The sequence below is a fragment of the Sphaeramia orbicularis genome, chromosome 7 (genome assembly GCF_902148855.1).
Source record: "Sphaeramia orbicularis chromosome 7, fSphaOr1.1, whole genome shotgun sequence".
Lineage (NCBI taxonomy): Eukaryota > Metazoa > Chordata > Actinopteri > Kurtiformes > Apogonidae > Sphaeramia > Sphaeramia orbicularis.
Window position 1 is genome coordinate 23,701,296 of NC_043963.1, and position 113,163 is coordinate 23,814,458.

A 113,163-nucleotide genomic window follows, 5' to 3' on the forward strand; every position below is an offset into this window, starting at 1 on the left:
CATCTGCTCCTTTCATCAGCAGCTTTGGAGTAAAAAATAGACAAGGAGAGGATGGGAAGACATGAGTTATAAGACATGGAGGGGGGCAGTGGTGGCTTTGATGAAGAAGACTGTGTGGATGCAAAATGCAGCAATTATCATACAATTGATTGCGGTTCTGAGGAGATCCACTCATACGTAAAAATGAGTGGTTCATTTTGTTCTATTCTGAAGTGAAGGACCACAGTTACTCTACTGCCAGAACTAATTATATTCTGGCAAAGAAAACAGCAATTTAATTCAAAGTTATTACCTTTTATGGAAAGAAATACATACATCTTTTTGATAGAGCACCCTTATGCTCTCGTTTTCACAGAAGTCGGGAAGAACATCAACCAGGACAAATCCCTGAGTCTAAGACGTTATGTGGAGGACTATCATAAATTAGTCAACTCTTTAAACTTTCCACAAGTCCAGTCAGACCCAGGGGACCACTCACATGCAGAGTCAAAGACCACAAAAAGAAAAGGTATGATGATACACTTAAGTATGGCATGTTATAAAATATACAAATATATAACGTGAATCAACGTATCTTGGACAAACAGTATTGATGTCAAGTACAAAATCTTGGGTTATCCCTCAGGAGATTGTCTGAATGATAAATGACATAATGTTTCTCTGAACCCTAAATCTATTGAGTGTTAGATTACATGCTGGATTAGATTTGGTGGCTATGGGCATGCTTCCAGTTCATTATTTCTTAACATAACACTCACACTTCATGAGAAGTATTTCCCAAGACGGCCAGAAATTCAAAAACGTAATTATCACCTGTCCATTTTTTTTTTGTGTCTCCTGGGTGGTTCATTCAAGTTAAATCTTGACAAAAATACAACCAGAGTCCTTTGAGAGAGTAAAAGTGTCTGTTGTGTTTGTGGATTAGTCAGGGATCTCACATGGCGTGACCTGGATCTGATAGTAGAGCGGGCTCCCGTCCCTCCATACCAAAGGGGGCCTTTGGATGTTGCACTTCCACTTGTCTATGGCATCTTGCTGGGCTTCGGAGGCACCTTTCTTGCAGGTGTCATCTTCTTTCTCCTTACTGTCTGCATTTTTCATAGAAACCAACGGGACTATCCAAGGTTGGACTGGAGGCTGTCAAACAGGAGGTTTTAGATTTACATTGTTTAAAGAACCGCTGAAATAAAGCAAGATCGGTCCCTCTAGTATTTACAATAAAACATGGAGACGTGCATAAATCATAACCCTTTTACGCTCTTTTTTCTCCATTTTCTGATGTGTCTTTGTCTGTAATGATCAGCAAATACAACGTAGTGACTCACTATCGATTCCACCACACCACAACTAATTATGGCGAAATATGACAAGAATAATTCCGTTTCAGATAAAGTAATTATCCATGCTGTGTACTGCTAGACTGGTAAGCATTATTGTGTTGCCAGTGGGTAGATGACTAGTGGTGTGACAGATGCGCTGGAACGCAGCCCTCACACCAAAGGTTGTTCCGGTGTTACTGTGATAGTGATGCCACTTTCCATTTCCCCTCCAAGTGACGGCAACGTGCCCGTCTGGCATCGAAGAACAACTAATTATCCAGCCTGGCGCCTGCTTCCCCCGGAGCCTGCCGATACCTCCACAGGCAATCCAAAAGACTAATAACAATGACAATGCTAGCAGACAATGGAGCACTCTTGGTTGTGATGGCAGCTTCTGCCGGGTGATAGAAGCCAATAGAAAAAGCAGAACTACATTTTTTTTTGAGGGTGTGAAGTAGCAACGATTGTAAGCAAGCTGAGATAACGGATGGTGCAAAGAAGGAGGTCCAGAAACTGGCATCAGAATATAAATGCCCATGTTAAAGAGTCAAATTAACTTTATAGACAAGTGCAAGCTTTAATTAAGAAAAGCTCATAACAAGGCAAATTTTACATTCTCTGCTGAGACAAACTGTTTCATAATAGTCGGACAGAAAATACGCTCATGGCACTGGAGTAGTTTCTGGTTTCTAGTTCCCAGTTTCTTGCACTATCCCTACTTTCTTCATCGTAATTGAACTAATTACTTCATTATACAAATCTGGCCTAATGTGCTTGAGGAAGCAGACAGCTTGGATTAACAGTAGCACTAAGCAGCAATTACACACAATTAGTTCATAAATCAACATTTAAACAAATTATAGTGCAAAGCAGAAATGTATAAACACAGTTCTAAAAGGCCAAAAGGGCATGGATGTGACCTGGGACCGAGAACCTTAAAGGTACACTGCATACACTAGATTCTCCTTCAGTATGGTTTTGAGTAAGGCATTTTTGCAATTATCTTTTTCTGCACATTCATACATTCTTCTTTTACTAGACCCCATTATTCAAACATGTAGAACATTTTGAGTGTTGTAACAGACAAATAATAAATACACTTTGAGTTTTTTTTTTTGGTTTTCAGATTTATTCTCCTTTACCCTAGAACCCTAGACAGAGAGACAGATAGACAGATAGATAGACAGATAGATAGATAGATAGATAGATAGATAGATAGATAGATAGATAGATAGATAGATAGATAGATAGATAGATAGATAGATAGATAGATAGATAGATAGATAGATAGAATCTTAAGTACTTTTGTCTGATTGGGGTCACTGCAGGTGTGTGTCTCTCAGCGTAGGCAACAATATATAATAAAAACTTAATTGCTCTATCCAATTAAGCATTACAACATTATTTTGAAACATAAAAGAGTTGCATTTGTAGAAAAGTGCATTGCAGTATTGGTAACATCACTAAAGGGAGCAGATTAAAACTAGGTTTCATGCTAATAATGACCATTCTTCTTATCAGAGCAAATTAGTAATAAAGGCCTGACTCAAATACCAACCTCATTCATATTAAGTACTTAAGGTAATACTTGTAACATTACTGCAGTTTTTCAAAATATCAAGTTTTTATTGGGATGGTTTATCCCTAAATTAAATGTAAATACTAAAGATATTTGGTCTGTTATTTAAAGTCATTTTGTCATTTAATGTCACTTGGTACTAATTAGTTTTTCTCACTATGAAACATTGTTTCACCTTCATCACTGAGCTCTCCAGGTGGTACAGCAAAACTCTTCATGACAAAACTTCCTCTGTCCTTCAGTTTTCCCCTGCTGGCTGTTAGGATCCTGCAGGTGCTGACTATGACAGGTTCACCTGCTGTGGGCTCACCTGTAATTCTGTAACCAGTGGAGAAGAAAGCCAGAGCAGTGTATGCCTGAATGACTCAGAGAAACAACGTGCCGCATGGGGCTTACATCATGGTTGTGACACTCCATAGTATAGCCATGGTCCCACCAGGTAGCTGCTTTTAGTGAATAAAGAAAACTAGGTAATGGAAACACCCCAGGTCTGCTGAGACGCTGCATAACTTTAGAAATATACAGTACAGTGCACAATTTCATATTCTGTAAGGCGCAGCTTGTGATCATGTGACTGGGGCGAGTCCTTTAAGATGCATTTCATTTAGAGGAGCCTGAGCACAAGAATAGGCCAACATTTATTTCAAACCATTCTCATGCAAAGGGATGAAGCAATCACAGACGTCATGGATGAATAGAGAAAGAATCTGACATGAAATTGACATTTACAGCCTCGGCACAGCCAACGTGTGAGGATACGGTTTCCAGGCATGACCATTGTCATGTAAAATTTTTTTTTTTATTATTCTGGTGGTTTCTCTGGGTTATTTAACAGTTTGAGGAGCAGCAGCTTATCAGACTGGATTCTCTGAGGAGGGCACATCTGTCTCTTATCATTGGCTCACCACGGCTTAAGGAGTCAAGTGTTTTGTCTGGATGAAAATGTAGATGGACGGGATGTGATGCGTGCCAAGGGGACGCTCAGACAGAGGGGCTGTGTCCTTGATGTGCTGAAGCTGAGCGTTCTGCACCACAGCCTCTGGGGTGTGCTTTAGTGTCACTAAAGGCTTTAACTTCCCCCTCCCACCATTTGCATCTTCATTCATCTGCAGGGCCACTGAGGTGCAGCAGTCCCCACTCAACCATCACTCTCCCTTTGCTCAATATGTATGGATCACAAGAAACAAGATCACAACACCAGCTCTTTTAAAGTCATACTTTTTTTAATCGCCTCAGCTACAGCTTTCACAACTTTGTCTTTCATGGTTTCCTTTGGGGAATCTGAGACTTCTTCAAAGTTTTCACTGCTGATCAGACCAGAGCGGTCTGTGGGTTTACAGATAAAGCCACAGTGCCATCCTGAGGTCATTACAGGCCATTGCATCAGATAAGCAACATAATTACAGAAACAGCACTGGAATTGTTTGACAACCTTAAGTGCGAGACATTATAAATGTTTTGTAATAGTAGTAAATAATGAAAAAGTACATGTTGCTTAATCAAAGCTAATGATTTTAAAGTAAAGCTTTTCACTCAAGTTTCAAATGGGTAATTATGACTTATTTCTTCATATTTGCTGAAACGCATTTCTTGGATTTTTATTTTCATATAAACACCTTCAAACATTTATCAAAAGCTATATAGCATTAAATGTAATTTTGACAGCCCTGAAAGCTGCTGTGAACATGTAGCCACGTCCTGTTGGAATATTTGCATTTCCAGTCAATTAAAATGCAACAGACAGATGAGTAAATGGCCATAATGTGGTTCTGTTAGACAGATGTTTTTCAGAGAGTAGTTACAGTAAATTACAAAGAAGTGCTGCTGTCATAGTGATGGGGAATGGCTCATAAGTCAAAGCATGTTGCATGACCAGCGTTGTGTGTGGAATGTCTTAGATACTTCTGTGCCCAACTCATATGTTTGTGAAAGAATATTTTTAAGCCCATATTCAGATTAAAATGAATCCAATTCCATCCAAAAAGAAGCAAGGAGGTGATCAATATCTTGTTTTATTTTATTACTGTACCTTGGTTTAATATCATGAAACACTGTTTGGATTGGAGGCAATAAGCATCTTGTCAATCTTCATGAATTCCATGACTGATTTTAATTTACTTCTTATTTAGCATTAATAAATCACCATCAGACATCAGAGCAAAGTAAGCTGTGATAGATAAATAAACAAAAGTGATATAGAGCTCTGGATAATGGCTGCCTCCCTTGTCTAGTCACTGAGATAAAAGCAAGAGTTTTTCCTCTGGGCTTCATGAAGGTGTGTTTCCTCTCCACCAGAAATAGACAGATATACCCAGGGGATGCTAGACAACAAGAGAGCAAACAAAACTGCCATGAACTTCATTTCTAATGAAAAACCAATGGAATTGCAACCTAGAGCATTTCCCCCTCTTCTTGTTTCCCTTATTTTCAGTTTGTTAGCAGTGTAGTAGAGGTTAATGAGTATTACAGCATATGGAGGCTGTATGGGCCACTTTCATGTCACGTCCAGTGGAAAGCTAATTTGCAAATGTTTGTGTTAATGATTCTGCAGTTCAAGAAAAGGGCAATTTCCCTAATGCTTGTGGAGTTAATGGCCTCAACCTGCTTTGCATGGCATTTACAGTCACTTTGACATGGCTTATCTTTGTATTTAAGATCTAACTCAGGTGTCAGCTCAGACATACCGGTAATACCTCATTTCTTTAAGCATGCCTTTTATGCAGTTGGTTAACATTGCTGTGCATTTGGCTAATTATCTTTATAAACAAAGTGGTTGTATTCTGAACAGTGTTTGCTCAAAGGCCTGGATCCACAGTCATTTCCAGGCATGCAATGAATTCACATGAAGTCCTTTATAAATAAATGAGTGCACAGGAATACACAGGCAACATGCAGTATTGTTTCTGCCTAAAATAATCATTCCAACCGCACATATACAGTTTATCCTCTTAAAGAAACAGTAGCCACCAAATTTGCAAGCTTTTCCTCATTTAAAGCCTGTAAATTCATCATGCAAGATTCTCAAAATTAATGAAGTAATTGTGCACAAGCTATCAAATTATGATTGTGTAATAACACTCACAACGCCCCTGATGACATGCTGCAAAGCATCATGTGGTTTCTTCCCATGCTGGAGTGTTCTAATGAGTTCCCTTAGCGTTGCACCACACTGGGTTGTTTTGCATTGTCTTGTCTAATTTCCCTGCTGATACTGAACGGCTCAGTAAGGAGCTGGTATCTGTACTCATCACACTGCAGTTTTTATCTAATAAGAAGACAGAAGAGCAAACATTACCTGCCGTTCTATTTAATGAGTTGATGGGGAGATAAAACACAGCAGCAATGACACTCACATGCGTATCTGTCCAACATGATAGCTGTGAATCCATCTATGTCTTGATGCCAAATTTAACAGGGAAATCAATAATGTTTATCTTTCCAGTGCATTACTCTTTTCATGTAATTTCTTTGGATTGATTTCGGATATTATTCAAATCAATACCTTCCTTCACCAAACATTTAGGCGACTTTGGAATTTTGTGCAGCTTCAATTTCAAACTCCATCTGTTTGGATAATTCCATAAAGGTCAGTGTCTTTTGAAATAATTAACAGTGTGATTATTTTCAATGTAATAACGGTACCATGAAATGAAACAACTCATTACAGCTACAAGTTACCAGCGAGAAAAACAAAAATGGCAAGCAGGTTGTTCATTATTTTCCATCAGACATGGGGTTGTGGCTTAATTTAACTATAAATAATTAACCATCCTCCAGTCAGAGGCAGACTCACTAATTTTATGCCTTAATTAATCACAGAACGCTTTCCATTGTTGGTGCATTTAATCGCTGCTGAGCTACTGGTGCAAGACAATATGCAGCATTAATTAATACCAGCTATCAGTGGTCAGATTTGCCCTCAGCAAGTCTGTAAACAAACCTTGTCCAAAGACAGTGCAATTTGCTGACATTGCACCGTCAAGATTTATGATTCCCTGGCTGTAAGCTGATTTGTTAATGAAGCAGTATAGATTCCCTAACATTGGTCTATAAAATGCATATGCAAAGCACCAACTGCTGTCGCTTGATCAATGTCAACCAGCCATTATTTAAATCTCCAAATTGGTTTTGGTTGCTCTAGCATCCTCATTCCCTCAGATTACATTCATAAGCCTATTTGAGGAAAAGTCTTTTAATAAAATCTGGCTCCCTGCCTCTTTACAAAAGTACTTAAAGTTTAAATGTTGATTCCAAAAGGTCAGAGCTGAATATTTTCTTAGGGAAGGCTCTTCATAAAAGTAGGCGAGCGGTAAATGACAACGTCCCATGACTCAATGGTGAGATACCCTCTGACACCACGCAATTAGTCTCAATAATATGAAACCACTGAGCGTGTAAACAAATTTAATACATAAATCTCTCCGTCTTAAATTTCTGAAAGGGACCTTGTTAATTAAACCATCATGGTCAGTGGAGGTGCAAGGAGTGTAAAATTAATTTTTATTTGAACTTGCAATTACAGAGACTGAGAAGCTAGTCCATTATAACAGTATCTCATTTCAGAAAGGATTTAGCTAGAAGCATTTCATAATTCATTGTAATCATTATTTGACCTCCAGAAAGGTTGGGCTTCATTCTACCTATGGGATCACTGATAAGGGGTAATTAGGTAGCACAGTATCAAAAAGGGCACATTTAATAGCAAAATAGGGCAAAACCTATATTAAATATAGATAAAGAAAAAGTAACATCATAACCTTAAATGTAATGGGTGAAGGTAGAGAGGTCAAAAAAGTAAGATTTCAGTTGGCGGAAAAGTTATTACACCTAGTATTTAAATGAATACAATTGGAGTTGATCATAAAGAGCAATGAAGTTACACCAATGCAATAACCGAACATATTCATGCCCATGAGCTGAGGGATTTACGTGACCACTAGAGGGAGTAGTGAGTCACCTCTCCCTGATGAAGAAAACTAACACCATGGGGCCTTTAACCAAATTGTCAGAAAGTGACCAGATGGAATGAGAACCTAAGAAATCATTTTAGAGACAAAAAAAACTGACAGTGATAAAGTTAGAAGTACTGTTTGTGTTTTCACCGCTGGACACAGCTCTGAATGAAAACAATGGAGTTTGTGGTTGAAATGAGAGTGTTTCTTCTACATGGGTGAGTTTGATTATGATGCTTATGAGGGTATAAAGTTGCTCATTCATTCATCTTCTAAATTGCTTTTTCCTCGAGAGGGTGCTGGAGCCTATCCCAGCTACCACCGGGCAAATGGAGGGTACACCTTGGACGTGTCGCCACTTCATCACAGGGCTGACATATAGAGACAAACAACCAATTACCCTCACATTCATCTATGGGCAATTTAAATAAATCGATTATTAGATGCATGTCTTTGGATGGTGGGAGGAAGCCAAAATACCCAGAGAGAACATATGCAAACTCAACACAGGAAGGTCCGCCCCTGTTGTTGGAATCAAACCCAGAACCTTCTTGCTGCGAGGCAACAGTGCTAAACACTGCACCAATGTAATGCCCCAGTATGACGTTACTATGTGATGTTATTATCTTTCTTAAGTTGGTCATTGGTTGATCCATGGTTCAGACTTAACTGTGACAGTTCTAATCTTGTTTGGATGATCCCAAACAGATCTTTAGTGCAACACAAACCAACAACACAATCCACAAAGCAAGGGTGGTAAACGAGTTTAGCTTAAAGAGTCAAATTAAACCCAACACCATGGACATGGTCAAGCGGTTATGTAGGGTAAAAACATATCATGCACGCTCTTGAAAACCCTTGGCCTGACTTGTCAGGTGGACTACTGCCACCTAGTGGTGCGATTTATCAGTGCATGCCAAAGTTTTTGGACAGATGGACAGACAACCAACTGATGACAATACCCTGCGGACAGTGTGGCCGAGGGTAAAAAAATTGTTGAGACGATAATGAGTTGGCCTACATTTACCTGGAATATAAGTGTAATACATGGATGAAAAGGGTATTTCTAGAACTTCGAGGCCGTGCAAAGACATTTGTCAATTTCAGCCATTTTCACAGAAATCTTTATGAAAAACATCTTGGTTACGTAGGGTGAAAAAAACTACATTGAAATTTGGCAAATTATTCAGCATATCATAAGTTGCTGATTTCACTTGACATTGCCAAAATTACCATTACTATAGTGTCAGGAATATTGTTGACTGTGACTCCTGTAATTTTGGTGAAAAAAAATTAATCTGTCTAGGATTGGGGGGTATCAATATGAAGGGAAGTCTGGTTACGGAGGGTAAAGTGATTCTGGTTATGTATGGGTAAATTTTCAAGTCCTTGAGGCTGGTATTCAAAATTATCTGTCAAGCACAAATTATTTGATATTATCCCAATATCATGCTTGAAGTGAATAATTATAAGCATAAATAATGCTTAAAACTTGTAATCATTAGGTTGAGATGTAAACCAGTACTCTCTTGGGCAAGTGCGACAATGAGACAAAAATGACAAAAATGTAAAGGACGTCAAATATAGTCTTTCACAACAATGAAAATCAACAGGCTCTCATTTTTTGTAGACATCATTTAGAAACAGTAAAGTTGGTTTTCTGACTCCCAAATAGTTATATATCAGCTACAAATGACAAAATAAGTCTATCTAAAAGTTTGTTTTTTTCACCTGACTGTGCCCCAAACACAACATGTGGATGGCTACCCATCAACAGTGAGTTACAGGTTAAATACATAAGAAGTTGCTTGCTAAACAAAAAAACTATTTTCACCAGTTCTTTTTCTTACCTTAGTGGGACCTCTGGCAGTCTGTGTTTTCCATACTTGTTTTTCATTCAGGCTTGTTCTCAGTTATGGCAACTCAAAGCAACTCTCCAAACATTGTCACTAGTTTGAGTTCAGACTGATCTACTTTGGGATATCTGTCTGCAGGCACAGTTTACCAAAACTCAAACACATTTCAGATTTCCAAAGTTTAAAAAACAAACACAGGAGAAGGCATGTTACCTGTTGACAGCCATCTAACTGAGCCATGGGAAGGTCTTCAAGGTGGACCACTAAACTGGAACTGTCTGTGATACAGAGCAGGAGTGGGAATAAAATTAACAGTTTCTAGCACAGGCGTCATTAGGTGTTCCATAATTAGCTTCTTGGATACAAGGTGCTGCTCTTGATGGATGAGGCCGTGGAAATGTCCAAAAATCCGGGAAACCATCAGCTGTTCACAGCTCTCCAAGGCCATTTTGCAGATCCCAACATAGCTGCTGCAGTATCTGTAGCTATTGCAGTTCATTTTGATAACTGCAAATGTGCTTTTTCAACAGCAGTTATGTATGTTTCTTTTAGGTCGATACCCCGGGTCTTTTCTTTTAAGGGAAAAATGCCAACCAACTCTATAAATGCTGCCAACTGTGGCTTGTGTTGAACATCCAAAGTCGCTCCAAGTTTGAGGCGTTGAAGAGATGCAGTGAACTTTGGCAAAGTAGGCAAAACGGTCTCCTATATCTGTTTTTGAACAAATACAACTCTTTCTGTTCAGAAAGAAATATCCTGTTTTCCTCTTCACATTTTCGCTTAGTTTTTCGTTTGTCCGATGCAGCCATCAGGATCCAGTCAGTTAGCATTAGCTTAGCTGAAGCACACCTGCGCCTCCACATGTGATTACAGTTGTGTTACCTTCACGAACTGTGGGAGATTTCTAGATTGTCACAGAATCGTTACTATTAACTCATTAGGTATTGTAAATCTGTATCATATCCAAACGCATTTTAGTGTGTCTCAGAAATAATTATGAAATTTTAAAAAAGCATGATGATGAGGATGAGGCTTGAGAGCCGCAGGTTCGCCACCCCTGCCGTAAAGAAAACAGGGGATTTGTGTTTTTATTGTGGTGGTTTTCGGTCTGAAAACATAAGTTAATAGCCATAAAGTAAAGTATCATGTGATGCAGCAAGTTAAGATTATAAAAAACAGTGTTTTGTTTTGTTTTGTTTTGTTTTGTTTTGTTTTGTTTTGTTTTGTTTACATACTGTCAAAATAACCGACTATGGGTTTTAGTTAAGAGCAGAAAACTTGATACCATAATACAGATGTGTGTAAAAAGTGAATTTTATACTTTATTCAGTGAGAGATACAGTCTATGAATGTATAATTCATGGGTGGTTTTGACTTAGGTGTGTTCTGGCATGTGACTTCCTCCTAATGTTGAGAGTTTGGAATATCAATACCACATATAACCACTTTAAAAGTGCTCAAATAGTTCTTGTTTCAAATTTATAATGACTAGTTGTTTTTTGGTATAAAGACTGAAAAACATAGAATGAAAGAATTCATGACGTCGAGCATCATTAACAAAACCATAGTTTATTAAAAGTCCCACATAGTTCAAAGTCTTTTTTTTTTTGTTGTTGTTTTACTTAAACTGTATATTGCTAACTATAATAACCCTGATTTGAGAGCTGCTGGTTCTTCAATAATCTAAAAAAAATCATAATAATAATCCCCAAAAGCATGGTACTACAACCACAAAAATCAGAAGTGCTTTATTATGTCCAACCCTGTATTACAGCTCCTGACAAAAAGCATTTCAGCAAATGCCTTTTTACGTACAATACATAGAATGGAATATTGGACAATCACAGTCTAGTCCTTATTTCATCAAATGTTAAAAAACAAATAATACACAACAGGATGTAATGGCATATTTACCTAATTAAAGCCTAAGTAATTCAGGCACGAGCAGTTCTGAAAACAAAGACAAAACGGGGGGGAAGAACTGCAGGTGATGAAATTAAGCGGACACATGCACACATTAAGTGATGAGAGACTTTCCCTGAGCTCCAAATTAAAGCTGATGGCCACAGAAACCTTGTAATCACTTGTGGTGCCAATTTGCTGTGGAGAGGAAGGGAAGCAAAGGAGCAGATGTGTGCCAGAATACCTTAGGATGATTTCTTAATAGCTTCATAAATCCATTCATGCATCACAGGCATACCAACACTATTGTCAGCTTGCTGCGAGGCTAGACACCACAGGCCTTTGAGTACCTGCTACACAAACACAAGTTAGTCGGCCAGCTTAATTCATTTTGTTATGATCACTCTCCAGTTGGCTCAACTGGCTACAATTAGAATTGTTATTTTTGTTAGGGCCTTATAGGAAATGGCTGAAATCATGATCTAATAGAGCTTGCAAGACAAAGCTCTGTGAAACTGCTGATGCTGTGTATCTTTCTCTTCTTTTCTGTTTAGCCCTTCTCGGTGTCTTGCCTCTTTAGGGACTTCGCCACAGTGCTCAGCTGGCTGTACCTCACAGCTGTGGCCATGCACACTCTCAGTTAATTACAGGACCACTTCTGTATGACTGCGTAGTCAGCAGGTTCACTCTACACTTATTGTGCAGGGTGGGCAAACAGCCTCAGTGTGACCTCATTATCTGCTCAGTGTTTACTTGCTGTTGGGGTGTCTTGTGCAGGTTTGTGCTGCCCTCTGTCAGTAGTGTCAAGTGTTGATTACAATGCCAAACCTCTAAGTAACACGTTTTTATGGGTTAATTGATAGTCTGCAAAAATTATACAAGAAAGTAGGCAAGGGTATTGTTTTGTAAATTAGACACAGAGAGGATTGTTGTCTTATTTCATATCATTTTCACCATGTTTTTTCTGCTTCTCCACCAGAATGGCTGGTCCCTAAAACATTTCCTGTGAGAGTAAAACCACTATTAGATATAGAATATTTTCACGGTGAATGACAATAAATAGGCAACACTGTTATTGTGTTTCAGCTTGTGTGAGAAAAGTAGTGTATACCTGCTCCAGATCCTTCTCCTCATTAATATTAAAGGCAAGTTCCTGTCTTGTTTTCTCTCCCTGCAGCCAAAAAGTGAATGCAAATATTTAGTCAAACAAACATGCACACAATGTGACATTATAAACACAGATATGACTTTACTCCAGATGTAAAGGACATATGAAAAAACTAAATCAAACACATGGCATACAGCATGCAGCTTGACCTTGGTGAAACTTTGTTATTGGCATTTACTCTCCTCAATAGCCTGTATGATATTTACTTACCCTTGTTAAACAAGATAAAATGACAAAAGCTATTCTAGAAAGAGGAATTTATTACTCAGGAAATAAAACTTGTTTTCTACCCTTCTAAATCTCTCCATAAATCCCTAACAACAGAGGAAACTTTAAACAGCTGGTGTTTGTAATACTATGAAATGGATTAGTACGATAAGGTTATATTATGCAGCCTACCTTTGACGAAGCTGCTCTTTCCCCAGATGTCTGCTGAGCAAAGAGAATGGCATCATGGACAGAAAGGAAAAGATTACTGCGGGCAATATTGCCATCATCAAAAGCACCTCCATCTTCCAGTTCTTCATACACCTGGGCTGCAGGCAGTTAAGACAACAAATATCACTCAGAGACACTGTGAAATGTGGCACTGAATGAAATAAAAATTCAATGCTTTTTCCCAGACAAGAAGAATGATTTGTGGTTTAAAGGTAATCAATCCCACCAAATTACTGTGGATCACAATATTATCTCGCTGTGAAATGTAAACATAGGCACTGAGGGACACGTCTATATGACTTGCATTCTTACTTTGTTTGTCCTCATGTCCTTAAAGCATATAAGGGATTGTTACACATTACCTTGAACATTGGCCAGGTATAATTTGATGCCTAACATTGAGTAGCTTGAGTTCATCTGTGGAGGGGAAAAAAAAGAAGCTTGTTTAAGAGGCACATACATTTGCATACATCTAACCATAAATAACAGCATTAGAAAGTAGCTCATAACCTTTATCAGTACTTTGATGCCCATAAGGTCTATGAAGCAGACCCCTGCCAAGTCTAGGATGAGAGTGTGGAAGGGAACAGGCTGGGACTCCAGTGTGACATCAGGGGGACTTTGTGGCTCTTGGTCCTGAGTCTGCCCGCCCTGTTCAATGTCACTGCAGTGGAAGTTGACATAGCTGGTGGGAGGTTCAGGTTTACTGGCACTGCCATCGTTCATATCAAAGTCATTTTGTAGTTCAAGCTGAGATATGGTCTAGATTTAGAGGAAATATGTACAGATAGGTATACAGAAAAGGCTGTGGGTTTCATATCAGAGAAGCTGAACTATAAACTTTGAGTAAAACATGCTTCAGTTATGTGTCATATCCCACCTGAGCCCTCATGGTAACCAAAGAACTTAGTTTCCTCCTTCTTGTCTCTTTGTCCTTCTTCTCCTCTTTTGCTTTTTCCCTCTGCTCTTTCTCTAAGAACTTCCTCCTGGCTAGGATAAGTTTGCCAGGGTCAAACCCGGTCTAGAAACAAACACACTAAAATAAACAACACATTTATTCAAACTTGGCTCACCTTGAGTGGCAGCAGTGCAGTTTATTACCTTTTTGATGACCTTCCGGCGAAATATCTCTGCATTTGCAAAATACAGCGGTGAGCAATAGTTTACTATTTTCACGCCAGTTATTGATATGCCCTGTGGAGGGTTTCCAGAATATTGAGATGGAACTCAAGTGTGATGAGAAAAGTAGAGAAAAAAATAAACTTTTCTTACCTTGTTGTACAACTTGGGGTTTTTGTAGATATCTGTATCTACAATCTGCACCATCGAGGAGCCATTACGACTGTAAAAGACATGATAGTGTTTCATATCTCTTTGTCTGCAATATGTTGGTTAATTTTGATCTACATACAGTCAGAATGAAATAAAGTTTACTCACAACTGGGTCTTGAAAATAACCACCAGGATGGAAACGGCCACTCCAATTGCAACTCCATAGGGTAAACTAAGAAAGAATGTGGCCAAAAATGACACCACCCACACAAACTAGAAGAGAAAGAGCAACAGAATAAAAAGTATTTCATCATGCTGCAGTGTTGAATAAAAGGAAATGATTTGACTTACACAGTCCAGCTTGCTCTTCTTCCATAAGTAATAGGGGTCAGAGAGTTGTAGGAGTGTGTTCTTCAAGTTGACTGCAATTAAAGCTCCAAGCACAGACTACGGTAAAAACAAATGTCTAGACATTAGGTTTAATTCTTTTTTCAATCAATCAATATTATTTGTAGAGTCATTTACAACACTTAAAGTGACCAAAGTGCTTTCCAATAAAATCAAAGCATATAAAATCAATAATAAAAAATGTCAACAATAAAACAAATACAAGTAATGTGTCACGGCATTACTGAATGTTAAAAGCCAGCTTGAACAATGATTGATTGATTACCCAGATGGCAATTACCTTAGGGCCGGATCTGCGTTAAAGCCTTTACATCCGTTTATAGATCACATCCGTTTTCTGACTTTGGACCAAATCTGCATCTGATCCATCTTTCACCTCTCTCTAGCAGTTCCGGAGTTGTGCTGGCTTACGGATTCGGCCCAGAACAGTCTCCCATCACACAACCAAGACTGATTTTCAAAGTTGTAATGCTGATCTGGACCAGAATCGTAATATGAATCTGGACCAGAGTCATAATACAAATCTGGGCCAACATGATTCTTGTGTAAATTCTAGATGTGACTGAACGGAGCTGGGCCAGAGCTGGACCGTTTCTGTAGAAGATCCGTTTCGCAGAGCAGTACCTGTTTTGGCCCGATGTGCGTTTGGACACCGGGACGGATCTGCCAAACGGTTTCGGGCTGAGTCGGGGTGCAATTCTGTTCCAGATCGGTTCCAGTATCTCTTAGCCATCTGGGTAATTATTCTTTTTTTGTTGTTTGATCTGTAATATCCAATGCAATACTATCCTACGCCTACATCCACTTACTTTCGGCAGCGGTTTCAGATAGGCTCCCAAGGCGAGCATTGTAACCATCACAACCAGCATCACACACAGACTCGCAAACTATGACAGCACAGGAAAAGAAGAGAACCAGTTAGATTTCCTCCAATTTTTCTTCAGTAGTTTTTCCACCCCTGACAAAAATTGCAGTTCTTATCCCTTAGAGATGTAACACCGCTTTCACCTGTGAGGTTCCCCCTGCACTGTCTACAGCCAGGGTTACAGACAGAGCACAGCAGATCACATGGATCTTAAAGAAGGAGCCGAGGAAATTGCTGCAGCCAAGAGCCAACATTTCCTGGGTGAGAAATTTTACAGAACAATTTGAAAAGGGAGTAAAATATGACTTTCAAGCTGTTGAACGGGGCATTTTTCTACCTGGTTAGGATCCACATCGTAGCCATGCTTGGCTGCCAGTGTTCTACCCATTGCCAGGTTGATGACATACCCTACTATTGCCAGCGAGAAAGCTGTGCTCAACATGTCATCCCACTGACTCACTGTTGGCAGTATTGGAGCTGGAAAACTAGAAAATAGATACAGAGATCAAATATAAACTAAATAGCACAAACAACCTGCAGCTGCTTTGTTGATTCTGAGCATGTTTATACCTTACCCCAGAGGGATATGTCCAACTATGTCCATATGATAGATCTCAGGAAGGTGCAGGGGGCCTGAAATGGCTGTGGCCACAACTACCTACAGGGATAAGGAAATCAGCTGACAAAAAACTGTAACAGAGCCACATCAGATTAAATATGTCAACTTACAATGATGATCTCCATAGGAATGGGAAAGGGTAGTTTGTGTCGGTAGCGTGCACTCAACTCCTTCACCACAATCAGAACCACGCTGCTCACCAGGGCAAATACTAGCGAGGCTATGTTGGTATGAGGAAGGCCTCGTATAATGTCTATAAGAGTCTGCAACAAAAGATCATCAATTTGCGCTAATCCTGTGGTCGAAGTATTTTTGCAGAATGGGCAGGACAAGAGAATTTACTTACATATACAACAGCCAGAGGTCCGCTGTAGGGTGGCACTTTAATGCCAAAGATGTACTTGAGCACAGAGATGAGGATCTGTAAACCTGCAGCAGTCATGAACCCTCTGACAAAGGATTCTGACAAATAGATGGCTACAAATCCAAACTGCATGAAACCAAGGCCAATCTATACAAATATACATGGGGCAGGTTATAGCTTTGTATGTACACTGCAAAAATCAAAATCTTACCAAGTGTATTTTTCTCATTTCTAGTCAAAATATCTCATCACACTTAAAATAAGACATAATCACTTAAAGCAGAGGTGTCAAACTCCTTTTAGTTCAGGGGCCACATTCAGCCTAATATGTTATAAAGTGGGCAGGACCAGTAAAATACTACAAGTAATAGGATACAAACTTATAAATAATGTCAACGCCAAAGTTTTTTTCTCTATTTTTGAGTGAAAAAGTCAAATTCTGTAATGAAAATGTTTACATCTATGAACCATACTTGAACATAACATGAACAAATATGAACAACCTGAAAATTCTTAAGAAAAATCAGTGCAATTTTAACAATATTATGCATTAGTTTATCATTTATACATGTGCATCACAACTTACAGATCACAGTGGATCTACACATACACAAAACATTTAGTAAGAGGCAGAATATTGTTAAAATTCCACATACTTCTCTTAAGACACTTCAAGTTATTCACATTTTTTGCAAAAGGCTAGTCTGTAAATGTAAACATTTTTTGTGTTATTTAACTTTTTTTAACACTACAACAAAGAGAAAAATTTGTAGTTTTCATTATTTCTAGGTTATTATGATAGTATTTTACTGCTCTGACCCACTTGAGATTGAATTGACTTAAAATGATTCTAACATCCTTGATTGTTAATATCTTAGTGTAATTTCTGCATTTCACAAATTCATCTCAGGGGCCAGATTGGACCCTTTGGCGGGCCAAATTTGGTCCCCGGGCCGCATGTTTGACACCTGTGACCTAAAGAGTAACTTTTCAAAGAGATATAAGAACTTATTTTTAGACAATAGATCTTGAAAATCTTATTTCAAGAAATCTTACCAAGATCATTGTCACTTGTTCCATTGGCAGGTTTTTTGTTTTTTTGCTTGAATTAAGTAAAAAAAAAAAAAAAAAGATCTATTCAAGATCTATTGTCTAAAAATAAGTTCTTATATCTCACTGAAATGTTACTCCTTAGGTGATTATGTCCTATTTTAAGTGTGATGACATATTTTAACTAGAAATGAGAAAAATACACTTGGTAAGATTTTGAGGTTTGCAGTGTATTTAAATTACGGCGCTCCAAATACAGTTATACTTTATTTTGTACCATTACCTGTATGATTGCAGTGAGGCAGGCCAGAGTTCCAGATATGCCCAAACGCACCTCATTCATCTTGTCTGTGTCTACTATTGAGGTATTAAGAGTAGCATTGAAATGACTGAAGTCTGATTCCGGAGCTAGCCTTAGACACACAATTCCCACCATAATGCTGAGGACAGCAAAAGTACCTGGAAATACATAGAAATAATGTGCTGCATCTATTCTCTCTGCCACACTGCACACTGAGCAGAGTCAGGCTGAGTGCAGCTGATCTGCTCTGTGCAGCTCTGGCAACTTATCACTGTCATCACACAAAATTGCTGCAGATAAATCAAGCTGATTTACCTGGGACCATCTGGTGAGCAGTGCCCATGAAGAAATAAGGGATGAGGGGGAAGAAAGACGAATAGAGACCATTGACAGGAGGGAGATTCGCCAGCAGGGCAAAAGCCATGCCTGGAGAAACAGAAAACATGTTAATAGTGACATAAATCATAGCTTACAGAAAAATACTGATAAAAACATTCTATCTGACTGGTATATCCCAGAATATGCATGGTGCACCAACTGTCAGTGAGCGGGCATCAAAGAAGGAGGATAGACTGGCTGACCTTGGGGAACCTGAATGGTGCCGGCACTGACCCCGCTGATGACATCACAGAGTAGGTTTTCTTTCACTTTGTACTTGGGGAGCCAGCTCAGTACAGGTAGATGTCTAAATAACAAACCCTTCAGTCTAGGCACAGAGCATCTGATGGAAAGACACAAGAGGAAGGCTTTGAAGAGCACCGATTTTCTGGCTGCTGCTTTGAAAACGTCCAAAACACATGTCCAAAGTTTGTATTGAGGCACAGCTATAGGGCTCTGTACTGTTTGATCACCACACAAAGCTTGTCAGAGTTACACTTAGTCTGATGGGAAGACATGCAGTTGACTCTGCAGTTACACAACAATTCTTTACCTGAAGAGTTTCTTCACTTTCTCTCCAACAGGGAACTGACGACTCTTCTTGTCAAATTCTCTGTCAAAGTCTGGGAGGTTGTATGCAGGTCTGTCAATCACATAACGCGGGCGATCCTGATGCATGGTTATAGCCTTTTAAAGTACAATGAGTGGATGAGAAAAGCATTTAGATTATTTTCCTATAAGCACTAACATCACACTGTGAAAATACTCAATTTAAGCATAATGGTTATGCATTCAAACCCTTACTGGATGATTAAACTGTTATCTCCAAAAATATGTGCAGTATTGTGCAGTGAAATGGTCCCTGTCAGTGTTTTAATATTATAAACAAGGTTTTTGCCTGAAGCTCATTGCAGCATTCATGTGCATGCTTTCACTCTGTGTCAGTGGGGATTGGCTCCAGCTCCCCTGCCACTGAACCAAAATTAGGCAGTTTAAGAAAACAAATGAATGACAAATGAATACAGATGCACATCCAGATGCACAACTACTTCATAAACTGTCAGGTAGTCAACATCAATGTATCATATTCTACAAGATCATCATACATTTGACCGATGTAGTGGAGCAAAAAAAAGGGAAGTATTTTGCTCTAAGATGCAAAGAAGAAATATGCAGAGGCAGTGTCCATTTTCAGTCTCCTAAGAAGCATTCCATGTTGACTAGCTGACAAGAAAATATCACCCCATAGATAATGTTTGACAAAAATAACCGTTTTGTCTATCATGCTAACTATAATGGAATACACTGAAGGGTATTCTTTAATTGACTCCAGTTTTTTTGTCTCTATTAAGAGCGAAGATTTTCACAAGTCTCATCCTACTTTGAGGAAACATCCCATGACAGCTTCTTATGTTCAAGCTCAATTAATGGGTAGTGTTATGACACCCAAGGCAAATTAACCATTGGATGACTACAGGGAAAAGAGGGACAACAGCAGGAGTATTAGTTGACATTTTCCAGAAAAAAACAACAAAAAAAAACAACGCTGTGTATTTCTTTTTGTCACAAATTAAGTACTACAAGTGTGTGAAATAAAGGTCCCCAAATGCCCAAAGAATATGAAGTGGTGACTTCTTTTAATATGTCAGTATATAACACTCACGAAGATGCAAAAACCCCATCACAGCAGCTACACCCACTAATGTTTGAGTCTTGAATCTCTCTCGTGTCCAAGCTGATAACTTGTCCATACAGCATAAACTATCCCATATCACCTTCAGGAGGACTCAGTTGGTCACATCCCATCTTAATCCTGTTACAAAGCCCTCATTCAACAACAGCTTCCATTCTACCCGTCATCACACATGTCCATGAAGCCACTTCTACTCATCGTTCTCCTGCTGTGCTGCACAGTCAACACAGAAACTTCAGACAGCCTTTGAGACTCTGCTTACACACCCAGGAAAAACAACTATATGACAAATGTCTGAAATATTGGACTGGATCTGACATGGATTCTCCTGGAGTAACATAAAGGATCTGTTACCCCCTGGATCAGCCTGACGTGGTGCTTTGCCATTTTGTAATGTGAATTCTGCAAGATGGCCCAAGTTTAGATCAAGACCCTTATGTTTTCACATTCATGTCTCTGTCTGCAGAGGCTGACATGCAAGTTTATATGAATATCTTAACATCGAGTAAATGACACCCACACTTATTTCTAATGTCCTCTGCAATTTCAGTCTATATCCAGTGCAGTATTCTAACAATTCATTTTTAGAGTAGTTTCCCTAAATATCTTTTAAGAGTAAAATGAGATCAAATGAGTTGTGTCATTTAAGAAACTAAAGAGATACACAGGCTGAGTTTAAGTCTACATTGGTTACGAAACCAGTAGACACCATTTTCATCAGTTACAATGAAAAACATGAATATAAAACACCTTTCATTTTCGCTGATCTCATTACTAGTGAAAACACTAAAAGGCAGTGTCAAAGTCATGAAAGTCTGTGAACCAACACCTATCTCCAGGCCAACATTAGTAGATTAGAGCTATCTGGTGTTAACATAAAACTTGAAAACATAGCACTATACCTTACAGTTGATGCACAGCGTCTGAAGGCATTTGGCTCAGATATGCGTACTTCTCACCTGTTCCTGAGTCAGTGGTGTTAATTATTTGTCAAGTTCTGCTAAAGACCCGCTCCACTGTTTGGGTGGAGCTTAATATGCAACAACTGGGCACCAGTAGTCATCACAAAGGGGAATTAAGAGGAATTAAACCCTTGAATTGTAGAATAATGAGTGGTTCAAATGATCACTGAACAGAAAAGCACAATGTGATTTTGTAATTACACAATAAATGCATGTTTAATAGTTTCAGATTCTATGTAGCATCCTCACATTCAACCTCCGATCAAATAAAACACAATTTACATTTTATGATAAAAGTACACATAGGTTACAGCTGAAAATAAACCACAAAAAAGGGTAGCCATACTTGACTGACACAAATAATACGAAATGGAAAACAAGACAAATAGTGTATTTCAACATTAAACATGTGTGGGGTAAAAATGACAAATGTGAGACACGTGATTTTCCACTGTAACATGATCTGTGTGCAAAACAATGGCATAAATATCAAACACTAAAGTGCAATTTTTCCATTAAATCCTTTTCCACCTTCTCTTATGAGGAATGTTGTGTTTCTTTAAATAGCATGTCTCCCCCTTGTGGAAAAAATATGAAACGCACATATTACACAGGGCTGCCTTTTCATCAGGCTTCACAATCAATTGGCTCTAATGGAAAGAAAAGCAGATTATGCAAGTAGAAATAAAGTACACTTCTCCGTCCCCCATTATAAATTACTGCTCTTTAAAAAAAAACAACTTTAATTTAAAGTGGAACTTTCCAAATTGGCTATTTGAAACGGCACTTTCTTCAATTGCTTCACTGACAATGAAAAGAGACACTAAAATTGCAACTACCTTGAGATATGGGTTTTCAATAATTCGCAAATGCATTTATAAAAAAGTTAATTTATGTACAATCAAGCATTTCAACTGTCAAGCTAGCAGAGTAGTTTTAGTTTTGGTTCTTTTGTTGCTTCCTATGCGTTTTCACTTTCACTTACTTTCTTTAAAGTCTGTTAATATTGAGATTTCCTTTTCTATTTAAACTATTTCAAGATTAGGTCACTCTCAAGAAAAATGTCTAAAAACATCTGCATATCTTCATAAATAGAACTTAAATAATTCAACAGAGAGTGACTACAAACAGAAATATGATATGTGGGTCATTAAAAGTAGGAGAAGAGGTTACAATAAAAATAAAGAGCTTGTTAAGCAAGTGCAACTCCACGTGGTAAAAGTCAGATGACTTTTTAATCTAGCCATATCTGCTTTTCCTCTTTGTTACAAAAACTCTTTGACCAGCTCCTGCTGGCAGCCTAAACTCCTCAAAGTCCATTGCAGTCTATAAAGTCAGCACTGACTAGAAATCACTGAGGATGCTGATGTCTGCGAACTCCTGGCGGTATCTGTACGAGTACAAGGACAAAAGGAAGGCCCATTTGAGAGTCAGGAAACTCCACACACAGGACAGGTACAGGCTCCTTGGGTCAGTCGGAGCTGTGGAACAGAAAAGGAGGATGATTAATACTGGCATTATAAGAATATTCCTTATTTGTTTCATCCTGTCCTCTCATAGTCAAACAATATATAAGTCTTTAGTGAAAATTTACTCATCAACTCCTTGTTTTTCAAGAAAATTCAGAGAAATCCAATTTGAGATGATACAGGCTGCCATTTATCATATACTGTCCATTGCAAAATATGAAGTGCTTCTACAAAAATGTCAATATTTGATTCATAAAGCTGAGCTGACTGAATTACTCATAAACAACAGCAGAGGGGGGATTACATTGCTTCTGTGTGATGGCAATAGTTAGAAAGGAGATGAAAGCAGCTACAGCCAGAACCGAGAAGACCAGCCCAACAACGATGAAGAACCTCAGGCCTTTGAGCCAGGTACGCCAGTAGTCCTGCAGGTACATGATGTGTGTGACAAGGGTCCAGAGCGCCAACACTCCTGAGAAAAGACACAAACACGCACTTTGGTGAAATGGAAGAAAAGAGTGGAGACCTCAAAAACAAATTGAGAATTACATCTGTCCAATATACACAAAAGAACACAATGTCATATTTGTGACATTCCTTATAGTACAATGGATGTCATGTGACCAAAGAGAGGGGATAAACACACAAATCTGGTTGGTCATATGCACCAGTGTGGCCTTTAGCAAAGTTCTTAAGAAGCTGACACACACTTGGCTTTAACAAATACTGATTGATGCCATTTAACCAATACACCACTACACAAAGATCTTGTTTCTCAGTGTGACATTTACTGGATGAATAAAGGAATAGTATAATAAAAACCTGAGCCACACAGAGGCTGAAATACTTTGGATTTCTAACAATCACTTGTATAGTTGGTTCACGTATAGGCCTCCATAGACGCTTAAGATTATTATAGGCGACAAGGTGCTAAAAAGACACACAAGTGACAATATATAACACTATTTAGTGGACAGGTGTGTTAACATACCTGACAGGCCTCCCATAGCCGCCGTCCATGGCTGTTTGTACGCAATGTTCCAAACCAAAAACGCCGACAATCCAACCAGAGCACCAAACGTAGCATAGCCTATGCTAATATAGATCCTGCTGATTCCCATTGTTAAACAGGTTAGCTTGAGGATTGCTAATCAAACGTAACAGGTGTAAAGCTAGAGGCGTATTTTAATAAAACAGGCCGGTATTAAGCTACATCTACAGCTTATCGCCACATTCTTATGTAACAACGTTAGATATTAACGCCAGAAAAAACACATTAAATTCCCTTTGACCGACTCCCGCTAGCAAAACTAGCTTTCGAGTTCAAATAAGCAGTCGTTTAAGAGTCGTTTCGGACGCTCAACCATCGATGACACTGTTTAGGAATCCAAGGAAGCAACAGACTACAGTGTAGTGTACAGCAGTGTTTATGTCTACGGTGTTTATCTGGCAGACACTGCAAAGATATTAAATGCTGACCCGGAAATAGCATGTCCCTCTGACGATTATCAAAAAATGTAGGTATTATTAAACATCACGTGTATTTTATTTAAAACACCTACTTATTTTGTGAGGAATTACCTGAAATAGTTAGCTATTAATGTTAGGGGTAAAAAATGTATCTGTTTTTTTGTTTTGTTTTGTTTTGTTTTGTTTTTTTTTAATGCTACAAATTACTTTACAGTCATCTATCTCTTATACTTAAATATCTTTGTACAGACAAAACCCCCAGCTCACAGACTTACCGCCCCTAGTGGACATAACAAAAATAGCAGCAGAAAACATGTTGAGTGAGTTCAGTTTACAACTATTAACTAAAGAAATAAACTCAACTAAATTTATTTTTGGTGAATAATAGCAGGCTTTAAGTAAAATAAGAACCCGAAACCTAATAGAAGTGGTGAAGTATTACCAAGTTTGGGTCACTGATAAAGAAAAATTAAATCAAACACGTTGGTTGCTGTAGTTTCCAAGATATTGTCCTGGGTCACATTCAGAAGCAGAATAATTTATTAATGGCTACACAAGTTGGTCAAATTTGCTTTCGGTACATCATGTTGGAGCTCACACCATCTGTAAACAGAACCCCCACCCCCACCCAAAAAAAAAAAAAAAAAAAAAACCAAACAAATAAAAAAACAACAACATAAGGACAAAACTGGTACATCAAAGCAAAGTGTGCTATTGTTAGAATTAATGAGACAATGGGTTTTTCTCAAAAGGAATGTGTGTGTCAGAGCTACCAGATCTACTTCAAAACACTGTCTGCACATTTCAGTACATTCACATTTCAGGTTCTTTTAGTGGATGATTTTGACATTTCTTGTATAAATGTACAAAGGCCAATATGTGTATTATAAATAAATAAATGAATAGAATATAACACTTTATCATATTCACTGAAAACATCAACTAACTAGAAACTTTTGTCTTTTTGTCAAGTTGGTAAGATTTAGCACAATTAATCTCAGAGGCAGCTAATTTCTTAAAAAAAAGAAAAAGAAAAAAGTAGACCAGGGTGATGTCAAAATATCAAGCACACACATAAATGTATCACTCTGGCCATATGAGAAATATGTTAATACAAGTGTCACCCACAAAAACAAAGAAACTAATACTTCATAAATATTAACAGTGTGCATAATTTCCAAACAAAGGAGCTATTCAGATGAAATCATGACTGTAAATCATTTCCCCCACAGAAAAATTTAAACAGTGATATTATTGTTTATTCTGAGTAGTGGTTCACAGTTTGACCTAAAACGGAAATCTGAAGAGGTGCAACCTGACTTAACTATGCTGCATGTTGCATATGTAAACCACAGGAAAAAATGTAGACACATCTGTGAAGTGAAACTGACATGGTTTACAGCATCGAGGTGTGCTGTTGTCTTCACATACCACTGTGCGACTCAGTGCTGTATGGTCTGTGCCTCGGGGGCAATCTCTACACAACCAATTGGAGAGATACAGGAAACTGTGTCCAGTAACACTCCCCACAACTCACATAAACTTCACTGACTGAGAAATTATCCTCAGACATGTGAAAGGCACAAACGCTGAAAAAGAAATGGAGACAACGACAGAGCAGGGAAGCTACTGGACTGAAAATTCTTCCCCTGGTGAGTTACCCAAAATAAGTTCGAATAATTAAAATGATTGATTTTTGTTGAAATATTTTAGAACTGAAGATGTAAAATATGATTTCTTCTTAATATACAATACAGCATATATATATGTAAGATTGTCTGACTTATTATAATTGTATGGCTGACAAAATTTAATGATTTTCTGTATTTATTGTGGAAATTAATTTTACCAAAGAAATAAACTATCTCAATAACAGTAGATAGTCCTCCAAATATTGCTTTGGATTTATGTGATACACTGTAGTGTTAAAGCTTGTTCCATTTGCTTGATGTAACCACGTGGCTGCACTGAAGTGGTTTAAGTGAAAGAACAATGCTCAGATATTTAAAGCATTGTGAGTTTCAGGATGACCATCGTTGTCTGCTCTATTGTCCTCATTGTGAGTAAGTGTCCCCTGCACTGATTCAGTACCTGTTTGACCGTGGGGTCAGACAAATAAAATATGTGTCCTTCCCTGTCACTTCTAGGTGTCCAAGAGTAAGGAAGGAAAAGGCATGTGTGCGGGCGTGTGTGTGTATGTTCATGTGTGTTCGGGTTTGTGTGTGTGCTTTGTGTGTACCACCAGACAGGCATAACAAAGTTGGCAAAGTAGACATTCCATGGGCGTAGATATGTTGCAGGAAATCCCACTCCCATTCCCAAAGGATCGAAATAGAAACACACACTCAAGTATACAGAAAAAGGGAAAAAGAAAGTTGCACACAAAGACACACAAACAACACACTTAACAATATTACATTTTTATTATGGTAATAATAATTTATATATGCTTGTAATAAGTGCATAAAAACTGCATAATTGCAAACAGACTCTTAAAATTAGATTTTTTCTTATTAAAAAGGAAGCACTTAGTTTAAGAGCTGCTCTTATTCTCACTGAAGGAGAGTGTTATATTCACAGGATTGTGATTAACAGATTTGAGTGTAAATTTAGGTATGAATTGCATTTTTCTGTACATATGCAGACTGCAGGGCATGTATCTCTTCAACAGAGGGCAGCATTTATTTACATGTGACAACAGACTATGGAACCAGGGACCTGGGTCAAAGTGTCAGGAACCTACATTAAACATTGCTGTGAGATGAAACTGTTTGATGATTATATAACCTGTATAATATACTCTGTCTAATGTGAAATGATGTCAAAATCATCTAGATTTTTTTCTCATTTTTTCCTACATTTCTGATATTGTCATTATCTTGTGTAACAAAGTAGGCTAAAATTGCTCTACAACTATTATATTTAGCTCAGATTGTGCTGAAACAGTTGTGTTGTTGTGCACGGAAGACAGTCACAGTCACTTTGTTAGATGCAATCACATAGACTGTAGCAATGTGCTCCTCCTTATCAGATAAATGTTCAGGTTTGTGTTCCCTCAGGACGTCATAAGAAGGAAAACTAGATTCCTTCATCGTGTAAGTTCTTAATTTGGCATTGTTAAGTCCCTGTGAGGCATTCTAAAAGGACAGAGTCACACAAGATAACTAGCGCACATAAAAGTTCAGACGCACACCGCACTTTTAGTCTGGTTTGTCTTGCTTACTTTAGTACTGGCTTTCGGTGCAGCTGTGATCAGAGTATCCTCATGGTTTCACGTCTAAATTTGGTAAGAGTTAAGCTACTATTTTGACTGAGAAATTGTGTTACATGATCCTGCAGTTGCTTAGACTTAAAGGGTGAATCATTGTTTTGCCACAAATACTAATGAAGGACGGCGTTGTAAAGAAAAGCTAAGAAAACAGAGAGCAGGAGATGTTCTTTGTGTATGTCTACTGGGGAAGCCACAGTAAATTGACTCAGGCATTAAAGTACAGGAAGAACAGGCCTTTGCTTGAACAATAGCTGGGATTTAAAACAAGTCTTATGTAACAAGTCCAGTCTGCGAGGCACAGCTGACCATGATCCAGTTAAAGCTGGAGGTGAATGGGAAATTAGAGCATTCAGTTGTACTTGTCTCAGAGTCTGCGTCGGCCTATTGGTCTCTGCTTTGATTTGACTAATTGCAGAGAAGTGAACAAGCATAACAATGCATTCCCATGTTTCTGTCCTGGCTGCTACAGTAACTAATTGTTGTCTTGTTTCTTCATGCTTGACATAGATACTGTTCATGACATTATCCCTATGGAGAGCATGGTCAAATCCATCTGTTATCCACCTAGACGCTGCACACCAGAGAATGGGGAAGTAAGTAATCTGCTTTTTCAGTGTTGAATACTACGGCAGACCTGTACAATGCAGCACCTGAGTTTGATGAATTCACTATAAATGGGGTCATAGCAGCTGGAAACGTGCACAAAGGAAATCCACCTTTTAACAAGCACTGTGCAACACTCGTGCAGACAGACATTAAGTGCTGTTCTCTACTACTTTCTGCCCTTGAAACAGTTTATCTGCACGTCCATGTGCTTACAGACCCGCTTGAGCCAGACAGCTGGACACCCTGATAAGTGTGTATACAGAGTTCTGCAGTTTGGGCTGAGCAATTGTACTGAACAAACTAGACCATTCAGTGCCTGCAAGGAACATTATGCCTCCTTCCACTTACCCTTGACTTAGTCTCATATTATCAGGTGAAAAACTGAACAGGTAATTCATAAACATGGGCCCGGAGCAAAAGCATGTCTTATTTTCATTACTACATATACTTTCATTCAATTCCAGATTAAAACGTAGCCATAAAATAGGGTAGGTTGAAAATAAAAGTGTGAATAGTGGTTCTTTGGATTTTTTATTTATTTATTTATTTATTTATTTTACTTTTGATCCATTTACATTACAGTACATCAGTGGAAAATCTTCATTTTAAGTCTGATTAACCCATAAAGATCCAAACATCCACCATCTACCAAAATCATCTACTAATATAAACTGTTTAATCCCTGTCGATCCACTAAATCATGTAAATAATTGGTATAAAATACAGTTTTTCATCTTTTCATGGTCATCAGATATGACCCACTGGGACATCCAGAGGCCCTGTAGTAACTGTGGAAACACTGTCATCTTCTACAACATTGATTCACCAGTAAAACCCATGGAGTTTGATCAATGATAATGAATGGAGACACTTGGTTTTCTGTTCAGTTAATGATATTTTTGCTGAAAAAGTCACTTTTTCTTCAGTTTTCTCTATTTTTAAAATAATATTCCTAAACTTTGCTCTAAGCTTTTATGAACATCTATTTGATTAGTATATTAAATATAGAAAAATACCTGATTTTAATTGAAAAAAACACAAAATACAGAAGATAATATTACAATAAGTGGTGATAAACCAATTAAGGATGGTTAAATATGGAGAAAAAATGTATTTGGGAACTGCACTGTAAAAAATGACAGTAGAATTAACACCAAAAAGTTGGAAAATTGCAACATAAAAAAACTGTAAGTGACAATACAATGCAAAGTTGTTTATTTGAAAAAAAAAAAAAATTGTGTTAACGATTAAATCAAATATAGCTGTAGTTCTTACAGGAAGAGTATGTGAACAAAACCAGATTTGTATGTAGAAATTCTGTATTTCTATTGTTTTATTGTTGAAATAAAAGTGTATTTGCTTTTTAGTTTAATAAAAAAGTTATTTAAAAAAGTAAACATTTAACAATGTAACATTTTAAACTTGTAAATTAATTGGTTGGTAGAGTTGGTAGAGCGGCTCGTCCAATAACCAAAGGGTTGGTGGTTCGAATCCTGACTTTGACGGTCCATATATCAAAGTTTACATGGAAGACACTGAACTCTAAATCGCTCCCAGTTGGACCTGGTGGATTTGGAAAGTGCTCTGGACACCATGAAGGTGGAGAAAATGGGCTAAATAAATGCAGTCCATTTACCATTTAAATCCAGTGTTAAATCTACATGTTTAAACTGTTAAATCTACATGTTTAAAATGTTAAATCTACATGTTTAAAGTGTTAAATCTACATGTTACTCCACACATATGTTTACAGCTGAATGTGTTTTTTTTTTTTACAGTATTGTTCTGGTAACCACAGCTGCCAGTTTTTTTCTGTAAAAACAACAGAATTTTTTTACAGTGTGCCACAAATGTCACACTGGGTCCTAATGGGTTAAAAACTAAATTTTCTAAGTTTGTTTTTAAAATGTAAAGTTTACATTTGCCAACACACACAAAGTACATCAGTGTGAAGTAAAATAAATCAAACGCCATTAATTAGGCGTTAAAAAAAGGCCAGGGGAGGCTGTCTCTTGTGCGTTTCGTCGCCAAAACGCGCACTTACGCACCTCCGTAACAAAGTGCGCCTGTGCTACGACGGATGGCTGCGCATTTCCCGGCTCGTCCTTAATGAGGCAGACACGATAAGTGAAGCGACCGGTTCGTGTTTTGGATAAAGGATCCGTAGTGCCGTCTGGATTCGGTGCGTAAAATGGGAAAGTCTGGACTGCCGCCGTCGCTGTGCAGGGTAATGACCGGCTGAGGGGGTCTGGTTCATCTACTTGGCTGTAAACGATGTCTGGAGGTGCCGAGTCCGTGTGCAGACCCTCTCATCTTCTGGAAAGTTGATCTCGGTTGTTTTGATCGGATACGACATGCATCTGTTTCGGAGTTACCATTATCAAGTGTTCCCGGACCGCTACTCTGGGGAAACGCCGACCATTAGAGGCATCAGCTGGGTATGAAGCTTGAACAAATATACTCTTCTAGATAACTTAGAATGATAATGCAGTAATGAGAAGTAACAAGGGTAATAGCACCGCAATGCCCTTTGTTATATTGCCTTTATTTAGACATTTTTATTCAATATTTAATCCACAAATTGTCAATATATGGTTTTTAAACTCCTTCATTTCTAAATAAGATAATCACAGACTCAGTTGCTTTTATAAAAATCATCAATCTGTCACTAGAATAATAATAACAGTAATGAGGAGTGACAAGAGTAGTATCACCACAATGCCCTTTGTTATATTGCTTTTATTTAGACAGTTTTAATTAACATATAACCCACAAATTGTCAATATATGGCTTTTAAAATCCTTCATTTCTAAATAAGAAAATAACAGACTGTTACTAGAATAGTAATAATACAGTAATGAGGAGTGACAAGAATAGTATCATCACATTGTCCTTTTGTTGTATTGCCCTTATTTACATATTTCCAATCTGTATATAACCCATAATTTTTAGCATCTTTAATGTCTAAATCAGGAAATCATAGGCTCAATTTTTTTTTTTTTTTGAATAAATATCAATTTTCCAGTGACTTTAAGGCTTTTCACTACCCATGTTAGTTTCCAAAAGCCTGGTATAATAATAATAATTGGTTGTAAAACTGGTCCTTATTATAGTGCATAATGAATGTCTGACACATTGTGACTAAAAACACTAAAAGCCATTCCATTTGTTAAAGTGACAACCTCCTACCAGCATTTAAGAAATGTGCCATTTTATGCTGAAACTCTTTCTGTATTTTTACAAATGGCATGAGCAGTCGGGAAGGTGATAAGGTGATAAAAGCTCTTAATGTGACATCAGGGTAAAACACAGCAGGCATAACACTTCCTCCACCATGGCATATGTTTAATTCCCCAAAACAGACGTTTGCAAGTATTTCAAGAATTGCTTCCACTAGACTTTGGCATATTTTTCTATTGTTTTAGCAGCTCGGGTGTGGAGACACAGGAAGGTAACAAAGCACAAAGTTTTTATTAAACTCTGGTTATAAATAGTGTATTGTTTATTGTTCACCTTCACCACAACAGCCCTGCTCAGTTTACAGAACAGATCGTAGAAGAATGCACAAAGGACAGGATTTTGTTTCCAGGTCACAGGAAGACAGAAGAACACTGGCAAAGGTACATAACTTCTAAATTTACTTGACTTTTAAGCATCAATAGGCCTCAAACAGCTATAAATCTCCACTGGCTGGATCCTGACCCTTCTGAAGTTACCAGCCAAATATTAATGTCACGAAAAAATGAGATCAAAACTGTAATATCTGAAATATTACAGCCTGATTTAGCAGGTTTGACAGTCTGCACTTTAGTATTACCTTATATTACATGCTCCACATATTTTTAAATATCACATAGTAGTTTAACTTGTCACTGAAGCGAGGGAGCTATGTTTATTGAACTTATCTTATATGTAATAAATTGCTTGAGACAGCTTCCATCGAGAAGTGTAGTGTTCAATCATAAAATGAGATAGTCGCGGAAAAAAATATTAGACCATCAAAAGTCATCAAAAACAACGGTTATGCAATCAAGTACTAACTCCTATATGTACCATGTGACTAAAACAGACAGAAAAGAAAACATGGAATGCCTAAAAGCACTGTTTTTGTCAGTACAATGCCATAGATATTGATGTAAGAACTGAAGTGATTTTGGTTATTATCAAGAAAACATGGAAAATGGATAGATATCAGCTCTTAAATTAAACTCTTATGAGCTATTTTTGTTGTTATCATTATATTTGTCCAAACAAATGTACCTTTAGTTGCACCAGGCATTAAAATGAACAGGAAATTGAAGTAAACAATGATAATATTTTTTTTTGTGACTGTAAATGCATTGACTTGACATTATACCCATGATTCTTTACTTGACAGGTTCAAAGGCAGTGAAGTGAACAACATAAACAGTATTTATTTTGATGAAATATAATATACTGCACCACATGTATTGGTCTTTATTCAAATTACAGGAAGTTTCATTTTCACCCAAATGTTTTCAATCCCTGTTGATACTGATTAATTCTTGGTATCCACAATGAGCTCAGTTTTATTGACAGTATGGCTTAAACTAAATCCGTCTTTGAGAACATGCAGTAGATTGACTGTAACGTGGGCTAAACTGCCCTCATTTTTCTGTCATTATTCGGAGATGCCAGGACATCGACCCTCCTGTCCTTCTTTCTCCTGCATACCAGTGTTGAGACAAAGCAGAACAAAATGCCACACATTCATCAAGGTTACCACTGGTATCTGTGTTTCTACAGCCCAAGATGGACACTGGTTTTTCCACATTTTTCTTTACTCAGGGGAGACACATATCATTAAAACTATGCCATACGTATTTATATTTAGTTTTTATGAAACCCCATCAGAAATAAAATCACGACCAGAGGAAACACTGAGCTTCAGCTTCATGCTTCTTCAAGCTTTTCACCTACAAAAAGAGAATTGAACAGGGAGCTAATGAGTTTCATTACATAACAGTTGGTTTCAAAAGATGGGCAGTGTGCCATTCAGGCTATAATCATGTGATGTACTGCAGCAGAGCGCAATGCAGACCATACAAAAACATGCCACAATGTCTGCTTACAGAAGGAGTGGAGACAGTTGAACAGATCTGTATCAGAGACATGAACATTTTTTCTCTGAATCTTGATCGATACAAAACATTGCTGCATGTGTAAACAGGGGCCATTTTTTCTATATTCAAAACACTTCCACAATCTGTTTAATCAGTGCTAAAAGACATAAATGTTTTCAGCAAATGCACATTTACTTGTATTCCTATATCATATTTAAAAGGTATTCTGCCTTAAGCTTGAACAAACAATTGTAAACTATCGAAAGTGTCCATAAGTTCGTATTCACAGCCATTCACATATCTCTGACATTTTAATTACATTTACCAACCTTACCTTGGGAATACAGGTGCTTGACTGGAGTTACTCATGCGCAGGGTCATAAAAACATAAAAACCAAGCAGCTAAGAGGAAGCCCTAACTTAAGCTGAAATACAGACATTTCAGATCGATTACTTCTACTTAACAGTGTGTTTTAGTCTTGGTTGCTCATATCATGATCTGAGTCTGGTGCAATAAAGGCAGTAGACCTACACAATTGGATCTTCTTTTTTTTTTTTTTTTAAAGCCTGTGATTTCTGAAAGCTTTTCAGAAGAAAGACAAGTACTGAGTTAAACCTTGGTAAAGTGAGTGGCAAGGAGGTATGTGCTTTCCTTAGCTGATGTCTACTTTTTCCTCCCACTTCATCACACACACTCAACACCCACCCACCCACACCATTCTGAAGACAATAGCAACACGGTAAAGGTTGAGATAATGTATTAGTGTTGACCTTTGTCCCAACGAAAAGAAAATAATTATTCTTTCTATCTTAATAGTGCAGCTTGGTTATGTGTCTTTATTTTGGAGTAACTGCAGTCAGATATCTTCAACTACCAGTCCACTTAGTTCTGCTACCCCGAAAGCAAGTTATCTGTGTTATTTCAGAGGTTCTAGATATGGAGAAATGGCTCAGCTGTGATAATGTTGTCCTTTCTTTCTTTCTTTCTTTCTTTCTTTCTTTCTTTCTTTCTTTCTTTCTTTCTTTCTTTCTTTCTTTTAGACTCCACTGCCAGAGGCTCTGAATTCAAAGGACACCATGAAGCAGGTGTGTATTCCAAAGATGGTGAGCCTGTCGTACATTCGCTCCCCACAGCCAAAAGTAATTCAGTGTTCTCGGCGGTGATTCTAAAAACCTACTGAACATAAGGAAAGGAACATCTACCAGCTGGGAGTAAGGGTAGTACCCTGTAATATCAGTAGAGTTTACATATTAGTTAAAGTTAGAAAGGTAGATAGTATTTAGAGCATAATATGTGACATAATCTGGCTAATGTTTATAATAATTTACCTGAGGAAACATCCCAAACACAACAAAAAAGAGTGTTCCTTTTATATTCAGTATTTCTGACAGCTATGTAATCATATTTTCCACTAAATATCAGCTCTATTCCTTTGTTTTGTATTAATACATTATTTATGCACATTTTTTGTTCCTCCATTTATATTTGTAATACTGTATGTGACAACTTGGCTTTTTTCCAAACTTGTCACATACACATTATGAAAAATTATACCTCTTTTTGTCCTAAAAACCATTTCCTCAGTGTATATTCTGTATATCTTACTAAGACAGTTGGTCACATGATGTAACACCAAGGGATTTGGGGTATCTAAGATGGCTACTCTGGATATGTTTTCTGTTGAAGTAAATAGAAGATCAATGCTCCTCAAAAGATCACAGCTGGAGTTAATCTTTGCATAGGAGTTACATTGATGTGCAGATTTTTTCTTGTTCTGCTTTAGTTATATAATAATCCAACACCTCGTAGGATGATTTACCAATGGGGATGAGCATGTTTTGATGATTTACTCCATGAAATTTTTACACTTATTACTGGTTGTTAAGTAATGAGTCTGTACATCATCATTGTGCCCCTAGCCATAACATATCATGCATCACCTGAATAATTTCTTGATTAAATCCACAAAAATTGTCACACTCATGTTTGTACTTGTGTTTTTGGCCATGAAAGCCTAGATTACTCTCTCCTGGTAGCTTTGAGCCACAGTGACCTCTCCTATCATCCAGATTTGCAGTGCTTGCATCCTCTTAAACTGCTGAACTTGTTCTTTTGTTGTTATAATATCCTGCATTACTACTCATGCGAGTCTTAAAAAACACATTCCTAACAGGGCATGGAGTCACAAGGAGTCTAAAGGGCACTCCAGAGCCCTGTTAATTGACTTCCCCACCCTCCTACGACCCTGCCTCACCCAGCCCAGGACCCTCACACTACTTTATCTCAGATTTTCAACAGGCTCCTGAAGACAGATTCTTTACAGCCCCGATAACAGGGTTTGGCATGGAAAGTAGATCCAGTTTAGAATCAGGAGTCTCACACTGAGAGAAGAAGTAGCCTGAGAGACAGCAAAAGAGACACTATCTTTTTTTAAACCCACATAGATTTGATGCCTGTGGATTTTTGTTTTGCTAGAGAGAGAAGATGGAGAGGATAGAGTAATCAAGTCTGCGGGAGGCTGGTGTTGCTTTGTTTGGTTGCCTAGCGAGTATTGGCTCCGCATCCCAAAAAGTCACAAATGAGTATCATACATAATGACTGAGCTGAATAAGATGGATTATTTTTAATCACTGCTTTGATTGTGCTTTTTCAATTAAGACACAGTTGTTTTCTTTAAAAGTGGACTAGCTTTTGAATGCAAAACATATTTCTAGCTATATTTTCTGAATATTCCCTACACTATTACACGATCAAAACTCTATAAAATTGAGTATTTGTCATTTTCACATCCTTTTTTTAGTACTCTTGGTCTCTGTGGTGCTTTTATTTTGCAAATGTAGTGCTTTGTGTGCTTGCAAACATATTGGCATTCAGTTGCTGTTCACATGGGAATTTAACCCGACACGTGTGCAGTGTAAGACTAGATATAACTGGATCTCCAGAGAAAGCAGAAAGAATCATGCATTTTCATTTTACAGAGCCGCATTAAGTTGCTCTTCTCACATAGTGTTCATCTCTGGCCGCTCTTTTACAGCATAGCCCACTGGAGTCACTGAGAGAGTACACTGCAAAAATCTAAATCTAACCAAGTGTATTTTTCTCATTTCTAGTCAAAATATCTCATCACACTTAAAATAAGACATAATCACCTAAAGAGTAACTTTTCAGTGAGATATAAGAACTTATTTGTAGACAACAGATCTTGAAAATCTTATTTCAAGAAATCTTACCTTGTGCCATAGGCAGATTTTTTTTTTTTTTTTTTGCTTAATTCAAGCAAAAAAAATCTGCCAGTGGAACAAGTGAAAATTATCTTGGTAAGATTAAGTTCTTATATCTCACTGAAAAGTTACTCTTTAAGTGATTATGTCTTATTTTAAGTGTGATGAGATATTTTGACTAGAAATGAGAAAAACACACTTGGTTAAATTTTGATTTTTGCAGTGTAGGAGAGAACTGTCTCGCCTACAAAGGAAACATCCAGAAGTTGTACTCATCATAATTTCCCCCTGTAAGACAAATGCATTAAACCACATTCTACACACTTCACACATTTAGGATTAGAAGTCATAAGGCTGGACCAGACTGGAGTTAGCAAACATGAGACAGAAAATATGTAATTATAAAAGAAAATGCAACCACATTACGCTGGTCTGTGTTGTGGATCTGAGCAAATTGTACAATCTGTAGCACAGCTGTTCTGCAGGTAGCCCTGCAAAAAAAAAGCAGGTGTAGTAATTTAGGATCCCAGCTAAAGACCATATGGCCATATAATTTTAACAGTTCAAGTGTAAACTGCTTACAAGTTGATTATAGAGTTTTTTCTGGTTTTTAAAGTGTAGTCTATTGCCTGAGAAGGGCCTCAGTAGCAGAATGTACTGTACTCATAAAATGGGTTATGGTTGAATGTCCAAACCTCACAGATAACCTGTACTTTAGTCACCTCCCTTGTCACTGAATAGGAGTTATCTGTGTATTGTACTTTGTCACCGATTGGTGCACCTGTGGGAAAGGTGTTGTTTTACTCTGTAATCCGACTCAGATTGAGGAGTCACCTGCACAACACATGAGTTGTAGATCCAGATAACATTAATAGATAACCTACTTGAAGAAAACAAATGACACACAATCCACCAAGTAGTGTCTGCAGAAGTAAATCACAGCAAAACACAATAAACCATGAAACCAAATCTCTGGTTTTCTGCGCATTTGCATGATTGCCAGGATAAGCAGTGAAAAGGCCGTCAGTGAAAAATGGGTTTTGATATTGCTTTTATAAGAACAGGGTTTAGGTAATGGAAAATTGCCTCACCAAGAAAATACGTTTTGCTGTTGACATGCCTGAGAATGTGACCATGGGAGTCCCAGGGGGAAAACGAGCTCCTGGGAATACTGGTGACCTCTGCACAGCTTAATGGTACACGGCCATGGTAGATGCTATGTGGCACATTTACTTTACTGATGTCAGGTCTGGGAACACACCAATGTGGGAATGATACATTGAAGTTGAGTTACATCATAATTAGCAAGTTTGTATGATCTTGGATGTAACAGGCATGTGTCTCTGCCCCGAGTGCAGGTGAAAGGGCAAAGGTCATGTTGACATTAAAGAGGCAGAGGGACAGTCACACTCACAAGCCACCGCTGTTTGTAGATGCCCAGATGTTTGTAGTGTCCATGATGGTTGGTCCTCATCACTTTAAAGGGTTAGGGCTTGAGTCTAGTACAGTTTTATTTTAATGTGCGCTTTGCTTTTGTATTGCATCAGTAGTGTTTTATTTATAGTTTTTAATTTTCTCTTCTCTTTGCGTGCCTGGTTTTATATAACTGTGTATTTTTATTATTGTTTTATATTTATGTTTTTGTTTGAAGGCACATAGTTGAAACACTGTAAGTGGACATAATGTTGTATGTCTTCTTCTTCTGGTTTTTCATCTGCTTCTTGTTGTTCTTGTTCTAAAAATATGGCTCAAACATTTACTTGGATATTCAAAGATGAATATTTAAAGATTTTGGTGGCCAGAGGTTAAGAATGTGGACAACTAAGGTTTATTTAACTAAAAAGTTAAATTAAAAATAAATAAATAAATAAATAAAAATTTATTTATAAAAATAAAGTTATTAGTTGTGGGGATGTAGGAAAAAAATTGGTTTTGGCAATATATCGCGATATTTCATTTCACGATACTGTATCGATATTAAAAAGTACTGTATCGATATTTTTAGGTATTTATTCAACTGCAGATATGGCGGAGGTTCATTTTTGCTTTTTGGTTTTCTTTTTTGTTTATATTTTATTTAGTATTATTATTATGGTTTTATTAAATAATGGTTACTTGAAGCATCCTAAAAGTACTTTTTACTGTCTGAGAGAGGCAGATTTTAGTTCCTTTGGAAACTAGGAGAATTATAAAAATGTTGTGACATAGCATTAGATCCTGTTCTGATCAAATAAAAATGTGTTTAGTATTTGTCCATATTTCTGGTGTAATTAAATTCTTCCAGGAAATAATCTTAAAAAAAAAGAAAAGAAACAAAAACAAAAAAAAGCTTTTTTTTAACAGTATCATGACATCTCGTGATGTATCATATCATGATCCTAGTATTGTGATGTGTATCATATTACCAGATTTTTGCCAATACACACCCCTAATTAGCTGTCACTAATGTCAACTTATCAGTTGTACAGATTATAATACACAGATAGTAGATGCATTTGACTGAACTTATGGTTCTTTTTGCATCTACAGCAGCTTTTTGATGTGTAGAAGAAATGCATTGATTCACATTTCCTCACAACTCTACTAAACAAATGCAAAAGTCTTTTTATTTTCACTCTTGACTTTTAATGCATCTCAAGACCACTTCCAACGCCAAGAGGAAAATCCAAAGAACAAACCGCCAGCTGTCTGAGTCACTCGTGGAATCACAAGACTGGCTGCAGGAGAAGTGAGAAGGCTTAACAGGGAGGAATGAAATAAAAACACTATTCTACTTTTGTCAATCATTAAGACAGTACGTATTGTTGGGGGGGGTAGTCAAATGTAATTTGCTTTTGAATTGAGGACAAAGCATAAAGAGTGAAAAGGTGAGAAATAAGACAATGCACAAACAAACAAACAAAGAATAGTCTTGTTCCATACAGTGCGGCTTGCTTCTGCATCAGTGGCTGACAGGTTTTACACTCCTGTCTGCACTGTAACCTTTTTTGGTTTAAGACGTGATCTGAGTAGTGTGTGTTTGTGTGATTCTGGAGGCGGGGGGTAGGGGGTGAAAAAAAATCACAAGGTTCAAAGGAAATACACTACATTGAGGGTGGTCGGAAAGAAAGGTTTGCTGTCGCTTTGTGCCGCCCAGAAAGTGAGTTATAGGGGCTGGGAACTCAGTGAGGTGTGGGAGAGCTTAAGATAGTTTTTAACACATTCCCTTCTCCCCACAGCCCACACACACCATGTTACACTTCAACGCCCTCAGAAAACTCCACTAACGCTGGTGACGTACATGCCACCACACATGGCTTTTATGTTAAGAGAGAATGCAAAGAAATAAGCCTGTCTCTCCTCCAGACACATATATTGCAAATAAGTACTTGCTGCATTTACTGTCTCACAGAAAAAGTAGCTTTTTCAGTTAACAACACCATTCTTCTTCTTCTGCTCTTTCTTACTCTGTTTTATCACAAACTAAAAACAACATAAATGAATGATTTTTTTTTTTATGTTTATCAAGTTTCTTTCAGATCGTGTGGTAAAAGCAGCGAGATCAGTGTACAGTGTTGTGATCGAGAGGAACCCGGGTCTGATCCGAGATAGAAAACATCACCTCAAAACATACAGGTACGTAATCTGACAACATTATTCCCTCCATGTTAGAAATATAATATCATACGTATTCTTTTTTTGATCAGTGTATATTTATTAAGTCTTTCGAACATACAAAAAGTAAGACAAACACTGAGACATATAGCAGAGGTATAAGACGCCACAAAAAAAAAAAAAATAATAATAATAATTAAAGGGTTCCACTATGTAACCTCCCAATCACTTTGTACACAGCACACATTATCCAGAGTCAAGGTGCATTGTCAGCTGTTCTACATAAGAAATAAAAGGATGCTATACCACATTAATCTTCCCCATTGATCCATTCAATGTGTATCTAATCTTTTCAACTTCAAGGAAAAACCTGACATCACATATTCATCTGCCAAAGGTGGGGGGGGGTTGTCATTCTTCCAATTTAAAAGAATGAGTCACCGTGCTAAAAGGGAGGAGTAGTTTCTACTATTTGATTGTCGCCTTTGAAGAGGGAGATCTTCTAATGGTACACCAAAAAGTCCGATAAAAGGGCAGGGGTCAATGGTCAGACCTGAAATTGCTGAATGCACTTCAAATATTGAAGACCAGAATGCAGTTAGACTTGAACATGACCAAAAAGTGTGAAAGAGAGTAGCAGGTGCTTGTCTACATCTGTCACAAATAGGATTAACTCCTGGGTAAATTTTGGATAACTTAACTTTAGACATGTGAAGTCGATATCATACGTATTCTGACCTGGATCACATCTTCTACAGACAGTGTTGCTCAGGGAAGGAGCTCGTCGACTGGCTGATGAAACAAAATGAATGTCTCCAGTCGAGAAGCCAAGCAGTTGGTATGTGGCAGGTGTTGGTGGACGAAGGAATCCTTGTACATGGTAAGAAGGAAGAGAATTTTCTAAAGAAATGTATCATTAGGTCTTGGAAAGATTAGAAACATCCAAAAATAGCATGACACATTAGCATGATATTTACTATGCAGGTCTTTCTTAGCGTGTTGTTGAAATATGTGGAATAACTGCACAATTTTTTTTTAGATAATTTGACAAAAGTGTCAGAAAGCACTCAAGAGCTTCGCAAAAGTACTTGAATGGCCTCAAATCTGGTGACTGAGTCTGCCAGGACATATGTTTTACAATGTGCTTTTCCTCAGTCAAGTGTTAACAAACCACTTATACTCTTTTGACTGATCACTATCCCCCTGAAAGAACCCACTTTAATCAGCACAGAAGAGCTTCATCATCCATTTAAGAACACTCAGCATAGATTTGCACTTATTTCCATATTATTTGAGAGAATAGCAGAGTTTCTTCGAAATAGAAAGTGATTCCATTTATTCATTTACTTTTTTTTAACTCATCTGTATGCAGTGTGAGTGGGGTTTTGGTGTTTTAGTCATTTTCTGCAAATACTATTTATGTTTTACTGACTGTCTTTATAATACTTCTTCATGTAGTCAAACAGGAGTTGAACTTCCATGACAAGGATACCCAGTTCTACCGCTTCCAGGACTCGGAGTTTGGTCTAAACCACATTACCAACGACAAGGACTCAGAGGATGAGCTGCAGGAGGCTCTGTCGCTTCTGTCGCAGCTCGGTCCTGATGCTCTGCTCACTATGATCCTGAGGAAAAGGTCAGTACTCGAGAATGAGCCTACGATAACGATGATGACAGATTATTGACCCCTTGGTATTTTTCTATGGTGTTTGATAACAGTAAGTGTTCCTTTGCTCAGCCCCAGTCAAAGAAGTGCAGAAGACCTGGAGGTCATCTATGAAGAGCTGCTCCATGTCAAAGCTGCTGCTCATCTCTCCACCTCTGTCAGTAAATACTCCTCTCTGCTCCTGATATGTTTATGTCTACATGACTTTGATAACAGTAGCTGTTTACCAAAAGAAAACACCAAAAGAAATGTGTAGGTGCCTCAGATCTCTGAACCGCTTTGAGACCAGAGAAAAGCAGTGGAAAACAGCAGTGAATCATGGATTTTACTCTGCTTTTTGATCTGTTGTTGTGTAGGTGCGTAAGGAGTTGGCAGCAGTACTGGTCTTTGAATCACATGCCAAAGCCGGAACAGTCTGTGAGTGTGACAACTTTGCTGATGTTTGACTTTGTGTGGTAGACTGCTGTGTTACACACACCTTTCATTGTACTGATGAACTACAGGGCCCTCACACACTCACATGTGTCTTTCCTAACACCTGCTTCTGCACAGCAAACCTCTCAGACATCCATTATACACTGTTGCCCATCAAGTTGGAATAACATATTTTTGCCTCATCTCTTGAAATCATCATCATCACCTTTATTTGCAGACTTGGGAGTCCATTTAAAAACAAACAAACAAACAAGAAATGATTGTGACAATGTGATTTATTCTTGATAAAGTGTAACTGGAACTCAGTGTGTAATCATCGAACCTGATCAAAGGTGATTACTGATACTGCATAAATACAGTGGTGCTGTGGATAGCACTTGTGCCTCACAGCAAGAAGGTCCTGGGTTCAATTCCAACACCAATCAATGGGGGTGGGACCTTTCTGTGTAGAGTTTGCATGTTCTCCCTGTGTCTGTGTAGGTTCTCTCTGGGTGCCATCCAAAGACATGCACTTATAGGTTAATCGGTATATCTAAATTGCGTATAGGTGTGAAAGTGATTGCTTGTCTCTATATGTTCAGCCCTGCGATGAACTGGCGACATGTCCAGGGTGTACCCCACCTTCACACATAAGTAGCTGGGATAGGCTTCAGTGACCCACATGACCCTAGTGAGGATAAAGCAGTTCATAAATAATGAATGAATAATTTAAATCATTTAAAAACAAAAGTATTCCAACTTTATGGGCATCAGTGTATATACTGCAATAATTATATTCTCTTTCAAATATACATATTCTTCACCTTCTCAGTCGAGGAATATTCAAACATCTGAATGCATGACAGATCCATGACTGATTATAAAGTAAAGGCAATTGCATGTTTTATTATCTGTCTGGAACATGAGTCACATGGGCATAATAAACTAACTGTCTGTATGTGCTCTTTAAACATGATATTATGCAGCTACACTGTTCATCCACATGAGCATGTGTGTAAATGACTATGCTTGGTCCTGACATCCTTTTTGTGATTTAGTGTTCAGTCAGGGGGACAAAGGCACTTCATGGTACATCATCTGGAAAGGCTCTGTAAATGTAATCACACACGGGAAGGTAAATTGCAAAATGAACTTGTCACTTCTCAGACTATTTCCACATGAAATGAGTTCAGCCTTGTTCGAATAATGAAATGCTGTGTGTTATGTGCAAACAGGGCCTGGTAACTACATTACATGAAGGTGAAGATTTTGGGCAGCTAGCTTTGCTGAATGATGCACCCCGAGCCGCCACCATTATATTGAGAGAAGACAACTGTCATTTCCTCCGCGTTGATAAACAGGACTTCATACGCATCCTCAAGGTAATGTATGTGTGATGACCTCATTTCTGAACCTTAGCTTTGTATTTATCAGACCATATTGGTAAGATAAGGAGCTAACCAAAGCCTAAAATACTCCCAAAGCCATATACACTCACAGTCAATGAAAACTTTGAGACCATATCTTTCAACATAATTTTTAGTTTGAAACCCTAAACTGTAATTTTTTCATATGACTCATTTGTTTAGGATATTGGCGTACAGAAACAAAAATCTAAAGTTTCAAGAGTAATTTCAAAACAAAAAACTTAACAAAAGAAAATGGCACCTGCCAAACACAAAGTCACAACAGTAGCGGTCCTGGTCAGAAGTTGTCACGCTCTCTCGCCCTGGATGTGGTCTATCGTCACCAGAGCCTGTGGTGTTGTGGCGTTCAACCAGGTTTGTGATTGTGGGTTGGGAACAGCCCATACATAGGCCTGGCTATATCACTGTAGCTCAAACCGGCCTCCACCATACCTAGTGCCCGGAGACGTTGTTCATGTGATAGACGTGGCATGATGCTGTTCACTGGACTAACAATGGTGGCCTTTTTTGGGCCTTTATATAGGCCTTCCAAACCAATCCTCAAATTGTACAGATACCCACTGAGTATTGCTCAGTGTGTATTTGGCCCACTTTTGCAAAGAGACCAACCCATGTGCAATGAACCGTGACAATATGACAACTCATCATTTTCTCAACTACTATCAATAAATCCACAATGAATAATTACAACCCCCCTACAAGCAGAAATATGCATACATTTCTACCTCAAAGTTTCTATTAACTGTCAGTATATGTAACATATATACTAAAGATGTGTTTGGGCTGTGGTGTTCTTTAGGATGTGGAGGCTAATACAGTGCGACTGGAAGAACATGGGAAAACTGTGTTGGTGCTGGAAAAGAGCGCTGAATCCACAGAGTTAGGATGTGCAGGAAACAACAGCAAGTAAGTGAACTCTCAAAACATACTTTACGTAGGTGTTGACAGGTACGAAATCATGCCAATAACTCAAACACTGTGAGGGGGATCCTTTGTCAGATGTGGTAAAAGTCAAATTAAAGGAGTGTTATCTAACACTCTAACAGAAAAGAAATGGACTTCAACCCTGCCTGGTTTAATGACTTGTTATCAGCGCTGAAGTGTTTTAGCAAACACAAAAGTGAATTAGCATGATGTTGACTTTTGTTTTACATCACTCTTACTTGTTACAGTGCATACATAGCCACACACTGCAGCCATCCTCTCCACGTCACTGAACAATCAGAGCTCAAACAGTGTTCCATTTTTTCCCCAGTGCCTTTAGACAACGATCCCTTAAATAAGAGTTGTGACGTAGCTACAGTTTGTGATGGATGACAAAATATTTTACAGTTTAACAGTCAACATATGATCTGTAACTATGATCCCTGTGATCCATTCAACTATAATAGGATTGTAAACACATGTATTATGTTAACTGCTACTTCCTTTTTGTGCAATCATAATACATGTAATTTCTATTGATTTATTCAAGTTCCCCTCCAGTCTTATATAATATACTGAATAACCTTTTTGAGTAATAATAGTATAATATAAATAGTTACTTTTCCATGTATGAGCAGTTGTGTCTTAATGTTTCTACAATTCATATGTAAAGGTTGCAAACCAAGCTCTAAAACTCTCTCATGTCGTCACAAATCCTGTTCATACGTACACATCTTACACTTTACCAGATCGTACAACATTCTTTATGAATCCACAGTGAAGTCCAAACATAAAAATCCACTAAAGTTCCTGAATGAAAGAAACATGCTGTGAATGACCCAAAAGGAGTTGCATGTATTTACATTTATGCTAAAAAGGAACTCAAGGAAGCAATGCAAAATGATGCATAATCAAATATATTAAAGCCATAAATACAGCCTGACCAAACAAATAGTCCCACGCTCTTAACATTTCATTGGACTATCTTGTGGTTTTATCGCTGAATGCATCCACCATGACATCAGTTTGATAAGCTATGCAATGTTGCAACATTTTTTTGGCAAGTAATGTTGCTGAACCTGGACCTGACCAACTGAGGCGCTAAGCATGATGGGTAACCACTGATCTGCCTCTGTCTTCTCACTCTGATGCACCCATCACTCAGGAACAGGGTCAATCTGGACTTTGAGACCAGAGAAAGACCACATGACCTTTTTCCACTTAAACACAGCCTGGGGCCAGGCTGTATATCTGTACTGTCATATAGACATGAATGATGGCAGATCTTCTATGTTTTCTGTTTCTGGCTGCTCTCTACAGGTACACTGTAATGTCAGGAGCCCCTGAGAAAATCCTTGAACACCTTCTGGAAACAGTAAAGCTGGACTCAAATGGAAATGATGCTATAGGTGGGAGCCTCAGGACATGTGCTACTGCTATTCCTTCAACATGAATACTCTTAGTCAGGTCAGAAGTCAGCACTGTTTTTGTTTGTCTCCCTACAGATCCCTGTGTAACTGACTTTCTGCTTACACACAAACTCTTCATGCCCTCCAGTCAGCTGTGTCCTGCTCTGCAACACCAATATCCTCTGACGGTCAAGCAAGAAACACAACTGATAACACAAATGATAAGGACAATCTGAGTTCCAATACATAACTGATACTTATTATGGTAACTGTGATGAATATAGTATACAAATACTACCACTACTACTATTAGTACTATTAGTACTACTACTACTGTTACTACTATTACTGTTACTACTATTACTACTACTGTTACTATGACTACTAATACTATTACTATAACAACTACTGTGAGTACTTACTACTGTTACTGTTACTACTACTACTACCACCACCACTATTACTACTACTACTACTACTGTTACTCCTGTTACTGTTACTACTACTACTACTACTACAGTTACTGTTACTACTACTACCACCACCACCACCACCACTACTACTACTACAACTACTACTACTACTACTACTACTACTACTACTACTACTACAACTGTTACTACTGTTACTGTTACTACTACTACCACCACCACAACCACCACTACTACTACGACTACTACTACTACTGCTACTGTTACTGTTACTACTACTACCACCACCACCACCACCACTACTACTACTACTACTACAACTACTACTACTACTACTACTGTTACCGCTACTAGTACTACTTCCTATACTCAGCGTTTCATGTTGTGTAGTATTTGCTCTGTCTGTGTTGTTCTCCTTAACCTCATCTGTACCTACTATGCGGAGCTGTCTGAGGGTTCAGAGCAGGAGAAGGCAGCCTACATTCTCAACATAAAGCAGAAGGTAGTGAAGCTGATCGGCCAGTGGGTGGCACTGTACGGCCTTCAGCTGAAGGAGGACCCCATTGCTCTGGACTGTTTGGAGGTGAAGTTGAACCCCTTTTAGGTTAAATACAGCCCAGCTTTTTCCTTTTCAGTGAACAGTTGTCGTTCTGTTGTCCCAATGCAGACATTGTAAGCAGCATAAATAATATTTTTGCCTTTTTCAATGTTTGTATTTTACTGAAACAGGGGCTGAAGAAGGAGGTAGCAGGTGATTTCCGTCTGTCCAATGTCCTGAAAGAACAATTTAGGGAAAGGAGGAAAACAAAAGTGTAAATTATACCTTTTAACTATACACTGAAACATACATACTTTAATGCAATCTAAATTCGTAAGCAAAACATATTGCAACATAGTATCTAATAATGTTTTTTCCTTTTTCTGAATACCTGAAAAGTTTGGAGAATGGGTACCAGTCACTGAACAGGGTAAGCCTGCTTTGCTAGAAACTGTTTTCACAAATTGGGAACATGATGTTCTGTTCTAGTGTAAAAGAAGGAAATGTTAGAAGATTACAGATAGATGACATTTAAATAATTTCAGTGAATGTTGGAATGTCTGTTGACAGTTTTATGTCATTGACTTGCTGAGTAACTGTGCTTTTATCAACAGAACCACCACTTTGACTGGTTTTCAAACTGTGAAGAACCAGTAGGACGGTTACAACCAATCCGAGCGCAGGATAAAGGTGAGTGAAGTGATTATAGATACTGCATGTGCACACATGCACAATGAAACAATAAACTTGTATATTATACATGTATTTGATATCTACAATACAGCAGTACTGATGATTAGCTCACATTTGCTTATGTATGGCATCAGTGAAAGTTTATCATATACTTTTGATATAATTGCTCATCTGTTACCACATAAATGTATTTTTTGTTTTTGTCTTTTAAAAGTGTTGTATGAGATCTACCAGCCAGACAACAAACCTCTCACTGTCATGCTCCCGGTGAACACGTCTGTACAGGATGTGATGTCAGCTGTGGTCAAACCTGGAAATGATCACGTCCTGGTCAAACTAAACTCCACAGGAGGTGGGACCCAGATAACAACTAATCTGACACATGTTATTTTACTTGTGCATTGAAATCTTTAATGCACAGTACTGTGCAAAAGTGTTAGGCCACCTTTTAGCTTCATCATTTTTGCAAGGTTGAAAATACATCATACATATTCAATTCTCATCCTCTTTTCTTCAGATACAACAAGAAAATACAGGAAATATGTGCACAGCCTTAAAAGACACAAAAAACTGAAGTAATTGCATTTTTAAAGGTTAATGGTTGAATGAAACCTGGTATAAAACATCAGAAAATTAATGCAATAAATCTGTTATTATCCGAACAAAAGGGCTAAAGACATGTCAAGTGCAGAGAGAGAGATCATTCTATATACACTTTGGTTTTTAGAAGCTGGTTTTTTCCCCGAAACTTTTGTTTTTACTACTGTACTTTACATATATCCAGATTGGATCTGACTACAGAGACTGAGAAATGCATGTATGTGGTCATTAGAACTTTACTAAACCAACAAACCTAATTTTGGCGTAGGACTTTTGCACAATGCTGTATATAAGTAGATTTATAACATCTTCTGGACAAGTATTTATAGTTACATACTCAGATTTAGAATTCAGATTCTATAGAAGTCGATTTATTTGATTTTCCACCTGTATTTGTCATTTCATTATCCTGAAAATGATTTGTTGATGTGTTTTATGCATTCAGAAAGAGCTCAGCTGAAGCTGGATGCGACTGCAGTCTACACAGCCCTAGGACTCAATGAAAGACTGTTCATTTGTACAAGCAGCCAAGTGGAACAACTGGTGAGGAAGCAATAAGGCAACTTCACCCATAACAAATTCTGATAGTGCTAAATAGTTATCATGGTGCAGAAAGTTTGGTTCTATACCTCCCTTTTTTTATCTTCCAATGCTAGACTCCCCTAAAGGAGCAGCAGGGACCAGAACAAGGAACAACAGAAATCCTGGAACAGATGAGCTCCAAAGACATCGCTAATGAACTCACCAGTTACGACTGGGAATTATTCACTGCCATGCATGAGGTAACATCATAACTAATAGATATAACCAGTAAAATGAGCTTATAGTGTTACAGATACAGTAAACACAGCAAATATGGAATATTTTAAGTTATCAGGTGCAGATCTGAGTCAAGCCAAGGCTGAAACTGATAGTTGGATGTTTCCTTATTTCATCAAAAGAACAGGTATCACTTACCTAGACGTGTCTGAGTCACACTCCTTTGGCAGACTTTGTCATTGTATCATCTTTGAGATCAGATATCTGAAATGTTGAAACAGTTCCTGGATGTTTCACATGTTTCTGACAGTAGTGGAGGAAGTATCCTTCAGTAAATAACACTAGTAGCAGCAGTGTAAAAAATACTCAGTCGACAGTAAAAGTCTTGAAACCCAAGTACAAAATTATTAGTAAATTAGTAAAAGTGGTGAATGACACATTTCACAAGATCTATATTACTGGATGATATTTATTTTTTGTACATCTTTAATGATGCATCTAGTAATAATTACCATATCTACAATTAGTTTAATCTTTGATAAAACATCCTATTTAGCATAGTGTTTGATTACGTCCGCCAAGGAACAGCGGAGGTTATGTTTTCATCAGGATTTGTTTGTTTGTCTGTCAGCAAGATAACTCAAAAAGTTATGGACGGATTTTGATGAAATTTTCAGGAAATGTTGACACTGGTACAAGGAACAAATGATTACATTTTGGTGGTGATGAGGGGGTGCTGATCTGCCTTGGTGGAAGTCTGTGCTATCTGAGTGCTTTTCTAGTTAGTTGATGTAGTAAATGATGTTAACTTGCAAGCAACTTTTAAATAAGTTACTTATCTGTAATATTGTTGATTACAGTATTTGCCTTTTAGATGCAGTGGAATAATGTCAAGAACAGTACAAGTACCTGACATTTTAATGAGAAAAAATCTATTAAGTTACATTCCACTATAGTTTTTGAACAATGTGTCCCTGTGTCTGTCTAGGTGGAGCTTGTCTACTATGTATTTGGTCGTCATAAATTCCCAGGTGCCATCACAGCTAACCTGGAACGGTTTGTGCGTCATTTCAATGAAGTCCAGTACTGGGTGGTGACAGAGATCTGCCTCTGTGAAGACCTGGTGAAACGAGCCATCCTGCTCAAGAAGTTCATCAAGATTGCTGCCGTGTAAGAGTTACAGCATTACTAAGCATTCACTTAAAGAACAGTACTTTGTTCAATTTGGACACTAATTTTTCTCTCTTTTTCTGCCACAGGTTGAAAGAGCAGAAGAATCTCAATTCATTTTTTGCTGTGATGTTTGGTTTAAGCAACAGTGCTGTACAGAGGCTTTATAAGACCTGGGAGGTGAGAAATATGTGACGGAAACAGTGATGCAACTGTGCCACCTTTTACGGATAAACATGACAGTTAGTACAATACTTTTTGTTGTTATGTTGTGTTACAGAGAATACCCAGTAAGACGAAAAGAGTCTATTGTGCTTATGAGAGGCTGATGGTAAGTTAAGCAGTTACTCTCATTTTTGTGAATTTCATGAGTGCTATTTTTTGTCTAATGAGCTTATATCCTTGTAGTGTTGAGTGTTAATGTAAAGGATTTGTCTTCTGCTGTGTTTAGGATCCTTCACGCAACCACAGAGCGTACAGACTGGCTGTGGCCAAACTCGGCCCCCCTTACATCCCCTTCATGCCTCTGCTGCTCAAAGGTACCATTAACACTATCACTTTTAGAGCATAAGATGTGAATGGAAGCAAGGTGATACAAGGATATTAATCACAGTCATTTTAATCTTCCCATTTTTACCCAGACATGACATTTATCCATGAAGGAAACCCAAACTACGTAGACAAATTGGTCAATTTTGAGAAGATGGTGAGAGAATAGTCTTTTCTTAATCTGAGCTCTTCTATTCTCCTTTGTTTGTGATTGACTTGACTTCATTATCTGTCTTTTGTTGCAGCGGATGATTGCCAAGACAGTGAAAATCGTAAGAGGGTGCAGAAGTCAGCCTTACGGTGAGTTGTCAAAATCTGGCAGATTCATAGCACTTGTATCCTACATGATTTAAAGAAAGGTTTAACAGCTGCACTTTGATTTTTTATGTATTTGTATTAATTAATCAAATTCCTCTTTTTTCTCTGTAGTGCCTTCATCTCCACAGAGGGGCCTCGCAGATCGGATGTTTCTGGAAGGGCCCTCAACTCGACTATCTACATGTAACATGCATCTGTCATTATTATCTTTTTATAGTTTTTTAAACATAGATCAATTCATCATTGATATAAATATTACAAGTTACAGTATCTATATGTAGTCTGCATATATACATATATTATAAAACTTATTAAAAAAAAGGGGGCAACACATCAATTCAGTCTGTCAGTTTGTCATGACAGTGTCTTCGTGGCTTGCATCTGATGTTAAAATTGTCCAAGCAATTGCGAAAAGTGATCCAAATGTCTCTGAATTTGTTAAGTTTATTCTTTTTCCCAAGTGCAGAAATCACCCCCCTCAGCCACTATGATAGACTAAACCAGTGGTTTCCAACCTTTTTTGGCTCGTGATCCCATTTTAACATCACAAATTTCTGGCGACCCCAGACATTCAAAACAGGGACATTTTTTTACTAAAATTAATTTGTTTTTAATCATGTAACAGTTTGCTATGCTATGTTGCAAATAAATGTTAATTTTAGATGACATTTAGTCTATACAATGTATCTTATGGACAGAGGCAGAAAAGCCAGGTGTAGATTACTGCACAAAGTGAGAATTTTATTTTCCTTGGTCAGGATATGTACAGTCAGTCCAGCTTGACAATTAATACTGAAAAAAAAAAAAAAAAAAAAAAAACCCTCAATCTATGAATTATGAAAGAACTGCAGTATCTTAAACCAGCCACAATGAACATTTGAAAGATAAACAGTACCACAGTGCGTCAGTTTCAGCTTCACAGTTTGTCATGTCTTTTATGTAATGCGATTGTCTCTCAACTCACCATATATTTTTTAGTAGTAAGTTTTTATTTTTTATCAATTACTAGAAATTTCAGGCAACCCCAAGTGGGGTCCTGACCCCAAGGTTGAAATCACTGGCCTATAGATTTGTTGTTTTTTGCAGGATCTACCAATGTACTGTTTGGCTTCCAAAAGACCAGTTTCATGTACAGCCTTTGTGTTCTTGGAGGTTACAAAGGAAGAACATTAAGGATGCACAGTTATCATAATAGTGATAGAAAAAAATTATTGATAGAATTGATAGAACAAATTCATTACTTTACCCCAAAAACAAATTACCTTTGGACACTCCTACATACAGTGGAACCCCCCTTTCTTCTGGGCTGTTTGGGTTAAATTAGGGTAATTTAGCTGTGGTAATATATTGTTTTGTTAACCTTTTATACTGAAACAGTTTGGATTGACTATTTAACCAAATAACTGAGTCTGAATTTCTTACTTGTCTAGACTCAGAGCACGCCCTCCCTCTGCGGACCCCCACCAACATCCGACACTACATTCAGAACCTCAAGGTGATGGACAACCAGCGGAAGTTAACACAGCTATCGAGAACAATTGAGTGCTGAGACATTATCTGCTCATGTAGAAAGGCCATTGAACAGCAGCACGACTGCATCAGGATGAACAAAACTCATTTTCTCATCTGAGTCAAATGGACATCTGGATGTGTTGGCTGAGTGAACATGGATACTCACTCGGTTTCGGAGAGCTCTGTCAGCATGGAGTAGCTTTCTGCAGCATGCACAGCAATGACTCTAATGTTGAAGAACAGAATTGAATTCACAGGACTTGTGGGACACCTATTATCCAAAAAGCCTTACTGCACATTACTTTTGGAGTGTGCACCACTGTGGAAAATGATCCACTCACAACAGCTGTGGTTATTGAAGCTAGTCAGCCGCACAATGTTACATCTTGTACAGTCAAGCAAAGTATGCCTGTCTTTGTTGTCAAGCTGTTTTTATGTGAGTTTATGAGTTTATATAATGATGTTTGAGGAAAATCCACACTAGTGGTTTTAAACAAAGGGCCCTAAGAACACATGTGCTTTACCACAGCTAATCAGTTTAGGTCAGTCATTTGTGCACTTCTTTTTTTCACATTAAAACTAATATATTGTATCAGATCTTTTTCAGTTACAAAACCACTGACATGCATATAATTTCATACAATATTTTCTAAATAAATTATTTTCTCAGTTATGTGTATTCAGTGACAGCACAAGAATTTGTAAAAAGGGAAATACTTTATTTTAAGTACAAACCATAACAGGTAAAAACTGACTTCCAAGAAAAAACCCTTTTATCCAAACCCCGACAAAACACGTTCTCCCCAATATGGGGTGAGAAAAATTCACAACACTTCAGTTATCCATTGAACTCAAAATACTCTCCTTATCACAAATATGTACAACTTCTTTTTGAAAGTCCAGGAGAGTGAAAATGGGATAAAACAAAAAAAAATAAAATAAAATAAAAAACCAGTGCCTTCTCCTGATGTAACCATGTAGGGAATAGTGAAATTATCCCATTATTATAAATAATGAGCTGACATGAGTTCAGTATAAAATTTTCATCGAGACAATGAAAGGATTTATATTAATTATCAAATACGGATTTCATTGACGCTAAGGCTTGTTCTGCTTCCATGACAAATAGTAAATCACTGTCCAGTATGAGGGGGGACATGGAAAGAAGAGTAATGACGCAAAAAAATGTAGCACATATGGTTAATATTAACTGTGGTGTTTGAACAGGTGCAACTGCACAGCACATAAATTATCAATCTACGGTATGTCAACATACCCAATTTCACCTCCGATATGTTCTGTAGTCTGCGTTTCTGTGTCAGTCTGTGGTACAAAAACATGAGGATGAAAAAAAGTGGACCAGCAATGAAATGGTGATTACATCTCAAGTGGAAAAATCTCAGAGTAGTAATGTCACACCTGCATTTGCTTAGTGAGAAAGCAAGTGAAAGTGAAAAGCCAGAATCCCACACACGAGTTAGTTTTATCACATAAACCACCACATGTAACAAAGTTCTGTTTGATCAGAACACAGACACAAATAAAACATAAAACAAAAAGCACTGTAATATTAAAAGAGTGAATATAAATATTGCACTTCCAAAAAACAATTTGTTCCCAGTGCCTACTTGTCATCCCTTTACAAGAGGTACACAATGACATTCTGCAGAACACTAACACATCTGGACAGTAGACTTTTTTTTTTGGCTTTTTATGACAAATGTCACTGAGGTTTTAGAAAAATGAGAATTACTGTCACACTTGAACAGATCTTCCTGAATACTGACTGCATTTATAATCAACAGGAGTGCAGAATGTGTTAACCTCTATATTCTCATGCTACAGAGGTGATTGGGATGAACAGGACTAAGCACTGGGAAGGTAATTACAATTCATACATAAAACAAACATTCATAAATATACCATTCACACAAATGCATGTATGCATAAAGTCACACATAGATGCATGCAAACGCAGATACACACATTCTGAACGCTAACCCGCAGACAATAAGTATTTACACTTAAGGCACATAAAATTCATGTACATGACAAATTAAAGAAACCAATACAAAGCATTTTAATGTTCAGTCCCTGTAGTCTTTTGGTAGTGGGGTGACTTGAACCACATAGTTATCTTACTAAACATGGGCGGCTTTATGCAAAAGACAATTAAAAAAAAAAAAAAATACAGTATCTCACAGTAACACACACTGTAAGCTGAAAATGGATCCTTCACACTCACAAAGAGTGATGATCCTGCCTGCTCTCTGTCTAAACCTGTCAAGGCTACAACACTGCTGATTGTCATGTCTTTGGTTCAAGACATCATTATGTCATGGCTATCAAATCTGTGGCTCCCCCAAAGCATCATTTCCTTGCACTCGGTCTCTGTGCTTTACCGGTAGGAGCAAAAAAAAAGAAAAAAAAACAGCAAAAATGTTCTCTGGGAGACACCACTGTAATTGTTAACAGAAGCACCACACTGCTTAAAGCCTAATGTGAGGTTTCACAAGTCTGTGGTGGTTCCAGTCCCATCCCAGTTGACTACAAAGTAACGACGATGCCAGCATTGGTAACTCTGAACATGAACAAACAGAATTTAAACAAAGTGATCAGTAGGAGTTAAAGTCATAACTCAAAGGAAGGTCAGTCAGTCTTTGGTGTCTTTGGATTTACATCAGTAGATTTCCTTTGAGTGCAACTCAGCCTAGCACTGTCCACCAACCTGAGGCAGAGAGAGAACATTTGCATGAACAGTCAATATACGCTCTGATCCTAGGACTGCAGGGTGCTGGAGCCAAACCCAGCGTATACAGGGGGAAACACCCAGGACATAAGTGGGTTGAAATGATTATCAAATTCCTGGTCAGATATCTACCTATAGCTAGGTTAATGCTTTTAATTTCACTTATTGATTGGTCTCTGGTATCAGTAAAAGGTGAGTTCAGAAGGAATATACTGAAACCCCTCCAGGAGGTGGTTCACAGCCCCTGCCAAAAGCAACATATGGCCACGTCCCATCTGTGACAGTGGACACATCAAGTTATTAGCACCAAATTGAGGCAGTTAAAGGGGTATTAAAGAACTCTCCATCACAAGAAGCTGAAATAAGGAAACGCAAGAGGCATCTTCTTCCATCCACAGACTGGCCGGACAGTTGCCTTATTTCTTCCGCATTCACTTTGTTCTCGTTGAGACTAATGTTAGCCTTGAGTCAGTCAACCTGTGACTTTGATAAAAGTTATTTTTGGTAACAGTCCAAAAATACCAACAAACAATACATAAATAAAAAAGAAAAGAAAAAACATTCATTTGGCTTGGAGATCTTTGGATTCTTGTCTTCCTCTAGTGCAGCACATTGGAGTTCCAGTGGTCTCTCCATCTTCTCACAACTGCTCTCGGACCCTCTCTAAATGTTTCAGTCTCATTTCTTCATTGCAATCATATGGCCAGGTACTGTGGTTGTGGTAGTTTTGGTTGCCTTTCAGGCCTCAGAAGCAGCCTGTGGTTTGAGTTGTGCTTTCTCCATGGCAGTGCCATAAGGGACGGATCGCTTGAAGAAACCAAACTACAACAAAGGGTGAAAAAAAGAAGAGAAAAGATCAGACATTTGATCGGATATAGATCTGGTGTTAAAGTTTCATTTTTTAACAGCAACACTGACCTTGTATAGGATGTAGATGAGTAGAGCCAGAAGAAGTAAACCGACCAAAACAGCCAATATAATTATCCAAAGTGGAACTGAGTTCTCTATATCTGGTTTATTCCATACCACGGGTGTCAACACCTAAAAAAGGAAATACCGTTTATTTTCATGTCTGAAGTGAATACAGAAAATTACAGTAAGATAGTTCTGTGACAGTAGATCTAATGGACAAATACCTTTTTGTGTCCACTTGGATAATGTTTTGGTAGGATGGCATAGGGCATCTTCTCCACACTGTATCTGGCCAGACATTCCAGCACATACTGCTTGTAAGCTCTCTGAAAGAGGGATCAACAGTCAAAATGCATGCAGTTGACTAGATTTACACTAGATGGCGACAAAGCCCTATAAAAACTCTGTTTCTTCCATAGACAACCACATGTAGAATTCCAATCCTATGAGGGTCTAGAGTCCACTAGATGATGAATTTTCAGTACATTCACACATATGCCTTGTGTTATAGCATACAGGGGGAGGTGATTAGTCTGCATAAAGGTCATGTGTGTAGGAAGGCAGACAGAAGTAACTAGTACACTGGCAAAAAATGTAGTCTGCAAGGCCGATCGCAATCTTTTTTCTTAGTTCGCAACTGTTATCCCATTTGTTGAGGCAAATATGTGAGACTTTGCATAATGGCAGTCAGAAAGAACCAGACTGATGACTTCAACCAACAATCTTTGCCAGCCACATATTTCAGATTATAACTATATTTTCCTTTTTGAACCTTTAATGAATAATGGCTACTTGCTTCTTGCCAAAGTCTGACATGAGAAAACACACAGGAGCCAGTGAGAAAAGACTAATCTACAGCGTACAGCCTCTGCTCTGCCATGCCTTTGTCATCTGGCGGAAACACATGAACATGTTCAATAGTGAGTTTGCAAGACAAGGTTCATCTCATACAAACCTCAATAAAGGTCTCAGCCCAGACGCGGGATCGCACTTTGAGGATAGCGGTCGTCCCTCTCTCCAGCAGCCCCACAGTGCATTGGAGCTTCCAGCACTCCACATTTGAACAAGACTATGGAAGGAGAGAGAGAAAGCAGTTAAACACTATCTTATCTTGCACAAATCTTTCATGCATAGGATTCACACAAAACATTCTAAGGTAAAAACAGAAGAAAAACCAATAAAAGCAAAAGTAGAAACTGGTGGAACAGCCATGTTAATGCTGCAGGTCCAATAAATATAACAAAGAGCCCAATGTTATGATCCCTATTCCACGGCTGCTTCGAATTAGATTGAAGGAATGTCATGAGACTGTAAAAATGCAGCATGCTCCACTCTCCACATTATTGCCCAACCACTAAAACCAGCCCATTTTTCTCAAGACTGTAGAATACACAATGTTAATTAGATCCCCATAATGCTGCTTGGCACATACAACATTTTAAGACATTCACACCGTGTTTTAAAAACTGGTTCTGCAGCCAGACCACCCCCAGACTGAGAGGTTTCAGTGGTTTCCTGCGGGAGCACATCAGTTTACTTATTATGCCAAGTCGGGCAAACATGGAAGAACTACCCGCCTAGTTCCTTTAGGCTTAGTCTTAGACAGACTTAATGAGGGTACTCAGCAGACGGAGAGCGTATCAGCCACTTCCTTCTGGTAGATCTCCTCGATGCCCCAGGACACCAGGGCCACAAAGTTTCGTGGAAATTATATGAACATGCTCTGGTGCCAAAGATGCCTCAGATGCAGGTCCCACATATCCTCCCTGATGGGATTATGTGGTCCAGAGTCTGGAGCTTGGAGGCAGGGAGGCTCTTCCCTTAACTTCGTAAAATAACAGCTGACTAAATTTACAGATAGACGGGGTTTATGAATCACTTTGATTGTTTCTGAAGTGTTGGTCATCTAATTCACAAAGAAAAGGATAATTATCAAAAATGTAACCCCTATTCTATTAGATACTTAATTAAGTGGTTGAAAAATATCATTGTACATTGAGTCAAGTTTGTTAAAATACTGTGTAGAATATACTTGTTAATTGCAGACCTAATACAAGAACATGCAGTCGCGGAAAAAATTATTAGACGATCAAAAGTCATCAAAAACTATGGTTATGCAATCAAGTACTAACTCCTGTGTGTAACATGTGACTAAAACAGACAGAAAAGAAAACATGGAATGCCCAAAAGCACTGTTTTTGTCAGTACAATGCCATAGCTATTGATGTACGAACTGAAGTGATTTTGGGAATTATCAAGAAAACTGTGGAAAATGGTTAGATATCAGCTCTTAAATTAAACTCTTATGAGCTATTTTTGTTATTATCATTATATTTGCCCAAACAAATGTACCTTTAGTTGTACCAGGCATTACAATGAACAAGAAACTGAAGAAAACAAGGGGTGGTCTAATAATTTTTTCCATGACTGTAAATGGCACATCTGCCTCAAAATAGTAAGACTTTTTGTTTTATTTTTGGTCCTAAAAATTTTGGATATAAAGCACATTAGTTGTGTTTGAACTGCTGATTTAGTTAAATAATTTCATATATAAAATGTTAGTGAGAACAAAAAGAATTGTGTAAATTCTATCCAGCATATCTTCTGATATGCTTTTTATTTTGTTGCTAATACAATAAGCCAGTGATTTGTTCTTGTTATTGTACAGCTCACTTCCTCATAGACAAAGCAAGTCATTTTGTCACCCTTTGACCTTGAGCCATTACTAAACATGCTTTTATAACGAAACACCTACGTAAAAAACAAAAGTGCAGACACAGGGTAAAAGAGAGAAAGAGCTCCTTCATTCCAACATGTCACTGGACATGCTTGATAAACGAGCACAGTTAGGAGCGACAGGCGTACAGACAAAGACCTCATTGGTGGAGGCAGGTACCCAGGCAGTCGCTACCTGCAGCTGGGTCAGTCAATAGGACTAGTGTGTGGGGATGCTGGGCCTCACAACACACAGCAATATTAATCTGTGAAGTAAGCAGTGCATCACTGACAAAAAGCCTTCAATGTCCCTCATCTTGGCAGCCTCCCCACCCCTCCACTCTTTCTAAAGGCTCTTTAATGTTAATCACCTCAACGGGACCATGCTGCGCCCTCTGACCTCTCCCTTTTAATGACATCATGACCTAATTACTCATTCCCAGGAGCCTCATATAAAAGCAAAGTCAGAGTGACCAAAATAGATCCAGCTTTTACACTTCATTTGACAATGGGCCAAATTTTGACATTTGGCCCAAAAGGCATTGTTTGAACTTCTAGGATTCTGAGTTGTGACCCAAAGTGTGTAACTGAATAACAACATTTACATTAAACTGTGAAGTCAAGCTCCTCATTCGCTCACTTTAAAGTAACCAATTATTGCCTATTACATTAGCCTTCACCTTTTGGCCCAACAATGTTCATTCATACAAACAACAAGTCCAATCTAAGACTCTTACCAAGTTAGTTAAATGAGAAAGTTGATTCCTGTGGACCTCTCTCTTCTCCACGCGATGGTCATTACCTTTCAAAGCCAGAATGGGTGGTTCTGTAGATGTACGCTGGAGCTAAAGGGAGAAAAAAATACACAAATACACACACAACCCATTAGTTCAACACATACACTGACCTCACTTGGTAGAAGAACACCACCACCCTTTCTGTCAATATAGCGCCTAATGTTAGCACGACCCTGAGGCTTTTTGTCATTAATCAGAAGCATGTGAGCTCTCCTCCACATGAAACCCCGTGGAAATACACAGTACTTAGCAATGCACCAGGGGGGGAAAAACATTAGATCACAGCTAAGACAGATGACCACTTGCATCTCTGCTCAACATCTGTCAAGCTTCAAATGTAAACACAAACAACTTCAGTGAAATGCTCTACCCACAGAATCCCACAGCTACAACTTGGTGTAAGTGGGCGCGACTTTGGATTTTTGAAGATGAGTGGAGCGTATTGCTGGGTGAGGTGGTTCATCAAGCTGTGCTGAACATAGGGAAGAGCTGAAACTTCAAAGAGGTGGTGGGTTTAGTGTCCTGGGTGGGGCAGAGAAGCTGGGAGGAGGAGGTGGGTGTGGGCCAACTAAAGGGACAGTGCCTGTTAATCATACATCTGACTGAGAATCAGTGGGAGATCTTCACTGTCAGATTTTGCCTTATTTGACCCTGAGAGGTGGGCAGTGGTGCATGTGTGACTTACTTTGAGGCTCAGCGAGTTTATTTTATGGTCCGAGGTGCAGTTGATAGGGCCCACTGTGGAGAACTCCACTGGGTAAAGGAGATGGTTACTCTGGACGTTGAGGGGACAGTGCAGGGTAAGTAGAGTGTGGCTGATTCGACTGGGCCCATTGTTCACCAGCTGGAAAAAAATACATTTCATCTTTAATGGGTGAAACTTTAGAAAGCTTGAAGAGCAGAGTGTATATTTTACGTCTGCACAAACTTACTTTGAAGCTTTTAGACTTTATCTAACAATGTTTTTATTCTACAAATAAGGCACCAAAAGTAAGAGCACTTAAATCTCTCTGAAGTAAAAGTCCATCTGCACTGCATAAGAATAAATCACTATGTGTAATGTGGAGCGCTTCTTTTCTGCACTGGAGTCCTGAGAGTTCAGCTTGGTTCATGAACAGTAGGATCTGCTTTCAAACTCTGCACAGAAACTATACACTGAATTACCTCATAGATGTGTTCTACTCCAGGTCCAATGTCCTGCTCCGTCCCATAGTTTTTGGTCACCTGCCAGTTGGCCGGTGGGAAGAAGACCTTATCTGGTCGTGACACACTTGAAAAGAGAAGGGAATAGTGAGAACATATGTAAGGAGGAAACGGCTTAATCAAGTTCTAAAAGTTCAAATGAGGTAATCTCAACATTCAACTCACCCTTGTAAAATTACTTCTGCCTGGACGACCACCTCCAGCTTGTAGGACACAATCTCACTGTGGGAATTATTCTCATTTTTACTGTGAACAAAGAGAGAAAAAGAAAGAAAGTCTGATTAATTGGTCATTTGAGATATGTGGTAAGAGCTGTGAAAGCATTCCTCAATTAGACTCCAGACATATTAAATTATAGGACCGCCACTATTGAAGGAAAAGGTACCTTCGAATCTGCAGATCAAACTGAATTGTCTTATGTGTGTCCTTCACTCTCGGTACTGTGAAGCGAAGACCTTCCATCAACTGCAAAGAGATCAAACAACATAGAATTAATGAATGTTTTAATGTAAAAACTAGAACCCAGAAGGGTAGATCTTATTCTACCTCTTAGTACTAAACAAGCTATAAAAAGAAGCCCAATTAAACCTTCCCTAATATATCAACACTGACGTGTAGAGCATAGAATTTATTTTAAGTGTAGTGAAGTTGTCTGATTGATATCTCTCTATCCTCTTAAGTCTTCTGCTAACACATTCCTAATGTACTTGGGTGCATCTGACAGTGAATTTTCCAACAATCAAGTCTTGTATTTTTATAGCGGTCTCCCAGTTAACAACTATTTGCCAGTCGTTCTCTACAGACCTATTAAAACATGCCAGTTTGTGACTCAATCTTTAAAGAGGGGAACTTTGCCCAGCAGGAAGTTGAGGGCACAGATGGAGTCGTGCTTCCTGTCACAACACTTTTCCTGTCCCAACACTTTTCCTGTGCCCTTTGCATACAGTTTGAAGATGACATATTTTTTTCCCAACAAAGACCAGGAGACCATGATATTTTGCTAATGAGACAATCAATTAACATTAAATATAATTAAAAAAACAGCTATTTTCTTAGCACCACCTTTGAGCTACCCTTGCTGCCAATAAAGGCTCATCTTGACCTATAAAGACCCAAACAGCCACTGGTGACCAAAACCATCTACTGATGTAAACTACTAAATATCTGTTGATCCACTAATCCTATCAATACAGGTAAATAATGGGTGTAAAATACAGTTTGTCATCTTTTCATGGTCATCAGATATGAGCCATTTGGACGTTCAAAGGCTCTGTAGTGAACGTGGAAATATCGTCATCTTCTACAACACTGATTCACCAGTAAAACCCATGGAGTTTGATCAATGACAGTGGATGGAGACACTGGGTTTATGTTCAGATAATGAGAGATTTTGCTGAAAAAGTCACCTTTTCTTCATTTTCTGTTTCTGATAAAATAACCATTAATTTTAAGCTGAGCTTTTATGAACATCTACATGATTAGTAAAGTAAATACAGGAAAATATCAGATTTTTACTGTAAAAAAAAAAAAACAAAATACAGAGGATAATAGTATAACAAATGGTGATAAATCACTTAAGTAAAGTTAAATACAAGAAAAAACTATTTTTGAACTGCCTCAGAAGTAGCACTGGGTCTTTATGGGTTAATACAACATTAGTCAGATGAGTCTTACACTGGTTCCAGATTTCATTGGGTTGCCCAGTTCACAGCTGAGGTATCGGGTCTGGTTCTCTGTATCGTAGCTGCAGGTCAACTGGGTCCGACTCTGACAAGAAGAGGAAAAAAATAAAAACAGTTGTCATGCCTCATTTTTTTTTTTTTAACTTAACTGTTGAAAGTCTTTAAGAGCATAATGAAGGTTATCCCATTGTTGTGTTTCACTCACCTCATTATTTCGGGCGATACCAATATAATCAGCTTCAGGAGGCAACACCACATACAACTCTGCCTCGTACGCCCCTCCCTCACCCTCATTTCTGGCGTTGAAAGTCAAGGTCAGCGAGTTGTCGTCACCCAGGTAGACTTCCTTCCTGTCCCTGATGATCCAACCAAAAACAGAATCGATTATTAATAGGGTTAAAGATCAGAAAAAGTTACACTAGTAAACATTACATGCCCTTCAATACAATATAAGTCACTGTAAATATTGCATTAGAGTGGCTTTATAAAAACAAATACTTTTTCGGGCTGCAAAATAGTCCTATTAAAAAAAACTTTCCCTATGCCATAATAAAGTCATACATGCTGAAAAACACATACTATAAAACACCTCCTTCTTCCCACTAACTCTCTCCTTCCACCTTTCCGTACACATACTCCTCCACATCTACGAACAATGAGAAATTCCATATGGACAGCCCCACAGACGCTTTTAATTAGAGCTCACCCTCATAAAGCAAAGAAGGAGAAGAAAAGGAGAGAAGAGGAGACTCCTGAAGCTAATCCTCAGCTGGTCAGACAGTCAGCCATAGTCCAATACAAACTGGCATCACACTTTTTTAACCTAACAAAGCTTTAAAATTAGAAAACCCCGCAAAACCTTAATGCTTCCCTGAGAGACTCTTGTTTTAACAGCCTATGTGTTTTGGCAGAGGAATAGAAAGAACAAAAGAAAAGGGGACAGATTTTTTTTTTTTTTTTAATCCCCTTAAATCTTGGTCATTTCATTAAACCCTCTAAGTATGATTAGGCGTCCATAAATTACTGCAGCAGACAAAAACATTAAGTTATTATTTTAATTGCAATAATCTCACTTTTTACGACTAGCTTTATCTAGTTGGACAGAGTACAACAGTAAAACATACTCAAAGCAGGTTATTCCATATGAGATGGATCAGCCATACATTGAAAAAAAAAAAAATAGAGGCAGATGTTAGATAAATATAGGAATGTGAAATCAAAATGACAGAGCAGAGAAGGGAGTATTGGGGAGGCTGTTATTTCTGAGTAAAATGCTAACAGATTTCTTGAGTCAAAGTGTGGCAGGGTGCTCCTGACGGCTTCAGAAGCATGCGAGGTTGGGACTCTGGCATACAGCTCCCATATTTTCCAAACAGATCCCTTTCATCTCTCCTGTATTTTCCTCTTAACTGTCTGTCATGGCACCTGTACAACAGAGCTGCTTCCTGTTTTCAGAGGATATCGTACCTCCAGTCTACTGCAACACTGAGGCTATTAACAGTCCATTTCGGGTATGTTAAACCAAACAAAGCTGCTGAGCAACAAAAACAGCTGTATTTATGCATTAGTGCCCAAATCCCATTTGCATAGCAGAGGTGAACAGTTCAGTGTCTGTGACCCCATTTACAGTTTACCGTCTATTATTCGCTGGATTCTGGCATATTTCCTTAAGTCTATGTGGTCTTTTTTCATAAATGTATGAGGAAATGAACAGACTCACCCAACCACTGCCAGCTTCAAGTCAGGAACACAGATGTTGTCCTCTCCACAGTCCAGAAGAATCTGAGCCTAAAAGATGAACATTGGGGATAATAAATGTTTTAAAAGGGGCTGCAGACTGTCACAATCATACAGTGCGTTCAGTCTTAAAACACTTTTTTTTTTAACACGTGAAGTGAATTAGACATACAAGATAAATCACATATCTGTTTAAGTGAGACAACAGAATGAGTGTAGCAAGATGCGACATGTGGTATGACTAATACATTCCTTCCTCCCGACCACCACAGATATACACACCTGGACTGCAGGACCCTTTATTTACAAGACATCACCTCACATCAGACTGTTAAAAACAATGTTATGGCTCAGAGGGACAATGACTGACTCAGTGAGCTCATGACAGGCATAGACACACTCCCCTAAAAGCAGCTGTCCTGTCACACACATGCTTCCAGTTTGCAACGTAAGAGAAGGAAATGATGAACGGGGAGAGTCCGGCCCGTGCCAGAGGAGATACTCCTGCAGAGCTGAACACAAAGCTGCCAGCTCCCAGCTCTTACCAACATCCCACATCAGAGCGCTATGTGGCAAACCACATTTTCACCACACGCTACGCCACCCAGCGAACCACACCAGTATATGATCATATACAGAGGGCGGAGTTACAAGCCTTGTGGAACTTACTGAGATATAGAATAACTGTGTTGACCTGAAAAGCAGAGGGGAGGGTTCAAAGATTACAGTGTAGCGTAAAATGAGAAAAAGAAAAGAAACACTGTTGGATAAGTGGATGACCACTGAACGTGTGGCAGGGCTGCAGTAGGGAAACCCTGCGGATTACTAAATTGCATCCTGCTGCGGCTGTGACAGTGTGATGATGCTCATGACGATGATGATAATAAATAGAAACAGAGGTAGAGATTAAAGACAGCCAAGTGCCCCCCTTGTCATTACACCATCTAGGGGTTCTAATTTAGGACACCATAGTAACCGCTGCGCTGACTTGGCCCCATGTGCTCCCTGATCTCTGTGTCTGTGTTCAGGAGGAATATGTTTGTACACCCATCACTGTACTCTAACAACACCACTGACATCAGCAGGAGACATAATGAGGGCAAGCATCATGCAGTGAAATCAAAATGTTAACTTGGCAAAAGTGAATGGGGTCCATTAATCAAAGTCAGACTTACTTAATCAGATGCTATTATTTTAAGAACAATGAGGGCGCTCATGCATAATTTCTGTTCTAAAAAGATGGCAACAACTGGGATCTTTGCTGGTTTCAAACAAATGCTTGCCATTGGACACGACTTGAGAATTAATAGATCTATCCTCATGCCATAAATCTTCACATAAACATGTGGAATATGTTAAGATGAAACATTATGTGAGACTGCGCTAAGCACATCAACCATCTCTCATTTTCACTTCGGCTTGAGAAGAGTTAGTCCTTGGCAGAGTCAGTGAAATGTTACATGACCTGCCACACATTCTCAAAGCACGTGTGGATATCAATAGGGCGTCACACGTCTGATCAAGGCCAAGGCTGTGGTAAAATACTCACCCTTTACTGTTTCTACGCTGCTACTTTATAGCAAGATTAATGAAAGATCTTGGCAGTTTAACACAACTCCCACTCACGCACACAGATCAGGTTTGCCCCGTTTGGGCGTTTGGCAAAAGTTTTTTTTTTTCAGGTCTAAGGTTGATATTCTAGCTCAAGTTGTCTCAAGGTCTTGATTCAGCAATAGACCACATCTGACGGTGGCCCAACAGCTTTGATATGTAGGATGAACATCAGTAAGAGGGTTCAATCTTGATCCAACATGGAAAGATAGAAATACACAGAGATAGCAAAAGAAATGTGAAAAGGGAGGGGAGATGAAACTATGTTTGACATGCTCCAGTGGCTATTGCTTAACTCACATATGGTACACACTGTGCTACAGCTGAAAAGTTGCCCAGCCCTTCTCAATGGCAAAATAAAACCGGCAAAATGCCAAAAGATTTCAACCAGATGGTCAAATAGCCAGGATTTGCCCCACCCAGAAATATATACCAACCCTGTTCTGCTCTCAAACAAGACACCTACAGCATGTGCCATTTCAGAACCAAGCAGCCACTCCTGCAACAGCGAACCCTTCCCTGTGCCACATTTTCATTCTGAAATTTCAAGCCTGTCTGGATCCGTTCCCAACAGATCCGTTTATAAGTTTAATTACGAAGGGAAACTTGCTCTTTCACCAGGGAAAGGAGAGATTCAGCAAGAAGCTGGACAGTGATAAGCACAAAGATAACTTAATGTGCGGATATTCTTATCATCAGCTCAGAGATTGAGTCTAAACAGTCTCAGACCCACATGTACATTATTAGCGAAAACTGTTCAACCAGAGTCAGAGCCTCCGGGGTTGGTTATCTGCACTGAATCTGTGTGAAGTTGAGTGCATGTCAAAGTACCTTTTGCTCAATGACGTTGGTGGTCTGATAGTTCAAGATGGGTCGCAGGCCATGGGAGTCAGCTGCTGCTTTTGGATCCAAGCTGTAGTTGAAGGCCACATAAATAGGGGAGAGTTTATCCTTGAAGTCCTTCTCGTCCTGCAGTGAAAGAAAAATAATTTTGCAATAAACATGATGCTGCAGCTGTGGTGTAACGATGCTATTTTATGAACAGATTCTCACAGTTAATACAGCATCTTGAAAACTTGCTTTTGTTCACACTTTTCCAGGTACTCAATTTACAAATGATCTCATAGTAACATATTTCTTATTTATTTTGTAAGAAAAGGACGTACTCTTAGGTAGATCTTTTTGTGGTCGCACACGCGCTCGCCATGTCGCACTCTCACACTCTTGTGGAGCGAGGGCTGCTGGGAATCCAAGAACAGAGCCCTCTTCACTGCACCTTTCTTCTTATGGTCACGGCTATCGAGCAGCACCTCCACCTGGAAATCTGGAACACATAACACACAAATGAGTATTCATGGCATGATGAATGTTCTTGAGTTGCATAATGACAGGTACAAAAAAAGACCATAAATTCTCTGAAGTGCAGACAATGAAGCCAATGTAACTTATGAACTTATGAATGTAGAGGAAGGAATAATTAGAGCTAATAACTATGGGTTGATAGGAAAAGGAATTAAGCACAGAAGAGATTTGATTATTAGAAGGTGGATCACAGAAGATATTTGGCACACTACACTGTCTTTGCTTTAAACCAAAAATCCAAAAAGCTACATCACCTGCCAAACCACTTTAACCTACAGACTGTTACGGATTTTAAACATTACCATTGGTGGCTTTTTGACAGTTTCCTTACTTGTAATAAAGAGCAGATGTGGAAAATTGGCTCACCTAGAATGCCTGGAAGGTGCTTCCCATCAGCAGATAAGCAAAAACTCAGGTTGACACTATTTTGGACAGAAGGGACAAGGACATGATGAGGGAAGCATATTCATTTATGGAAGAGATTCAGTATAAATATACAGTACACACAAGGCCCCAAATTCTTTCTCACTTGTTCTCTCACTTTCTCCCATGGCCCAGTTTTCTTGTGTCAGCTCCTTACATGGTTCACATTACAAGGCACAAGGCGTAATGGGAATACAATGAATAATATGAAAAAAATGCCAAATGTTTTGGAGACATGTTGGCATCTGAATACTTTCGCCAGCCAAGTTGATAAATTGGTGTGTGTCCGTTTCCACCCTCGGCCCCCCCACACACTAAGAAATAGCAGAGTTAAGAAGGGTGAAATTGGGCAACGACTCATGTTTCAGTGCTGACCAGTCAAGGGCTGACTATATAAGCTTGTAGCTCTCTCCCATGACATCAGCTGCACAACACACTGCTGCTGTCCAAACGTCTGCAACTTCAAAACCCCCAGTCGTTTTACAAGTAAACCCACACTGGAGGAACAGAGCAAAAACTACAAGAACTTAGAACAAGGGAGAGTCTCTTTCAAAGCTTAAAGCAAAGAGCAGTGAAAAATGGGACGGAAACACAAGGACTTCTTTTGAGGAGTAGTCATAACTTCATGTATATGCTCCTGCGTCTGTGCCTGTTTCTGCATGACTGTGTATGCACGCTCAGAGTCTACGTGTCCTGATGTTTCCCAGCTGTGTTCCACCGCCAAACAATATCTCATTCAAAGCAACTGCAGAAACCCTTCCAGCCCCTCCCCTCCCCTCCCCTCCCCTCCCGCCCTCCTCCCCATTATCCGCTCTCCACTCCTTTCACCCCCAACCAGAAACTCCTCATCACCAGGCAACGTAGCATAATCAAGACACATGTGTATACAAGAGTTTCCTCTACGGATCAGGCTCTGGAGTTGGGGGGGGGGGGCAGACACATGAGCGGAGTGTCAGCCATGTTGAGCAGCGAGCAACTGTCGTCTGTTTCCTCTCCCGTTTTCTGGAACTGAACACTGTGCACGTTTGGAGGAGGCCAAGAACGTCTAACAATGCTGCTATTCAGCATTATATCAATGCCCCTTTACAAAACCTGTGTGTTATGGCAACATGTGAACACAGGTCAGATAAGAAGTGCACAGTATAAATTAATACCATGACAGAAAGATTATTCCTTATCAGAACTTCCTGCCAGAAACTGAAAGTGTTTATATATGGGAAGAAATGGGGAAGCCTATCTTTTTTGCAGAAGGGTCAAGTAAATACCAAAACGGCAACTCAAGACCTGTATCACAGGAAGCTGAGCGTTGGTACTCGATAAGGTGAATACTCACCAGGAAACAGGAACGCTGGTGTTTCCATTAACAATCATGCAGTTTTTCTCCTCAGGGTTGATCATGCCCGGGGAAACTGTCAGAGAGGCGCTGGTGTTAACTATTGGGCGGGATCTGTGGGTAACAAAAAGTATGTAGATTGAAGACTCAGTCATCAAAGATTTAATTTCTACTTTCACTGCAGTAAACAAACAAAGTGCCTGATTATATGTACAAGTCAAAATAACATACCTATACAGAATTGCTTTATCAACACCAAAAGCACCCACAATGAGATCTGAGGACATAAAAAGGCAAAATTAGAAAACATGAAACATGAAAAATATGCAAAGCTAGAGTTGGGCGGTACAACCAAACTTTACCCCAGTATTTGTTAAGATTCCAGTAGTTTGACATATATATACAGTATATATCACTTTATTCCCAAAGGGTCAATAGGGTTGTAGCTTCTACTGAGTACAAGTGTACACAGAATACAGTAGACATTTAATTTATCACATATATAATGAAGGCTTTAATTAATATGGGGTTTGCTTGGTAAGTCTGTAAAAGTAACGATATATGAAGTTATCAGGATGAATGAAAATTTTACAGAATCTTTATTGTACAAACTGAAATGAAACAAAAACAGATGCCAGAAACTTAAAGACTGCATCCTTTTAAACATAAAATATTTATTGCTGTATTATACAGCTGTAACTGTTAAACAGACAGACATGCAGTTAATAGTAGTTTCCTCTCAATAATCTTTGCACAGCGCCTCAAGCAGCAAACAATATTATTCAGTTTGAAGCATTGTAGCATTCCATATGGGAAATGAAATACCGTGTATCAGTGCAGTACATTTACGGTATATTTCCCTATGCAAACCTAATGATGACCATCAGTTTTGATCCTCGCTCACCTGGGTACCCATTCATGTCCAAGTCCTGAGCGCCTCTAAGGGAGAACCCAAAGCTAGCAGGAATAGTCCCTGCAGCCCATTGGCCGGCGATCACCTGAGATGGCTTCTCCCTGAGTCCTCCTGAGTATCCGTTGAATATGTAGACGAGTCCCTGATGATCATCCCCTCCGAAAGGAGCGCTGATGGCTACATCTGCCAGAGGGCAAAATGTCACAAAATCAAGTTTCTGGATTTACTGTAAATGCAGCAAAGAGTACAATGCAAAAAACAGCTGTTTGCTATTCCTGATTAGCTTACAAACTACCAATCACATTTTTTTTACCAATTTGTTTTTCATGCAAACTTGATGAGCACCTGATTCCCTTGTACACATTTACATTTTGTGTAGTTTGACCCAGGGAAGCTCCTACCAATATGAACTAAAAGTATTAATGGTAAAACCTATTTAACAGTTCTTTATTATTCGTTAAATTGAATAGTGATCTTACCGTTAAAACCATCCTGGTTCAGATCTCCCAAGGGTGCAATGGTGCTGCCGAATCTCCCAAACACCTGCGTGCCTGTGAGGTGTGGTTCACTGAGCTCCAGGTTCAGCGGCCCTTGCTGGAGGTAAACATAGACCCTTCCCATCTCTTCGAGGCGCCCACCGGAGCCTCGCATCATGAACATAGGAGCTCCCACTAGCAGGTCAACCATCCTGCAGACAACAAAGGGAAACCACCCAAACTCATTTAAGCTCAGACACTTTGACGACCAGCTGTAATGGGTTGCTGGTGGCATCCCATCTAAATTCTTTCCTGCTAATTATTCAGCAACAAAGAGAGAGATAGAGATTAAAAGTGAAAGGATGAGAAAGGCAGACGAGGCGAGACTATTACTCACCCATCGTTGTTGATGTCAGTTGTTGCCACAGCATAACCAAAATATGCTCCCATCTGTAAACAAATGTGTTTCCATCAAAATCTGGTTTATTCTTCAGTAATACAATACAGCCATAAAAGTGCATGATCCAGAAGTTTATTTTTAGTTGATGTTGATTTTTTTTTTTTATTACAAGATGAAATGAAGGCTTAGTCGATTATACAGAACTGCTTATTTTTGTGCTATTTTGCTTCTAATTCATTTTCTGAGTTTTCTTTCACAAACTGTAATCTAAAAACACAGCCTGAATGTCAGCAAATTCACTTGTGATTTTATTTATTCAGCTGAGTCAATCATCACTGTTTAAACGAGCTTAGCGCTCTTCTATTCCCAAAACCATTTGTGTAAATTGCCACTGCACTTTCCCCCTCAATAATTGAGCTTTACAACATAACCACGAAAAAGCCCCGAAATCTAGTAAAAAGAATGCTGCAAAGGAAATTATTTTTGCTTACACTGACTCAACAAATTAAGAGCTCTTATGAGGAGCCAAGCAATGAGTACACACAGTAACCGAAGCGTGACGGAGTTTTCAAAAGACAGTAGCAGAAGACTCACCTGCTCACCAGTGTAGTTAATCATGGTCTTCATATCTGTACCGTTTAGAATGAACACCTGCAACACAGCAGCCACATATGGTGAATGTCTTTTTATACCATCTAATATAAGCACAGTCTGGAATTTAACTGAAAAAAATAAACTATTCCCTCTGTGACAGTATCACCAAGGCTGTTTTCTTCCTTTAACTTTCCTATATCAGTCCCAAGTTTAAAACCCAAGGCTCTGAATCTAAGAGCATCACAATGAAAGCCAAAGTGAGAGTGATGATTAAGCTTTCTCACCGAACCATAAAGCATGAGTCCTTTTGGAACGCCAGCCACAAAATCTGAAAAGGTGCACAGAGAGAGATGAAGCAAAGATTTAGGAGGGAAAATATACAGGTCACAAGCAGCAGGAGGATAAGAGAATTCCAGCACTGACGACTTTTCCAGTTCAATAGTCGTGTAAAATATTGCAGCTGAGTCTTGTTTATGTTCAGTTCAGCAGTGCCATTCGTACCAGTATGTGACTTCTCTTCGTATGTTTTATTTAATAATTGTACGTATCATTAAACATTGATCATGCGAGTCCATAATCTAATTGATGATTTTATTCACCTTCAACTTGATCACCACTGAATTCCCCAACAGCAACAGAGTAACCTGTAAAGAGCATAAAGGTACAAGCATTATTCACCTTACATGGTAAATATGTATTGCATATGCATTTCTTAAAACATCAAGATTTTCTGACCTTGATAGCTGTCATCGTGTTCAGCCTTGACCTGTTTAGTCTGCATTTGGCCATCCACAGATTGCATGAAATAGCCTGGATAGTATGCTTTGATAATATTCTCTTTGGCTGCAGATATCACCTGACCTAAAATCAAGACCCAGCAGTAAAAAAAAAAAAAAAAGGTAAGGAAACTCAACTTGGACGTGCTGTTCAAGGCTTCACTTTTATGATTTACATGTGGATGATTGGTATGCCCTACATACCTTGCCAGAAATAGCTGCCTGGTCCTCCCAATACCACTTTGCCATCCTGAAAGATAAAACCTATGAATTACTACAACGGTAAAAAGAGAGGATTAACCTACAAATATGCCGGTCATGTTAACACCATAGTTAGTACCGTTGTGAAATCAGCACTGAATCCTCCCTGGCAGTAGCCTTGTCCAACTGCGTCACTGATTTCTGAAACACACAGGAGTCAAAAACAGCATTAATGTTTATTATTCCACTTATAACTCCAAAAGATACACAGATATTAACTAACATTACTGCAGAATGACAGTGGTGGAATGTAATGTAACTAAGGGCTTTTACTCAAGTAATCTACCAAAGATTACTTCATTTACTGATATTTTATGCAAATGCATTCTTCTACTTCACTACAATTGTCTCACTGCTTTAGTTATTAATAACTTATAAGATGAAGGTTTTACATAAGCTTTTAAAAGACACTGGTGAAGATTAAACCACTGCTTTCTGTTTTTAGATTTCGATGTCTTACAAAAAACAATGTGATGACTTACAGATCAGGTGTTTGAGTTATCAGATGCACCAAACACTATTTTCCCACTAAAGTCATCACATGGTTTCATTTCATGCAATATCTCAGCCAAAATCAAAGATAGGAGAAACAAGTCCAAAAACTGAAACAGAAGTTCTGTGTTCAGTGCAGATGTTTTACTTGTAGTTGAGTATTTTCAGTGTGGTATGAGTATTTTTACATAAGTACAGGATCTAAATATTTCTTCCACTGATGCTTCATGAAAATAAATTTCTAACTGGAGATCTTTGCAAGAAAATAAGTCACAATCAGAGTTTAAAAGTGATGACAGCTACCTGTGCGACAAGGCGCATACTCCACAAATTTAGTAAAATTATGGACTGAGAGGTAGCAGGTCCCTGTGGCGTCTGAACGGGGGATGTCCTTTTCAGTCCTCCAGGAGTAGAGAGGGGCGCAAGCCTGCAGTACAGATGAAGTGGAGAAAGACGGGGATTGGTGGGGAGGAGAAGGGAGGGAGGGGATGAAATGATGAATGGTGTGAGCTTTTAGGTGGGAGATGTTTTTCCAGTTGCAACAACACCCTGGTGAACTCAGGAGGAGACCCAGACTGAGGTCAGTGGTACATCTGGAGTGGGGTATCCATGTAATGCAACCCAGGTCACAACCCGTACTATCAGACCAAACAACAGGCAGCTCAACTTGGATGTCACAAGGGGCACAGAATCATTCTTCACGGATTTTCAAGGCTGGAGGTGAAAATTGGACCTGAATGACAACAACTTAACAGACTAATCTCGAATGAAACAAAATATAGACATTCCCCCCGACATCAGAGTGAGAGCCGAAAGTTTCCCACAACCATCTGGTGACAGCCGACTTCAGTGAAAACTCCATTCATTATAGTCAAGAGTGCTGATGATGTATAGAAAAACGAAAAGGCCGGTCCTTATCTGCCCCCATTCCCTTCTGTGAGAGGGTCAGCTTACCAGAATTGTGTCACCATGGGAACGCACAGTAGCGCCGAACCATTGATGGGACTTGAAATCAACTTGATGTTTGGTGTCGTTGAGCAAAGCATTGCGATCCCCTGAGAAAACACAGAGGAATGACAGTGAGGGATTACGCCACGATTAAACTTACATTGCTTCAGCTCACCCTTAAGTGTCTTAATTCAGTCTTCCCATCATAGGCTCTTATAAACATCTGGGCAATTGGCTGAGAGCAGACTTTAGGACTCCAGTTACATTATTTTTCATGTACATGCAACTAGGGGGAGAATTACATTTGCCACACATTCCTTTTTTACAAGAGATAGTGGTTTTCTGAAGTGGCATAGCTTAACCCCATTGACCCTTCATTCTGTTTGACCACCTGGCCTCCAACTCTGATCTCCCTCCTCAATTCTTTGACAGCAGCAGGTGACATGACAGATGGTTTGGGGAGTCATGTTTAAGCACAACTTTCTTCGAAGACCAATGTTAGATCTGTGCTGCTATGAAGGCTGACATTCAGATAAATTGAAGAGAAAAGGAAGTCATATCAGCACCAGATGGCTCATACACTGACAACCGGCAATCAGCGCATGATATAAGAGATAAGGATCAGCTGCATGTTCTTTTCAGGGTGGACACCATTTACTAATAATCAAGATCAGACAGATATTTGGAACTAATACATTTGTAGTAAACATTAAAATTCTTGTTGCCAAACCATGCAAATGCTTGGAAATGCATCTAAGCTGACTTGACTATCAAATCAATTCAGATAGTTAGTCGTTTTTCACTGCAGAAGTAATAAAACGTAAATGTATTTTCTTTTCAGTGCAGACTGGCTATTACTCATAAAACAGTCAAAACATCCCATCAAACAGCAATGTAGACAGGACATTGGTTGAGATCAGAGAGTTGGCTAGAATTAGAGAGCTGTATCAGTGCTGAAGTAGCACATTTGAAATTAATTTATTTTATCAGATACTGGAAAAAATAGATCCCCTCAATCCCTAATAAGAGAAGTGCAAATGCGAGTACAAAAGCAATCTAAGCATTTCTTAAAAACCACTCCACCCAAACTCTCTACAGTTCCCCAAAAGATTTCCCCTGCATATTTTGTCAGCAAACGAAGGCTAAATGGTGTTGCAAGAAAACCGAGGAGGAGTGTTTCAAGGACAGAAGCCTTATGGATACTATAGAGATCATGACCTCTGAGGATGTGGAGAAACCAGGCCGTGTGTGCAAGCCCTCTTTCTCCACGCTCACTCATCCCTCTTCTTTCCTTCCCGCCAACTAGGCAGCCTAGAGTTGAGAGTAAAGGCCTGCTCCGTGTCTTTGTGGAAACAGCGAAGAGGCCAGGGTCCAAAGAAAACACACACACTCTGGCCCGGCTTCCTCATAGCAACCTCTCAGTCATCTCTGTTTAGGCACACACTTCTCTCTCCCTTTGTCTGTTTTCATTTTCAATATTATCATCATATTCCTATTCATTTTTCATCATATTATCTCACATCGGGATCTGGGTCTATACAAACCTTACTGCCACTTGTCTTCAAGGGGTTTTTCCTCCCCTCACCCAAAACAGTAAGCAGACAGATTACACTTTTTAATAACTTAACTGCATTTCTGCTTAATCTCCATCACTGGATTTTCCAGCTAACATAATTTATCATGAGCCAACCCTGCCCCCTATGTATTAAGCGATCAGAAGTCCATGTGTGAAAATAAGTGCTTTAGCCATACAGGCAATAACACGACCCACACATCAAAAGGGTCCTTATACGCTTGTTACTTTAACTAATCTCCTTTAGTGGCATGGTACTTTTTCTTTAAGTGTAAACCTTCTCAATATTTTTATAACTCAGGGGTCTTTGTTTGGATAAGGCAAATGCAAAGCCAACAGGGAGAGGAAAGCTAAGCAAAGCTGAGAAGGTCTAAATCATGTTACCAAGGCAACCAGACGCAGCAGCAGAAAAGGTGTCCTAAAATCCATATTGCACTACTCTGATTGGTAATTTATCCATGTAAGACAGAGAACTACCATAAGAAGGGAAGTTCCCACATGGTAGCATTAGTTCCAGCATTAGTTCTGTGTCAGTATAATGGGTGATGAAAAGTTCTGTTTGTTGTCTGCGAGATGTCTGAAGGCAGCCAGTCGGAGTCACGTGAATGACTTACAAATGAAGGTAGGCTAGATTCTAAAAGTAGATAGGAGACCCACAGGCTGGCAAGAATCAAAAAGCATCTACAGTCCCTGTGGGAGGCTACTTAGCGCAGTGTGCTGATGTGACATGGTGCCTGACTCGTCCAGGCCTCTCTTGGGACCAGCAGAGAAGTGCAGGAGTCTGGGAGTGTGTCCATATCCTCACACTCGCCTTTGAACAGCCATTAGTATTGCTAGGGCCTTAGAGTGTGTGTCTGTGGGGTAGAAGACAAATGGCGAAATTCACTCATCACATCAGCTGGCCCTGTGGGAGTACGAACAGCAGGAGGACGGAGGGGGGTGAAAGGGGGCGGAGCAGAGAAACCGGGCTCTGGTTTCTCCCTCTTCCTGCTGTCCTGCCCCTCTTATACACTCCTCATTGCCCTTGGTCCTCCCTGCTCTTCATACATTCATAGTCGAGCTCTTATCTCTGTAGAAGAGGAAGTGGATGGGAGGGGGATCTCTCTGCTTTGACCCAATTAGTTTGGCTAATTAAGAGGGTCTGTGGTTTGTGGGTCAGAGCTCAAACAAACCAAGAGCCAGAGAGACCTCTGACACCACTTTGTTAGAGGACTATACTCTAGTGGAAGATAAATCAGATCATAGCAAGATTTCTTAATGAAGGTGCTTAAAGCGTTAAGTTTTTCAGCCACCAGCGTCATCACTAAATGTGCTTTTTTATTGTGTTGGCTTTACAATTAGGCTTGGCAAAGAAAACACGGTCACAGCTACAGTAAATGAATTGCAGCAGTAAATGTCATCCATGTAACAGCTGCTTGGCAAAGACACTTTGACATGCAGATGTCCATGTATTAAATGTGCTTCTCCGCTGCTCAACAGATCTGTTATGATCCAGATGTCGGAACCAGCTCTGGCACTCTAATCAGCTCCATCAAAGACCCTTCAAAATATGAAGGACACTCTCTGACAACCCTAGGGACTAACCTTCACTGTGAGGCCTTCACTGCTTGCATGACTTCACTCACTATGGCCTGCAGCCAACGCACGAGAACACACATTTTATGTTGCAAGAAAAACAGTGCAAAAGTAGTGAAGCATGGGACACCGAGTGGAGTCCAGCAAAGATTATTGTTAAATAAGGCTTGTGAAACACGGAATATTTCTATCTATTGCACATTAGAGACGGCAAATTTATGTCTACCCACAGCGAATGGCTTCATTTCTCTGGTTAAATGCCAATGCACTTCAATAACTGTCACTATATGGCTGATTCATGCATGTGTGGTATGAGAGCATGTGTATGTTTAAAGGTATTTTTAAGCTAAAGGCAAGTAACTATACTCTTTTTGTTGTACCTACTTCTCACTATGCATTTCCTTTATTGGGCAAGTAAGTAAGTAAGTACTCTATCAACACAATGAAACATGAGTCTTTGGTGACTCAAATGGAGACCTTTGTCGTGACTAGTGTTGGGTTCACCTGTCAGACATTTCTTTGTCAAATGTATTTGTTTATTGGTTGCTTATCTTGACCACAACCTGAAGGCAGGAAGGAGTCTCCTTCAACAACGTTTTCGACACCCCATTATCCTTTTCATCCCAAAGACAGGATACAAACAGGAAAACTGATCATCTAGTGTTCAGGAACCGACATAGCCAGCTAAAGTTCAGTGGAGCGGAACGCTGACGCCTGATCCAGACTTGCTGCTGACAACGAGAATAGAAAGGAAATGTTCTGATGGCTTAAAAAGTGTAGACAGATGCAACAAAGCTCTATCCTTTAAAGACAGCTCAGACATAACCTCAGTATTATAAAACTTCTTAACAACTAAGTAAGAAAACAAGGAGACAGAGGGTGATCAATCACACAATAACAGTCAAGTGTTTGATAAGCATTAATCCTCAATTGTATTGACAACAGTAATATATCTTAGCAATATTAAATGAATGGCAGAATTGTCTGTGTGTTGTCCATGTCTTACCTTCTGCATCAAACTCTATAGAGTGACAATCTGATTGGCTAAGGCTCCATGGACAGTAAAAGACGGATCCTCCTTCTGTCACATCAACTTGCCGTGTGTTGGCCTTTGGAGCTCCGATAACAACACTTGCACTGTGAAGAAAAAGGAGGGAAATTGCTATAAATATGTTGTTTACCAAAACACAAGCTCATTATAAACCTGCATTTCTTTAGGTAACACTAAAGTTTGTAATTTGTAGAGCTTTGTCTGGCCTCAATTAAAAATTGCATGCCAGACCTCCCACTCAACATCTTTGAACATAATGCAGTGCATGCATTTTCACCACTTAGCAAGTTGTATTCTGACTCAGAAGCAAAACATTTTAACAGGTTACAGCACTGGTTTACATAATCACATACAACCAGGGAATACTGCTGCTATGACATATGCACATGTGATGTTCATATACACTTGTTCCACTTGTGCGCAGTCACAAAACATGAGGAGAATCACTTGCACAGTCACATATGCACCCTGTAGGGCAGATTTAACAGCAAAAACAAGAAAGCAGACAGGTTAAGTGGAGTCACACTCTTGTTTCTACAGCTGTGGCACTAAACATCGATGTCCTTGAAGCTACACTGTACAACTACAGGAAGGGCAGCAGACCACTTCAACAGACATAGCAACAATCAGTGAGGTTATAGGTAATTCCAGAGCTAAAAACACATGGGACAGACTTCAGAGATGAAAGAGGGGAAAGAAGCAGGGAGTGATAATAGGTAAACGGAGAAAACTAAGATTTTGGCATGATACAACTGAAAAAAGTCTCCCGAGAGGTAATATATCTTAAGTGGATGATTCAGCCATTACCTCATTGTGGTGGACTCACTTGACCAAACATTACAGATACAGTTGCCGACATTGATGTGGGTAAAGGAGGCATGGGATCACTGAGAGCAGACATGTCTAGGGGGGTTCCAAAACAGGAAGCGCACACCCTTCCCTAGCCCAGATCTCCCAATAGTGCATGAACGTTTACATTTTGGCTAAACTTAGCATCATACCCTGAAGGGTAACTACTCAGCAGGGTCCGGAGGAGAAAAGAGAAACCAGCATGAGTCAAAAGCAATTTAGCCGTGCAATATTCCAAGGACTTGTAAATCCATGGTAATTAATCCCACTGAACCTATCTATTACCTCAGATGACAAAAAGCAGAGTTATTGGATGGTTATGGAAAAAAATCTACAAGAGGGGAGCCAGGGATGCGTTGGTGGTCAGAACAAAGCTTTAAAACCTCCAAAAGCTACAGCTCTGAAAACACTCAACAGTGGGAGAACAAAGAGAAAGTCACAGAGCATAAGTTATGAATTTAATATCCCACCTTTACTGTGGTCTTAATACCTCCGAAGAGATACAGTACAAAGCCAATTCCAAACGTGGAGCAGAAACCCCTGGTTTGTGTTGGAAGTGGGAAAAAGAAACAAACTGGTCTGACTTGGAGAGCAAGAAAATGCATTCTCCGTTTTTTGACCACATGTGCAGATGCAGGAATATCCCAGTAGAGCTCCACCTGCGAAGTAATCTAAATCACAGAAAGACTTCCTGCTTACAGATTCTGACAGTAAAACAGCTGAGGATCCCCCTGTTGCTGTTTTCAGACCATCTGACACTAATAACAAAGAAAGTATTTAACACCACCATCCCACACTCCATTAGTCTCCTCTGAACTAGTTCACTTCTCATCTGCAAAACATCATACACTGTTTGTCATCTGCAAATGGTCCAAATGTATTTGAGAAACATTTATTCGAAAATTCTAGTTTCCAGAACAATTACTTTTCTGAGGGAAATTCTTTTGAGCAACAGGTCTGTACTTTCTTGACAGATGGGCTGATGAGTCTACAGAAGATACTTAGAAATACCCTTAAATGCAAGCATATGTACGTAATAATCAACACCACTGGATGAATATAAACACACTAAACAGGCCAAGGAAATTGGAAGGCACAGCATCTTTTGTTGAATCAGAGCTGAACCAAGCCCAGCTGTAGTTGGAGGTGGCAGCTTTTCAAAGTAAAAAATACAGGAAATAACAAAACAAGCAGATCATGCTTTAATCAGCAGGTTGGCAAGCGAAACAACTTCACACTAGTGACACGTGCAGATGTGGAAACACACATACACATACTCACACAGACTGATAGCCATCTCAAAGTACTGTAAATGAGGATGAATTAGCATTTAATGGGCCTTTATCTGGGCAAGATCAGTCTAGTTGTAACTGGCATATCCCCACCCCTATACGTTATCTTCTAGAAGTGCACTCAAAAGGTAAAGCCTTTGTATCATTAGCACTTAATGAAGCTTTAACTGCTGTTGGCCAAGTGCTGCATTACAAATTCCTTTGTGAAATTAGGGGGTGCATGGGGTCGCCTCTTGGTGGAGGATGAGAGTGTTTCAACTGGTCAGTAGAAAGAGAGACATGTTCATTGGTTCACTGGTTTGTTTTCAAGCTACACTGGATAAAGTCTATGGTACTTTTGCACTATGAAAAGCAAATAGCATGTAGTTCAAGAATTAAGCCTACCATGTGCTTCTTGTGGTTCCCTTTGTGCCTAATTAATTTGGATTGCCTTAAAATGTTTGTTGCTTATCCTAAACCAAACTACAGCTTGTCCAGTCATTCTATCACTATCTGTTTTGCTTTAATTTGACATTATTACAGCACTTAAGATAGAGTTTAGATAACAAACCTGTATCTTTCACAAGGGGGACTTGAGCAATGTTTTTGTATGGGAGCAAGCGGATGAAATGCATTAGAGGCCTCACCATGTCTACCAACAGCAAGTCCACCAGCTGCAATACAGCAGCCACTAATGACCCCCACCACCCAGCTGACAATTAAGCATTAATTAGACTACTGTAAGTGATTTGGGCTGCAAGTGAGGAATGCGTAAACAACAGCTTCACTGTAACCAAGGAATGGGGTTCGTTTCATAGGAAGCTCAAGCAATCAGAGGAAATTCTACAAAAAAAAATCTCACCACACCATAATTGCCAGACTGTGACCACTATTTTATGTGGGGTTACGAAATTAGGGTTGATGCACAGTGCTGGAACTTGCTGATATGACACTATCATGCATGACCGTGGCTAATAAGGTTTATGATGAGGTTACAGAAGGAGGTTGTCAGTGGGCAAATTCCTCTGTTATCCCCCTCCCCCTTCCTCAAACACATTTCCCCCCCATTCCACATTTAATTGTCTTCCACCCAGCTGCAAGCTGATGTCACTTCAACGCTATTATAACCATTTTATGCTAGGAAGAGGGAAAAAAATCACAAACACATTTGTTAAGCATGCCAGCGCCTGCTACACTGCCCATCTGAAGTCATAAACACAGCATAACGAATGCTATAGAACAGACGCCTGCAGAGCGACTGGGAAGAAAAGAGCAATGGTCACCACAAGCTCAGCAACACCTCAGGAAAACCTGTGCAGTGACCCGTGGAGTTTACACTAAGCTATCAACACACACTTAAAGACTGGAGTGGTTCCATATCAGTAAAGTAACTCAGTTGCAGTGACCTGATCTAGGCCAGTGGCAGCTCTTGACCTTCCGTGCTCTCACCACAGAGGAGAAATGGAAGATAAATAAAATACAACAAAAATTTCTCTTCATCCCACTGATGAAGAATGGTTGCATCAGTCCGATTACATCTGAATCAATGGAAATGAAATATGGAAGTAGACAGTTAGTTGAAATGCTAAGTATATTGAAGAATAATTGTATGATGTCATACTACTCACTGCATATATAGGCACTTAAATGAGATCAGCTGAATGACAGACATGAAAAGCACCAGTAGTGTGTGATGACTTATTCTAGACCACATGGAGCCATACGACTAGTCTTGCATCCTCTAAGAGCCAAGGCCAGACAGGAGCTGTTTCCTTACGGCTGCCATATGGACGATCGTCTTTTCACACACACATGTTCTCAGTGCTGCTGTCCAGGAGTCTGAAGATGATGAGAGTAACAGTGCCTGCTGGGATGGTGTGTGCTGACTACAGACAGTCTACTGTGCTGTGCTGAAGCCACGTTTTTGTATCGTCAGATGGTACTGTAAGTCTCTGAACCGGATAAAGGACTTCTATGTCGCTCTCATGTCCTGGAGAAAATCATGACTTCTATAGCAATTTAAAAAATTTCCCACAACTCAAGATGAAACAAACTAGACCACTGAGCACTGAACCCACACAAAGCTGATCAGATAAACAATCTAGTCTGTCAAGGTTTTCATATCCCTGTTACCAAAAAGCATTTCCTTCCTATCCTCAAACAGGATGTTGGTGATGGGCAACAGGTGGTTGACAAATTACAAATGCTGAGGCCAAGGTAGCCAACAACACTGTATATTATCACAATGGAAACATGTGGATGTGCAAAGGAAGATAAAAATTTGAGTTTAAGACAGTGCATCGATGAGAATAAGAATGATCAACAAGTTGATTTAGGGGCCATTGGTTTTATTTACAGCAAAGAGTGAATTTGACTGCAGAGTATGAAAACCAATAATGGCGCACAAAACTTTTGGCCATTGCTAGTCAACTCACACCCCTAGTTTGGCTTTTAAGTACATGGTAATATGTAAACAAAACATACAGTCTTCATCCATAAAACCACAATGCACCACAAAAACAGAAGTGCAATGAAATTCATACAAGAACACAGTATACACAGTACAATTAGCTAAATATAATTCTGTTGTCATATTATACCATCATTACGACTGCTTTACAGTTAATGTGTGAAACCAAGCAGCTGTTTAGTCAAAACCACTAAACATGTCAAGTCTGTGCAAAAAGTATTTCACAAGTGGCAAGTGTAAAATTTGAAACATCCCGCTACTTAAAAAAATCATCAAATTGGCTTGTGGTCAAGCCTGTGCATTTTCAGATCCCAAACTGTTGCCAACACCCATCCCTAAATTCCCAACCCCCCTGTAATTCACAGTTCCACTCCTCTAAAATTCTCCTGCAGAGAGTTTAACTGCGGTGGTTCACACCTCTCCACAATGCCCACGTCAGGGGGTCCAGTCCTCTCACCTCAGGATAGAGAGGCTGTTGTATTAAACATGGTGACGGGGGGTGAAGCAGCTGTTGGAACACTTCTGTCTGTACACCCCCCTTCACAGACACCCCCACACATGCAGAGACAGTAATGGCCAAGCATTACATCTCATTTCCATCTGAAATATACGAACTTGTGCTCATTTGAATTTCAGCCAGCAGAATGTCATAGCACACAAGCGGACGATGGCGTCATTTGCTTATTGCCATATAAAGGATAGCCTTTATCAAGTTACCATAGATATGAGTCATTTCATGACCTGGGGTTAAAACAAACCAGGCCTGCTAGCAGTCAGAGATTAAATCTAGCGGAGTATGAGTCAGGACGACCCTGAGCAATGGCCAACTCAATTCCAAAGTAGACGTGACGTCCTCGGGGCATTCCCAACACTCCATAGTAGACCTGACAGCCGGGTCCACGGGCCCTTTAAACACATCGTCACCATCCGCACCGAAATCCCTTTCCAGTGAAACACACACACAGACTCATTATATAAAGCCCCTATTACCAACAGACCAGTAAAAACTAGACAGGCACTGTATGTTTGAGACAGACTCCTGTGTAGCCACTTTAAGTTTATACCAATTGACCTTTACAGCAAGAGACAGTAATGTTCCCCACCTCCTGGCCTGATTATCGTAGGTGTATACAAGACTTGACAACACAAATTTTAGCTCTTCAAAAGCCAAGAAATTATGAAAGAAAGTGTCGTAGTGAAAGTGTCTCCAATGGAAAACAGTAAACATTTCTACCATCAGACAAAGGGCCCCATTGTCTGCACGCAACAACGAGAACCTGGATGACGAAAAGCTTGGCAGTCCAAATATACAAGCTGTACTCCTGCAACTCACTTACTGGTTTGATTTAGAAACAGGTCCATAGAAAAGGACACCAATGAAAATAATAACAGAAAAGAGATTGTTCATATATGGAGAGAGGGTTCAGTGTAGACACAGAGAAAACATTGCAGGTTTAGTGGCCGAATGAAAGACCAATCCAATGTCAATATTAGTTCAACTCTAACCCCATTAGAAGGGGTAACCTCCAGGAGACTGACCTACATGGACTGAGTGACCTCGCCATGTGCTTGTCATGACCAAACCATCCGTTAGCTAATGCACACCCCCGAACGCGTCACTGAAACACATGGGTAGACTGGAACACATTAGTATCTCCATGAGAGGATTGTCCATCATTAGACACTGACATTGCTTTTTAATGACCTAATCTCAGCTAGTGCAGTTGGAAAATAAGAGGGAGCATAAAAACTTACTTCCACTACTTAAAGAAGCATGTGGCTGAGAGATTAATGCGGTTCATCCACAGAATTGTTCAAAAGTTGTTCCATTTAGACAAGAAAAAAGTCTCAGTAACTGCACCGACTTGATTTATGGGGCTACATCAGAAGCTGGGTTGTAGTGACATAAACTCCAGACCATTTCTGTTATTATTTACACTCCCTGACCTTTGACTCTTTCTATCTCTGACTGGTTCACTCCCTTATGCCTGCCTGGTACCAGAAAAAGTCAAAGAGGAGCTAGTTATGGTTTGATTAAGTGTGTGATGGAAGAGTCAGCCCTTTCCCATGAGTTAAAGGAAGATGTATGTGGGGACTGACACTGACAGAAAAACTGTGAAAAGACCAGCTTCTCAACTCAGAATAACATACACTCACAACAGGGGACCATATATCCACTTGACCTTCCTTTTGTGACAACACACAGTCACACGCAGTTCACAGATACTATCCTCAGGCGTTCTTCCATGGTGGGCCTCTACCAGTGTCCAAACCTAATTTTATTACACCAGGCCGAAGGGCATGACAGAGACACATACATAAACTCATTGTCAAGAACCAGCATCAAACTAGAAGAAAGTAAGCCTTTGTGTTTGCAGCCATGACAGACACATTTATGGATGGGAGATTTGCTTGTCTCTGTATCTACATCTGCTATCAGTCTCATGTCGTAAAAGCTCTCACCAACAGACTTCATCCCATGTCTACCTCAGGTTCAGTCATCTTCAAAAAGCCGCTCTAACATTTTTACTTATAAGCTAGTCTTGGCAAAGTTCATAGGAGCTCATCTTCTCAAGAAGGAAACTCCCCGTGCAACCCTTAACTGACCTCACCTCAGGATTCAAACTACTCCCCCACTTTCCGTGTCTCCAAAGTGTGGGTGATGATGATGTGATGGCAAAAACCAGAGATAACAGAACGTCATTTCATGACCTGATTTTCTGATGTGTCAACATCTAAGAAACTGCAGTTGAAAAGTGGCAGATACATGTGGTTTGCAGATAAAACAACTTTGTTTTGTTTGACATTTCTGAGTATACATCATCCCCAGGAAAATTACAGGCCACTGAGATGTAGGAAGCTACACTTAAATATCATTCCTGCTCCGCACACACAAACCATTGTCTCATGTCCATAAAAAAGTGTCTCAGCTGTATGAAATTCAGATTAAGTCATCAGTAAGATGACGTCTGTTGGATACTTAATGAGACAAGGAGAGATGATGAGGAGAAAGGCTAGACAGTGGGGGAAGGTCTGAGGATGGATGAATTAAAAACCCCCGCAGGATGACATCAGCATAGGAGGAAGTAAAGGGGTGGGGGGGTGAGAAAGCGGAGGGGTGTACATGTATGTCCTAAATCATACCACTCTCTTAAAACTGCTTCTTCCTTGTCAAAGAAATAAAGACCAATGAGAGCAGGCTTTTAAAGAGACAGCGGGGGCCGGTGGAAGAGGGGGGAACTTCTGCATGTCTGCTGTCCAGGGATGTGGGGAGGAGAAACAGGGAAACTAGAGCTGCTGCTAGCGGCCCACTCGGCACAAAGCCCTTTCTCAAATCCCAGCATGCTGGCTGGTTGAACAGTGGGCTGAGACACTACTGGTGCTCAGCAGACGCAGGCTCAGCCAGGAAGTCTGATCAAGTCTGAGACCTTGACTGTGGCTGAATAACCCTTTGTTAATGATTGCTAATGATGGGTTGGGTCACTAAAATATACCCAGAGCACAGCAAAACAAATGCACATCTGTCAACAACTGAATTAACCCATGTTTAGCTCCTGCTGCCTCTGGGTTGATACAAAGGACTACTTCCTGCAGTAACAGTCAGGTTGTCCTGCCCTGCTATATTTTCCTCAGACTACTGGGGTATTAGACAGAACCACAGGCATGTCATGCATGAGTTTAAGTCCCTCAAAATGACTGATGCCAAAATCTCCTCAAGAGGAATGTTCAGACAGTCACAGCATGCTGTCACAGCTCACACCCCCACTGAGCCAGAAGCAACTCAATCAGCTGCGGCATTTAAGACCAGTACAATGAAATTGCTTGAGGTTGAAGTTAACTGGTTTTTACCAGCGTTTAGAGCCAAGGGCAGATTAAAAGGTCAATGTATAATGCCATTTAGTAGAGCAATGAGATCAGGATGTGAAGGTAATTCATAAAGAGCTTTGCTTCCGTTAAGGTTCATCCTTTTCCTGATGAATCACCACTTTTACATTGGCATCCTACGACTTGAATGTATGAAATCACTGAAAGCACAAATCAAATTTCCTTCAGTGACAGTTAGATGTGTGTAGACTATGGTGAGATGCGCTGTGCGTAAAGCATGTGTCCGGGGAGTCCTGTATACACACAAAACTTATTTTATGTCAGAGACCAAAAAAAAGGCATCCCTCAATAGCATTACGTTTTTCCTATTGGAAACCTACTCTGAGTCAGGGGAGTTGTAAAAGTTCTGAAGTTTGGCAAAGATCTCCAATAAAGTCCGATGGAAAGTTTGCAACCAGCGCACAACATACTTGTGTTCAACTGGGTATCATGAAATGCCCAGATAGAACTCTGAACAAATGTTAAAGAGCTCACACTGGAGTTGGCTGTGATGTGTTAACAGCTGGCCGTTCCAAGTGTTTTCTTGACTTGTTGCTATAATAGATGCATATATTCAGAAAATCAGAACTCACCTGGCTGACTCTGCCAAATAAAAGTCAACGGCATATCCGAAGTAGCTCCCATGAGGTCCGCTATAAACAGCTGGGTTCTCCACGTCCAAGTTGAAGGCTTCACAGACAGGCTGAGAAACACTGGATAAAAGCCCGATGATACAAAGAAGTGAGCGGGCATGAAGGGCTAACGTTACCATCCCCGGCGTTTTTGCGCAAAATCGTTCCAAGCCCATATTTAAAGAATAAATTAATCCAATTAAGTTTGGTTTAAATAATGACTTTGTCCCAATTTGGTGCTTTCGCGTCCGTGGAACAGGAGTGAAACCAGTGGTGGAGTAAGGCTAAAACTGCATCCCTGTAACTCTAAGCGGCCAATATGTCATGAATGCTCCGTCAGCTCCTCTGTGCGTCCTCACTCCTCTGTCTGCGTCTCTTTCTCTGCCTCTCTCCAGGCCCACGCCTTCTCTGCTCACCTAATCACAATACATGGAGCTGGGAGTTCCCACACCCGTGACAAAGTTTGGGAGAGGTGGAGCCTGTGATTCCCTTAGAAAAACTTTTGAACCAGGCTTTTCTCAACGACCAACCAGTGTCAGAGTACATGTTTATCACTGCAGTAAAAACTTTTTTAACCGACTTTTTCCTTATCGACTGTTCAGAGATTTGTATTTACCACAGGAACAATGGATCCAAAATCCTCCTTTGGGTTTTATCTCCCACTTATCTTGACTCTTTGAAGCTGAAGGTGTCAGAGGGTCAGATGTTAGATGTACATGTGTCTTCTGTCAATGAAATGTTAATTTGTATTTAACCCTGTCATGCATAGTGTTCACTCCAGTGGACAGTTATTCTACAACTGTTCTCTTGTATATTCATGGATTTTGCTGTTTTAGTTCCATATTAACCAACACAGTGGACGCTTATGGATCATCCAATACACTGATATTCGTACCATTAGTGTAACTTTCCTGTTCTTTTTTCTAAATTGATTGCTAATTGTTATTAGACTGTAATTAACAGAGTTGTTTTTTTTTTTTTTTCATATTATCTGAGTGAGTAATAACTAGTATTATAGTATGTTCAAATGTGAGAAAACATCAGATTAGCAGCATTAATGTCCTGAGACCCAGGAAAGTGAAAATTTAAGCTTTTTCCATTGAACAATTGTCTTGATTAGAAACTACATAATGCAACAGTTTGTTTGTTTGTTTGTTTGTTTGTTTGTTTCAGATACATTTTTTTTTTTTAATTATTTTTATTTATTTTAAAGGAATGTCCTTTACAATGGACAGCATTTTTAAAGTGAAACTGTTGCACTTTCGTCCCCTACAGTGGACAAAAATGCATTGCTGGGTCTCAGGAGGTTAAAAATGTTTTTATTTCATAGTTTTCACACAGTATGTCAGTAAATGCATGTTTCTTTGCTTCAAAAATTAAACGCATGGTGTTCAGCTGAGTGGACATTTTTGTAACTTCATGAAAAATAGATTCATTAAAAAAAAAAAAAAAAAAACACATTGTTTTTTTCATGCCTAAAGAAGAATAAAAACACTAAAGGGAAAAAAAATCTTGATTAAGGTTCTGATAATTCATGCATGAAAGGGTTAATCTGTCTCTTTCATTTTCACAGGTTATCCAGGAATTCAAGCACAAATTAACCACTAATCACATGTACTGAATGTATTTCACATTTCTGCACATTTAATGTCATTTGATTGATGACTTAGTTTTCAGTTGTGACTTGTTTTTCATGTCAGAACCAGGAATAAACAGCCCCTGCTCCTACTGGTTAAGTAAACCATCCAAATGTAAAATCCAATGACATAACTCCACACTAATTATACCTTCATCACACACAGTTTGCAGCTCAATGTGTGATCCATATGTATTTCTATCTAATTACAGCGTTGATCTGATTTGAACATATGATGTCTGCTGTTGCTGTCAGGGGGGTGTGGGAAGATTTCCCTGAATCACACGAGACCGATGCAGTTAGAAAGTGGTTAAGGCTACGAAAAGCAACTACTGACTGAAATGAGACCTTTAATAAACCGATCCTGGACGGCTGGAATTAGTGACTGTTGGTTTAGCTGATTCACTGGAAGCCTCAGGGATTGAACACAGGGGCCAAATTTGGCTGTGTGGCAGTAGCAACATGAACTCTCTGTCAAGTGCTGCTTGTATTTATAACTGGTCCAAAGAGCTCGACAGAGGGAGCGCGGTCTGACTATAGACTGATGAGAGTAATCCAGAGTGTCTAGGGGGCCAGTTCACAGCTGCTGGGGGGCACATGATGGTTCAAAGCCCTAATCCTGGAGTATCCCATTCTCTCACTCTGTTTTTAGGTCCACTGGATGAGACTACAGATGAAGGAGACCCAAAGTTCAAGGCGTGGTTGGTGTTCCCATCAAAATGATTTGGAGCCTAAACTTTCCCATTGGAAGCAAACTTGTTTTTTGGAGTAAATTCTGAAATTAGATGCTAACGCATTGCCTGCAGACATATTCATTAATTTAACATGAATGTCAGTTTGATTTGCATGTCTGGGTATTCCATCGTTTCCATTTGTAAGAGTGATGTAAGTCCTATAGTCATGTATGAGGTCAGTAAGAGGGGGCAAGCAAATACTTTGGGACCAGATAATCCCAGTATTGACTCTTAGTCATTGTCTCCCATAGAGCATGACCTATTGTATTGTACTGCTTTTATGTTATCTATCCAAATTACCCATTAAATGCATGTACACCAGTTGAACCCTTAAGGAATTTACTCTTAATGCAAAAAAAAAAAAAAAAATCATTCCCAGTGTTTTGACCCCTTTCTTCTCCTCACACGTGTCTTTATGTGTGTCATCCAGTAGCTGCTGAACCTACAAACCAGTGTATACTGGCTGCATGGTATGTTTTCATACTTCTGTGAGAGGCTAGAGCTGTACTTCTGCTTTTGGTGATGCGTAATTGACTCTGGCTAACTGAATAGTATTTTCCATCTTGCTCCAACTGTGATTTCCGTTGAAGAAGGGGTGTGGTTTTGTTCCAATGCCTCAGCTTTGACATCATAACTTGGCCACTATGGCAACAGATCTGAAGTGCAACAAAACACTTATAGAACATTTCACAGGACTCTACACAGCTGGCCGACTCTTTTATATTTAGACTTGACACTTTGGCACTTCTGCAAGGCCAGGCGTATATGTATGTTCATGTTCATGCACACTCAAATATACACACACTCTCTGCATGCATATGCGCACAATGGCTTTTTCTTCTCCTGTGACTGAGCATATGTTTTCCAATATACTGCAGCCACTTATTAATAGCACTGCGTAAAGATCAATGAATAACCTCCACAGAGAAATAAAAAGGTAAGGAGGTCTAAAGTTGTTATTATGAAAACCTTTCACTGGTTGGACAGTTAACTACATATTTCCAGAAAAGAGCTGTGAGTGATCTGAATCAAAAGACTTATGGTAAAAAAATGATACTGATACATTTCTTACACCAGTACATTTTTATGCCTCAGATTATAATGTTCAGTTAGAGCAAAAAGAATTCATTTTAAAGTTATCAAATTGTCTCTTGTAACTTAAACTTATGGAAAAAAGAATTCAGATCTCTCTTTAAAGTTAGTTTATTTTTTTTCTAAACTAAAATTAAATTTAATGTAAGAATTTAAAATGTGACCCTAATATTAACATTAAAAAAATCTTGCACCTAAAAGTTGCTTAAAGAATATTATGATGCACTCCCATTTAACTCAGACATCTGAACTGAGAATAGAGTCACACCCAAATTGAATGGGTGCCAGCACAATTTTTAGAAACACCCATTCTATTCAAGTTAGCCACTGTTAACAATACTAGTCGAAAATAACATGTTGCATTGTATTTTGCAGATACAAACAGTGGACCATCATGTCCACAGATAGAAACTGGACAGTAGTCTAGATACAGCCATTTTAATGAGACCCAAATCACACATATGTACTAAATAACAATATATTATTATAGATTTCATTTATGGTGATGCAAGAAGAAGCCATCTAATATTTTGGGGTTCGTGAAGGACTGCAGTTGGATTTCTGTTTATATAACGCATTCATAAAATATATCTAACTTGTTTGTTTTACAGAAAGTTGTGACATACTGTGCCTGTTTATGCTCGGCAAGTATAAAGAAAAATGGATGGATTAATCCAAAGAAAAGTAAGTGACATACTAATAAACTTGAATTTTTTGATTTTAATTGTGCAACAGCTCTGCGTTTTGTTTTTTTTTTAATCCAGATTTACTCTTGTTAAACCCAGTTTGCTGATATGTAATTAGATCTAATCTTATATTCAATCAGTCTTTGTGGGTACTAAGTTAAAACTCCATATGAAGGCAGTCCTCTTCTCTGTCTCCTACTTGTGGAGGACCTTTATTCCCTGAGGCCACATCCTCCTCCCTCATCTCATTTCTCTTTGCAGCACAAAAGGTGGGCTGACACTGATGGACTCTGTGGGGGTGGGGTGGGGAGACACCCTGATGGCTCCCATTAGGCAACTGTTAGCCTTTTAAGTCGCAGAATAAACACCATTTTACCACTCGGGAACAGACAGCAAATAATGACCACAACAGGCAACTCCATAGTTTGTACACACACCGGTCACTAGTCACAACAACCAGGAAGGTTTAACTTCTGTTTGTTCCTTTCGCAGTATTCCGCTTCCTCTCGGATGTATTGGATTTGTGATTCATTTAGTTATGGATGAAATGTCTTGTTGAGGAAATTGGGGGTAATGATGGAAAATGTGGTTTCTGAACAGAGGCCTGTACTGTTATAATAGGTGGCTCTGAATCATATAAGTCTTTGAGAAGAATGAGCTACTGTGGCTTAGGATCTAACCTGCTTTTGATCTAAACCGTAAGCCTCAAACCTGTCATGAAAAGGCTTTCAGACACAGAGAACAAGTTTTCCTTCCTCCACCTTCTTCCCCTCTCTCTATCTCCCCTCAACTGTAGAAACACAGTGATACGTATCTTACAAGCAGGAAATTCCTTCAGTGTAAAAGCCTGCCTGGGCTTCCTGTTTCAACAATTTCCTACTCTTTGCGTCTGCTAGACCTGCACACAAATACACACCATACACACTCAGTTCCTAAGCCCCTTTGCTTTCCTCTCTGTGTTCTGTTACATTCCCCACATACAATGAGGAAGAGCAGTGAGGTGTTACTGTTCGCTCCAGCCAGTCTGAAACACTGCAGAGGGGATGACGGATTTGTCATGAAGGGGTGGAAGTCCTTCGCTGTTGCTGAGTGGACTGTCCATTGTTTTCAACACAAGCTCTTAGCAACATAGTGGCTGAGTGAATCATATGATTGTTTTAGATGGAGAAATCATCCCAAAGGCTCCTTACTAGGCAATGATCACCCTCCCACATGTAACTTTGTTTCCTCTGGTGAGCTTTTACTGTCAATCTAGACAAATTGAGACAACGTGTGTGGGGCGCAAGATGACCCAAACTGTATCCTTTGTTTAGTTGCCTTGTTAAAACAGCCACAAAATGTCAGAAAATGAGCAGTTGTGTTTTTTATGTACATCTGCTAATCAGTCTGAGGGAGCAGAGCAGTAAAATCAGCAGCATACAAGCTGCTGGGGGGGAAGCATTTCTGTTACCAGCTCCATTAATTTTGCTCTACAGTCCATAACACACACAAGTGTCCTCGAACACATCTCAGACCCACCTGCATTTACAGCCATCGTTGAGCCTCAGTGTGTAGGGTCTCTGTCCTCATTGAACTTGTTTACTTAAAACACAAGTTTTTAAGAGGAGGCATAAAACGCTTGACATCATTTAAAGAGAGGTCACTGAGGCAGAGTGACCAGGCTTATGGAGCAAGAAAAGATGCAAAGTTATGGTCAAGGTGGAATTATAATACAAACTTGGATGGATGGGAAAAAGTACACACATTCTTTACTCAAGTAAAAGTACAGATATTTTTGTTATAGAAATAGAAACATGTAAAAGTCCAGATTCAACATTTCAATACTACTAGAATAAAAAAGTATAGGCTCTGAAATGTATTCAGTATATTAAAGTAAGAAGCAGCTCATAAAGGAACAATTCTATCAGCTGTTTTTAGCCAAAGTTACCCGAGCCTGAGCTGGTTTGGAGTTGGTTCAACTTGTGAATCTTCTAAGATCTGATTTAGTTTACCAAAGGTAGAACCACCTTTGGGCTGTTTCATTACATTAGTAGGTATCTTTGCTTTCCACCACTGGTGTTTTAATTTCACTTCCATTAATCTTTCTTCTTCATTGGATTCAGTAGGTGAGACAGTGGGGTACAATAAATGGTACAATATTGTATATTGTAATATGTTAGTGGAATCAGTTACAAAAATCTGTTACCTATCTTTTATCCAATAACATAAGTCGTTATTCTAGAGTAGTTCTAGACCAGCATTCTTGATGTTGGTACTGGTGTTGGTGTCAGTTTGGTAATGGTCTTTGTTTTGGTATTAGGTTTGGTAATAGTGTTAGTGTTCACGTTAGTGTTGGTGTGTTGTTACAAGTTGTTACTGGTGTCAGGGTTGTGGTTTTGATGTTTGTTTTTGTGCTTATGCTTTGGTTTGGTATTGGTACTGGAGTTGGAGAGTTGGTATTGGCATTCATACTGATGTTCATGTTGGTATTGGTGTTTTGGTGTTAGTGTTGGTGTTGGTATTGGTATTAGCAATGGTATTGTTATTGGTACTGATATTAGTATCAGTTTTGGCATTCATACCAGTGTTCATGTTGGTATTGGTGGGTTGGTGTTGGTGTTGGTGTTTGTATTTGTATTTGCATTAGTATTGGTATTGGTTTTGACATACATACTGGTGTTCATGTTGGTATTGGTGGGTTGGTGTTAGTGTAGGTATTGGTGTTGATACTGGTGTTGGAGTGTTGGTATTGGTTTTTGCTTTGATGTTGTTTTTTTGGTTGTGCTTTTAGCCTTTCTATTGATATTGGTGTTCACATATTGATATTGACGTTGATACTGATTTTGGAGTCGGTGTTGGTTTGAGTGTTTTTTGACTTAAATCCAAGTGCAGAAAAGATGTACAGCTGAAAACTTGGGAACAGGAATGTCTGAATGGACAAGACGTGCAGAGCTAGTCGTCTAGTTTTGCATTCAGGTCTCATGCTCCGGGTGTCATGTTTTATTTGGATGGCCTATTTGTCTCTCAGAGTAATGGTGTGCCCCCCTGACCCACCTCCTGTGTTTTGCTATTGGGGCAGGCGTGCTGTGGGGCCACCAGCAGGCCTCGGAGTGAAGGAATGCGGCTGTAAAATGCGAGTTTCTGGGGGTACAGCAGGAGAGGGCAGTGAATCAGTGTGATCACTGGAGAGCCTCGGGGTATTGTTTCACACGTTAATATACACACACAATACACACATATAATCATTCACACATTCTCTCCAATTTGCTGCTGTTTCTTTCCCATACCCACTCCCACGACCAACATGTTTGGCACAATACATTTGGAAGCAGACACTCCCAACTTCCCAAGGCAAAAACAGACTGCGCTTGAAGTCAAAATAGATAAGTATAGATAGCATTTCTTATTATACATCTAGACACAGACATAAACATCAACAAGATCCTTTTTGATTTTTATAGCTTTGTGTTATTGCTGTAAAAACGGCATGGAACCCATTGCAGTTTTAAGCATATATATTTGTATTAGATATAGGATTACGGAGGCACACCCTTAAAGACTTTTATTTCCACCATTTGTGCTGAGATATAAAGACTGTAAAATGGTTACTGGCAGCAGTAGACAAAACTATTGTGTTGACTTTCAGCACTTCATCAGCTATACGGTGACATGTGTATCCTCCACCAGACGGGACTCATGAAACAATGAGGTCGTAAGGCAGAAACACAGATTAATGCTTCCTCCTTCAGCTTCAGACAGATGGACATTATATCAAAAGGGTTTTCATCTTTACTCTTACGATCATTGTGTATTATCTATATAGACATTATAGTTGTGACATATTACCGTATAGTTTCCTGAATGTGTCTGTTTAATGTCTTTAAGTTGGGTCTTCCTTCCTGTTGCATAAACTGACATTTATTGCATTTTCAGAGTACGTGCAGAGTACGGTCGTTCAACACAACAGCTAATTTGGACTCTATATGTATATATGCAATACTTTGTTTTCCTTTTGGTAAAAAATATATTCTAAATATTTTAACATCTTATGCAGTGTTGACACACGCTTTTAAATTGTTACTCCAGCTTTATCTCTCATCTCTATACTTCCTGATGTATTGTATGTTATGTCCTGTTCAGCCTATGCTTAACTAATGAACAATATAGCAGGACTTGAACTATGTGGACGTCTCAGAAGAATGTATTATACTTAAGCTGTGTCACTTTCTGTAAACACTAAAAAACAATGTTTGGAACGGTGACTCACAATGTCTATTACAATGTTACACCTACCCCCCTGGCTTCCCTTAATCTGTCCTGCTCCTCCTTATAAGTCAATGTTGATGTTAATGCTGTCCAGACCACCGAGGTGTCATGCACACTAGTACAGCCTTATATAGAAAGCATCAGAGGTTTATGATCAGTGCATTAGAGTATCAGCACAAGGGGCAACACTGGTGTGAACCAACATGCAGAGAGTGATCTGTCAACTTGCTAATGTACCAGTCACAGCAAGGTCACACGCCATGGTGGTCCGATGAACACCCCATGAAGAGAGGAAAAGCCTGCACAATTAATCCAAGACACATATTTGGTTGATCACTTTTGGATGTTCAACATCCAAATCATCATGTTCTGTTTTTAAACATTGCGAACACAAATAGAAGCCAATAAAGTAAATAGAAAGATTATGATACATGGGATTCTTAAGTATGGCTTTTGCATTTCTACTTATTTTTGGAGTTTTATCATCTTTGTGTGTTGGAATGGTTCCATCATAAAGCTCAGCTCATCAGCCTATTAGTGCACATAATATATAAACATGGATCTGTTTTGTATTTAAACACACTTGTACTAATGTTGCAAAAACAACATGGAAACCACTGCAGTTTGTAGTATGTAATTTCTTCTGTGACCAGAGGGGTTAAAGCACAGATGTCAAACATGCAGCCCAGGGGCCAAATCCAGCCCACCAAAGGGTCCAGTCCGGCCCTTGGGATGAATTTGTGAAATGCAAAAATTTCACTGACAATATTAACAATCCTTTTAGTTCAGGTTCCACATTCAGACCAATTCAATCTCAAGTGGGCAGGACCAGTCAAATACTATCATAATAACAAATAAATAATGACAACTCCAAATGTTTCTCTTTGTAAATGTAAATATTTTCATGTATTTACACTAAAACAAAGTATAATTTTTGCAAAAAATGTGAATAATCTGAACAAAAATGAACATCCTGAAATGTTTTAAGAGGAGTAAGTACAGTTTTAACAATATTCTACCTGCTACTAAATGTTTTGTGTATTTGTAGATCCACTGTGATCTGTAAGTTATAATGAACATGTGTAAATGATGAACTGAGGCATAATATTGTTAAAGTTACACTTATTTTTTTCAGTTTGTTCATGTTCTTCACATCTTTTGAAAGGATAGTTTGTAGATGTAAGCCTTTTCATTATGTAAATTTACTTTTTTCGCTCTAAAACATAGAGAAAAGTTTGGAGTTGACATTATTTATATATTATTATGTTATTATTTTGCTGGTTCGGCCCACTTAAGGTCAAAATTAGCTGAATGTGGCCCCTGAACTAAAATGAGTTTGACACCCCTGGCTTAAAGGGTATTTTCCACACATTCTGCTGACTTTGTTTTGTCACTATCTTTGTGTCTTCCCTTTCTCATAGTTTGTGATTTTCTCTCTCTGTCCTTCCTCTCCATAATGCTTTCTTCAGATACCTTTGGTTCTGGAGTTGTTTGTTCCTCATGTTTGATTCTAGACTCTTCTGTACTCCAGTAACTCCAGCCATTTGAGGCAAATGGTCACTTTATTAGAGCTCAGTTTTGTCAGAGTTTTTTTCTTCTGTAAAAGAAATGTTCTTCCTCCACACTGTCACTATGGGCTTGCACTGGGAGGTTTTGTCGGGTGTCCTCACCTAGTAGTCTTCTTAAGGCCTTGATCTGTGTTTGTGAAGTGCCTTGAGACGATCCTTCATTATGACTGATGCCATATACAGTAAATTAGGCTGAAATGAATTTAAGTAGGATAAGAATGATGCCATAAAATTTTATGGCTTGGATTAAGGTTGCATGTGTTACCTCCATATGTCAGAAAATACACTTATGAAGTTGAAATGAAATGTTTACCTCTGAAATGATAGTGAAAATGTGATTTATTCTTGATAGATAAATCATAACAGACTCAGTATGCAATCATTGCACCAGGTCAAAGGTGATTACTGATGTGTATCAATAGGAATAAAAAGAGTAGTTAGTTCAGTCTACATAATTGTAGTTATGTAGACTGAACTGTTTTTGATAGCCTCATCGCTACCTGATGTGCATAAATCTACACTTCTACTACTAGTAAAGACTGTCCATCTATAAGGGGTTGTGAGGGTCTTTCCTGTCTAGGCACATAATGAGGAACCCTTGTGGTGACTGACATGGTGACATCATTTTTTTGGTTCACGCAGGGGGTAAAGTTTGATGGAGTATGTGGAGATCTAGCTCGATGCATGTCCTGTGTTCAGTTTGGATTACATCCTAAATAAACCAAAGCATGCACATAAGCAAACAGCCCAGTGGGGAAGTGAAGTGTCTTTAATGAAAGCCTACATGGTGCAGATTTTTCCATCGACTTGAAATCTGACACATCTCTTAAGTTTACGTTAGATATTCCAGAAGGATGTTCACCAAACTCTATGAAATCTCCACCTGCCCTCTGTGCCCATCTTTTATGCCCAAATGTTTATTAGTTCAACGATATGAACCTTTAAATATATATATAATATATACCATAAGCAGATGTTGTAGGCAGCAGATGATGGTTTGACATGAACATGCTGTTTAAACTAATAAATGAAACTCAAACAATAGAAGAAAATGATCCAGACATTTTTATAGCTGCTACATCCAGCTCTGGGACATCTGGGTCCATGGAAAAGCTTTTAGTAGAGTTGCTTTTGGGTCAGTCGTTAAACCCAGTGTGTTACAGCTTGTGCAACTTCTCTTCTGCCTGCAAGGAATCCATAATTCAAACAGCCTGCTCTGAACCTTGCCTTTTATTTGGGTTTATCATAATCCATGTAACAAACACAGAACAGTCTCCACCACTCCCACTCATACTCACTCTATGTAACCTAACTCATGGCTATCTCATTGATTGGTCGATCTTGGCATGTTGCATTAGCAGGAGAGTGCCATGTTGGCGTGGTCCAGCATTAACAATCCCAGTCTTCCTGCATTTGTGTTCAGGAATGTTGTTTTGGAGCTGCTGATGAATCCCCTGCTCTTCAAAGGCTGTTCTTCATTTCACAGCTTATTTAAAGTCAAATGCTCTTGAGGCGAAAGTGATGACAGCTTCATCTGCGACTACTTTGTCTGAGGCTATAATATGGATTGCACTTGCCTTGACTTCACTTTGCTATAATGTAGAGTTTATGTAATACTTCTATAATCACATTAAACATTGCAATTATAGCTTCGACAAAATCCATTTTTCTGACCACATGTAACTGGTAATGCTATACACTAGCACATCTGAGCGCTTAATGAGAGACCACCTACACACTGAAGCAGTAGCAGCGGTGTCCTCCCTGTGGGGAAAATGACAAAATATACATTTTTAACAGCTGAGCTTTAGTTCTTATTTCACTTATGGCTTCAATAGCGGAACACCCAGGTAGAAAACAACAGGCAAACATAGCTTTCCATGTACCTAACATCCGACAAAACCACCGCAGTAAACGGAGGGCTTTAATCACATATTACTTACCAAGGTTAAAGACAACCAAATAAAAACAAAATATGGTAATTAGCATCTGCTGGATTAAATTTATTCAGCTCCAACACAATAAAACAGCTTGCCAGACTGCTTCAAAGTTTTAACACCAACACTTAAAGCACAGAAGTAACACATTGCATTTTGTTTGTTTAACCAGTACAGACAGTATTTGTGGTATTTCGAAGGGGTCATATGCTGTAGTGATAAAAAAAAAAAAAAGCAAAAAAAAGCAGCAGGGATGAGTGACTTCCTTAACACCTGCATCACCACAGGGTTTCCAGGCAACCAGAAAAGAAGCTCTGTAGGATGGAAAAACTGTTGTTTGTCAGGAAACAGTTATAGTGACTAATTGGCTACAAAATCATCAACTGTTACTTTCACTTTTCTGTTGGTGTGCATGGGTAAACAAAAACATGCAAATGGGTTGATTTGGATGCTTCCAATGCACTTCCATTTTTTATGCTATCATACAGTAGATTTATTGTTTTCAAAAATGTATTGTATATTCATATTTTTATTTTTCTTGTTGAGTTTTATAAGTGGCTTGTGAGGGTTAGTGGTTCAGTTCCGTGGACCTTCTTCTTTTTATTAATTCAGAGATGGAATGCACACTTACTGTACAGTATTGAACTGAATTAACAGTACTTCATTTGAGTATTTCCATTTTCTGCTACTTTCAGTTTCTACTTCATATTACATGTAGCTTGTAGTTAGATACTTTGTAGAAATAAACATTAACTACAGTTTTAAGACTATCCTGACTTACTTATAATCTACACACAAATTAACACTACAAATTCAACTCTGTAGTTCAACCTAACCGTTTAAGCTCCAAAGTTGCAATATTGTGACAAGCAACATAACTGAATGGCAGCTTTTTAAAATCTTCATATCAAAATTGAATATTTTGAAAAAAAAAAAAAAATAGAACCTCAGGCACCTAAAGGGTTAATCATATGGCAAAAATAAGCATTACAACACATACATCTTCACTGAATCCCTCCATCTACTGAAGTTAAATGAACTGAAATAAATTGCAGTTGGTTCAAAATGTATTTATTATAGTTTCATTGAAGCGTCTTTATAACAAAAGAAAAAAAGTGAAAATAAAGACCATAAACAAACTTATTAGTAGATTATTAGAATTGTGTATACTAAGCCCAAGTGAATTATTCAAATAACATAGTCCATGTCCTAAATGGAGTCAGTAGATGATACTTTTTCTTGTCCTGTGTGATGTGAAAATGTGCAAAGCAAACAGAAAATAGAAGTCATTACTTCAAAATAAGTTTACATGAATTTGCCAATGGGAAAAACACATACATGTGTGATATGGATCGTATTAAATGGGAGTTGAATGTGTGACTTTAAATCTGGCTCTAAAAAGTGTCGGATGAACATCATAAATCATACATCATGAACTAAAATGGAGAAGAGGAAATGTAATGCTATCTAAGTTGTCTGCTTAATCTTTACATTACAAAGTTGTTTTGCTTGAAGAGTCTTTTTATTTTTGCAAGTCTGAGTAATATTCTGAGTAATATTCCTATACAATAGTAATATTCTTTTTATTTTAGAGGTACTGAAGAGTCAGGTTTGATTCGTGTGTGTGTGTTTGTGTGTGTGTGTGTGTGTGTGTGTGTAAGGGTGTGCGTGCGTGTGCGTGTGCGTGTGTGTGTGTGTGTGTGTGTGTGGTTTTGATGAACTCACACTTGTCTGTGCTGAACTTATAGGAGAGGTCAGATTCTACCTAAAAGATCTAATTTTACATCTTTAGAAAGTAGTTGTGGTCAAGAGCATAGAGCAGAAAAACCAGAATACAAAGTAGGGGATTTTTGTGGTCAAGACATGCTAGCCTAATAGTGCAGGTGTTAAGCAAAAGCGGTGCACATGCAAAAGCATATGCTCTCCTTAGAATTAGCTCATGGAGTGACTGACATGTTCTGCCCACTGACTTAACCAATAATAAGCATACGACGAATGAGGTCATTGAATAACGGGAGTCTCCAAGAGTCACTAAAGACTATAAAAAGGTAACTAGAAGCACTCAGAGAGCGCAGACCTCCGCCAAGGCTGATCAGTGGCCCCCCCCGTGGGCCCCCCCACCCCTGATCACCACCAAAATTTAATCATTTCTTCCTTATCCCATTTCCAACAAACCCTGAAAATTTCATCAAAATCTGTCCATAACTTTTTGAGTTATGTTGCACACTAACGGACAGACAAACAAACAGACAGACAGACAGACAAACAAACCCTGGCAAAAACATAACCTCCTTGGCGGAGGTAATAAAGGAAACTCTTTTTGGCGGGCTTTTTTCTTTTTCTCTCTGTGACGAAATGTGTGTTTGATGCTAGATTCTTTTTGTAACTTTTTTCTGAAGCAATAAACCAAGCTATAGCTTTAACTTTTTAAAACCTCAAACCTTCTTTTTTCTTTTTGGTGAGTTCTTCCATTTCTCCTGGTTTGGTTCGTCCATCCGAGACATAACTGGTGACTTAATTTGAATTACGTGACCCCCACCCCCCACCCCTCTGGTAAGCAGCCTAAGTGGAGTAGTCCAGAGCCACCGTTGGTCTAAAAATCTCTGGAACATGTAGCTTTTTTTCCAGATAACCGGAGATTTTTGGTACCGAGGTGGTTTATAGTTTAAAGAAACTGGGGCAGTAGTTCATTAACCGTAATAAATTGTGGTTTTTAAGATTTACTGCTTGCTGCGTGTTTACACATGAATAAATAGATCACATTTATTCTGTTTCTATGTCCCAGTCACACCGAGACCGTTGTTTAAATTTGGAAGTGGAGCCTAAATTGAAAAAAAAACCCAAAAAAACATTTTAACACAAATAGGAGTATATTTATTACACTATACAGGGTGGGGAAGCAAAATTTACAATGAACATTTAGTTGTTTTTTCTCAGCAGGCACTACGTCAATTGTTTTGAAATCAAACATATTGATGTCATAATCATACCTAACACTATTATCCATACCTTTTCAGAAACTTTTGCCCATATGAGTAATCAGGAAAGCAAACGTCAAAGAGTGTGTAATTTGCTGAATGCACTCGTCACACCAAAGGAGATTTCAAAAATAGTTGGAGTGTCCATAGACTGTTTATAATGTAAAGAAGAGAATGACTACGAGCAAAACTATTACGAGAAAGTCTGGAAGATACTATTAAAGAAGAATGGGAGAAGTTGTCACCCGAATATTTGAGGAGCACTTGCGCAAGTTTCATGAAGTGTGTGAGGGCAGTTATTGAGGAAGAAGGAGGACACATAGAATAAAAACATTTTCTATTATGTAAATTTTCTTGTGGCAAATAAATTTTCATGACTTTCAATAAACTAATTGGTCATACGCTGTCTTTCAATCCCTGCCTCAAAATATTGTAAATTTTGCTTCCCCACCCTGTACTTGCATGAGTCAAATGTCTGAGCACTACTGTACCTCCACCTCTGGACCACAGTCTGTTCAAACAAAACTATGTTAAAAGATATTACCTTTTATTCTTTTGCACACTCATTCAGGAAGTGACAGAAGTGTTGGGTGCTTATTCATCTCCACCACCTGCAGACCAAATGTCTCACTCATATGAGATCTGACTATTCATGGTAAGGACTATGTCAGATAAAGCCTTCAGAGAATAAACACCAAGCATTAATGTTTATCTTAAAATGCTGATTCATACTTGTTAATAATCCTCTGCTGCCGATACCTTGTGACTCAGATCCTCTTCAGCTGGGATGCTAAATATGGCAGTGTATTTCTCAGTACCATTTATCAGTGCACTCCCTGGTGTGAGCACTCACTGTCCCAGTTTATGACCTGGCATGAAGTACACTGAGGCAGAACAAGACTGAAGTGGAGCTTCTGTTAGGACTCAGCAGATGTCTCACACATGACCAGCAAGAAGAGTCTCCAGGCAACAAGGAGAGAGGAGAGGAGAGGAGAGGAGAGGAGAGGAGAGGAGAGGAGAGGAGAGGAGAGGAGAGGAGAGGAGAGGAGAGGAGAGGAGAGGAGAGGAGAGGAGAGGAGAGGAGAGGAGAGGAGAGGAGAGGAGAGGAGAGGAGAGGAGAGGAGAGGAGAGGAGAGGAAAGGAAACGAGAGGAGAGGAAAGGAAACGAGAGGAGAGGAAAGGAAACGAGAGGAGAGGAAACGAGAGGAAGCAAGAGGAGAGGAAACGAGAGGAGAGGAAACGAGAGGAAGCAAGAGGAGAGGAAACGAGAGGAGAGGAGACAAGAGGAAATGAGGGGAAACAAGACGAAACGAGGGGGATATTAAATGAGATGAGAGGAAACGAGAGAGGAAAGGAAAGGAAAGGAAAGGAAAGGAAAGGAAAGGAAAGGAAAGGAAAGGAAAGGAAAGGAAAAGGAAAGGAAAGGAAAGGAAAGGAAAGGAAAGGAAAGGAAAGGAAAGGAAAGGAAGCTGGAGGAGAAGAAACAAGAGGAGGGGAGAGTCCGATAGAGTATAAGGAGGCTAAAGGGTCTGGTGGTCTTGAGAAAACATCTGATTCAGAAAATTATGACGATGAATCATCTGATCTGACGTCCCTCATGTCCTAAATTACACAAGTCCTCCTATTCTTCCCCCTCTTTTCCCATTCGAGACAGAGTTTGTCTATGAAACCACTGTTACAGCACACCAAAGTTTTGACATTTTCTCTGCCCATGTTTATCTTGTACCACACCGATGGCCACATTTCAACACTGAGTTCAGAGTTGAAGGTGGGTGGTTATCTGGGTGTGTGCGCATGTGGTTGAAGTTAAGGGCTTTATCCTTTAAGTCCTATCAATAAAAATGACAAGCAGTAAAGAATTCTCACATATACAGTCAGTTCTGAGTTAAAGAATTATCTCATTTTCGTGCTATGCTGCTTCTCCCCTTATCAGTCATAGTTCTCACAGTGGATAGAAGAATCTCAGATACAAAAGGGGAGTTGATGCTCTCATCTAAGCATCCTCCAGAGTAAACAACAGTTAAAAGTTTCTCTTTCAACTCAATGATTCAAACTAAGAAGCCGTTTTCTTTCTTTGTGTCTTTCTTTGTTCATCTCCTTGTATTACTCTTTCCTCCTCCACCTCTCCTCCATCACTCCTCCAGTGTTTCCCTCTGGAGCTGTGCAGTGAAAGCCTCACTCCTCATCCGCCATGTGTCTGGTTTCTATTAGTGATTTGGCACAGGCTCCTGCATGCGTTCTGCCTAGGTACAGGAGCTGTTAAGGCAGAAATTTCCCCTTTACAACACAGCCCCCATAACTCCGTCTGTGTTTCACACTTTGTCTCACACCCATACACACAAACAGTAAACTCTGTATTAATTGAATGCTGCCCCCCACTGTTCCACCCATGCAACCAGGGGACAGGAACAACACGGAACATTTGAGTCTCCCGGTAACCTTGTATGTGTTAACATGTTGGTTTCCACGGGTAACAAGGACGGGTGAACTCCCAGATGAGCTGCTGTCATGGGCGCGTCCTGCTTTTTTGGACAGACCCACCTCAACTCGTCATCATCTGGCCAAACTATGTCCACTGAGGAATGGGGTTACTCTTGGAAGAAAAACCTTTTTCTCACGTCATACCCCATGTGATGTGAACGCCAGTGACCTCTGTCTGGCGAGGAGAGGCCAGAGCTGAAAAAATATAGCACTGCTATAATGGGAGGATCAGACAAAATTGTGCTCTGGGTTCAGAAATAATTACATATATTGGGGAAAATCAACCTTATGGATGAGGATCCAAAAAATAAATCATTTGGACTAATTTCAAGATATGTTTTGGTATTTTTAGTTGACTGAGTAAAAGTTATGAATACGTTATTTTAGTGTGGACAGTTTCAAAGCATAGATCTTAGATGATCCTCTCTCCAAAGGGTTCTTCTGTTAAAATAGTTTGTAGTATGAATGAGACTTAAAGCTTGTAAACAACAGTGTCAATGTTAGTCCCTTAAATTTTCCTGTATTGCTGGAAATTTGTTAACTTCGGGCAAAGATCAAAAGATCTTAATTTAAGGTCCACTTACTGGTATTTCAAGAGGTTAAAACCACATCTTGTAGCCTTTTATGGCATTAAGATGGTGCAGTATTCATTATAATCCTTCTCTCCACTCCACCATGCAACCACCTGTTGTTACATTACCTATTTTCTCTGCTGGGGTCACATAATAACAGTTAACCCGATCTCCAGGGCCAAATATATGTGCAGGAGAAGACAAGCAGATTAAAAGCTCAGAAAAAAATTATGGTCATTCCTTATTTCTGTTCCTTTATTTTTTTCAGATCTACCATCAAGAAGATTTTTCATATCAGTCCAATTCAACCACAGTTAATCAATGATTAGTGCCCTGATAAAAGTTTGGTTTTCCTAGGTTGCGCAGATTTGACTTCACCCGGCTTATGTTCCCGGACTGCTGCTATAATTGCTTCCATGTCTCTCAGTTGTGGTGCAGACCACACTGATGATGTTAGTGAGAGGTGGAGAGGGAAGTTTTTTGGACAAAGACAGCAGGGACCAGCTGGGTGGGGTCATTTTCTGGCTGTGGGGAGCCAATTCTCTCAGCTGAGAGTCCTGCACATTGATGACACAGCCATCGAGACCTCTGTATGCGATGTATGAGTAAGGCTTTCCTTTGCTCATAATGTGCTATTTCCATAGAAGTCATAGCAGTCAGACGTCCTTATGTCTTGAACCACAACCTCCTAGAGCCAATTAAAGTCACCACACACTTGGCAAAGAGGAATGAGGTAAACAGCTTACAGCTTTCTGAACTGTGAAGAGTCCTCAGATATGAAATGCGAGATATTTGGATTGAAAACAGATTGAAAATGACTGTTATGCTTCCAGTCTGTTTGATCTTTTGAACTCTGCATATGCTCCTGCATTTTTTTCACTTATCAACACATGTCAGTCTGCTAAACCCTCAGACAGACATTCAAAGCCAGATATTTTTGGATAAACCAAAAGAACTCAGTGTCTGACCAGATGCAGGTGTTTTCATTTGCTCCTCAAAGATGCAGCAGGTGAGGAGGTTGGATTCCACAGGTGTGATCGGGTTCCTCTGGCCTCGATAAACCAGGTGCTCCCATTCCTTCAAATAGATACTCTTTGGTAAGAGCAGATCTGAGGTGATACCCTCCTCGAGGAGCCTTAAGAAAATGTGCTGACTACTGAAATGATTAACTGACATGAACCTCTTCCTCACCCCACATCACAGAGAAACTCAGTCAAGCTGAGCTGAACCAGTACCTTCATGAGAACAACAACCAATTGTTCTCAGATCCTGGGACATCAGTGTGATGGTGGTCTGTCCTCTTTCTGCTGGTTTGCCACATAATGAGATCATCTGTTAATAGCACAAGTGAATGCATTGTTAATGGTGTTTGCTGTGTGTCCAACAGATGAGGAAATGTTGCTGTGTAAGGAGGCAGAGCTCAGGCTGTGACTCTGCTCATACTCACTTCCACCGTCTGAGGTTGAAGCTCCAGAGACGTCAGTTCACCAGGGGGCCTGAGTCTCATACTCCAGTGATGATGAAACACTGGAAAGGGATGTGCCGACTCCCTCTGTGGTTTCCCTTTAAATACATTCGACAGAATGAATAACTACACAGTTTCTCACACGCTCGTTTCCTCACAACTGTGAGAAAAAACATGTCTACTACTCAGATAAATACTCTCTCTGGAGACACACTGATTGCAGTTATTACCTGACTGTGAGAAAAAAAAACACCTAATGTATACATAAAGTGTTTTGAATAGTTTGGACAAGAGACTTTTATTACAGAAAACACTATAGATATTTATAGTTTACTCAGTGAAACATGCAAAAAAAAAAACCTAGCAGCACAAACGATTACGAAACAATTTAAAAAAAAAAAAAAGAGTGAAAACACCATGACTAATAGGAACACAGAGAAAAGTGTTTTTTTTTCTGTATTTCTAAAGACATCTTTGTGAAAGTATTAGTCTGTGGTCTTTCTGTATTTTTCCTCATGTGAGGGTGGTGTGGTGTGAATTTATATGAGTACAGAAGCTTTTTGGTGTCCCTGTTTGGTAAATGGGTTGAAATGGTCTCACCACATGCTGAATTGTAAAATATGTACATTTTATTTATCAATAATATCAATCAATATCAATAATGGGTGGCAGTGGCTCAGTCAGTAGGGACTTGGCTTTGAAACGAAGGTCCCCTTGAGCAAGACACCAAACTCCCAACTGCTAAAAGTGCCTAACTAACCAACCTGTCTTCACATTAAGTGCATGTAAATTGTTGCTCTGTGTGTATGTGTGTGAAAAAAATTGAAACTCCCCAATGATGGACAAATAAAGCCCTTTCTTCCTCTCAGTGCATATAAACAGTTCAAATAAAATGCAGTTCCTCAGCTTCTCCCTGATATTGGGTGTGTCTTATTAGGAGGCTCCACAATCAATGTGGAAACATTGACATTTTCCACATCACTGATTCACCAGTAAAATAAAGTTTGGCAATAGACAGAGATTGTAGACACTTGTTTTTATGTTCATTTAATTATATATTTTGCTGAAAAAAAATCTCTTTTTCCTCTGTTGTCTATATCTGGTATTTACATGGTCAATGAATTATATATAGGAAAATGCAGGGGGTCATTTTATAGTAAAAGGTGATTAGGAAAGGCTAAATGTTGGATGTCATGGAAAAAAATAGTTCTCTTTAAAGGGTTAATCTGGAAAGTGTGACTGTTTTCCTCTGAAAGGAATTAGAGATTAAAAGAACAATGCTACAGACTCTGTGAATGTAAAAGACAGATGTAGTAGTAGAAGTATATATGTACATCTACAGAACACACAGACATCTAAACTCCATTTGACTCCTTATGTGTGAACACTGTTCTCTGACTTCTTGTTTTTAAAAAAAATCATTGTAAACCAAATCCCATGGACTGCCATTCAGTTTTCCCACAGCCTCCTCGGCATGCAAGAGCGACCATGCTGGTTGAAGGCACCGGGCTCCCTCATTAACACGGCATGGGGCTCCAACTTACCTTATCCTCTTTCACAGACACACCCTGCATGATTTAAAACCAAGCATTAATGGGGAGGGTTTTCCTCCGCGTTCATATATCACTTCTTCACTCCCTTCTCCCACTTCCCCTTTTCTCCAACACTCCACCATTCTTGCACGATCCGCCCTTTCTGTGTAATCTGATTCATTGCTTTCCAATATTCATACTTCCGTTGCCAAGCATCAACTCAAGATTACACAGACAGAGAAAAATTGGAAGATTGCTAGGTTGGATTTTTTACATGAAGGCATAATTGCCCCCAAAAAATACAAGAACATGCCTTGTAAGAGTCCTCAGTGATGACAAGGAAAGAAATAACACATTAAGGTAATGAATGAGGAGCAGCTGTTATTCCAAACCTAACAAAGGTACTTCTCTGACTCACAGGCTTTTACCCCGTAATCACCAACAGAAAAAAAAGTTCCATGAGGAGAAAACAGACCTTCAGGTGATTCGACAAAGGCTGCGTTGATTCACCTGCCAGCTGCTGCTGAGTGGGCTTGTTCAGAGAGGGGGGGGGGGCGTCTGTGATTAGAAAACGGCTGGGAGATGACCTCTCCTCCCTGGGTGAGTAGCCACACTCTGCAGGAGCCTAATGAAGGGGTCTGAAAGCAACGAAAGACCTGCAGGGTCAGAGGCTGATGTCAGTGAGAAACCACAGAACCCTCTAATCTGCTGATTCCAAACCCAGGCTGCAGAGGATGGACACGTGTGTGTGTGTGCATGTGTGTGTTTGCATGCAGCTATGTCTAAGTGGTATTTAAAGGGTCAGTCAGTGTTTTCATACTGTTGCAGTTATAGAAGGTAAGGACTAAGTATTATTATACAGTCAAGGAAAAAATTATTAGACCATCAAAAGTCATCAAAAACTATGGTTCTGTAATCAAGTACTAACTCCTGTTTGTATCATGTGAGTAAAACAGACAGAAAAGAAAACATGGAATGCCCAAAAGCACTGTTTTTGGCAGTACAATGCCATAGCTATTGATGTAAGAACTGAAGTGATTTTGGTTATTATCAAGAAAACATGGAAAATGGAAAGATATCAGCTCTGAAATTAAACTCTTATGAGCTATTTTTGTTATTATCATTATATTTGTCCAAACAAATGTACCTTTAGTTGTATCAGGCATTAAAATGAACAAGAAATTGAAGAAAACAAGGGGTGGTCTAATAATTTTTTCTGCGACTGTATATTCTACCAGCAGTAAAGATATCACACAAGTAGTTTACTAACCTGTCTCTGCTTACTTTCATTTGAACAGAATGAATAGCAGAATGATTTAAGATTTTCTTCTGGAATAGTTAAAGAGCACAAGAACAAATTGTCAGAGAATTCATGGCTGTAGAAATAAGCAAGATTCTAACTTGTGTTGGAGGCAAAAAATGTAGCAGGCAGAACACTGGGTCAAAAACACAAACTGTAAATGTGTGCAAAGAAATCAGTTGCTCATTAAGGACAGGAGTGGAAAGCAAAGAACAAAAGGGTAAACGAAAGGACTGCTTTTGCAAAAAAAAAATCAATCCTCAATGTTCTAAAAGTAAGTAGTACAAAAGTACAACAGCCATCTCAATAACACCCACTGCACAAAAATCATGGAAATATGTTGGTAATGATGTCCCTATAGGTAGTGATGGTGTTTTATATAGTTTGAGAGTGCCTCAGACTTGTTTTTGGCAGTTGTATTAACGCAACAGTCATTTTTGCCTTTTTGTTCTTCATTCTTCAAATTCACTGAAAGTATGAGAGGAAATATGAAGCTAAAATTAGACTTTACATGCAGAGAACATTGAGCATTTTAATAAGATACTATAAGACGATGGTAAAACATTGAAAAATAATTCATAATAGGCAAAGTGCAAAAAAAACCAAAACTTCCTAAACAACAATGACTCTGGCTTGAGCACAAACAGTACCTAAGCAAAATATAGTTTGGTGTTTCTTCCTGTTTTTTAATTCACACATCTATGAGGTCACTTAGAGGTTCTTGGTATTTTGACACTGCTGACTAATATGTGATGTGGTTATAATAAAGAAAATAGAACACATTTGGTGCCAGTGATAACACATTTTGAATTTATTCACTTCTTTAAAAATAATATATTCAGTATCCACAAATTATTTTCTATTATTGTTTTATGTACCCTGCATTTTCATCTATTTATATATTTTAATATTCTGCTTTTTATTGCTTTTTATTTTACTGGAGGATTCTGTTGGGTTTCTGTAAATTTGCTTGAGAGTCTGGATTTGACTGGCTCAATATGTAAATTGTCATGAGATAATTTTTGTTATGATTTGGCGCTATATCAATAAAATTTGATTGATTGATTGATTTTTATTTCCCTTCTCTTCATGTAAAACACATCAAATTACCACTGTGTATGATATGTACTGTAGAAATAAACTTGCCTTGTCATCTGGTGATAGTGTATCCTGTTTCCAGTCGCACAACCTAAACATTTGTAAAAGTTGTGTCCACCTTTTACAATCTTCTGATACAAAATACACAAAACCATCTGAACATTTGTACCCATTTTAGGCCTAAATTCCTTCACCAAACAGTGGGCTTTCAGTGCTTATTCTATACGCTTAGGAAAAAAGCCTGTGGGAAACAATACCAGGGGGTGAAATGAGGCGGATCAGGACATAGTCTAATCATTAACCGTCTAGCTGTTCTCCAGTTCACATTACATCCACAAGCATTTATGGCACTTTGAATTCTTCATCGCCCGCTTTCTCCCTTTGTCTTTCACCCCAGGAGTTTAATCTCACTGCGTCCGTTTTCGGTTTCTATTTAAATATTTTATCAGCTCCCGGGATGCTGTGTGACATGAGAGTCAAGTAAATCTGCTCCAAGATCACAGCAGAGGCCTCTGATGTTTTTCAGGAATACCTCATCAGTCTGCCTTAACCCTTAAAACCCAGACAAATGAAGACCCCCAGTAACCAGATTTTGGACTGATTCCCTTTGAGGCCTGGTGGAAAAGCCATCGGAAGTACTGAACCATAACATTGTGTCTAGAAACAGCTGGGGTGTCTGGTCTTTAAAGGAAGAAGAAGAAGGAGATCAAATTGACATTCAGCAGTGATGTGACCTCCTAACTCTTCCCTCTTGCTGCTGTTTAATCTCCCCTTCTTACCCGTACACACAGCTCAGGTGACTCTGCATGCCCACACTGATATCCTCTAAATCACAGGTGTCAAACAGGCGGCCCGGGGGCCAAATCTGGCCCGCCAAAGGGTCCAGTCCGGCCCTTTGGATGAATGTGTGAAATGCAAAAATTACACTAAGATATTAACAATCCTTTTAGTTCAGGTTCCACATTCAGAACAATTCAATCTCAAGTGGGCAGGAGTAGTAAAATACTATCATAAAAACATATAAATAATGACAACTCCAAATTTTTGTCTTTGTAAATGTAAATGTTTTCATGTATTTGCACTAAAACAAAGTATAATTTTGCAAAAAAAAATGTGAATAACCTGAAATGTCTGAAGAGAAGTAAGTACAATTTTCACAATATTCTGTCTGTTACACAGTGTTTTGTGTGTTTGTAGATCCACTGTGATCTACATGTGTACATGTGATGTACATGTGTAAATGATAAACTGAGGCAGAATAGTGTTAAAATTACACTTATTTTTTCAGTTTGTTCACGTTATTGACATCTTTTGAAAGGATAGTTTGTAGTTGTAAACCTGTTCATAATGTAAATTTACTTTTTTCACTCTAAAACATAGAGAAAAGTTTGGAGTTGACATTATTTATATATTAATATGTTATTATTTTACTGGTTCGGCCCACTTCAGATCAAATTTGGCTGAATCTGGCCCCTGGACTAAAATGAGTTTGACACCCCTGCTTTAAATCCTGCAGACAGGATTATTTTAACATGCACAGAGCTTTAAAATAGAACATGAAGCAAAGAAACGTTATCCTCAATTTTAAGCAAATTTAGTGATATATATGAACATGTAGTTTTAAAATTATCCAGCACAATGATGGACAGAGCAAACAGAAACCAGTTTGACATTCCAGTGCATTCCACAGCTTAACCTCAAACTCATTTACTTGAACTGATCTGTTACTGATTGTCTGCACTTAAAAGTCGACAGATACAGAGCAAAAGCAAACTCTGAATGACCTTGCATCACTGTGTTTAGTCCACGCAGCTCAATGTCCATACTTGCAGTTTATTCTTAGAGCAGGGCCTCTGATGCTTCCATTCTCTCTGAGGGGATCCCCTTTCCACTAAAACCCTAGAGAGCAGCTATAAATAATTTTCTGAAGTCATCTCTGAGGCATAATTAATTTTCAGTTCCCCAGTGATAAAGCACTGCAGTGTTATGACAAGACCCTCCATCAAGACCATCACCTGTTGGACTCGCGTTACGCCTGTTTTCCCAGCAGTAACTAGAGACTGGGCCCAGATTCCCAGCAAACACTGGCTCCAATGAGACAGCAGGTAAAAAATAGCATTTTAATGTGTTTGTTATGTGAAGTTAGACTAATTTTGGTTGGTAAATGTGAAACCACTTTGCATTATCCAGACAGATATTCGTTTTCCACAATAACCAGATCTTTCTAAAGCAGAGAAAATATGGCAAAATTGAATTATGTAGTGTAATATGCAGGTTGGGTAGGTGGTTGTGAGTCACCTTTGAAAAAAAAAAAAAAAAGAATCAGCAAAAAGGAGGCAGATTAACTTCCAAAAGTAGTTAACTGTTCCATTTCACAGGCTACAAAATTAAAAACAAACGTTTCACAGGAAAAGAATTTCTATAAAGCAAAGAGGTAGTATTTAGTGTAATGTCCTTTTGCCCTCATTATGTCTTTTACCCTTTTGTTCAGACAATACAAGATTTAATGCATTAATTTTTTGTGTTTTATACCAGGCTTCATTCAAAACATGTCAGATGTTTGTCAGTATTTGTGCTGCTTCTTGCTATGGGGTCTGTCACTTTAACCGTTATAACCCATGTATTTCTGTTTTTCTGTGTCTTTTAAGGCTGTGCACATATTTCCTGTATTGTCTTGTTGTATTTAAAGAAAAGAAAATGAGAAATAAATAAGTATACTTATTTTAACCCTGCAAAAACAACAAACCTAAAGCCTTCACCTAAAGCCTTAGACTTTTGCACAGCACAGTATGTAACCAATCAGAATCCAGGAAGGCACAGTGAAGTATATGCATGATGTGAGACATAGAAGCAGATTCAATAATTACCTGAACATTAAAAACCATAACATTAACTGTATAAACACAAACATCTACATG

The 113,163-nt window shown here is 39.0% G+C and overlaps 5 protein-coding genes across 8 annotated transcripts in view; 2 read left to right on the forward strand and 3 right to left on the reverse strand.

The window, feature by feature from the left end:
* The window catches only part of tmdd1 (transmembrane and death domain 1), a 6,101-nt gene extending 4,924 nt beyond the window's left edge, over positions 1 to 1,177 (forward strand). For both annotated transcript variants that reach the window (XM_030137970.1, XM_030137969.1), the window contains 2 exons: positions 356 to 508; positions 926 to 1,177. In XM_030137970.1, coding sequence (XP_029993830.1) covers positions 356 to 508; positions 926 to 1,158 — 386 coding nt within the window. In that variant the 3' untranslated portion in view covers positions 1,159 to 1,177. The remainder of the gene's footprint in view (positions 1 to 355; positions 509 to 925) is intronic.
* A 10,078-nt stretch (positions 1,178 to 11,255) lies between these two features.
* On the reverse strand, positions 11,256 to 19,460 carry LOC115421895 (solute carrier family 26 member 9). Its single transcript, XM_030137895.1, has 20 exons — positions 19,025 to 19,460; positions 18,675 to 18,814; positions 18,409 to 18,519; positions 18,076 to 18,251; positions 16,725 to 16,889; positions 16,489 to 16,641; positions 16,335 to 16,417; positions 16,097 to 16,244; positions 15,903 to 16,016; positions 15,704 to 15,781; positions 14,838 to 14,933; positions 14,653 to 14,759; positions 14,487 to 14,556; positions 14,316 to 14,408; positions 14,095 to 14,235; positions 13,725 to 13,976; positions 13,577 to 13,631; positions 13,176 to 13,312; positions 12,720 to 12,779; positions 11,256 to 12,611 (listed from the first exon to the last, which is right to left on the reverse strand). Exons 1-20 carry the CDS (start codon positions 19,147 to 19,149, stop codon positions 12,600 to 12,602), a joined length of 2,316 nt encoding a protein of 771 aa, XP_029993755.1. The 5' UTR covers positions 19,150 to 19,460; the 3' UTR covers positions 11,256 to 12,599.
* A 1,852-nt stretch (positions 19,461 to 21,312) lies between these two features.
* Positions 21,313 to 24,051, reverse strand: slc48a1a (solute carrier family 48 member 1a). Its single transcript, XM_030139262.1, has 3 exons — positions 23,587 to 24,051; positions 22,900 to 23,067; positions 21,313 to 22,607 (listed from the first exon to the last, which is right to left on the reverse strand). Exons 1-3 carry the CDS (start codon positions 23,714 to 23,716, stop codon positions 22,471 to 22,473), a joined length of 435 nt encoding a protein of 144 aa, XP_029995122.1. The 5' UTR covers positions 23,717 to 24,051; the 3' UTR covers positions 21,313 to 22,470.
* Positions 24,052 to 25,575: 1,524 nt separating this feature from the next.
* On the forward strand, positions 25,576 to 52,925 carry rapgef3 (Rap guanine nucleotide exchange factor (GEF) 3). Of its 3 annotated transcripts, none has more exons than XM_030138989.1 (28): positions 25,576 to 25,717; positions 27,844 to 27,929; positions 34,068 to 34,112; positions 39,757 to 39,863; positions 40,601 to 40,722; positions 41,301 to 41,478; positions 41,581 to 41,665; positions 41,865 to 41,925; positions 42,981 to 43,057; positions 43,158 to 43,304; positions 44,149 to 44,255; positions 45,594 to 45,682; positions 45,779 to 45,857; positions 46,546 to 46,696; positions 46,843 to 46,925; positions 47,051 to 47,081; positions 47,266 to 47,341; positions 47,559 to 47,696; positions 48,390 to 48,487; positions 48,601 to 48,726; positions 49,692 to 49,873; positions 49,963 to 50,053; positions 50,154 to 50,204; positions 50,325 to 50,412; positions 50,515 to 50,579; positions 50,668 to 50,722; positions 50,852 to 50,923; positions 52,171 to 52,925. In XM_030138989.1, exons 1-28 carry the CDS (start codon positions 25,666 to 25,668, stop codon positions 52,287 to 52,289), a joined length of 2,661 nt encoding a protein of 886 aa, XP_029994849.1. In that variant the 5' UTR covers positions 25,576 to 25,665; the 3' UTR covers positions 52,290 to 52,925. The 3 variants fall into 3 exon arrangements, with proteins under 3 accessions (XP_029994849.1, XP_029994851.1, XP_029994850.1); XM_030138991.1 differs by lacking the exon at positions 25,576 to 25,717 and adding an exon at positions 27,218 to 27,351; XM_030138990.1 differs by lacking the exons at positions 25,576 to 25,717; positions 27,844 to 27,929 and adding an exon at positions 29,979 to 30,380.
* A 963-nt stretch (positions 52,926 to 53,888) lies between these two features.
* Positions 53,889 to 87,311, reverse strand: itga5 (integrin, alpha 5 (fibronectin receptor, alpha polypeptide)). The gene is made up of 30 exons (XM_030138988.1): positions 86,883 to 87,311; positions 77,791 to 77,921; positions 73,643 to 73,743; positions 72,992 to 73,115; positions 72,276 to 72,337; positions 72,140 to 72,185; positions 71,895 to 72,020; positions 71,759 to 71,803; positions 71,444 to 71,487; positions 71,160 to 71,216; positions 70,563 to 70,615; positions 70,169 to 70,377; positions 69,681 to 69,872; positions 69,008 to 69,053; positions 68,777 to 68,890; positions 67,387 to 67,442; positions 66,825 to 66,982; positions 66,490 to 66,627; positions 64,031 to 64,098; positions 62,516 to 62,666; positions 62,303 to 62,395; positions 61,014 to 61,093; positions 60,794 to 60,874; positions 60,590 to 60,695; positions 60,111 to 60,269; positions 59,366 to 59,473; positions 56,869 to 56,982; positions 56,138 to 56,239; positions 55,920 to 56,042; positions 53,889 to 55,823 (listed from the first exon to the last, which is right to left on the reverse strand). Exons 1-30 carry the CDS (start codon positions 87,095 to 87,097, stop codon positions 55,740 to 55,742), a joined length of 3,186 nt encoding a protein of 1,061 aa, XP_029994848.1. The 5' UTR covers positions 87,098 to 87,311; the 3' UTR covers positions 53,889 to 55,739.
* Between the last annotated feature and the right edge of the window lie 25,852 nt (positions 87,312 to 113,163).

Excerpts from the sequence above, each read along its gene's own strand:
- LOC115421895 (XM_030137895.1), bottom strand. The coding sequence starts at position 19,149 with ATGCATCAGGATCGCCCGCGTTATGTGATTGACAGACCTGCATACAAC. Across the intron at positions 18,815-19,024 it reads AAAGTGAAGAAACTCTTCAG|ATGCTCTGTGCCTAGACTGA; the intron begins GTAAAGAATTGT and ends TCTTTCCATCAG. Across the intron at positions 13,632-13,724 it reads GCATCAAAGTACTGATAAAG|ATGAACTCAAGCTACTCAAT; the intron begins GTTATGAGCTAC and ends TCCCCTCCACAG.
- slc48a1a (XM_030139262.1), bottom strand. The coding sequence starts at position 23,716 with ATGGGAATCAGCAGGATCTATATTAGCATAGGCTATGCTACGTTTGGT. Across the intron at positions 23,068-23,586 it reads GGCTATGGGAGGCCTGTCAG|GAGTGTTGGCGCTCTGGACC; the intron begins GTATGTTAACAC and ends GTCTTTTCTCAG. Across the intron at positions 22,608-22,899 it reads TGCCATCACACAGAAGCAAT|CTCCGACTGACCCAAGGAGC; the intron begins GTAATCCCCCCT and ends TCTGTTCCACAG.
- rapgef3 (XM_030138989.1), top strand. The coding sequence starts at position 25,666 with ATGGAGACAACGACAGAGCAGGGAAGCTACTGGACTGAAAATTCTTCC. Across the intron at positions 41,666-41,864 it reads CTGCTCATCTCTCCACCTCT|GTGCGTAAGGAGTTGGCAGC; the intron begins GTCAGTAAATAC and ends GTTGTTGTGTAG. Across the intron at positions 43,305-44,148 it reads ACTTCATACGCATCCTCAAG|GATGTGGAGGCTAATACAGT; the intron begins GTAATGTATGTG and ends GGTGTTCTTTAG.
- itga5 (XM_030138988.1), bottom strand. The coding sequence starts at position 87,097 with ATGGGCTTGGAACGATTTTGCGCAAAAACGCCGGGGATGGTAACGTTA. Across the intron at positions 72,186-72,275 it reads TCAGTGCTGATTTCACAACG|GATGGCAAAGTGGTATTGGG; the intron begins GTACTAACTATG and ends TTTATCTTTCAG. Across the intron at positions 70,378-70,562 it reads ACTGACATCAACAACGATGG|GATGGTTGACCTGCTAGTGG; the intron begins GTGAGTAATAGT and ends TGTTGTCTGCAG.